Source organism: Heteronotia binoei, chromosome 17 (assembly GCF_032191835.1).
Source record: "Heteronotia binoei isolate CCM8104 ecotype False Entrance Well chromosome 17, APGP_CSIRO_Hbin_v1, whole genome shotgun sequence".
Taxonomy (NCBI): Eukaryota; Metazoa; Chordata; class Lepidosauria; order Squamata; family Gekkonidae; genus Heteronotia; species Heteronotia binoei.
Window position 1 is genome coordinate 32,388,803 of NC_083239.1, and position 144,179 is coordinate 32,532,981.

A 144,179-nucleotide genomic window follows, 5' to 3' on the forward strand; every position below is an offset into this window, starting at 1 on the left:
TATTGGACCAGGGGGTCCAATTCTATGAACCCCAAAAGAAGGTACCCCTATCCTTCATTATTTCCTATGGAAGGAAGGCATTTAAAAAGATGTGCAGTCCCTTTAAACGTGATGGCTAGAACTCCCTTGAAGTTCAATGATGCTTGTCACACCCTTGCTTTTGGCTCTGCCCCAATGTCTCCTGGCTCCACCCCCAAAGTCCCCAGATATTTCTTGAATTGGACTTGGCAACCCTATTTTGAGTGCATTAGATTTTTCAATGGTTGGTTGAATGTTGATTTCTCTGTCCCTAAATGAAGTGAAATATAGTTCCTGGTATTGGTGATCCTTTTCTTTTCCCCAAAGCTCCCAAACATACTGGAGGGGGGGGAGAAAGAGGGGAGGCCCAAGATGCTTGCCCACCTGTTATGTTTAGGCTAAAGTTTCCTAGGGACTCTGTGATCTACAAACCAGAAGACAATAGAGCACTAGGACAAGAGGCTCGAGAGCCAGTTTTGATGCACCTAAGGCTTGGGAGCAGGGTGGAGTTTAACAATATATAACCAGGCCTTGGTCTGGGGTTTGCATGCTTGCACATAGTTGCTGAAATCACTAGTAAAGTTGCTGATCACTATGCTTGGCATCCTCATTCTTACCATCAAATCCAGTATTTCACTCTACTGAGAAATTACTTTCCCTTTTTTTTTTTTAAATGAAAATGTATTTATTGAACAAAACAAACATACAATAAAACAGACACCAGCTGTGTTTGGAACACTTCTCTGATCCAAGTAAAGTTTCTACAGACTGGCAGATTCCCTGGCCACCAAGAACTTAATTCAGGAAAACAGATAGTTAGGAATTCATTTCCAGTTTCCCAATCTCTATCTTGCTCTGGGGATGCTGTTAGACAGTAGCAAAGAAAGAGAATCTGGAGGACTGGCCATCTTGATTCCCTATGGTTTTTAGGGTTGTCAGCTCTTGGGAAATTCCTGAAGATTTGGGGTGATGTCTGGGGAGAGCAGTATTTGGGGAATGGAAGGAATTCAGTGGGGAAATGGTGTCACTGTCTGGAGGACTTCCGTTTCTCCTAGAAGGTGCCATTTCCTCTAGGGCAGGAGTGTCAGACATGCAGCCTGGGGGCTGAATCAGGCCCCCGAAGGGCTTCCATCAGGCCCTCAAGCAACTGGCTGTCACCTGCTTCCTTCTTCCTCTCTCTTGCTTCCTTCTGCATCACAGTTTGCTTTGCTAGGCTTGCTCAATTGCACAGGAGCTATAGAGCAAAACCTCTATCTTCTCCATTGGCTGAGGGTCCTCCCTTTGGAGGAAGGAGGGGGAGGCAGAGTTTGCTTTGCCAGGCTCTCTCAATCGCACAGCAGAGCTACTGAGCCAAACCTCTATTTCTTCTATTGGATAAGGCTCCTCCCCCTCCTGGTACCCTGGGGAAGGAAGGAAAGAGCCAGAGCTTCCTTTGCCCAGTTCCCTGGATAGCACAGGAGAGATACAAAGAAAGCACATAAGAACATAAGAGAAGCCATGTTGGATCAGGCCAATGGCCCATCCAGTCCAACACTCTGTGTCACACAGTGGCCAAAAAAATTATATATACACACACACACACATATATATACATACTGTGGCTAATAGCCACTGATGGACCTCTGCTCCATATTTTTAACTAACCCCCTCTTGAAGCTGTTTATGCTTGTGGCCGCCACCATCTCCTGTGGCAGTGAATTCCACATGTTAATCACTCTTTGGGTGAAGAAGTACTTCCTTTTATCCGTTTTAACCTGACTGCTCAGCAATCTCATCAAATGCCCATGAGTTCTTGTATTGTGAGAAAGGGAGAAAAGTACTTCTTTCTCTACTTTCTCCATCCCATGAATTATCTTGTAAACCTCTATCATGTCACCCCGCAGTCGACGTTTCTCCAAGCTAAAGAACCCCAAGCATTTTAACCTTTCTTCATAGGGAAAGTGTTCCAAACCTTTAATCATTCTAGTTGCCCTTTTCTGCACTTTTTCCAATGCTAAAATATCCTTTTTAAGGTGCGGTGACCAGAATTGCACACAGTATTCCAAATGAGACTGCACCATAGATTTATACAGGGGCATTATGATACTGGCTGATTTGTTTTCAATTCCCTTCCTAATAATTCCCAGCATGGCGTTGGTCTTTTTTTTATTGCAATCGCACACTGTCTTGACATTTTCAGTGAGTTATCTACCATGACCCCAAGATCTCTCTCTTGGTCAGTCTCTGCCAGTTCACACCCCATCAACTTTTATTTATAGCTGGGAGTCTTGGCCCCAATGTGCATTACTTTGCACTTGGCCACGTTGAACCTCATCTGCCACGTTGACGCCCACTCACCCAGCCTCAACAGATCCCTTTGGAGTGCCTCACAATCCTCTCTGGTTCTCACCACCCTGAACAATTTAGTGTCATCTGCAAACTTGGCCACTTCACTGCTCACTCCTTTAGCACCTTCAGGACCAATGAGTGCTAATGTTTTAAACACGTTTTAAGTTAAATCTTTCAGTGTGTTTATGTCCTTTATAAAGTCTATATCTCTGCTACCTAATCTTAAATAGGCTCACACATGGCCCAGCCTGACATGGTTCGGCCGAACAAGGTCTCATTTATGTCATATCTGGCCCTCATAACAAATGAGTTTGACACCCCTGCTTTAGGGGATCTGCTATCTGCAGTTTGGAGATAAGTTGTCATTCCAGGAGAACCGACTTGAGATTGGTTCACCTAATTACTTCAGTCCATATGATCCTGACAATTCTAGGATCATGCTCTTCTTTTTCAATCTTGCATGTTAGGAGTAGAGGCCAAGACAGTGTGATTTGTTCAAATAGTCCATGGCAGAACACAGAGGGCGTTTTCGCACTGACCTTCAAGTGGCGCGACCACCCTCTTCACACCGGAGGATCTGCGTGGATTTCGCACAAGAAGCGCCGGAGCACCCAAAAGAGCCGGCGACTTCCGTCGCAAAAGCCGCTCAAACGTTTTCCTGCTTCTTGGCGGTTTCCGTTTGAGCGGGTTTCGCGATGGAAGTCGCCGGCTCTTTTGGGTGCTCCGGCGCTTCTTGTGCGAAATCCGCACAGATCCTCCGGTGTGAAGAGGGTGGTCGCGCCACTTGAAGGTCAGTGCGAAAACGCCCAGACTAAAGTCTAGGAGGATATTTACTCAACTAGGTTACACCATTTGGTCGCATTCTTGCTTGGCTGCAGCCACTGGAGACCAGCTGAGCACCCTCCTTTGCATATTCAGGGAAGCCGAAATATCCTGCAGATATAATGACATCACTTTGAAAGAGGTTTCCAAAACATTTTTTATTGATTCTCAGGAGAAAAAAAAAGAGTTCCAAGGTTATTTTATTACTGGTAATCAGAGTATGCTTGATGGGTGGCTGAACCACATTAAACATGGCAGCAGGGAATACTCAGCACAGAAGAATTGTGCTCCAGGGTTGAACAATTGCTACCAATACTCAGCAGCACAGGGTGGGGTCCACAGTGGCTTGTCATGGTGTTTAGGAATCACTGGAAGAGAAAAACATGAAGAAAGGATTGTGAGGTAATGTATGCCTCAGTGAGACCCTTCCCAACACCATTTTCAGACCATTGCGTAATTGTATCTTAAACATAATTGCTCCATCTACGGATCTTTTGCTCCCTGGATGTATTCATTAATTCCTTCTGAAGTATCCACATTAAGAGAGTACTGCCAAATGATACTAGAGGCCTGTCTGTCAGACTGTCTAAGTGCCTGTTTTGTCTGCTCTGTCGCCATGACAAAGACCACCCACTCACCAGCCAGAGAAGTCTTTGGCCTTCCAGGCCTCAATGACCTCACTGATGTTTTCTACGACTTTCCCACTGGGCAGCCTCAGGTCATCGGCAGGGTTCCTATTGAAGTTCCCACAGGAGGCACACAGTTTTCCCTCAAAGCGATCGCTGACTCGCACCAGCACTTCCCCACAAGGTCTGAGGAGAATGTGAACTTCAGAGGCCAAATCAATCACAACCCCATCCTGGGAGAGGTTTATAGACACGTCTTCAGTCACCACTGGGAGCTGTGCTTGGTGCCCGTTGACCTGGAAGGGGGAAGGATGGTAGATTGGAAGAAGAAAGGTGCAAGAAAACTTTAAACATCAGCATGCTGGAAGTGATACAGTCTCCTTCCCTAGAGGTTTTTAAAAAGAGGCTTGATCAGAGGTGGCCAAACTTGCCTAACATAAGAGCCACATAGAATAAATGTCAGATGTTTACAAGCTGCAAGACATGAACATCAGAGAAGGAAGGAAGGAAGGAAGGAAGGAAGGAAGGAAGGAAGGAAGGAAGGAAGGAAGGAAGGAAGGAAGGAAGGAAGGAAGGAAGGAAGGAAAATAGATGGAGGGGAGGGAGGAGGGAAGAAAAGGTGGAAAGAAAGCAACTTTGAATGCATTCTACAAGCCCCTGGCTGGCTTGGCTTGGAGAAGTGATTTAAAGAGAGAAACACTGGCAGGGCAGTGGAGACTTCAAGAGCCACACAATATGTGTAAAAGAGTCACATGTGACTCTTGAGCTGCAGTTTGGCCACCCCTGGGCTAGATGGCCATCTGACAGCAATGCAGATCCTGTGAATTTGGGGGGAGGCATTTGTGAATTTCCTGCATTGTACAGAGAATTGGACTAGATGACCCTGGGGATCCCTTCCAGCTCTATGATACAAAAGTTTGATAATGAAAATCCACTTCTTGAGCCCCTTGCATCTTCATAATGGCCAAATTAGAGAAATCTAACCTAGGAACAAACTCATTAAATGTACCATCCAGAATGAAAGGCTATTGTTCTGCAACTCTGGCATAGAGATGAAGGCCTTCCCCTGATGTTGCCTCCTGGCACTGGTATTCAGAGGTTGACTGCCTCTGAATATGGAGGTTCCTTTTAGTCACCTTGACTAGTAGCCACTGATGGACCTGTCCACCATGAATATCTATCTCATCCCCTTTTTAAACTGTCTACGCCACCATTTCATCCTGTGGTAGCGAATAAAGAGAGGGTGTGTGTGTGTGTGCAGACCTCTTGAATAGCATCAGAGAGAGCAAAAGAAAAACAATTAGAAAATCTAAAGTAATTTTTCTTTATGGATGCAATTCTAAGGAGAGTTTACTGGGATAAGCCCAGAGGAGGGCAATGAAGATGATGAGGGGTCTGGAGACCAAGTCCTATGTGGAAAGGCTGAAGGAGCTGGATATTTCTGTGTGTGTGTGTGTGTGTATGTGTGCATAGAAGTCATGGCAACCTCTGGAAACCCCTACTGGGTCATGGAGGATATTCTAGGCTTGATACATCCTGCCTCTGCCCCCCACTCCTTGTATTCCAAGGAAATCTCTCCTCCAGGCACTTGCCAGGGTTGGCCCTACTTAGCTCCCAAGATCAGACAAGATCAAGTTTGCCTGAGCTATCCAGGTCAAAGCTGAAATGTTTCAATTCTGACTAGGTGTTTTTAGAAAGAGATCGTATTTAAATCTACTGTCCAGTCCTGCATGCCGCTGGCCCTTACCCACGTCGCTTTGTCTTTTTTCAGAGTGATGAAAGCCCCTTGGAAGAATATGTGGACGGTGGATACAGCATCCACATCCCAGCTGCTGCATTCCTGGACGGCAGCTAGGACCCTGAACCAAAACGGGTCGCTCTCGTTGCAAACGGAGGCCACCTCGTAGATCCCCTGATGAAGGATTTCCCCAGCGGTGCCGTCAAAGGTGGTCAGCCGAGCGCCAGGGGCGAGGAGGCACTCGCCTTTCTCCCGTATGCAGCCACGTATGCCATTATGGAGGCCGCATATCTCTCCCAATTGACAGCTTGCTTCCTCACAAACCAGATGACCTGAAGCGCCACAGGTACATTTCTCCAAGCAGCCATCTAAGAGGACACTGTCTCCAACCTGTAAGATTTATGGCAAAAAAAGGGAGAGAGGAGGAGATTTTAAAAACCACAAATTTCAGTTAATTGATGGTAAGGTTAAGAAGACCACATGCCCAGCAATAGCTAATAGCAGAACCAGTCTTCTTCCTTTGTATATTAGGCCACACACCCCTGGTGTAGCCAATCCTCCAAGAGCTTACAGGGCTCTTCATACAGGGCCTACTGTAAGCTTCAGGAGGATTGGCTACACCAGGGGTGTGCGGCTAAATATGCAAAGGAGTTCCTGCTACAAAAAAAGGCCCTGAGCAGAACAAAAAGCAATAATCACTGACCAGGTTAGATTGGTTATGAGATGCTGGACACTGTATCGACCAGAGGCTCAGGCAAGAAACAGAATTAGTCCTTTACTTAGGACCAACCACAGTGATGCAAAATTTGGTGCAAGCATTTGAGCTAAAGTTGCCAGTTTTGAGTTGGGAAATAACTAGAAATTGGGGGGCTGGAGCCTGGGGAGAGCAGAGCTTGAGGAGGAAGGGACCTCAGCAGGGTATAATGCCATAGAATCCAGCCTCCAGAGCAGTATTTTTCTCTGGGTGAACTGATCTTGGTCATCTGGAGATCAGTTGTAGCCAGTGTTCCCTCTGAGTGTGAGCTAGCTCACACATTTTTGTCTTAGCTCAGGAAAACTGACCCCAGAGCACAATATAATTTATGCAGGAGCTCACAACATTAATACCAGTAGCTCACAAAGTAGAATTTTTGCTCACAAGACTCTGCAGTTTATAGGGAACATTGGTTGCAACAGCAGGAGGTCTCCAGGCCGCACACCTGGAGTCTGGCATCCCTAATTTGAGTTCCATCAGAACTCTTCATCGGGCTAAATGTTACAACATTTAAAAAGATTAGATGGGTGGAAAGCTGGTTTTTCAGGGATCCTATCCGTGGCAGAGTTGTATGTGGCCATGAGTTTTCTAAGAATTATGGAGGAATTTCCAGGTTACGGAGATCAGTTCCCTTGGAAGGAACAGCAGCTTTGAGGGGGAATGGACTCTATTTATTCATTTATTTCCTTCATTCATTATAACCCACCTTTTCTCCTAAGTGGGAACCCAAAGCAGCATACATTGTTTCCTTCTCCTCCATTTTATCCTCACCACAACCCTGTGAGGTGGGTTGAGTTGAGAATATGTGAGTGGCCCAAGGTCACCCAGAGAGTTTCCATGGCAAGGTGGGGATTTGAACCTGGATCTGCCAGATCTTGGTTTAACACTCTAACCACTTTGCCACATTGGCTCTCACTGTTAGTGTTCCCTATAGGGCAGCCATTCAATGGGAGGGCAGCAAGAGCCCAGTTTGTTCTGGGAAGGATTGGGCATGGCCCTTCACATCAGGGTCCTCCCCGAGATGTCACTGGAACCATGCCTGATCCTCAGAGTCTTCCAGACCTTTTCACTCCCCTTTTCAGCTTTCATGAAGACATGAAATGGAGCTAGATGAACTGGATCTTTGTCATCATTTCAACCCCCAGGCCTAACATGATTTGAGGGAACATCCTCTTAACAAGGAGACACCCAGGGCTTTTTTTGTAGCAGGAACTCCTTTGCATATTAGGCCACACCAATTCTTCTTCTTCTTCTGATGTAGCCAATCCTCTAAGAACTTCCAGGGCTTTTCTTACAAGGCCTACTGTAAGCTCTTAGAGGACTGGCTACATCAGGGAGGTGTGGCCTAATATGCAAAGGTGTTCCTGCTACAAAAGGAGACACCTACGTCAAAAAGGAGAGTGGCTTTATGAATGGCATTCTGCAGAAGGGAAGCCTGCTGAAGACGCACATAATTCTAAAGTTTAAATTTGCAATAATCCCAGTTAGTTATGGATGGTAGCCTGTGTTGCAAACCCATGGGATGCAGCCAGGAGTAGAATGCTTGCCTTGATGTACCGCCCATCATGCACACAGCCACAGTTCTCTATTGCCACGCATGCATCGCCGCTGAAGAGATAACCACTTTCACACTGACAGCCCTCAAAGCATCTCTTTGCACACTGTACTGGAGTGAACAAGCTGGTACAGGTGAAATCACAGGTCCTGGTACACAGTTCGTAGTGGCTGTTGGGTGGGCAGGAGAGAGCTGAAAAGAAAGAGAGAATCCTAATGGTGAAAACTGGCAGAATAGGCAAGGATGGAGTGCCTTCTGAAATTCTGGCAAAAATTCCTTCAGCATTTCAGAGAATATGGAGTTCCAGCAAAATTTTATGTGGTGGGGGAAAGTCACAGCTGACTTTTGGGCACGCCATAGTGTTTTCAAGGTAAGAGACCAACAGAGGTGGTTTGACATTCTTAGCCTCTGTGTCTTGACTCTGGACTTCCTTGGAGGTTTCTCATCTAAATACTAGCCAAATACTTCCGAGATCTGATGAGACCAGGCTAACTTGAGCCATCCAGGACAGGGTATTCTGTTAGTGAAGCACTCCCCTAATATGCAAAGGACTTCCTGCTACACACACACACACACAAAAAGCCCTGAAGGAAGCTATGACAGTGAGTTGCTCATGGGCCTGTTAGGAGCCCTCTGGGGGCTGCTTCAACCCTTGGGCCACTTGTTTGACAACCTGCTCTAGAATTATTGAAGAATCTTTATCAAAATGGGCCTTTTTCCCTCATCAATCTCCCCCCTCCCCGTTTGCCTATTTCATTGTGATCTGAATGCATTTTTGTTTGCAAGTTTTGACTATTTTTTCTGCCAAAGAGCAATATGTTAGCAAGTGAAGAGGGATGGATAAGAGAGCAGTAAGAAATATGGTTCTATTTTTAGCACTGTTTGGATCAGAAGGGACAGAAATTATTGTAGGAAACAGTAGATGTGCGTCCTACATACTGGAGACATAATCTGATGCCAACAATAGAGTTGTCCCTGTATCTCTTTGGTTAGGAGCATTTGAAGATTTCTTTTTTATTCTAAAAAGAAAGGAACGATCCTGATATCATGCAAAAATCCATATGAACACAAGCATGAAAGTTCACAGATAGACAAGATTACAGGAGAACGGCTGTAACTGTCTACCGGTAGCCTCTACCTACCAGGGCTTTTTTGTAGCAAGAACGCATTTGCATATTAGGCCACACACCTCTGATGTAGCCAATCCTCCAAGAGCTTACAGTAGGCCCTGTAAGAAGAGCCCTGTAAGCTCTTGGAGGATTGGCTACAATAGGGGTGTGTGGCCTAATATGCAAAGGAGCTCCTACTACAAGAAAAAAAGCCCTGCTACCCACTGTCTTCTCAGCTGAACCACTCGCTCCTCACAATGCATCACAAATACCAAAGCATCAAGAATGGAAAACGGGATTAAAAAGTGAAACTACTGACTTTGGTGGAAACTTACGGCAGAAGGTGTTTGTTCTCCAGGCTCCAAGTGTAGCCCCAGCTGTTTGACACGCAGCTGCATATGCCTGAAGGCTTTGACAGAGGGTCTGCCCTGAACCATTGGCTGCACACATGTCATACAAACACCGGTTGAAATATTCATCTGGGGCCACCAGTGAGTGACACGCTCGGAAGGGGCCTGATGCGGCTTGGATCATTCCACAGGAATTCTCCGGTCGGAACGGCGCTGTCTTGGTTGCATCACAGACAGGGCATTTCTCGCCACAGCTGTCTGAACAATCGACACCATCAACAGGGATCTTCCAAGAGGCCCCGAACTCCTCCACGTTCTGAGTGCTTTTTCCACTGGGCAGACGGAAGTCGTCGGTCCTGTCCCTGTTGAAGTTGCCACACAGGCCTTTCACATATCCTCGGTAGTTGCTGGGCACAGAAATTAAGACGTAAAAGGAGGTATCGTAAAGGACTTTGAGGCTGAAGTCGGAATGGACGACGATGTTGTTCCCTTCTTGATTGATCTTGAGTTTCCCATCGTCTTTACTCAATGGTAGGGTGTAGATCTCTCCATTTACCTGTGTGAACGAGAGCAGACAGCGTGTACAGTGCTTGTAACGACATGCATAACCACAGTGTAAGTCACAGTCATAGAGTCCAAACTCAGAAGGGGACATACCTTGGCTTGCCACTTTCCCCCCCTCTCAAGTACAACAGTGTACCCGTGAAACGACACCACAACCATCTTCGTCAAGGAGATACGTCCATCATCAGAACGTTCGTTTTCCACCGAGACGGAGAAGTTAGCCAGCTGAGAATCCTTTATGCGGAATTCAGCTAAAGTGTAGGCACAAGCACCTTGGTAGTCATAGGCTCGCGCGTCAAAAGTCAAGTAGTGAGAGCCTCCAGTCAAACTGCATTGGCCACAACCCACGGGATGACAGCCTTGGATGCCATTCTCCACCCTACATGTTTCGTGGGCCCCACAGGAGACGTTTCGGCATTCGACAACTCCATTGCTCGTACAGCGGCATTGCACCTCACAGGAGGCGGTGGGGTAGAACTCCTCTTCCTTCTTGTAGTATTTGCCTTGGTGCACACAGCCACAGTTCCCAATAGGAACACATTGGTCTGCACTCAGCACAAACCCGGCATCGCAATAGCATCCTTCTTTGCAAGATGCTTCACAGCCCTCTGGAGCCGAAAGACCAAGGCAGGTAGCAGGGCAGCCATTTCCACAGAGTTCGTAATGAGAGTCACGTGAGCATCTGGGACCTGGGAGAGAGAGGGCAAACCACAATCATTTTCAAGGTGATCTAGTCCAGGGTCCTCAGTATGGTGACTGTCCGAACCCTGGCACTTGCCAACACCTTTCCTGATGCCCGCCATGTGTTTTTGGAAAGTGGGCAAGGCCAAGTGGAGCTTTTGCCCGGCAAGACTCCCGATTGGCCATTGGAGATTAGAATGACTGTTCAAAAACATTGCTTTGGCTTCAGCTGCCACTACTGTGCAAGGATCTTTACTTTGTGACTGAAGGTAAGCTGCAGCAGCCATTTTGTGGCTGGCTCCACCTCCTGCAGCAGCCATTTTGGGGCAGTCATTTTGTGGCTGCACCCACTGTGCTGTGAGAGAATCCCAACAATGCCCACAGGCTCCAAAAATTTGGGGACCCCTATCTAGACATTATTTTGGAGAGGTGGCTCATCGGGTATTGAAACTGGATTTAGATCTGCAGTAGATTGCTGCTGAAACTAATTATGGAGTGACTTCTACTATTTCCATTCAACATGTACTATGATAACCTCTTTGTCTAACGTATTCATTTGTTTGTTTAGTATTTCAGTCTCAACAACATGGTTTGTACTGCAGAACCTGATAAATGCATAGCTCATGATGTTGCAAGGCCCAAGGGGGAAATCTCTGGTTTCATCTACACAGTGAATTGGAAGTCAGTCCTATAAGGCAGGGGTGGTCAACGGTAGCTCTCCAGATGTTTTTTGCCTACAACTCCCATCAGCCCCAGTCAGCATGTCCAATGGCTGGGGCTGATGGGAGTTGTAGGCAAAAAACATCTGGAGAGCTACCAAAGGCCACCCCTGCTATAAGGAACCAGTGCATGCCTGACCCCCAGAGAATCTGGACACATTATGCTGCTATTGTTCCTTCTTGATCCATAGAATAGGCAGAGGTGATTGCCAAAAGCAACATAGGTTGTCCGTTTTCTATATAATTTGTGTTTGAAGTGCCTCTACACTATTTCTTAGGCTCAGACTTCAGAGAGTGACTATAGAGAGCTACAGTGAAAGATTGGTTAGGACCTGTGTATCCTTTCCTTTCTACTGCTCTGATCCTCCTGTCCCTTTGATATGTAGATTGCTACTCAGAGAATCTTCCTTCCATCTCACATCTTCTCTCTCTTTTCTTGTCTTGCAGCCATGTGCACCTCTGTCCATTCTAATATAGCCAGTTAGAACACTGTCTCTATCCTGTCCTGAAGGGCATTTCTTTTAAATAAAGCACTCATAGAAGAAGAAATACCTCACCCTTCACTCTGAATCTCAGAGTAGCTCACAATCTCCTTTACCTTCCTCCCCCACAACAGACATCCTGTGAGGTAGGTGGGGCTCTCCCAGAAGCTGCCCTTTCAAGGGCAGCTCTGTGACAGCTATGGCTGACCCAAGGCCATTCCAGCAGCTGCAAGTGGAGGAGTGGAGAATCAAACCTGTTTCTCCCAGATAAGAGTCCACACACTTAACCACTACACCAAACTGGCTATCAGTGTGTTATATACACTCCCTTGGCAGTTTCCCTACAGAACAGAGGAAGGGTGGCTTCAAGAGAGAATACTTACGGCAGAAGGAGTCTGATCTCCATGGGTCAATCTGGATGCCCATGGCCTGGCAGGCTGCCACATAGGTACTGATGGCATTGCATAGAGTGTCATGTTGGCCATGGTACTGGCAGGTGTCAAACACACAATCGTTAAAGTGAGGCATTGGATCTATGGTTCCATGGCATTGCCTGAATGGCCCATCATTTTTGATGAGGATCCCACAGTAGCGGTCACCCTTATAAGTCTGTTTCTGTGCCTCCTCGCATGCCGGGCAATCACTCCTGGTGCATCCCCCTGAGCAACCGGGGACTTCAGCCACTTTCCAGCTTTCTGCAAACTGGGAAACGCTGGTTGCTTGGCCCCCATTCTTCATGGTCAAGTCATCGTTGGGATTCAGGTTGTTGTTGCCACAGAGGCCACAGCTGGCATTGGCATAGGTGCTGGGGATGATGACCTTGGTGTAGCTGTTCCAGTCAAAGATGACCGTCAGGTCAAAATTGGTCTTGATGAAGCCCTGAGCCCCACTGATGTAAGCCTTTATCTTGTCTTCCACGTAGAAAGGCAGGTTCACAAAGACTCCATTGACCTGGAATGAGATGCAACAGGAACCATCAACACTTATCCTCATATACCTCTGGTACTTTTCTGTTGTGTATAAACCTTTAAATTGTGCTGAAATGTTCCAACAGTGAGACTGAGAATTGAATGTGCCACCTTATATTGAATTGGATCATAGGTCCATAAAAGTCAGTATGGTCTACTCCAAGGGTGGCCAAACTTGTTTAATGTAAGAGCCACATAGAATAAACATCAGATAGTTGAGAGCTGCAAGGAAGGAAAGAAGGAAGGAAGGAAGGAAGGAAGGAAGGAAGGAAGGAAGGAAGGAAGGAAGGAAGGAAGGAAGGAAGGAAGGAAGGAAGGAAGGAAGGAAGACAAATAGATGGAGAGATGGAGATGTGAAAAGAAAGCAAGTGCTAGCTTGGCTCGGAGAAGTGATTTAAAGAGACAAATGCCTTCTCCAAGCTGACTAACGGGGTGGTGAGGGCTTTAAGAGCCACACACTTTGTGTGAAAGAGCCACATGTGGCTGCTGAGCCACAGTTTGGCCAATCCTGGTCTATTCAGACTGGCAGGGGTTCTCCTGGGTCTGAGGTGAAAGTCTTTTACATCACCTGTTGCCTGATCCTTTGAACCAGAGATGCCAGGGATTGAACCTGGGACCTTCTGCATGCAAAGGAGATGCTCTACCACTGAGCCATAGCCCCTTCCAGATTTATTTATTTATCATATTTTCTTTATAACCCAGTTTCCCTGAAACAGGCTAAGAGCAGGTGCCAACAATTTATAACTGCACAATAAAACCTTCTAAAATACAAGTTAATAAATAACAAAATCAGTAAAACAGTTAGTATATAATTTAAGATGGCATAAAACATACAGAGTGGCAATATCAAATGTCTGAAGAAGGAAGAAGCGGGGTGGGGGGAGAGCAGGGGGAGAAGGGAAGGAAGGAGAGGCCAAAACTTGTTGTAGCCTATTGGATAGATTTCCAGTACTGCCCTCAACCAGAGCTCTTTTTTTGTAGCAGGAACTCCTTTGTATATTAGGTAACACACCCCTCATATAGCCATTCCGCCAAGAGCTTACAGTAGGCCCTGAAAAAAGAGCCCTGTAAGCTCTTGGAAGATTGGCTACATCAGGGGTATGTGGCCTAATATGCAAATGAGTTCCTGCTACAAAAAAAGCCCTGCCCTCAAGCATAGGCCCAGCGGAACAACTTTGTTTTGCAGGCGCTGCGGAATTGTACCAAATCCTGCAGGGCCCTGATCTCTCCTGGAAGAGCGTTTCACCAGGTCAGATCCAGGGCCAGAAAGGCTCTGGCCGGGGACAGTTGGACACTCTTTGGGCCAAGCACCACCAGCAGATTTTGATCGCTTAAGAGTAATGCTCTATGGGGGATGTACCAGGAAAGGTGATCCTGAAAGTATGCTAGTCCCTGACTGTTAAGGGCTTTAAAGATCAACACCAGAACCTTGAACTTGACCCAGTCCTCAATTTGGAGCTAGTGCCCATGTAAAGATGCCCATGTAAAATGTGTGATTTAGGAAATATATGTGGAGATGGTTCATGGAGGAGAGGTCCATCAATGGCTACTATCCAGGATGTCTAAAGCAGGGGCTCCCAACTCCCAGTCTGTGGACCGGTCTGTGGCCTGTTAGCAACCACAGCCTGTTAACCTTGCCGCCCACCTAACCACAGCGCCTCCTCCCTCCTCTGTTTTCACAACTTTAAGGCCTGGGAAGGGGCAGTGACGCTCTTTAAAGGGACACTTTAAAGGCCAACCCCCTCCCCCCCACAATCAGCTGATCGGGGGTGGGAAACCGCAGCGGCAGCAGTGAGCGACCCGCTGAAAATGTGGCGCTGCCCTTGCCTCCTCCCCACTTCCTTCCTGGTGTGTGTGTGGGGGGAGGAGGTCGGCCTTTAAAGAGCCCAGGAGGCGCTTCACCGCCCCTTCTTGAGCCTTAAAATTGTGAAAATGGAGGGAGGAGGAGGCGTCGTGGGGGGGCAGGAGGGGAGGCTGAATTTGGTGCCCCCACCCTGCTGGCCCTGGGGCTGAGGTGGCTGGCCCTGGGGCCGAGGTGGCTGGCCCTGGGGCTGGTCCCTGGTGCCAAAAAGATTGGGGACCACTGGTCTAAAGGGATCATCCATATTCATAGTAAGTTTCTGAATACCAGTGTTGGGAAGGAACACCAGGGAAAGGCCTTGGCCTCTATGGCCTGTTTATTGGTCCTCTCAGGTAACCAGGTGTATGAAGCAGGATGCCAGACTCGATGGACCACAGGTCTGATCCACTAAATCTCTTCTTTAATTGGCATTCTAATTATTTGGCATTCCAACATGGTTATTTTTATTGCTTTGTTTATTGTACTGCTTAGGTCTGCCGCTTGAAGTACTAGAGGTGCTTCATGGGTTTGCATTAGTGGAGCAAAGTGAATTCATGGGCAAATCCATTAAGTTTTAAGAAATTGGGATGACCTCAATTAAGATCAAATGCTGGGAAACCCCCAGTGTGGAGAAATGCTCTTCACCCAGAAATCCACCCCACCCCCCACCCCATATTTCAATCAGTGAGGGGAAGGAGCAGTGATGCTGAATGGTGACTTGGGAAGATGGTGGGTTTCTTTCAAAACCCCAGGGGCCAAGAAGAACGGACAGAAAGGCTTTGACCCTCTGTTACTTCACAGTGGAGTCTAGTTGCTGACTTTTTGCCAGGATGCCTAATGAGGCTAACACTTGCCTGACCATAAAATACAGATATTTTATTGACCGTCCAGTCATGGCATGGCAATATAGCTGGCTTGTCTCGCTCACATTCGGAATGTGAATAGACCTAACAAGTAAAGTTAAGGCAGCCTGACAGATTTACTGCCACAGCTCATTACATTACCGTATTGCTGCCAAGTTTCTGGAAGAATTTAAATGAGTATTGACAAATTATACTTGCGTCAATTACTCCATGGAAGTTTAACAGAAGCTCCTGCAAAATATGTTCCGGAAAGCACTCCACCAATACTCTTCTCAGCAGCTTGCTATATGTCGGGTTTTAACGGTGCTAACTGTGGGTGTCTCAGTAGCTGTAACTAGACTCAAAGAGCTTTTAATGCCACAAGGAATCCCTCCCTCCTCAACACACAAATACATGTATGCAGGGGTCATTTGGTAGAAAAAGAGGGGCCAGAGCTCATTAGCCCAACTCATTTGCACAACTCATTTGCATATGCCACACGCCTGACATCACTGGAAGGTACACTAAATTATATCAGCTCACCATCTACCTTCAAACGCTTTTTGAATTATAATTGTCATAATAGAACTTTACTCCCAGCATACATTTTAAACTACTTTCTCCTATGTGGCCACAGTGGCATGATTGATTCCATCTGTCCGCTTGATATGTTTTAATTATTTTCCCATTTTTTGTGAGGGAAAAATATTAGAAAGTTTGTCCAATTTTGGAGTTCAGCAAAATTCTCACAGGGGATTAAACAATGGAGCCCAGAAGCAATTTTTTTTTTTGGGGGGGGGGTTAGAAAGAAACAGCACAATAAAATTTAGAGGTTCCGGAACTCCACTCCTTTGAACTCCTGCCCAAAATAAGGCCTTCATCTAGCAATTTTGACTGTCAATACCTGGATTCGACGTGGATACTCCTGGCTCAGCACAATGGTTATATCGTAGACCTCCAATGTCACCACTTTGGTGTATGACACTTTTGTGTTGCCTCGGTTGTTGTTCTGCACAGTGATGTTGAAAGGTGTGAGGGTCGGGTCACTGGAGCACAGTCCAACCAGCTGGTAAATGCAGGTGCCCATGAAATCATATCTCTTTCCATCAAAAGTGGTATAGTGAGGGTCTCCGGATGCCGTACAGGTAGCAAAGCTGATGGGATTACAGCCCCGGACCCCGTTGACCACGGTGCACCTTTCGTTGGCTTTGCAAGCAGCCGGACTGCACACTGCAATGCCCAGGCTGGGATCACACCTGCAGCGAGAGCCGCAGTTCTCATCAGCCCAGAATTCCTCCCCGGGCTTGTAGTAGTATCCATTGTATGTACAGCCACAGCTCCCAATGGGTACACACTTGTCAACACTGAGAACAAAGCCATCGTCGCACTGGCAGGTCTCTAAGCATGGCTGTTTGCAGGAGGAGGGGGCAGTGCGGTCCGAACAGCTGGCTGGACAGGCATTTCCACAGGCTTCGTAGTGGCTGTTTTCCAGGCAGGGCAAGGCTGGAAAAGGGCAAGGAAAGAAGAGGAACAGAAGTCAGCCATTGAAGAAATGGGCCAAAACTACTGCTTGGTAAAGCTTATTGCTTATTCTTTATATAAAAGGCCAAGCTGGCTGATTCAGACATTACTGGTTGAGTTCAGGGCTCTAGCCTGCATAAGGCTACCAAGCTTCTGCCGGGGGGCAGGGAATTTCCTAGTTTGGGGGGGCCCAATCCAGCAGCACAGAGCAGGCTACAAGGTGGGGTCCATGCACCCAAACAACCCCTTCACTGCACAACGTGCCCCATGTGAGGACGTCACCTGGAAGTGGCATCATCACACCAGGCATGTTGTGCAGCAGATGCTTTAGGATTCATGGTAAAACTCTATGGTACCATGAATTCTAGAATTCCAGTCATAGGTCACTTGGCACTATAGAGTTTTTACTGCAAATCCTAGGGTGTCACTCTGGGGATGCTCTAGGATTCACAGTACAACTTTACATATATGAACATATGAACATATATGAAGCTGCCTTATACTGAATCAGACCCTCAGTCCATCAAAGTCAGTATTGTCTTCTCAGACTGGCAGCGGCTCTCCAGGGTCTCAAGCTGAGGTTTTTCACACCTCTTTGCCTGGACCCTTTTTTGGAGATGCCAGGGATTGAACCTGGGACCTTCTGCTTCCCAAGCAGATGCTCTACCACTGAGCCACCGTCCCTCCCCTTTATGTCACCATAGACGGTTTCACCACAAATCCTAGAGTGTCCATGGCACGACGTGCCTGGAACAATGACATCACTTCCAGGTGACATCATTGTGCCAGCACACAAAACATGCATGAGAAAAGAGTCCCTCACCAGAGCGGCAGAGGGACTCGGCATCCCTAAGCCTGTGTACTGTGTACTGTGTACTGTCATTGTGACTTCTTCTCAATTCCCCACACATGCTGTCCAGTTTGGATTGCCACTACAGCATGCATGGAGAATGGGCTTCAGTCTCCCCACCTGGGTTGCCAGCTTCCGGGTTGTAGCTGGAGATCTCTCACTATTATAACTAATCTCCAGGTGATAGATATTAGCTCACCTCAAGAAAATGGCAGTTTTGGAAGGTGGAGTCTATGGCATCCCCTCCTCTCCCTAAACCCTACCCTTCTCAGGCTCCACCCCCAAAATATTCAGGAATTCCCCAACACAGAGCTGGCAACCTTATTCCCCCCACAACATTTTCATGATCCATAAGGGTTGGGGGGGGGCACTATTTGGGCCACTGGGAAGACTTGCAAATGCACACATGGATTTCACCAATGGGCCAGACAGGACCACTGCAGATCAGGAAAACAGCATGGAGGGAGTTGGGTCTGGGTTTGGAAATTTCTGGAACTTTGGAAGCAGAACCTGTGGAGGGTGGAGTTTAAGGAGAGGAAGGACCTCAGCAGAGTACAGTACCAAGGACTCTACCCTCCACAGCAGCCATTTTCTCCAGGAAAACAAATCTCTGTAGTCTGGACATCAGTTGTAAGTCTGGGAGATCTCTGTACCCTACCGAGCAACCCCTATGTTCTCAAGATCTTTCCAAAGAATAAGTTTGTGGAGTGATAATTCTTAGGAAATCCATAAAGATATGGGCACTTGGGGTACGTTGCACTGCCTGTCCTGAAGTTCTGCTCTGCCTACTGGTATATTTACTGGTGCTGAGGGTCACATGCATCCTTTTTTCATAGAAAATTATACTGTATGTATTTATGGATCACTGCTGTGTCACTGAGATGGACAACCACCAGCAGCTGTAGCCTTGCAAGTCCAGTTGTAATTATATCACCAAGGGTGATACATTGTGTGTTTGGGGAAGAACATAAGACCATAAGAGAAACCATGTTGGATCAAGCCAGTGGCCCAGTCCAACACTCTGTGTCACACAGTGGCCAAAACCCAGGAGCCATCAAGAAGTCTTACCACATCCAGAAGGTGTCCTCCAGTCATACACAGTAGCGTTTGCCTTCCTACAGGTAGTAGCATAGGCTTCCAGTGCCTGGCAGAGGATGTTTTGGGCTCCCCCATTTAGGCACACATCATAAATGCAACTATCAAAGAAGTCATCTGGGTTCACTCTGGTGTGACAGTCTCTAAAGGGTCCTCCAGTGGTTTGGCTGATTACCCCACAGAACCGTTGACCTCCATACAGCTGTCTCTTGCTATCATCACATGTTGGGCAATTCCCTCGGCAGAAATCCCAGCAGAAGGGATCCCTGTCACGGACTTTCCAGCTGCTCGCCCAGCTTACGATGGAGGAGGCTGTGGTGCCATTGAGATAGGTCATGTCATCAGCTGGATTTTGATTGAAGTTTCCACACAGCCCACACATGGAGCCATAATAGCTGCTGGGGATAATGAGGATTAGATGCCAGTTCCAATCATAGGTCACTTGGAGGCCGAAATCGGTTTGCAAGACAGCTTTGAGGCCGGTCGAATAAATCCTGATCATGCCGTTTTCAAGAGTCACTGGCAGGCTGGTAATTTCATCATTCAACTAGAGAAAGAATGGGGAAAATAAGAATTTAAAAAACCCTTTTCCTTGTTTTTTTTAAGTTTTATGTTCTTTAGAAGTCTGCATAGTACCCAAAGCCTGGTTTTTGAGAAATGGAAACAAGCGACCCAATAGTGGCATCAGATTTGTGAAAGTTCAAACTCTAGACTAGATCTGCTCTGTGTAGGGACTGGCTGTGAATGGGGTCACGTATTTGGCCACTATTCGGGGTAGGGTTGGCAGCCTACAGCTGTGGTCTTGAGTTCTGGGATTACAATTGATCTCCAGCAGGGCTTTTTTTGAGCAGGAACACACAGGAATGCAGTTCCAGCTGGCTTGGTGTCAGGGGTGTGGCCTAATAGGCAAATCAGTTTTGCTAGGCTTTTCCTGCAAGAAAGCCCTGTGCAAAACAATGATGATATCAGGGGGTGTGGCCTAATATGCAAATGAGTTCCTGCTGGGGTTTTTCTATCAAAAAAGCCCTGATCTCCAGAGTTAAGAGATCAGTTTCCCTGGAGAAAATGGCAAATTCAAAGAGTGGACTCTGTCAATTCACCCTTGTTGAGCTTCCTCCCCTCCCCAAGTTTCACCTTCCCTAAGCACCACTCAGAAATCTCCAAGGATTTCCCAAGCCATAGTGGGCAATTCTATCTCAGAGGCGGTGTTTATTAGCTGTTCATATTTTCCAGGGCTGAGACTTAACATTTGCCTATGAACAAATGTGAAGCTGTGGTCATACCATGGGATAGATGGGTTAGATCCAGCCAGTGTTTTTGCTTAAGCTCACTCATCTCATCTCTTCTGGACAACCACCACTCTCCATTCATCCCTAACATACTTTTTATGATGATCAAAGGGGAATCCAGCTTTTTCACCAGCAGGAAGACCTGGTTGGATCCAACCGCATTGTTCTATAATGGTCTGTATTGTCTACTCTGACCGGCAGAGGCTCCCCAGGATTTCAGACAGAGGTCTTTTACATTACCTGCTGCCTAATCCCTTTGGCTGAAGAAGTTGAGACTTGAACCTGTGACTTTCTGGGTGCAAAGGAGGTGCTCTACCGCTGAGCCCCTCAGACTTTTATATTAACTCTATTCTGACTAATGTTAATGAATATATTTCTTGAATTTGTACCTTGCCTTTCCAGGATCATGCTCAAGGCAGCTAACAAAAACCAAAGTGGCATCAATACAATTATAAGTAACCTTAGGGCATGCTCTTCCCTAATAAATAAATAAATTAATTAATTAAAATGCAGCAAGCAATTAGTACTGTCCAGTGGCTGCAGTGAGGATGTGAATTTTATTCTACATCCTTGTTGATTTTACAGTTTTGCTTTAAATAGCAGGGAATCATAGCAATTAGAGTTGGACGAGGGTCCTGGCTTGTTAAAGATCTTTAGTATCCTCCTCCAAAAGAATGATCATTCCCTGGAGAGAAACTTGTAAAGAATTCCTCCAATTTAAATAGAATTTTAGGATTCACAGTGATTTTTCTGCTGCATGCCTGATCCAAATAAACTCCTGGAAAAGGCTCAGATCCTGCATGTGAACCTTCATAATATAATCCCTCAGTTGTTCTTGTTTATATGTAGGTAGAGAATTTGTTGATATTCCTTAGGGGGCTATATTCGAGTGTTCTGGAACACTACAGCAGTGTTGTGTGGTGGTTAGTGTTGGATTCCTCACTTTGCCATGAAACGCACTGTGTGAACCTGGATCAGTTATTTTCTTTCTTTCTCCCTCCATCAACCTAACCCACTTCACGGGATTGTTGGTTGGCTAAAATGGAGCAAGAGGGAGAATCTACCTTGGAGGTAGGGCAAAGTAAAAAGGTACGAAATAAATAACGGATAGGAAAGAAATGAATCTTTAAAGAGTCTGCTTCCTGCATCTGATGAAGGAGGCTCTTAGGAAACTACATGCTGGAATAAATTAGTGCCGTGGGACTTCTTGTCTACTTAACTATGAGAGACTGAATGGCTACTCATCTGCAAATTGTCCCTAAGGGTGGAGTAGAATATTTAATTCTGAAGCAGGCCAATGTTTGAAAATTGCCTTTGGAGGGGGGGAATAAAGGATATATTGTTCTCAAAGTGGAAAGAATTAGCTGTTCAGTATGTAAAATGATTCAGGGAAAACTTGCCAATCTAGTGCTTGAGTGGTGGTTTTTTTTTATTTCGAATTTAATAAGCTGGATTTGCTATGAAGCTTTTGTCCTGGGCTGTCTTCATATTTGGTCACCGGGGTTGTTTATTATTATCGCTTTTTGCACTGAATCACCGTTATCTTCGCACACATTCTTGCCTGGGAGAGTTATAGCTCGTCTCTTACTCCCAGATGACTATTGGAGCCAAACTTATTGATGTGATTTAGCGGGGATCCTGAGTCATCATTTCTTGTTTATGTCCAGGTGGGGAATTTGCAGACATTCAGATGTGGAGTTAAATCTGAGTGATCTGTGAGTAAAGGGCTAAAATTTCCAGATTCCACCCTTGCATGTAAACAAGAGCTGCTGAATGCTAATTCTGGTCAGTCTTCAAGCTCATATGTAAAGGGTTGCCAGCCTCCAGGTAGGGAATGGAGATCTCCCACTTTTACAGCTGATCTCCAGCTGGCGGAGATCAGCTCCCCTGGAGAAAATAGCTGCTTGGAAGGGTGGACCGTACGGCATTGTACCATGCTGAGGCTCTTTCCTTCCCCAAATCCCACCTTTTCTGGATCCACCCCCAAAGTCTCCAGGTATTTTCAAAACACAGACCTGGCAACCCTATGTAAACTTCAGTAAGCCCTGACATAGTACCAGCATGGTGTGAGGGATAGAGTGTCAGGCTAAGATCTGGTGGACCCAAGTTCAAATCCTCGCTCTGTGGTGGAAGCTCACTGGATGACTTTGAGCCTATCACTCACTTTCAGCCTAATCTAATTTACAAGGAGGTTGTTGTGGGGATAAAATAAAAGGGAGAGAATGATGCTGTAGTGTAAATAATTCCAGGTTCCCACTGGAGAGAGTACAAAGATCAAAATAATAACTACTGTGCAATTTAATATCCTACGTGTTAGCCTAATGTTGCAATCTCAGAGTAGCTGGGAATCACAAATGAACATTATAGGTTGCATCCAGACTAAATTGGCAATTTCTACTGAGTCAACAGACCTCCCTCATATTATTCTTTAGAGTCTCCCATCCCCTGGAGCAGCATTTCATGGAGATCTGTGGGAGGTGGGAGAAAATAAAGTTTCATTCTGCCACTGAAAAATATAGTCTGGATCCAATCCTACATTTAGCAGGGCTCGTATCCCCCTACTTTTGGCTATCCAGCCTACCCGGACTCTCCCAGTCTCCTGCTTGTAGATGGAGATCTTGTAGCCGTAGATATAGATGTTGACCAGTCGCACATAGGACACTGCCTGGTTTCCCCTGTTGTCATTCTTTTCATCTATGGAGAAGGGTACCAGGGTAGAGTCATTTCCACAGTACTTGGCAATGGTATAAGTGCAGGTGCCCTGAAAGTCAAAGGCCAGCCCATCAAAGGTGTGGTAGTGAGGGTCTCCCCAGCCCCAGCAACTTGCTGTGAAGTCAGGGACGCACGTGGCTTGGCCATTCTCCACTTTGCATGTTTCCTTGGGTCGACATTTTAAGGCCTTACAAGGATCTGAAATGAAAGGGGAAACCTGAGTGAGCGGCTGATTCCATAGAGGGTGAATATGGATGCGGATCTGACTGCTTAGTGGACCTGACTACTCTGGTCATCCTAGAGGCCTTGCTTCAGTTGCCATTTAAATCTAGAAGAAGAAGAGGAGGAGACTGGATTTATACCCCACCCTTCACTCGGAGTCCCAGAGCGGCTTACAATTTCCTCTCCCCACAACAGACACCCTGAGAGGTAGGTGGGGCTGAGAGAGCTCTTTCGAGATCTGTGATTTGCTCATGGTCAACCAGCAGCTGCATGTGGAAGAGTGGGGAATCAAACCTGGTTGTCCAGATTAGAGTCCACTGCTCTTAACCACTGCACCAAACTCGGTCTCCAGGGCCTTCTTGGTTGTAGCAGAGAAACTCTGGAGTTCCTTCCCTAAGAAGATTCATCTGTCTCCCTCTATCATTGTCTTCTGCCCATACGTGAAAACCTGTTTTCCATTTGGTATTTTCTCACTAAATCTCATCAGCCTTCCTTCCCATGTATTTATGTGTTTTATTTAACTGTTGTAAATATTATTATATTTGTATTTTAAGCACTTCTTAATGTTTGGAAGACTTTAATGTTTGAAATGCTTTATGCTTGCCACCTTGCAGACCCTAAATTGGGTGGAAAGATGTAATAGAAATGTTATGAATGAATGAATGAATGAATGGATGGATGGATGGATGGATGGATGGATGGATGGATTTCATTGCATATTGGTGGACTTACTAGCCAAAGGAAGAGTCTGCAACACACAGAATCTGAGAGCTACAATAGCAGGACCATAATATTTCTGTGCAGATGGAGTCACTGTACTATTGCATCAATATGGGGTGAGCATTATTTGCCTGGCGTCGGTCACCATCCAGGCAGCTGTATTCGATTGGGAACTGGTAGTTCCAGGGAAGTCTCATAGGAACTGGGACCCCTCGATTTTGGATCAGATCAACAATCATGTGGTTGGTGTTGGCCAATAGGCTTCTTTAGGAAATTACTTGCTAAAGAATTGATAATATCCTAAGAACACTGTCCTATAGACACAATTGAACAGACCTGAGCAGGATTCTGAGTATTAGGCTTAGGATTGATCCCTAAATATACTCTTTAGGTATTTTTTGTCTTATTTAACTGATTTTGTCAAATATGTCTTCTTTTTTTTAGCTGCTTTTGATTTTCTGAGAAATAGAGGACCTTTAAGATATTTTGTTACACACTCTCCATGTGTAATAAAACAGAAAACCAAAGATTTCAGGTTTTCACGGCTGGTAACATCATTAGGGTTTGTAGAATCTTTCGGGATCAAGTGCCGTGTTCTACTGGAGAAAGTTTTCCTTCCAGACGTTTCGTTCTCAGCTGCGGAGAACATCCTCAGTGGCGTTGCAGCCGGAGCAGGCGCTCAGACCTTCTTGACTGCTGTGCACAGCAGCCAAGAAGGTCTGAGCGCCTGCTCCGGCTGCAACGCCACTGAGGATGTTCTCCGCAGCTGAGAACGAAACGTCTGGAAGGAAAACTTTCTCCAGTAGAACACGGCACTTGATCCCGAAAGATTCTACAAACCCTAATAAAACAGAAAACCCTTAGATATTACTGTGACATTGGTCTCTTTCCCCTCCCCCCTGAGTAAAATTAATGATACTGAATTCACCCATGAATGATCTGAGTGTCAGCAGAAAAGTATTCAGGGCCTTGTAATAAGTGAAATCTATAAAGAGTTTCAAATGAACCTGTCCAGACTGAACAATTACTTGACATGCTGAATTATGGTGCTTAGGTTTATGCACAGTAGTCCTGTATGTACATAAACCCTACTGCATCAGACCAGCGATCCATCTGGTCCAGCATCCTGTCTCACACAGTGGCCAACCAGCTCCTCTGGGTGACCAACAACAGGTCATAGAAGTCAAGTCCTTTCTCTGATTTTGTCTCCTGGCTCCAGGATTCAGAGGTTGAGCGCCTCTGAATGTGGAGGTTCCCCTCAGTCACCATCGCTAGTAGCCATTGATCGACTTATCCTCCATGAATCTATCTAATCCCCTTTTAAACCTGTTTATATCTGCGGCCATTACTATATCCGCTGGCAGCGAATTCCACATTTTAATCACTCCATGTAAAGTAGTATTTTCTTTGGTCTGTCCTGAACCTACTGCCCATCAGCTTCACTGGATGCCCTCAAGTTCCAACATTTGGGGAAAGGGAGAAAAACGTAGCTTTGTCAACTCTCTCCACGTGATGCACAATTTTATAAACCTCTATCACATCCCCCTCTTAATAATCTCTTTTCAAAACTGAAAATTCCTAGACTTTCCAGACTTTCCTCATTCCCCACCCCCCACAAAACATCTTGGTTGCCCTCCTTTGTACTTTTTCCAGCTCTGCAATGTCCAGCTGACTCAGTTCTGCACATCTGGACCGGGCTCCCGCTGGCATTCATGTAGCTGCTGCGCTTCACTGGACGTCTTCTTACCTTTATTAATGCAACCCATGACTCCATCCCGGATCTCACATTTCTCATCGGTGCTGCAGCTGTGGGCCTCACAGATCACCCCCTTGCCGGGAAGGCAGGTACAGCTTTGCTGGCACTCATTCAGCAGAACTTTTTCATTAGGCTGAAAGAAGAACAATGGCGACTGGCAACTGCTGGTTTTTACTACATCAAGAAGGCAGGTGTAGGTTAGGACTGGAAACACGCCCAGTATTTCTGCATGTTCTCATTCCTCACAAATGTAAGCAAAACAAACATTGGAAGTAATTCTAAATCATAATCTGTCTGTAAGGCACATTGGTTAATTTTAGCACATATGTCTGTCTGTCTGCCTGCCCGCCTGCCTGCCTATCTAAAACATAAACTACCTTCCTCATTATTACTGTGTAACAAGCCATGCATATATTCTTATGGCATTGCATTTCAAGGAGATACCCATGAGCCATTTTCAGACTGCATATCAGTATTGTCCTATTACCACAAGCAGAATTTTTTTCGATGGAGCCAGTGCTGCCTTTGGAGGCCGGTCACCAAGCGTGAAATTTACTGGGATAAAGGAGCCCCTCATATAACAGTTCAGGAATCAACCATTGCACCATTTCTATACCTCCTTTCTTACACATCCAAGAAGCAGCACAAGGCAGGCAATTACGTGGTCTATGGTAAGAAAAAACACGGAACCAAGAGAAAAATTGGAAAATATTACAGGTCTGACAAAAACGTCAGTTTGTCAGGCCGGGCCATGTATGCCATAAAGTATAATGCCAGGTAATGGAGATATTTTACAACTGACCCACACCCCTTCTCAGCACCTCCCTTTGCTCATTAAAAAGAAGATGTTTTCCACAGAACAGAGACCCATGGCCTGAAAACACAGACCAATCTGGCTCATGGACCAGATAAGAGTCCAAGATGGGCCAATTCTGGTCCCCAGACCCTATGTTCAACAAATATGTAATCTGACATGTAACAAGTTGTGACAGCAACAAAAATAGAGAGTGGGAAAACAATGTTTGGAAAACCAGTTACCCTGTAATAGCGTCCATTCCTGAAACATCCACAATGTTCTGCAGTAACACAATTGAGGCCATCAAAGAAGAAACCGTTGTCACATTGGCAGCCCTCAGCACAGGTTTCTGGACATGAACTAGGGTCTGTGATCTTGGCGCAAGTGGTGGCACAGAGGTTAGCACAGATCTTGTAGTGACTGTTGACTGGGCAGCTCATAGCTAAATGCAAAAAACATATGGATTAGAAGAAAAGACCCCTGGTGCTGCTTCAAATGGAAGGGGGAGAGGACTGAACTAAGATCTTGGTGAGCAAAGGTAAAGGTGGCTAATAGTTCACCATCAAATTCCAGATTAGTTCCCTGTACATTATGATAACAATTAGGAGTGTTGTTTTATAAAGCAATATTAAGAGCTAATTGGATGGAGCTAAAATGAATTTTGGGAGAATTTTCAGGTAAACTCTTCTTTGGGCCAAAAGATATGGGCTTATTTTCAAATTGGAATTCTCTAGGGCAGTGGTCTCAAATATGTTGGCAGTGGTGGACATCATGACACCTGTGTGGTTCCTAGTGCCTATTTTCTTCTTCCCTAGAGCAAAGAGATAATTCTGGCTTTATTGCAATTCAAAGGTGCTTCAGAAGAGCCAAAAAGTGATCATGTTGTATCAAAAGGGAGTACCTATTTGGATACAGATGTCTTTATCAGCAGAGGATACTTACTGGAACCTCCCAATGTTTTGGACTGGACCCAGCCCACATGGCAGCCATTTTGTTGTGGTGCCCACTACCTATATTCAAAATTCAAAAAAGTGTCCACAAGCTCAACCAGGTTGAGAACACCTCTTTCAAGGTACTCAGGGCTGAAACCATTAGGACTTGATAGGCAAGAACCCCATTCTTTTAATTATCCCCAGAAGTGATAGGGAGTTAGATCAAATGACACTCCTATTTCACATATCAAATTATATATTCCAGAGGTCAATCATTCATACTCACGGCAGAAGGATGGATTCCTCCAGGGCTGAACAGAGACCCCAGCTTCTTGGCAAGCAGATACATAACTCTCAATACTCTTGCATAAGATATGGCCATCTCCATTACCCAGGCAAAGATCATAGATGCAATTAGTGAAATAGACATCAGGGTTTACTTTGTCATGACAAGCTTTGAAGGGACCATCTACTGCAATGAGGAGGCCACAGTAATTGCGTTGTTTGAAAACATCCTTCTTCCTCTCCTCACAGACTGGGCAGTTATTTCCAGAGCATCCATCTGAGCAGGAGTCACTTGCCCCAGGGATGGACACTTTCCAGGAAGCACCAAATACAGCCACATCAGAGACCACCCTGCCATCAGGAAGCAGGAAATCATCCTCTTTACGTCCATTGTAGTTCCCGCAGAGGCCACCCAATTGGCCCTGGTAACTCCCAGGAACTGTGACTCTGACATCATAAACCAGGTCATAGCTCATGAGGAAAGCAAGGTCAGTTTGGATCACAACTTTAGTGCCATGCTGATAGGCTCTGAGTTGTCCACCAGAAAGGGTCACTGGAAGAGGCTGGAACACACCATTCACCTGCAAGAAGAAGGTCATTTTTTGGTTGAGTAGGGTTACGTTTGGGGTTGGATCCAACCCATTGATGAAGAAGAGAGGAAGGTTTCCTCCTTGACCAAATGAAAGGGTATCATGGGATCTGAATGGGTAAAAGCCATGCAGAATGGACTCTGTGGTAAGGAGTGAAATCAGATGGCACCGAGTGAAAACAGTGGCTGGATCCAACCCAATATTTTATTACTTCCTTCAGTCATACTGGCCCAACATTAGAAGATTTCTAACAGAAACATGGACCCAATTGCTCCAGCAGAAACATTCATTTTGAAGCCATTTGGGCAAAAATAGAACTTTTTGATATACAGATCCATGGCTTCTTCTTTGTAGCAGGAACTCCTTTGTATATTAAGCCACACCCTCCTTGTGTAATCAATCCTCCAAGAGCTTACAGGGCTCTTATTACAGTGTCTACTGTAAGCTCTTGGATGATTGGCTACATCAGGAGGGTGTGGCCTAATATACAAAGAAGTTCCTGCTTCAAAAAAAAAGCCCTGTACAGATCTATATATTAAATTGAAATGTGCCGTGTACAACTTAGCTCGCACAACTGTATTGTTAGCATTTTTTACGAAGTTAAAACATTCTTTAGTTTGGAACCAAACAATAACACCTCGTATGAGTAATGGAAATGTAGTGTCATGCAATCCAAAGTTCTGCAATCGTCTTTCTTTGCCAGCTGGCGAATAGGAAAAATAAAAGCTGAAAATAAAAGCCCTTATCCTCATGGAAAACCAAACAGATTGTTTTAGGTTATTTGCTTAAAAATAATATTTAGACCTCAATGTTGTATAGAAACAGCATATGCTCATGATTCATGAAAAAAGGCTTTGAAGAAATAGGTTAGGTCCAACCATTCTCTAAGAAGTCATCATTCAGCCTGCAGAGTCTTCCTCCAACTTAAGTGATCCTTCCTCCAACAGAAGAGCCACTTAAGTTGGAAGAACAGCTAGATTCAAGTCCAGTAGCACCAGGGCCTTTTATTTTTGTAGCAGGAACTCCTTTGCATATTAGGCCACACACCCCTGATGTAGCCAGTCCTCCTGGAGCTTACAGTAGAGCCTGTACTAAGAGCCCTGTAAGTTCTTGGTGGATTGGCTACATCAGGGATGTGTGACTCAGGGTTTTTTTTTTAGCAGGAATGCACAGGAACTCAGTTCTGGCTGGCTTGGCTTCAGGGTGTGTGGCCTAATATGCAAATGAGTTCCTGCTGGGCTTTTTTAAAAACAAAAAGGCTCTTTGTGAAACAATGGTGACATCAGGGGGTGTGGTCTAATATGCAGCTGAGTTCCTCCTGGGCTTTTCCTACAAAATCAAAGTCATTTGAAACAATGGTGATGTCAGAGGGGGGTGCCTAATATGCAAATGAGTTCCTGCTGGGCTTTTTCTACCAAAAAAGCCGTGGTGTGACCTAATATTCAAAGGAGTTCCTGCTACAAAGAAAACCCTGAGTAGCACCTTAGAAACCAACAAAATTTGTGGGATAAGCTTTTGAGAATCCAATCTTCTTTCATCAGATACCAAATTAAGTGAGAGGGAATCTCCTTAGGTCAGTATAAGGCTTCAGACTTTGCTCAGTGGAACAGTAGCATAGGGATGGGATTCACCCCAGTATTACCAGAATGTATCTAATAAAAATCTGCTAATAATTCTACAGGATAAAAGTATTTGATAATTCACTGATAATTCTATAGGATAAAAATATTTGTTTAGTTCCAGAATTATCAGTTCATACTGAACCTAAGGGGGGGGGGAATAGTCTGGGCTCCAACACTTCCAATATTGATGCTGTTTCTTCTAGACTTTTGTTCCAGGATGAAGTGCCCCCCGTATATATTATATATAATAGGGTTGCCAGGTCCCTCCTGGCAACTGGTGGAGAATGGGGGTGGGACTTACCAGGAGAAAGAGAAAGGTCCAGGCCATGTTGCCAGCATCACACAGGAAGTGACATCATCACCCTGTGATATCGTTGCAATGCTCAGGTATTTGGGCAAAAACTCTGTGACAAATGGCTTCTAACAAAGTTTTTGCCCAAATACCAGAACTGTGTCTGGACATAACTGGTGTGATGATGTTACTTCCTGTGTGGCATCAGTAACATGGCCTGAGACTTCCTCTTTCTCCTGTTAAGTCCCTCCCCCACTGGCCAGCTGATTGGCAGCTGGAAGGCAGGGCCTCATATAGGGATGCCAGACGCCCTAGTGGGGGTGAGAGGTCAGCTGCTGTCAGGCCCCATCTCTCCACCACTGCCCAGCTGGCTGGCAGGGGGAATTCCCACCCCCCACCCCCAAAAAGAGAGGATTACCTGGCAATTCAGCAATGTGCCTATGTGACCCAGAAGTGATGTAGGCACATTGGGGGCAATGTTGTGGTTTTGGGGCAAAAACTCTATGACAGAAGCCAATTCCACCATAGTTTTGCCCCAAAACCAGAGTGTCATCCCCCAACATCCCTGACATATCTACATCACTTGTTCCTATCTGCTCCCAGTAAGTGCACCCCCATCTCCTGCCAAAGGGACCTGAAAACTCTAGCTTGGCAGCTGAGGATCCCCACCTCCACCAGTGGTGTGGCAACCCTCAGATATATATATGTTCACTGAAAACTCAAGAGGGAAATTGGCCTTTTGACACACTTTGATTTACTAGTCTTCTTCTGTAACAGGATACTGGAAGGGTGAAGCAAGCCCATCTACTCTACCATTGTCTACTACCTTCCAGCTGACTCTTTGTGTAACCCCCAGTGGCATAGAGGCCTAGTTCATAAGATCCATTTTCCTCAAAAACAATGGGAAGACACCTGTAAACTGGGTATCTGAATGACTGGGCACTCGTGCAAAGTTTTACTAGAGACTTCCTGTGAGATAGTAGAGAAGCATTACTATTCCATTACGAATTGCAGAGCCGGAGGAATGTACAACCCAAGGCAATGACTTTATGAATGAAGGGATGGTGAAAGGGCTGACAATTCGTGGCACAGACTCACCTGCACTTGTCCTTTCTTGTTCTGAAGTAATGTGAGTGTGATGTTATAGACTTCAACAGAGACCATTTTGGTCACCGAAACCCTCCCGTTCCCCCAGGCGATGTTCTCCACATTTATAGTAAAGGGTATTAGTGTGGAACTGACTTTGGTGGCCCTCACAAGGGTATACGTGCAGGTGCCCTGGAAATCGAAACGGAATCCATCGAAGGAGACATAGTGGGGGTCACCAGAAGCGGAGCAGGTGGCACTGCCAATAGGGTGGCACTTCCGGATGCCATCTGACAACCTGCATTCCTCATAAGGTCCACAGGAGAAGGCTTGACATTGCACCGTCCCACCAGTTCGGCACACACAACGTTCCTGGCATGTTGGGTAGAAAGTCTCTCCTGCCAAGTAGTAATGGCCTCCATGGCGGCAGCCGCACTGCGATATGGGGACACACCGGTCACCACTCAGCACAAAGTTTTCATCACACACACAGCCTTCCTGGCACTTCACTAGACAAAGGGCTGAGACGTAGAAGTTTCCACATGTCTGGGGACATCCTCTGGCACAGAGCTCGTAGTGACTGTTTTGAGCACAAGGAAGACCTGTCAATTTGAAACAGTAAAAGAGCAAGAACTTACCAACTTGGCAGATTGGGGGAGGGGAGGGGGCATTCAGAATGACACACTCAAAAGGATGGTAGGATTGGCACAAGCAGATTCAAGGCAATTTCCAGGCTGAGATTAGAGCTGGAGTTTGACCATTTCTCTCTGGGGCCCATTATCCACCAAATGAATGCTTGGGGGGTGGAAAGTGTCACCAACTTGCAGCCAATTTTTGGCAGCCCCATAGGATTTTCAAGGCAAGAGCTCTACAGAGGTAGTTTGCCATTGCCTGCCTCTGCATAGCACCCCTGGACCTCCTTCGTGGTTTTCCCTCCAAAGGGCTGACCTTGTGTAACTTTCATAATCTCAAAATTGGGTTAGCCTGGGCCAGTTTAGGTCAGGGCCAAACAGTGTGGAGCTACACGTTATTAGCAGGACAGGGTACCACTGAAAAGAGGGTCTGCTAATGCATGCTTACACACCTCTTTTTCAGTGGCACCTTGTCATCCTTATAACATTGAGTTCCACCCTTTCATGCTACCTTAAGAGCAAGTTTTTGTCTCCAGCCCAGAAGCAAGAGAAAAAGGAATTCCTTATGGACTGAACAGAAAAGGGACATTCTGGCAGGTGCAGTGTTTCTCAGTAGCACTATAATATAACATAGTCCACATGCCCAAATTCCCTCTTCCTCAGTTTCTGCAGCTGAAAGTCTGGCTTGGGGAACAACCTGGCTTCTCCTCAGGCTGCTCCAAGCCAGACTATCCTTTGGGAGAATGACTTTAGGTCTTGCCTGAAATGGAAGGCAAGACCAATTTACTTCCCTTTGTTTATTCGGTTTTTTTTTTAAACCTGCATTGCTGGCGGGAGTGTTCTTTTATCCAACAATTTTGGCATGATATTTTGCAGCAAATCTCATTGATTACATTGCAAATATTACCAGTGTCTCCTGAATTTCTACTATGAGATCTCTGGGATTAGCCGACTGAATATTCAGCATAAGGATCTAATCCACATTCTTCTAGCTGCAGCACGTTTTACAATTGCATCAACATGGAAATCCACCTCACCTCCAATATGGCAGGCATGGTATGATAAAATTTGGGATGAGTTTGTTATGGAGAAAATTGCAACAGTCGTGGATCATACCCATTGCTGGTCCAGTAGGGTTACAATAAATTTGCTACTACATGGGCTCCTGTACTGGATTTTATGTTGGAACCAGTGTTCCCTGTAAACTGAGTTAATGTGAGCTAGCTCACAGGTTTTTAGGCTCCGACTCACACATTTTTGTCTTGGGAAGGATGGCCCTAGAGCAAACTAATTTATGCAGTAGCTCACAACTTTAATGCCAGTAGCTCACAAAGTAGAATTTTTGCTCACAAGACGCCACAGCTTAGAGGGTACATTGGTTGGAACATGATCTTCTTCCATCTAATTGGGCATATCACTCGGCTATATTTTAAACATTTTTTGTTTGTTTGTTTGTTTGCTCCCTTCTTTTTTCTAAGTGCATGAATCCCACTACTGAATGCATGGCCGATTACTGCTTTCTAGTATAGGTTGTTTCAATAATCTAATCATATTTACTTCATTATGGTTATCAGATGTTTCAAAGATTATATGAACAGTATTTATGAAGGTATCTCTCTCATTTTCACCCACAGTTATTCTAACTTTATGCTTGTTAACATGCATTATGAATAATTGTCTTACATTGCTTTGCTTTTCATAGGATGTCATACCCCATATCTTCCTTATTTTTTTTGAAAGATGTATTTGTATGCTGCTTTATGTTTAAACCTGTGGACTCTTATCTGGGAGAACAGGGTTTGATTCCCCACTCCTCCACTTGCACCTGCTGGAATGGCCTTGAGTCAGTCATAGCTCTGGCAGAGGTTGTCCTTGAAAGGGCAGCTGCTGTGAGAGCCCTCTCAGCCCCACTCACCTCACAGGGTTTCTGTTGTGGGGGAGGAAGATAGTGACCCACTCTGAGACTCTGAAATTCAGAGTGGAGGGTGGGATATAAATCCAATATCATCTTCTTCTTTAAATAAAATGTTTTAAAAAATAAAAATAAAAACCACCACCTATATTATCAGTAGCTAAGGATATTAGCTGGGAATAGTTGCACTCAGGGCTTTTTTTGAGCAGGAATGCACAGGAACACAGTTCCATCTGGCTTGGCATCAGGGTATGTGACCTAATATGCAAATAAGTTTAAGTTTATTGGATTTATATCCCGCCCTCCCTGCTGGAGAAGTCTCAGGGCGGCTCACAACACATAAAATGAGTTCCTGCTGGGCTTTTTCTACAAAAAAGCCCTGTGTGAAACAATTGTGGTGCGAGGGGGTGTGGCCTAATATGCAAATGAATTCCTGCTAGGCTTTTTCTACCAAAAAAGCTCTGTGTGAAACAATGGTGACATCAGGGGGTGTGGCCTAATATGCAACTAAGTTCCTGGTGGTGGGTTTTTCCTACAAAAAAAAAAAAAAACTCTGGTCGCACTTACTGCAGAAGGTCTCAGATCTCCAGGCTTGGATGGTCACCCCAGCCGCTTGGCAGGCTGCCGCATAACTGGCAATGTCTTGGCAGATGATGGCTTGCTGGCCTTCGAAGAAGCAGTAATCATACACACAGTTTTGGAAATACCCTTCTGGGTCAACTTTGCTGTGACACTCCCTGAATGGGCCATTCATAGCTAGTATGAGGCCACACTCCTTGCTGAGTGTCCGTTGCTGCCTCTCAATGGCTGGTAGATTAGAGCACTCTCCTGGTTCTACCTCTGTGCAGCCCGGTATCTCTCGCAACATCCAGCTCTGGCCAAATGCAGTTGGGGTTGGGGCCAAGCGGCCATCTTTCATGGTCATTTCGTCCTGTTTGTTGCCATTGAAGTTCCCACAGAGGCCGCAAAGGGCTCCAGCATAGGTGCTGGGCACGGTTACAGTGACCCGGCTTTGCCAGTCAAAGGTGACAGTCATCTGGAAGTCGGTCTGGACTATGGCATCTTGCCCTCTTCTGTACAGGGAGATTTTGTTGTTTTCTGTGCTGTAAGGCAGGTTGGTCAGCAAGCCATTCACCTAGGAACCATTCAAAAGGGGAAACATCAGCATGAAACATAAGACGATTGGTCCATCACAGTCAGTATTGTCTACTCAAAGTGTCAGGGATTCTCCAGGTCTGCAAGCTGAGGGCTTTTTACATGCCAGGGGTGTCAAACTCATTTGCTATGAGGGCCGGATTGAACATAAATGAGACTTTGTCCAGCCAGGCCATGTGAGTTAATAAATGTAATGCTGGGTAGAGACATAAACTTTATAAAGGATACAGACAAACACAATTCAAGATTTTTTTTAAAAAAAGTTTTAAATAAAACATGCTTAAAACATTAGCACTCTTGCAATATTTTATTTAACAGGCTTTGATAACTGGAAGAAGGAAGAGAGGGGGAGAAGGAAGCTCGCGGGCCCGATAGGCCTCATTCGGCCCTCACGCTGCACATTTGACACCCTTACCTTACAGCCTGATCTTTAATGGAGATGCTGGGGAATGAACCTCAGCATGTCAAGCAGATGCTCCACCACTGAGCCACAGCCCCTTCAGAAGTACTTTTTGCATGAGACTCACAGAACATTTCCCCTTGTTAAATAAAGGGTCCCCCATCCAAATGAATGCTTCACCATTAGGGTTGCCAAGTCCAATTCAAGAAATATCTGGGGACTTTGGGGGTGGAGCCAGGAGACTTTAGGGGTGGAGCCAGGAGACATTAGGGGTGGAGCCAAGATCAAAGCTGTGACAAGCATAATTGAACTCCAAAGGGAGTTCTGGCCATTACATTTAAAGAGACGGCACACCTTTTCAATTCCTTCCTTCCATAGGAAATAATGAAGGATAGGGGCACCTTCTTTTGGGACCAGGGGGTCCAATTCTTTTGAAACTTGGGGGGTATTTTGGGGAGAGGCTCTAGATGCTATACTGAAAATTCGGTGCCTCTACCCCCCAAAACCGCCCCCCCATAGCCCCAGATACCCGCGGATCAATTCTCCATGATTTTCTATGGGAATAAATCTCCCTAGGGAATAACAGAGTTCCCAGCAGACATTTCCCTCCCCTCCCCCCACTTTCTGACAACCCTGAAGCGGGGGGAGGGCCTCCAAACCGGGGGATCCCCTGCCCCCACCTGGGGATTGGCAACCCTATTCACCATGCACTATCAGGCATATTTGAACCTTAGATCCAGGTGGGTAGCCATGTTGGTCTAAAGCAGTAGAACAAAGTTTGAGTCCAGTGGCCAGCCAAACCTTGAATAAAACTTTGTTGGTCTTAAAGGTGCCACTGGGCTCAAACTTTGTTATACTTGAACCTTGTCTTCATTGTACCATTCCCTGGTAGAAACAAAACAACAGTCCTCTACGTCAGAGTAGTCCAACATTGTGATTTTCCTTTTAAAAACCACTAGTCCAAAACATGGCTATTGACATCTTTTTTAAAAAAAAATAAAAATAATCTGCCTTCAAAAACTTTGTAAAAGGGGCAGAAAAAAGAGCAACTCAAACATTTCCAGTGGAAATTGCATAGTAGGAGGAAAGGAATGATTGGAGATCTTAATAGCCCTAAACGGACCAAGTATGGCCAAGCATCTTTATCAGTCTGCTCTTTCCAAACCACTTGACTTTCTCAGATGGTGATGCCAGAAAGCTAAATGAAGGGAAGGGAATAAACTGTGTGTGGACAAGCTATAGCAGACTTCCTTCACATATAAACCACTGTACTAAAAACAGCAATAAGAAACCATCTTGTTTGATTCAATCAAGAACAGGGGTGTCCGAACTTGCTACAGGTAAGAGCCACATAGAATAAATGTCAGTTGTTTGAGAACTGCAAGATATGAATGTCAGATGTCTGAGACAAGGAAGGAAGGAAGGAAGGAAGGAAGGAAGGAAGGAAGGAAGGAAGGAAGGAAGGAAGGAAGGAAGGAAGGAAGGAAGGAAGGAAGGAAGGAAGGAAGGAAGGAAGGAAGGTGATGATAGATAGATAGGGAGGGAGAGATGGAAAGAAAGCAACTTTAACTTTAAATGTGGCTCCAGAACCCCAGTTTGGCCACCCCTGGTAAAGACTTAACAGTGAATTGCCAGCCAGTAGACCAGTTATCTCCTTCTGCCCTGTCTCCTATTTGCATGTTTCAGATTCCAAATTTGAAATGGCTACCTGGACGATTCTGTAGATTTCAGAGGTTCCCACCATTTGGAGGGCCTCATGCTAGGAATAAATGGTGACTGGAGTTAGAACCAAGCAAGAGATAATTCAACTGAATGGGAAAACAACCAGCTGTTCAAAAGGAATGAATCTCTGATAAAACTCACCATGACTTTGGCAGGGTTTTCTCTGGTGATCACTATTACTGTGTCGTAGACATTGATCTCCACAGCTCGGGTGAAGGACACCGATTGGCTACCTCGATGCTCATTTTGGACGAGCACCTGGAAATCCACCAGGTCCTGCCTGCTCCCACAAAGCCCAGTGAACTGATACACACAGGTGCCCTGGAAGTCAAACCTTAGGCCATCAAAGCTGATGTAGTGGGGGTCCCCTGAAGCAGAGCAGGTAGCATAACTTGTAGGGTAGCAGTTCTGGATGCCGTTTTCCACCCGGCATTGCTCTCCGCTTCGGCAGCTGGATGCCTGGCAGGTCACTTGCTTGGACTGTGGGTCACAGACACAACGTCGTGTGCAGGTGTCATCTCCCCAGAACTGCTCATTAGGGGCAAAGAGCTTCCCCTCGAAAGCACACCCGCACGCAGACAGGGGGATGCATTTCCCAGCATCCAGCACAAACCCTTCATTGCACTGGCAGGTCTCCACACAAGGCAACGAGGAGCAGTTGGCGGGAGCAGCTTGATCGTTGCAAGTGGCAGGACATGCCGATCCACAAGCTTTATATTGGCTGTTTTCAGGGCAGGGCAACGCTGTCAGAGAGAGATGAGAAAAGGACATGGTTTTTCTTGATGGTGGTGGAAAGGGCCTTCAAGTTGCAGCTGACTTATGGTGACCTCGTGAGGTTTTCAAGGCAAGAGGTCAAGAGAGGTGATTGGCCATTGCCTGCCTCTGACTGCATAGTGATCCTGGTCTTCCTTGGAGGTCTCCCATCCTGTTACTAACCAGGGCTGACCCTGTTTAACTTCCAAGAGCTGATGAGATCAGGAGAGCATAGGCCATCCAAGTCAGGGTATGGGTTCTCTGAGCCTAGTATATCTCAGAAAGTATCGTACAGGAGAGAACCAGCCTCAGCTGCTAGCAAATAAAGGAGTGACCCAGAAGTAATAAATATACTCCTTTAGGATATCCTTGTTCTGCTGTTCCATAGTGATGGTCTTAGGGCTGTACCAGACTAGAAGCTGGAAGACAGATCAAGATGGGCTGAAGCAACAGTCTGAAGCAGGGGTGGCCAAACTGTGGCTCGGGAGCCACATGTGGCTCTTTGACACATACCGTGCGACTCTCGAAGCTCCCATCACCACATCGGTCAGCTCGGAAAAGGCATTTCTCTCTTTAAATCATTTTTCCAAGCCAAGCCAGCTGGTGGCTTGGAGAATGCATTTAAAGTTAGTTGCTTATCTTTTCCACCTCTCCCTCCCCCATCTTCCTTCCTTCCTTCCTTGCAGCTCCCAAACATCTGATGTTGATGTCTTGCGGCTCTCAAACATCCGATGTTTATTCTATGTGGCTCTTACATTAAGCAAGTTTAGCCACCCCTGGTCTGAAGCAATAGTCCAGTGGCTCCTTTAAGATCCGTAAAGTGTTCTTACGCATGAAAGCTCACACCTTAATAAAACTGTGTTGGTCTTAAAGGTGCCACTGGACTCTAACTTTGTTCTAGATGCTAGAAGAACATTGGATCACCCAAACATTTCCCCTTCGTAAATAACAGCTATTGGATGTCTTGACTTGGACTAAGGCTTCAGTGTGGGAGGGAGAGGTGTTTTTTTTAAACACCCCCTGAGCTGTTTTTCCTATCCCAAATGGAATTTGGGTGCTTCTTGCCAGGTATAAATTTTGTTAAATAATAAAATCTGAATCATTTTCTTCTAGCACTAAAACCCCCTTCCTGCTATCCTTAGCTCTGAAACCTTCTTTTGGCCCTCAGGGATGGAATTCTAGCAGGAGCTCCTTTGCATATTATGCCACACACCCCTGATGTAGCCAATTCTCCAAGAGCTTACAAAAAAGAGCCTTGTAAGCTCTTGGAGGATTGGCTACATCGAGGGGCTGTGGCCTAATATGCAAAGGAGCTCCTGCTAGAACTCCACCCCTGGGGATACTCACAGCAACCAGTGGGTGTCCTCCAGTCAGAGATGGCCACTCCTGCTTTTTGGCAGGTGTCTGCGTAGTTCTTCAGTGCTTCGCATAGAACATCCTTGAAGCCATCATTCAAGCAAAGGTCATAGACACAGTTCTGCAGGAAGATGTCGGGGTCAACAACAGAGTGGCACTGGCTGAAGGGGCCCCCTGTTCCTTTACTGATCCAGCCACAGAACGGCTCAGCTTTGTACTTGTTGGCTGTTTCTGGTGGGCAACTTTTGCATTCCCCATGGCAGTCATCCCAGCAGAACCTGTCGCCGTCTTCTACCTTCCAGCTTTTCCCAAACTCAACAGGGGTTGGAGTCAAAGTCCCATTAGGAGTTTGGAAATCATCGGCTGAATTTCCATTGTAGTTGCCACACAGGCCACATAGGTTCTCATAAAAGCTGCTGGAGATCTTCACCACCAGGTAGCTGTTCCAGTCATAAGAGACCCTCAAGGAGAACTCTGTCTCAATAACAACAGAGTTCCCACTCTGATAGATGCGCAGTTTCCCATCATGCAAGGAAACGGGCAGCCGGGAACGCTGGTTATTCACCTGCAAGATATGTCAGAGGTAAGAAATAGCAGGTTAATGTTTTTTCTTTCAGATAGTTGTTACATATCTCTCTAAAAGATACACATTTAGAATTTATGTAGACTAAACATTTGTATCATAATAAACACAAGACATGGTACTGAATTTTAAACTGACAGAACACCAAAGGCAAATAAAAGCAATTCAACCCCCTTTCAAATTGGACTGCCACCAGTGTTCCCTCTAAGCTCTGAGTTAGCGTGAGCTAGCTCACAGATCTTTAGCCACCTCACGCATTTTTGTCTTAGCTCAGGAAGGATGACCCCAGAGCATACTAATTTATGCAGTAGCTCACAACTTTAATACCAGTAGCTCACAAAATTGAATTTTTGCTCACAAGACTCTGCAGCTTAGAGGGAACATTGGCTGCAACCCCTCCAAAATTCAGACCAGTTCCTAGAGGGCTTAATTCTACACCACTAGCTCTCCCTCCAACCCTTCCTCCACAATGAACCACAAGGGCTGGTGGTATGTCCAGTTTTATCGATCCCTATTTCATTCCATAGAGCAGTGACCCCCAACCTTTTTGATTCCCCCCGCTTCAGGGTAATCAGAAACTGGGGGGGGGAGTGTCTGCAGAGACTCCATTATGCCCTATGGAGATAGATTCCCATAGGGCAGGGGTGGTCAACAATAGCTCTCCAGATGTTTTTTGCCTACAGCTCCCATCAGCCCCAGCCATCAGCCATGCTGGCTGGGGCTGATGGGAGTTGTAGGCAAAAAACATCTGGAGAGCTACCATTGGCCACCCCTGCCATAGGGTATAATGAAATATTGATCTGTGAGTATCTGGGGCTCTGGAGAGGCTGATTTTTTAGATAGAAGCACCACATTTGCAGCATAGCATCTGAGGCCTCTCCTCAAAACACCCTCCAAGTTTCAAAAGGATTGGACCAGGAGGCCCAATTCTATGTGCCCCAAAAGAAGGTACCCCCATCCTTCATTATTTCCAATGGAGGAAGGCATTTAAAAGGTGTGCTGTCCATTTCAATGTGATGGCCAGAACTCCCTTTGGAGTTCAATTATGCTTGTCACAACCTTGCTCCTAGCTCCACGCCCAATGTCTCCTGGCTCCACCCCTGAAGCCCCCAGATATTTCTTGAATTGGACTTAGCAACCCTAGGAAAGAAGCACATATCTGTACATGCTTGGCAGACATTAAAGTAGGTCAGCATGGACCTTTGTGAACAAGTAGGTTGGAGGAATAGGAATATATCAAGCCAAGGAAGTTTGTGCAACTCTTAGGATAATCCATACTTTTATTTACCAAATGATGGCCAGTCACCTTGCTTCTGGCTCCTCATTCAGAAAGTTACTCTCTTTGCTTGGAGACCATGGGCGTTTTCGCACTGACCTTACGCCGGAGCGACGTCCCTCTTCACCGCGCAGCGTCTGCGCGGATTTCGCACTAATTGCTCCGCAGAACTTGGAAGAGCCGCAAAGTCCCACAACTTTTGCGTCACAAATGTAAACTGTTTTTTGGCGGTTTACATTTGCGACGCAAAAGCCGCGGGACTTTGCGGCTCTTCCGGGTTCTACGGAGCAATTAATGCAAAATCCGCGCAGACGCTGCGCGGTGAAGAGGGACGTCGCTCCGGCATAAGGTCAGTGCGAAAACGCCCCATGAAAATGACTCTGAAACCCTGAAGTACTGAGGTTGAGCCCTAAGACTTCAAAAGCCTGGGGACAGCAATTTTCAGCCTGAAACTTCAGAAAGCTGGGGTCATTAGCAGGGCTTTTCTGCATTTTTTTTTTTTTGTCTATTCTGGCCAACTGCTTTGGGTTGTTTCCTGATTTCTACACACATTCTTGTGCCTTTAGTTTTAACTTCATTTCCTCCTCTCACATTCCACCCCCCCACCAGCTCTTTGAGCCCACTTTTACCCTGAACTTTTTCTGGAAGTCAATCTTGAGTCATAATGTTTCTATCGATTTTCTTTGTCCTGTTAAACTACTCCCCCCACCCTCCGCCACCACACACAGTGATTTAGGGCAGTTTTCTTTTTTATGTTAAGGGATGGGTAATGACACTAACGATTAGAATACTGATGACAACAACACTCACTTTCAAATTCTCATTATTTAAGCCATGTGAGGAAGAATATAAACTAACTGAACAGCACAGGGAGGACTGTCCTGTGGAAGAACCAAACCCAAAGCAATTCTAGGGCTTGTGGATCGACTCCTAAGAAAATCAGGAGTATCAGGTTATAGATACCGTTGATATATGCAAACAAGACAGAAGCGGCTAGAGACAAAACTACTCTGGAAAAAAGAGAACCGCGTTTATCTTTCAACCTCACCCTCACAAATCCAATTTCATTTCTGGTGACCGAAATGGTGCTGTTGTAGATCTCAACGGTCACAGAACCAACATAGGAAACGCGAGTATTGCCTCTGTTCTCATTCTTGGCCTCGATGCTGAAGGAAGGAAGAGATGTGTCTGACCCGCAAGTCTTGGCAATAGTGTAGGTACAGGTGCCCATGAAGTCAAAGTTCTTCCCATCAAAGGTGTGATAGTGAGGGTCTCCCTGTGCCCAGCAGGTAGATTCAGACTCTGGCAAACAGGTGGGCTCTCCATTGACAATTTCACACTTCTCCTTTCTTCTGCATTGGATTGAACTGCAGGTAGGTGCTGGTTTGCCTGCAAGAGTCCAAGGATGTTGTCAAAACAAGTTACAATGGTAACTAGTGAAAGGTGGTCATGGACTAGGCTATGTAGCTACTTGTGAAGTGAAGGGCAGTGTTGGATGATCTTTTGGTATACCGTACTCCAGAGCTTTTTTCGTAGCTGGAACTCCTTTGCATATTAGGCCACACACCCCTGATGTAGCCAATCCTCCTGAAGCTTACAGTAGACCCTGTACTAAGTGCTAAGAGCCCTGTAAGCTCTTGGAAGGTTGGCTACATCAGGGGTGTGTGGCCTAATATGCAAAGGAATTCCTGCTACAAAAAAAAGCCCTGCCATACTCTATCTGTAGAGACATAAATGCAGTTTCAAAGCAGCCTTGCAAACAGCCACTGACCTGGTCACTGAGGTGACAAGTCCCTTATCTTTTCTTAGGCCACAATGATAGGTTAGCAAGCAGCTTCTATGGACTTACTTGCCAATTCTAAACTAGTCCTGTGCATCTGCAAAAAAAAAAAAAAGTGGCTTTGCAAATTTACTCTAAAATAAATGGGGGGGGGGGAGAGAGAAAAGAAAAACAAAATCTGACAGAAATGCAGAAGGCAGAATTTGGAACCTCTGTAGTCGTTGACTGGATCCAGACACTTTTTTCTCTCAAACTTGGCCAATTCCCCTGTTTACTACAGCCCCCATCTCACATGAGTTTTCTCCCTGCAGGTCCCATGATCCTCAATACAGCCTTTGGGGTTACCCTTCTCCATTTTTCACCAGCAGAAAAGCTAACTGAATCCAACAAATGAGCAGCATCCTTAGCCCTTCTCTCAGTTGCTAGGGTTTTATGGAGTGAATATTTCAAATTTGGCTTAGGAGTTTTAAAAAATTATGGATGACGCTCAGGATGGGGTTGCATGCTGTTGTTGGGAAGGGATATAGCCAGCGCTTTTTATTGTAGCAGGAACTCCTTTGCTTTACAGTGCTCTTAATACAGGGCCTACTGTAAGCTCCAGAAGAATTGGCTACGTCAGGGGTGTGTAGCCTAATATGCAATGGAATTCTTGCTACAAAAAAGCCCTAGATATAACCAGGGCCTTTTTTGAGCAGGAACACACAGGAACACAGTTCTAGCTGGCTTGGCATCAGGGGGTGTGACTTAGGGTTGCCAAGTCCAATTCAAGAAATATCTGGGGACTTTGGGGGTAGAGCCAGGAGACTTTGGGGGTGGAGCTAGGAGACATTGGGGGCAGAGCCAGGAACAAGGGTGTGACAAGCATAATTGAACTTCAAGGGAGTTCTGGCTATCACATTTAAAGGGACAACATACCTTTTTAAATGTCTTCCTTCCATAGGAAATAATGAAGGATAGGAACACCTTATTTTGGGGCTCATAGAATTGGACCTCCTGGTCCAATTGTTTTGAAACTTGGGGGGGTACTTTGGGGAGAGGCACTAGATACTATACTGAAAATTTGGTGCCTCTACCTCAAACAACAGCTCCCCCAAAGCCCCTGATACCTCCAGATCAATTCCTCATTATACCCTATGAGAATCGATCTCCACATAGGGAATAATGAAGTGCTCAGCAGATGTTTCCCTCCCCCCACTCACCCCATTTCTGGCGACTCTGAAGCGAGGGATTTGCCTCTCTACTCATGAGTTGCTGCCGGCTTCTTCAAAGTAACACAGACACCCCATCCCAAGAGGAAGCCTTTCAATTGGAGACTGAAGCCTCCAGAGGTGGAAAGGCACATGGTCTTTTGGGGGTGTGGCTTCCCCCTGCCGGCCAGCTGACTAGGGGCGTGAAGGAGACTGGGAAAGCAGGAGAACCCCCGCTGGGACCTGGGGATTGGCAAGCCTAGTGTGACGTAATAGGCAAATGAGTTCCTGCTGGGCTTTTTCTACCAAAAAAGCCCTGTGTGAAACAATGGTGATGTCAGGGGGTGTGACCTAATATGCAAATGAGTTACTGCTGAGCTTTTTCTACCAAAAAAGCCCTGGATATAGCTAAGAAGAGGAGTGGTAGTTTCACTACAGTGTTGGTCAGCTTAGAGGCTGTTAGTAGATAGCTGCATGGATGGGACAAGTGGCAGGCAAACACCATGAGTGAGCAATGTGGATTCACGGATTATGAATTCATATGTGCTGCATATGTAAATAAGGAAATATGTGAATAAGGAAATAAGGAAAGGGGAGGTAGAACCAGGCACAGAAGAAGGATTATACAGACATAGGGGGCACACTTCCACTAAGCTCAGTAGGGTTCTAATATTTACACATAAAGACATAAGAGAAACCATGTTGGATCAGGTCCATCCAATTCGACACTTTGCATCACACAATGGCCAAAACCCAAGTGCCATCAGGAGGTCCAACTCTAGATGCCCTCCCACTGTTGCTCCCCCCCCCCCCCCCCAGCACCAAGAATACAGAGCATCACAGCCCCAGAGCTTCACTGACCCAGTACACCTAAATGGCAGAGCTGTGGAAGGGCTTCTCCCACCATGGTCTGGCAAGGGTATCATTAGTACCACTGGGGTCCATCTGCAGATACTCCTACCCCCCCCCCCCTTCCCGGGTATTTTCAACCTGTCTACTGTCATGATCCAGAAGGATGTGCAGATGAGTGGAAGGGTTGCTTCCATGAGTTGCCATCTAGACCATCAGCAAGCCCCGATGTCTATCGGTGGCTTTTACATACTTAAGTGCCATCAAGTTGCAACTGACTTATGCCAACCCCAGCAAGGGGCTTTCAAGGCAAGTGAGAAGCAGAAGTGGTCTTGCCATTGGCTTCTTCTGCAGAGTCTTCCTTGGTAGTCTCTCATCCAAGTACTGACTCTGCTTAGCTTCTGAGATTTGACAAGATCGACCTTCCTTCCCATCTGCAGCTTTTAGGAAGAAGAAAAATCCATAATTAAATTGTTCACTGACTGCATGAAAGCTTAACAATATGAGGATATACTTACCACAGGCACAAAGGGCCACGGAGCCATAGCCATCATAGTTTGAACCTCCAACAATGAGGAGCCCAAAAGGAGTGCTGGGGTGCTCTAGGAATGAGGCTGCTACTTCAGTGCCCAGCCTGGGTTGAGCCCAAGAATATTCTGTGCCGGGGATCGTCTTCCACTGGATGTTTCCAATGGCTCTCTTATCTAATGTGATCCCATTGGATTCTGAGGTTTTGGCTATGATGATGGCATAATTTTCAAAGCCTCTTATCCTATCTATGTGATACAACCTGCAGTAGCTTGTTACGGCGGGAATATTGATTAAGAATGGATCATAGACTCTACTTCCTACGGGGGCACCAGTGAAGAAGAACAGGACCTGGATTCCGACATCGGCAGAGATGTAAAGTGGCCGAGAGGCGACTACTTCCAACTGAATAACTTGCCCGGCAATCACGTCACGGGAACCTTGTGTGGACCCTGAACAATATTTGATGCGAGTGTTTTGGGAAGCAATGACGTAGGCAATGTCAAATCTGTACTGAAAGAACATCGGAGGGACAATGTACATAGTACCCCACCTCGAAACTGGCAGTAGCTGCTCGACAACATGATCGCAGGCTGTGTTTTTGGATGCACAGCTGTGCCCGCTCAAGACCGCCACGGGTTCTGTGGATTCAATCCTGGTCCCAGATAGGTCAACTGCACTTTGCAACTCAATTGCTTGGAAGGCCTGGAGATTGGCAACGAGCTTGCTTCCTGCGGGATAAACCTTCCCTCTGAACACCACAGCCCCTTTCAAGTGAATATCAACTTTAGCGGGAGCTTGATGAGTTACAACCGTGAATTCCTTGAAACTGTTGGACTGTGTACCTAGTGGGGTTACCACATAATACAGTGTGCCCAGCTGTTGGACTGGGTGCACTATGGTAGCCCCACTGGTGGAGTCCCTGTGGTTGAAAGAGAAGACGGAGATGTCTTTATCCGCTTGGATAAACACTGCCTTATCTAAGATATCTGCCCCCTCCATCTGTACAGAGGTTGGGAGCACGACAGACACAGTCTGTCCCTGACCAACAGATATAGTTTTTTGGAAGGTGGACTTGTTTGCTGTCACTGTGACTGTGGTTGCAGGATGATAACCAGTGATAAGCAGCTCAAATTTAGGGTTGGGTTGGCTTGGCCAGCTGTTGTCCAAGAAGGCTGTGACAAATTCTTTGCCTCGTGAACTGGCCGCACACAAGCCTGAAAGAAGAAAGGAAAGATATGAAAAGGGATAGAAAACTATAGAGCAATCATGACAGTGACCTCCTACAAATCTGTAATGTGGGCTCATATATCTGCAATTTTGGTTCCTCATGGATCAGAGCAACTTGCTTATGGAGTAAATGCCTGAATCTTAAGAAACATGAAAGTTCTTTTCCCTGTTTGTAAAACTAGAATGTGGGGAAATCCAATGAATTTCTTCAAGTACCATACAATTAAGAGTATACGGCTTGGCATTCCTGGAAAATCAGTCCTGGGTAAGATGGTTTGGGGGCCTATGACTGAAGTGAGGTAACACTCTGCTGCAGCCATTTTGGATACACAAATGTGGCTCACAGAGAAAGAAGATCCCAAGGCACAGGGCCGGTGCGTGGGAGTAGGCAAAGCAGGCAGTCGCCTAGGGCACCACGTGGCATAGGGGGCACCATTGGGCACCCCCTCCGAACACATGGCTCTGGCTCCTGACCACTGTCACCTTGTCCTCTCCCATCATCAAGCTGCCCTCAACAAAGCCAAGTCACACCCCTCTCCCCGATGTGTGACTTAGCCTCCCATCTCATCCAATCCTGCCACCCTTCTTCCTGGTGTGACCGGCAAGCACTTATTCTCACAGTTTTTAAATAATTTATCACATTTTTTTCTGAAAAATTAAAATTAAAAATCAGTAAATTAAAAACGTGAAAAGTTTCAAGTTTGGGGCTCTTCATTTTCCCTATATTTTTTACTAATGGGGGGGGGGCACTAGTGGGTGATTCGCCTGGGCACCAGAAAGCCTAGCACCCGCCCTGCCAAGACACATTTCTCTTCTGGAGGTTCTGCAGTCTTCTCACCACACCAGCTTCCTGTGAGTCCCCTTCAGTTTCTGGAAAGAATGGTGAGTCCCCCAAGTATACGGAGTGTAGTGACCATTTCTGTTGCCCCTCCCTTTTTTAAAAACTTCAGCATTATTCCTCAATCACAGTGTTCACTGCTTAGTTCTCTGCCTTGGCTGAATAAGAGTTTATAATGCAAAACAAACCCTCTCCCAGTAACGTGAGGCTCATAGTGATGCTAGTTGGAAGCTAGCTCTGTATGAGCCAAGCTATATGATAAGCCCAACACATGCTGGGTCACAGGTGTGGTAACCAGTAGGGTGGCCAGACCGTCCCGGTCTCCCGGGACTTTTCCGAATCTGGCCCCCAATTCCCGGCTCCCGGGCTGGGTATACCGGGACCATTAGAGGTCCCGGTTTAGCCAGCCAGAGAGCCGGGGGCCGCGCGCGCGGGCGGGGAAGGCAGCGAGTGAGGGAGGGAGCGACCCTGCGCGTGTGCAGATCGCCCTGCGCACGCGCAGGGACGCTCCCTCCCTCCCTCGCTGCCTTCCCCGCCCGCGCACGGGGCCCGGCGGTGGCGGCGGAGGCCCGGGAGGGCGTCGGAAAGGCCCGCGGTGGTCGCTGGAGGCCCTCCAGCGACCCCCGCGGGCCTTTCCGACCCTCCCCGGGCCTCTACACCCCCACCCCCCGCTGTCCTTCGCCCGGGAGGGCGTCGGAAAGGCCCGCGGGGGTCGCTGGAGGGCCTCCAGCGACCCCCGCGGGCCTTTCTGGCGCTCCCCGGGCTTCTACACCCCCACCCCCCGCTGTCCTTCGCCCGGGAGGGCGTCGGAAAGGCCCGCGGGGGTCGCTGGAGGCCCTCCAGCGACCCCCGCGGGCCTTTCCGGCGCTCCCCGGGCTTCTACACCCCCACCCCCCACTGTCCTCCGCCCGGGAGGGCGTCGGAAAGGCCCGCGGGGGTCGCTGGAGGCCCTCCAGCGACCCCCGCGGGCCTTTCCGGCGCTCCCCGGGCTTCTACACCCCCACCCCCCGCTGTCCTCCGCCCGGGAGGGCGTCGGAAAGGCCCGCGGGGGTCGCTGGAGGCCCTCCAGCGACCCCCGCGGGCCTTTCCGGCGCTCCCCGGACTTCTACACCCCCACCCCCCCGCTGTCCTTCGCCCGGGAGGGCGTCGGGAAGGCCTCTCCGCCGCCGCCGGACTCGTCGCCGCCGGACTCGCCGCAGGTAAGGGGGCCGAAAGTGGGGGGGGGGCTGGCGGGAGGGGGTGGCCTTCCTTCCTTCCTTCCCTCCCTCCTTTCTTCCTTCCTTCCCTCCCTCCTTTCTTCCTTCCTTCCCTCCTTCCTTCCTCCCTTCCTTCCTTCCTCCCTTCCCTTCCTTCCCTCCCTTCCCTTCCTTCCCTTCCTTCCTTCCTTCCCTCCCTCCCTCCTTATGTTCTTATGTGACGCAGAGTGTTGGACTGGATGGGCCACTGGCCTGATCCAACAGGGCTTCTCTTATGTTCTTATGTGGCCCAGAGTGTTGGACTGGATGGGCCACTGGTCTGATCCAACAGGGCTTCTCTTATGTTGTTATGTGACGCAGAGTGTTGGACTGGATGGGCCACTGGCCTGATCCAACAGGGCTTCTCTTATGTTCTTATGTGGCCCAGAGTGTTGGACTGGATGGGCCACTGGTCTGATCCAACAGGGCTTCTCTTATGTTGTTATGTGACGCAGAGTGTTGGACTGGATGGGCCACTGGCCTGATCCAACAGGGCTTCTCTTATGTTGTTATGTGACGCAGAGTGTTGGACTGGATGGGCCACTGGCCTGATCCAACAGGGCTTCTCTTATGTTGTTATGTGACGCAGAGTGTTGGACTGGATGGGCCACTGGCCTGATCCAACAGGGCTTCTCTTATGTTGTTATGTGACGCAGAGTGTTGGACTGGATGGGCCACTGGCCTGATCCAACAGGGCTTCTCTTATGTTGTTATGTGACGCAGAGTGTTGGACTGGATGGGCCACTGGCCTGATCCAACAGGGCTTCTCTTATGTTGTTATGTGACGCAGAGTGTTGGACTGGATGGGCCACTGGCCTGATCCAACAGGGCTTCTCTTATGTTGTTATGTGACGCAGAGTGTTGGACTGGATGGGCCACTGGCCTGATCCAACAGGGCTTCTCTTATGTGACAATACTGACTTTGGTGGACCCAAGCACTGATTCAGTGTAAGGGAGCTTTGTGTTTGTGTCTTCTAGTGCAATTTTGTTCTCAGATCCTGTATTTACTTCATCAGTATATGGGATAAGGCACTTTCTCAACTGTGCTGCATAATGCAGCCTATTTATTTTGTCCTGTTGGCTCTGTTGGCTCTATCTGCGCCACCTTCATCACTTTCGGGGTGTGGATCCCCTAGTGGAGTGGTCTCCCGACTCCCTCCGCCGGCTGTTTCTGATAGCCCTGCGCCCCCTCTTTCATTTGATATGTGTCCCGTGCGGGTGCCACCCTCCCGCCGGGAGATGCTGCAAAATGAGCCCCCTTGAGGCTTATGGCGGCAGGGCTCGGGGGAAGCGACCTAGACTGCTGTTCTTTTGAGGGGTTATAGAGTGTTTCGAGCCCGTCCCTGTGGCATCGGTCCCATCATTGTGGGGCCCAGGGGGCCGGCGCAGCGGCACGCTGAAGCAGCCTGTCGGTCACTTCCAGGTTCCTGTCCTGCATCTCGACCGGTGTTATTAGTGACAGGCTGCTTCGGCGTGCCGCTGCGCCGGCCCCCTGGGTCCCACAACGATGGGACTGATGCCACAGGGACGGGCTCGAAACACTCTATAACCCCTCAAAAGAACAGCAGTCTAGCTCGCTTCCCCCGAGCCCTGCCGCCATAAGCCTCAAGGGGGCTCATTTTGCGGCATCTCCCGGCGGGAGGGTGGCACCCGCACGGGACACATATCAAATGAAAGAGGGGGCGCAGGGCTATCAGCAACAGTCAGCGGAGGGAGTCGGGAGACCACCCCACTGGGGGATCCACACCCCGAAAGTGATAAAGGTGGCGCAGATAGAGCCAACAGAACAAAATAAATAGGCTGTATTATGCAGCACAGTTGAGAAAGTGCCTTATCCCATATACTGATGAAGTATATACAGGATTTGAGAACAAAATTGTTTCCGGCGGTGATATTTGGGGGATTTTTGGGGACGTCACAGGAAGTGCTGTGAAGTCACTTCCTGTTTCCGGCAGTGGCATTTGGGGGAAATGATGTCACAGGAAGTGATGTCACTTCCCGTTTCCGGCAGGTGACGCGGGGGAAATGATGTCACAGGAAGTGATGCCACTTCCTGTTTCCGGTGGTGGCATGACGTCACCGGAAGTGACGTCTCCGGAAGTGACGTCACCGGAAGTGACATCACTTCCTGTTTCCGGCGGGGGCACGCGCTTCGCGCGCGCACACACCCCCCCCCCAGTGTCCCTGGCTGGCCTTCAGACATTATGGTCACCCTAGTAACCAGGGTTGTTGTTTTTTTGTAGCAGGAATTCCTTTGCATATTAGACCACCCACCCCTGATGTAGCTAATCCTCCAAAAGCTTACAGGGCTCTTAGTACAGGGCCTACTGTAAGCTCCAGGAGGATTGGCTACATCTGGGGTGTGTGGCCTAATATGCAAAGGAGTTCCTGCTACAAAAAAAGCCCTGTTTAACCCAGCTTGAACACAAATGTTCAATGAGGAACTCACATTAAGCAGCACTCATTTGCTTGGTGCTGTCTGGCAGTTCAACATCCCTGACTTACAGTGTTCATTTGCCAGCTCATCAGGACTAGGTATGTTTCAATTTTAAATTATCTGATTACTGATTTTATTTCTAAGTGTGAGTCCAGTGGCACTTTTAAGACCAACGAAGTTTAATTCTGGGTATAAGCTTTCATGAGCATGCACATGAAAGCTTATACCCAGAATTAAACTTTGTTGGTCTTAAAGGTGCCACTGGACTCAAACTTTGTCCTATTGCTTCAGACAAACATGACTACCCACCTGAAACTAATGTTATTTCTGTTCTTGAAATTGAACTGTCCATAAACTCCTTGTGGTTTAATCAGGGCTTTTTTTTTTTTGTAGAATAAGCCCAGCAGGAGCTCATTTGCATATTAGGCTGCACCCCCGACACCAAGCCTGCCGGAACTGTTTTCCTCTGTGTTCCTGCTCAAAAAACCCCCTGGCTTTAATGCTATCTTGGGTATCAGAACATCTTTAATTAATTTCTCTTATATTCAGGGGGTTTTTTTGTAGAAGAAGCCCAGCGGGAACATGGGCCATACTCCCTGATGCCAAGCCAGCCAGAAATGTGTTCTTGTCTGTTCCTGCTCAAAAAAGCCGTTTATATCCTTTCCCTCAGTACTCTCTACTATGGACAAGTCTTTATAAAACTGCTCAGGTTCTTGAGCCTCAATTCCCAAGCTGGAATTGTCCCAGTAGCCAATTGTGGGTGTCTCTTCCCACTTCCCGTTTGTTGAAGACTGAGTATCTTTCAATCTATCTGCTCTTCTCAAAGTGTCAGAAATCAGAACTCAAACTAGAGTAGCTCCATATACTTATTCACGAAGGGGAAAATCCAGACATGTTTATGTTATGAATGGAAACGTGACCATCACATCTTGTGTCCTGACTCCAAGAATTATTAAAGTTTAAGAAAAAAAAATATTTATACCCCAAGATAGGTAAAATGTGTTAGGGCACAACTTCCTTCTTTGGTTGCCAATGCTAGTATGTTCTTCCCTTTGTATTAGGTTTCCTCCCATTATATTATTTGTCTTCATAGTACCAAGTTGGTACAGTTTCCTGGAGCTATTTTTTGCAACCATTAGGGTTGCTAGCTCACTGTAGGGTAGGGTTGCCAAGTCCAATTCAAGAAATATCTGGGGACTTTGGGGGTGGAGCCAGGAGTCTTTGGGGGTGGAGCCAGGAGACATTGGGGCGGAGCCAGGAACAAGAGTGTGACAAGCATAATTGAACTCCAAGGGAGTTCTGGCCATCACATTTAAAGGGACAGCACACCTTTTTAAATGTCTTCCTTCCATAGGAAATAATGAAGGATAAGGGCACCTTCTTTTGGGGCTCATAGAATTGGACCCCCTGGTCCAATCGTTTTGAAATTTGGGGGATACTTTGGGGAGAGGCACTAGATACTATATTGAAAATTTGGTGCCTCTACCTCAAAAAACAGCTCCCCCAGAGCCCCCGAAACCTCCAGATCAATTCCCCATTATACCCTATGAGAAGACGTTTCCCTCTCCACCCCCCTCCCCCCCCTTTCTGGGAAATCTGATGCAGGAGACAGAACTCACTCACCTCCGGAGGTGCAAAGGCACATGGTCCTTTGGGGGCGTGGCTGGGCTCCCCTCCCTTCACCGGCCAGCTGACTGGGGGCGGGAAGCAGCCTGAGAAAACGGAAGAGCTCTGGCTGCTGCGATCGGGGCTGGGTGGGAAGGGCTGCCGTTCTCCCCCTCCCCCCCCCCCGCTTTCCCTTTTATGGCCAGCGGGAGGAGGAGGCTCCAAATCGGGGGTCTCCAGGCCTAGCGGGGGATTTGGGACCCCTACTGTAGGGGAATACCTGGAGATTTTGGGGATAGAGCCTGAGGTGGGCTGGGTAGGGGAAGAGTCTTCATTGGAGCATAATACCATAAGAGTCCAAAGTGGTCATTTTCTCCAGGTGAACTGATCTCCTAAAAATTAGTTTCCTAAAGATTAGTTGTAATCCCATGAGATCTCCCTGGAGGTTGGCAAACCCTAGCAACCATGCTGGTGATCCTAAACAACCCTTAATAGCATGCACAGAGAAGAACCTGTGACTATTTTTTGGTTTCAGAGCACTGAACTTTTAACAAAGCCACTTGGGAGCAGTTAACTCATTGGATTGCCAGCTCTGGGCTGAGAAATACCAGGAGATTTGGAAGTGGAGCCTGGGGATGGTAGAGTCTGGGAAGGGGAAGGAGCTCAGTGGAGTCTAATGTCATAGAGTCTACCCTCCAAAGCAGCCATTTTCTCTAGGAGAGTTGATCTCTGTAGTCTGGAGATCAGTTGTAATAGCAGGAGATCTCCAGGCCTTACCTGAATGTTGGCAACTCTGTGGGGCCAAGAACTGACATGGTTATGTTGCCTTTTTATTTTTTTTCTGCAGGAGCTCACAGTGTACTCATCTGTGCCAGGTTGCCAAAGTTTTCATGGGAGTTATATACTGGAAGCTTTTCCCTGTCCAGGAAAGACTTTGACAAAGGGCAGGCCACAGTGTCTTTGAATAGGTCGACCTCCCTGCTTGCTCCAAAGAGACAAATACAGAAAGCCTTTCACAGGTGATCTGAATGGGAATCCAAAAGGACATTGCTTCATAAGAGATTCCATGACGTTGCTTCTTCCAGGGCTGGCCCTAGACTGTCTGGCACCCTAGGCAAGGCTAACATCTGGCGCCACCCCTGCATTGATAATGTCACTGGGTCACACGGGAGTGCCCAATATGGTGCCCGCAGAAGGCCATCGCTCTAGGCAGTCACCTAGTTTGCCTAGTGGAAGGGTCGGCCCTGACTCCTTCCCAATAAATGGCACTTAGAACTAGGCTCAGCCAGCATGCCCTTTAATGCCAAACTCACCACAGAGAAGCGCCAGCCAGGTCCAGAGCAGCAGCAGTCGTGTTGCCATGGCTACAGAAAAAAAAAGAAAAAAGAAATTCATTCATCTACAGAGGTGTATGCCCCCCTTCTCATAATCAACCCCTTGAACGACCCCAATTTCTTTTTCAGAGCTTGAACGTAAGATTTCTGGCTCCCATACCACCTTTGACTTGCCTACCAAACCTTTATTCCATTTTTTCCCCAAAACATCCAAATCTAAGCTTAAATTGTAAGCTTCCTGAGGGCAGAGAACCACCTCCTGCTTCTGCTACCAGATAATGTTACACCAGTCATATATAATGTCATAATCAGAGGCCAAGGTTCAAATATTCCTTCTTCTCTTTGGTGCAGTTGTCCCAATCTGATACTGCATGGGTACACAGCAATGCAAGCGGTTTAAAAACCTTTCCTCGGTCTTTTTTGTGTTTTGGTTTCTCATTCAGTCTCAGCAGGGGTGATGCCAGAGGCGGGCAGGTGTGGCCATTGCCACCCCAAACAAAGAGCTAGCCACTCCAGTCACTCCCTTCAGTTGCTAGACACATGTCATTACCTGAAGGGAGGACAAGTTTCACATGTACAAGAGTATCCACATGCTTTTGATGTAGGCTTTTGATGGTTCACCTGAAGCTTTTAAACCAGCAAAGGCTTTTTGCAGGTGCTCTGGACATGTGCTTCAAGATGCCAGCAGGCCAGTGGCATTCTTGGAAAGGAGAAAGGGGTATTGCTAAGGGTGGGGGTAGATTAGAGCCTGTGTTGGTTTTTCTGAACCTTCCTTAATATCAGCCAGGCTCTAAATTAGTTGCTTTGTGTGTGTCAAGTCAACAGGACAATGACAGTTAGGTCCCATCAGGTGAGAAGGCAAAGTTTAGCCTTCCTGCAGTGGGTTGGCATTATCTACCGCAGAACAAATTTTGAGTCCAACCAGGGCTTATTATTATTATTATTATTATTATTATTATTATTATTATTATTATTATTATTATTATTAGTAGTAGTAGTAGTAGTAGTAGTAGTAGTAGTAGTAGTAGTAGTAGTAGTAGTAGTTTATTTCTATTCCACCCCTTCCCCCTTTTGGGGGGCTCAGAGCGGAGTACAACAATTTAAATTAGAATCACAATAAAATCATAATAAAAGACAAATTCAACATTCAGTAAGTGCAGTAAGTTAGTTCAGCAAGGTGATGTGAGCAAGATGGTATAGCTCCACAATACAGTGATGCAGTGGGCCGTAAAGGCATAGGGGGAAGCCAACCGATCTAATAGATGGATGTCCACTGCCTCATCCAAAGACCCGGCAGAACTGCTCCGCTGTACAGGCCCTACGAAAGGCCAGTAGGTCAGGTAGGGCCCAGATCTCTATTGGGAGCTGATTCCACCAGGTCGGGGCCAGGACCAAGAAAGTCCTGGCCCTGGTAGAGGCAAGACAGGCACCCCTTGGGCCAGGGACTGTCAGAAGATCCTGGGAGGCTGAACAAAGTGACCTCCGGGGCATATATGGAAGGAGACGGTCCCGTAGGTATGTTGGTCCCAGGCCGCGTAAGGCTTTAAAAGTCAAAACTAACACCTTGAAACGGATCCGGTACTCTATAGGCAGCCAGTGCAGGTCACAGAGCGCCGGCTGTATGCTCACCCGTATAGGTGATGCAGTCAGCAGGCGAGCTGCTGCATTCTGCACCCGCTGAAGTTTCCAGATCAGTTTCAGGGGTAAGCCAGCGTAGAGCGAGTTACAGTAATCCAGCCTGGAAGTGACCATTGCATGGATCACTGTAGCCAAATCTTGGGAGGATAGGTATGGTGCTAGTTGCCTGATCTGCCGTAGGTGGAAGAAGGCATACTGCACAGCTGTTGTGACCTGGACCTCCATGGAAAGGAAGGCATCCAGAATCACTCCCAGACTCTTCACCTGCTGGGCCAGTACCAAAGTGGCCCCGTCCAAGGCTGAGAGCTGGATGCATGAACCCACCCTCCCTCAATTCAGGTACAGGACCTCCATCTTAGTTGGATTTAACTTTAGTCGACTCTGCTGTAGCCATCCAGCCATGGCTCCAACACCTCCAACAGCTGTTCAGGGGCGGAAGATGGTCTGCCATCCATCAACAGATAGAGTTGGGTGTCATCAGCATACTGGTGACAACCCAACCCAAAACCTCGGGCAATCTGGGCAGGGGGGCACATATAGATGTTAAATAATGTAGGTGAGAGAATAGCTCCCTGCGGCACTCCACATATACGAGGGTGCCGCAGGGTAGTTTGCTCACCAAGCATCACCCTATGTCCCCATCCCCGGAGGAAGGAGGAAAACCACTGTAAGGCCACCCCCCGTACCCCGGCAACGGCAAGGTGGTGGGTCAATAGGTTATAGTTGATCGTGTCAAACGCTGCTGATAGGTCAAGAAGAATCAGCAACGCTGACCCACCTTGGTCCAGATACCTTCTTGGGTTGTCTGTGAGGGCAACTAGCACCGCCTCCGTTCCATGGCCCCGGTGAAACCAGACTGGTTAAAGTCCAACCAGCAGGAACCTATTTGCATATTAAGCCACACCCCTGATGCCAAGCCAGCCGAAATTGCGTTTCTGTGCATTCCTGCTCAAAAAAAGCCCTGAGTTCAACAAAGGTGTGAGCTTTTAGGTGCATGCATACTTTCTCAGCAGTCACTGACCATTTGCCTTCTTAAATTGCTATACAGACCTATGCCCCTTGACCTCTGATGTAAATCTGCCCTCAAGGTTCTTCCTCATGCAATAAACTTTCAAGTTCACACCTTTTCCACTTTTCTGTCAAGAACCAGTCTTTTGATGTTCAAAGGATTCCATATTAATGATATAAGAACATAAGAGAAGCCATGTTGGATCAGGCAATGGCCTATCCATTCCAACATTCTGCGTCACACAGTGGCCAAGAAAACCTGAACTGCCATCAGGAGGTCCACCAGTGGGGCTAGAAGTGCTCCCAGTGTGCCCCCACCCAAGCACCAAGAATACAGAGCATCACTGCCCCAGATAGAGAGTTCCAATAATACACTGTGGCTAGTAGCCACTGATGGACCTCTATTCCATATGTTTATCCAAGTAGCCACTGATGGATCTCTGTTCCATATGTTTATCCAAAATGGGACAAAAGCAGAGTAACTGGCTTGGCTTTAAATTCAGTTCTACATTTCACAGAGAGCTAGCATTTTGTTTTTCTCTGCTAGCTGGGACAGACGGTTTGTCTCTGCTTCATGAGATTGTCTTGTTTTCCATGTTTCTCATATTTGCATCTTAAGGTAACTTCTGCTACCAATGGGAGTAGACTCTGTTAATTTCTGCTAGACTGTTGCTTTGAAATGTGATTCTGTTCGGGCTTGCTTAGAAATGATGTGATTTTGACTTTGCTTTGGTCTAGTATAATAAACATTCCTTAGAACTAATGCCTTCCACTTTACATTTTTCCAGTGGTTTTGTTAGGAAGTTCTGTTTTGTTTTGAGAATTTTTTTTAGTTAAATATTCTTTATTGTCTCTAGACTAACCTGCATCAGGTCTGAATCTGTACACCTAGCATTTGGTGGATTATACGTAACATTTGTCTTTTTTTTTTAGTCCACATTCCTGTATCAACTGTTACTTACTTCTGGGTGATCCCTTCCCCCTGAATAAATGCAAAAGCAATGAGAAATATACAGTATGCTAAAACTAGGTGTGGATGATCTAGGGAAATTTTAAGATTAGATTGTTGCAAGCCTGTTCCTGAAAGAGCTGGTTTATCAATAATAATATTAGCTACTTAATATCCCGCATATATTGTCCCAACATACTTTTGACATTGTATTAAAATACAGTGGGCAGACAACAGATGGTTGTTAGATCTTATAGCATTGTTTGCATTTACTTAGCTGACTCAGTGATAAGCAGATGTATTGGTCTCTTGTCATATTTTATAATTACTTCCCTCATTTTCTTAACCCCTTTCTTGAAAACGTATCATGGATACCTGCTCAGAGCATTAGGGCAGGAAAAGGGGCAATATATATAGAGAAAGCTTATGAATGCTTACACATCTGTCAATCCCATGGCAATCATGCCACTTATTCCTTTTATTTTATATTAGAAAGGAAATGGATTGCAATAAAAAGCTCCCAGCTTCATCTTCTGGGCCTTCATCTTGTGGATCATTAGAGTACTATTTCACAAAACAAGGAAAAGGCTTATGTCACAGAAGTACGAGAAAATGAATCTGAAATTGGGGAGGGATGGTGGCTCAGTGGCAGAGCATCTGCTTGGCAAGCAGAAGGTCCCAGGTTCAATCCCCGGCATCTCCAACTAAAAAGGGTTCAGGTAAGTAGGTGTGGAAAACCTCAGCTTGAGACCCTGGAGAGCTGCTGCCAGTCTGAGTGGACAATACTGACTTTGATGGACCCAGGGTCTGATTCAGTATAAGGCAGCTTCATATGTTCATGTTCATATGAAATTGACTGGGAGGAGAAATTATCCAGTAGCAGTGAATCTGAATTTTGTGGATTCAGAAGAAGAAAGTGTTTCAGAGCTCCCTGATGTTAGCTCAGTGGCTGATCAGGGGTGACCAAACTCTGGCTTGGGAGCCACATGTGGCTCTTTCACACATACATATTGTGTCGCTCTCGAAGCCCCCACACTGCCCCATCAGCCAGCTTGTAGAAAACATTTCTCTCTTTAAATCACTTCTCCAAGCCAAGCCAGCTGGTGGCTTGGAGAATGCATTTAAAGTTAAAGTTGTTTCTTTCCATCTCTTTCTCCCTCCCCTCCCTCATCTATTTTCCCTCCTTCTTTCTAGGGCTTCTTTTTGTAGAAAAAGCCCAGCAGGAACTCATTTGCATCTTAGGCCACAACCCCTGGCAACAAACCAGCCGGAACTGTGTTCCTTCCTTCCTTCCTTCCTCTCTATTCCTGGTTGGATATAATGTACTAGGAAATGCTGCATTTTGCTTTGCTTGCTACCATTTCACTGAAAACAAAGCCTGTACTGGTGAAAATGTATTCATAGAAGGTACAAAAATTGGGGAAAGGCTGCTGATAATGATTCAGGACTGAAGCTTCATAATACAAGTGCAGTCCACAAAGGCTGCATGGTGACATGGGAAAGTTACAAACAAACACAGGAATTCAAAGGAGGTTCTGCTTTAGCACAGCTAAGTGATGCTCATAAACAGTGTATAAAAGAAAATAGGCATTATGTAGCCACTGGCAGAAATTATTTTGTTCACTGCTACTCAAAATATTGCTCAGCATAGACCTTGGGAAAATGAGGCAAGTGATAACAGGAGAAATGTTCTCAAAACTTGCACCTAATTGCCTTTCTTTTTATGCATTTGTTAGCTTCTTTGACCAATGGTCTTAAGCTCAAGATAAAACAAGACAGTAAATAGACAACAAATTACAAATAATTTAAAACCATAATAGACTAACAACAAGAGGGAAAACCAATAATCATAATCACAAGACAAAATCTGAAAGACTACCTAATATTAATATAAAATTCCGTAAAACTTTTTAACATTATAACTGTATAAAATTAGTTAAAATCTTAGTACATATTAGCAGCACCTAATTGCAAAGCACAACCCCAGAATCCAGCCTAAGATGGATACTCTTCAGCATGGTGCAAAACACACACATCATTCTGTTCAAGATGAATTGTTAAGTGTCATGAGCAGAATGGTTCTTGAGTCAATTTCTGATGAAGTGAAGGAAGCTGGTTAGGTGCTGATGGACATGCAAATAGGAACAAATGTCACTAGTCTTCCATTAGTATTATTATGGCAATATATGAATGGTTTGTGGATTTCCAGCCATGTCATTCACAGGATGCGCCTTTGCTAGTGAAATTACAGAAAAGATACCTTAGCACAGGGGTGTCATGCAGCCCAGGGGACGAATCAGACCCCTGGAGGGCTCCTATCAGGCCCCCAGGCAACTGGCTGTCATCTGTTTCCTTCTCTCTCTCTCTTGCTTCCTTCTGCATAGCAGCTTGCTTTGCAAGGCTTTCCCAATCACACAGGAGCTACAGAGCAAAACCTCTGTTTTCTCTATTGGCTGAGGCTCCTCCCTTGGGGAGGAAGGGAGGGAGGCAGAGCTTGCTTTGCCAGGCTCTCTCAATCCACAGCAGAGCTACTGAGCCAAGCCTCTTTTCCTTCTGTTGACTGAAGCTCCTCCCCTTCCTGGTTCCCTGGGAAAAGAAGGAATGTGCCAGAGCTTCCTTTGCCCAGTTCCCTGGCTCCAATGGGAGAAATACAAAGAAAAAACCTTTAAGACCAAGAAGTGCTAATGTTTTAAGCATGTTTTGTTTTAATATTTTTTTTTAAAAAAAAATCTTAAATTGTGTTTGTCTGTGTTCCTTATATATCTTTTTTTCTCTGCTACCTAATCTTAAATAGGTACACACATGGCCTGGCCCAACAAGGTCTAATTTATGCCAGATCTGGCCCTCATAACAAATGAGTTCAACAGCTTTGCCTTAGCATGTTGTGGCATAGATATCAAGCACTATGAAGAAAGGTTAAAACGCTTGGGGCTCTTTAGCTTGAAGAAATGTCGACTGAGGGGTGACATAGAGTTTCCAAGTCTTCTTTGTCCCGGAGTGGGGGACTTTGGTACCTATTGTACCATAGAGTTTTCTCTCCAAAATGGCTAGAGCGTCCAGGAAAACCATAGAGTTTTCCCAGAAAGGCCTAGAGTGGCCGCTGTCACAATGATGTCACTTCCTGGTGATGTCATCATGCCAGCAACATAGGGGGAGCTTCCCCCCGCTGGTCCTATGTGGGCCGGTGGGTTGGGAACCTCCCGGGTGAGGAGCAGTCGGGTTAGAACTGATAAAAGAAAGTACTTCTTCACCCAAAGGGTGATTAACACATGGAATTCACTGCCACAGGAGGTGGTGGTGGTTACAAGCATAGCCAGCTCCAAGAGAAGATTAGACAAACATATGGCAGGGGTGGCCAAGGGTAGCTCTCCAGATATTTTTTGCCTATAACTCTCATCAGCCTCAGCCAGTATGGCCAATGGCTGGGGCTGATGGGAGTTGTAGGCAAAAAAAATATGGAGAGCTACCCTTGGCCACTCCGACATATGGAACGAAGGTCCATCAGTGGCCACAGGGTATTGATAGAACTCTCTGTTTGGGGCAGTGATGCTCTGTATTCTTGGTGCCAGGGGGGGCAACAGTGGGAGGGCTTCTAGTCTCCTGGCCCCATTGATGGACCTCCTGATGGCACCTGGTTTTTTGGCCACTGTGTGACACAGAGTGTTGGACTGGATGGCCATTGTCCTGACCCAACATGGCTTCTCTTATGTTTTTATGTTCTTATGTTCACTAAATGGGGTGCAGGCATTGCTCCTGAAAGAGTAGCTATTTTCTACAGAATGTTCTGTCTGTTTAATGTGCACACACAGAAATGTTTATGTAGCAATTTAAAACTTGTTTGAAAGCCCTTTTCCTTAATGTAATTTGAATTTGATTAATATATGCTATATAAAAATGAATATTGCCTGTGTAATTTGAATTTGATTAATATATGGCATATAAAAATGAATATTGCCGGTAACAACATGATTTATTTCAGAGAAAACATTTTTAGCATTGCAGTTTTGCCATGAAATGTACTTTATTTTTCTTTCTGAAATCTCTTTACATCTCTATTAAGCTTGCTCATCCAGAAATATACTTTGCCCCTTCTGTGCCTCCCCAGATTTTTTTTTTCCATGGTGCTGCTATTGAGTCTTAATATGATTCCATAGAAAAAAGCCCTTAAGTATGAGGGCTTTTTGCAGCTGCTATGATTGGAAACATGTCAATAGAGCTAGCTGTGGTATTCTGCTTTGCACATGTGGCTGCTGGCTTGGTGGTCCCAAAGAAAGGAGAAACCAAACTACCAAAAAATAGGTCAGTGGTCCCTTTGAAGGGAATAGCCCTCCAAGTGCCAAAGGGGGGATTGTGGGATTGATTAAAAATTTCCCTTTTAAACACTTGCCATATAAGGAAACACCATGAATGAACAAAGAGGCAAAGTGTAAAAACAACAGCAGCAGCAACCAAAAAAAAGTGTTTTGGTTCCTGAAGATATAGAGTGGTGAACTGTGATCTGGAAGACCCAGGTTCGAATCCTTACTCTGTCATGGACACTTGGTGGGAAATCCTGGGCCAGATGCTCTCTCTAAGCCTAACCTACCTCGCAGGGTGGTTGTTATGAACAGAGGAATGGTGAATGATTTTGTGGCCTGTTTTGGGTCCCTGTTGTGGAGGAAAGCAGGGTATAAATACCTGATTTTTTTTTTTTTTAAAGATGGAAATTATAAAGTTGAGACTTCATAGACTTTCAAGATCACAGAATTTTTACATTTTCCTGAAGATAGCTCCTTGACTTCGTTTTCAGTGTCATGGTGCTTATTCAAAAATCTAGAAAATGTTATAGGGGAAAGCAAGCACCCTCGTGCACAAGAGAATCCATTCTCATTAGGAGAAAACAGAAACACAGTTCCAGCTGGCTTGGTGTCAGGGGTGTGGCCTAATATGCAAATGAGTTCTTTTTGGTCTTTTTCTACAAAAGCCCAGCAAGAACTCATTTGTATATTAGGCCACACCCCCTGACCTGAAGCCAGCCAGAACTGCGTTTCTGTGCGTTCCTGCTAAAAAAAAAAGCTCTGGAGGAAGATCTACTATGCAGGTTTACTGCCCAGCCTATGTGTTTTTGCCAGTCCCACTATTGATCCTATTCAGCTTAGAGACCTGCCTTGACTGAAGTGTACATTTACACTGCAAAGACTAAAACAGAACTGAAAACTGAGCTTGGGTGCAAAAATGCTGATGTGAACTTTATTAAGTAGAACAGCCTAGCAAAAATGCAGTAATGTTTTCTTGTAAATCAAATGTGTTTCTACATCATAACCTCATTCGGATCCCACCTGTATTCCAAGTGGTTCATGAAGCATTACCCATTTTATATGTAGGTTATACCCATTTTATCATCTCTCAAAGAGGGAGAGACTGACCCAAAGCCATCTACAGTGTGGTGCTAACCAGAGTTACATCCTGCTAAGCCCCCTGGCTTCTTCGGGGCTAAGGATGACCTTCAAGGTTAATCAGGGACTCAAATTCAAAGTGCAAAGCCAACACTAGCTCTCCTTTTTTGCAACATATCCAATTATAGATACGGTTAGATTTGAGGATAGGGAGGATTTATAATTTTTTAAAAGAAATCATGCACTTTCTGTTGACAAACTAGAGCAATGGTATGGATCTGTGATTTAGAATTAGCGATGGTGGAAAGTGCCATGAGGTCCCAGCTGACCTGTGGCAAACCTGTAGGGTTTTTAGGGCATGAGATGAACAGAGGTGGTTTGCCATTGCTTGCCTCTATGTATTGACTCTGATCTTCCTTGGTGGTCTCCTATACAAGTACTAACCAGGGCCAATCCTGCTTAGTTTCTAAAGCAGGGCTGGCCAAACTCACTTAACATAAGAGCCACGTAGAATAAATGTCAGATGTTTAAGAGCCGCAAGCAGGCCTCAGATTCAGTAGGAGCTCACAGGAGCACAGCTCCTGAACCTTTTTGAGGGTTCCCCCTACCCACCTTGTCCATTGAATAGTAGGAGCAGCTGCATAACAATCCTTGAATGAGCTCCACCCCTATTTTTCTACAAAGTGACCCCTGGCTGCAAGACATGAATGTCTGATGAGGAAGGATGGAAGGAAGATGGAGGGGAGGGAGAAAGGAAAATAGATGGAGGGGAGGGAGGAGAGAAGAAGAGGTGGAAAGAAAGCAACTTTAAATGCATTCTACAAGCCACTGGCTGGCTTGGCTTGGAGAAGTGATTTGAAAAGAGAAACTCTGGCAAGGCAGTGGAGACCTCAAGGGCCACACAATATGTGTAAAAGAGTCACATGTGGTTCCTGAGCTGCAGTTTGGCCACCCCTGTTCTAAAGTCTGAACAGATTGGTCTCAGCCCGACCATCCGGGTCAGCATAGATTTAGAATTAAGCTTTCTAATTCTCTAAAAAGTGACAATATATTTTTGCTAATTTCTGTCCTCCATTTTATCGAAAGATCACTTGTTCAACAAAGAAAGGAGAAAAGTGCACTTACCTGCCTGAGATCATCTGGCCAGTTTAGTCCCTAGAGTAGCTAGCTTTTATAATAGTTTACTCTGTCATTCCAGCCAGGGAGGCAGGAAGGAAGACAACATTTTTGCATACAGGAAGGAACAGGAAAATCTGATAACACAAAACGATGTGGTTTTTTTTCTTTTCAAAATCATATCAGTCGACAAACCCTACAAAATATACAAGCACATTGCAGAATGATAATATGTAAATACCTGTAACATAAAATCTGTGTGGAGGATGTAGAAATGAGGGCAGAGGGCAGGGAGGCAAGCAGGAGCAGAGCTGACTTTCAAACGTGTTTTGTATGAGTGACTCTCTGATTGTGTGATGATTTGTACCCATTGCACAAAGACCATTGCAGAATGCTCTCTTCCCCTCCCCTCCGAGGGATGGGGGAGCAGTAGCAGGTGATGTCAATAACCTCTGAAGACCTGTCACCGCCATCCATCCTCACAGCAACTAGAACAGGAGTGTAGATTTGAAGAAGACCTGCCTTTTATGGTTTACAGACTCAGGGCTTTTTTTTGTAGCCGGAACTCCTTTGCATATTAGGCCACACACCCCTGATGTAGCCAATCCCCCAGGAGCTTACAGTAGACCCTGTAGTAAGAGCTCTGTAAGGTCTCAGAGGATTGGCTACATCAGGGGTGTGTGGCTTAACATGCAAAGGAGTTCCTGCTACAAAAAAAGCCCTTACTGCATTTCATAGGCGGTAAAGTGCTAATAGGAGTGAACACTTTGGGGTTCATATTTTGTAGATGAAATAACCATAATGGACATCTCAAAGCTTCTCATTTGATTTCGAATCATTAGTCCCCCAACTTGTAGAGTTGCCAGACTTCTGGTAGGGGCCTACAGTTCTGAAATTATAGGTGATCTCCAGACTTACAGAGACCAATGTCTCTGAAGGAAATTGCAGCCTTAGTGGGTGGACTCTATGGCATCACATCCCTGCTGAATGCTCTCTACAGTCCTCAAATGTCATCAGTAGTAAATAGACCCCCCCATGCATTATTAATGAAGGGGGCGTAGCCAGTGACGTCACTTCCAGTGACATCACTGGAATACTGTGTCAACCCATGCATAATTAATGAAGGGGGTTTGGCCAGTGACGGTACATCTGGTGACGTCACTGGAAACTGTGTCATCAGGGTCATGACCCCAATGACATCACCCAGGTCATGACCCCAGTCACATGACCTAGCCCTGCCAATCACCATCTATGCCCCACCATGACATAGCTACCCCGCATATTTAATTACCTCCCACCAAGAGGTGTGCTGTCTAGCCCCACCCCCATGTGACCTAGCTCCGCCAATCACCATCTATGTCCCACCATGATGTAGCTACCCCGCATATTTAATTAATTAAGCACCTCCTCCAGGAAATGGCCTTACTGACTCACACCACGTGACATAGCCAGGCCAATCAGCATCTACGTCCACCCTGCTGTGACATAGCAACACTGTATATTAATTGAACAGACCGGAAATCACATATGTAGCCCCCTCCCCTGCCCCTTTCTCCAGCGCCACCCACTGCAGCGTCATTGAACTTCTGCCTGTGGCACCCCACCCCGGAAAATGGGGGCCGCCAAAGAGAAGGCCGGAGTAGGTCCATGTGACCCCTCTAACAACATGCCCGGTCACCCCTGGCCAATAGCAAATGGGCTATGGCCCGCCCCCACCAGGTTATTTTAGGAAAGAAGCCATTTGTGCTTGAACACATGTGCACAGGCTCTTGCTGAGAACATCGAAACTCCTGCCAGGTCCCAGGTATTCACCAAACCACCATCATTGGGGAGACCTAGCTTCAACAATATTGGCACTCCTGCCAGACAGCTGGTATTTGACATCCCTTCTGCATCTACTATGTATTTTGTGGAGTTGTCCCTATGCGCTATATTTACCTGGTCTCCAATGAGGCTGTGGAGATGCCTGAACTCTCCGCAACTCCAGAGGTAAATGGTAGAACAGAAAACACAATGATGCCTGCATGAGGAAGCCAGCATGATGTGTGGACGGCAGTTTCCAGCTGCCCTGAAGATGAGATGGACTTGAGAATGCCCAACCCGCTGTGGTGTATTTACCGGGACCCTGCTGAGTAGTTTGAAGATGATGAAGAAACTCCAGAGGGGGGTGATAATGAAGAGGTTTTAGACGAATTCATGGAACAAGAGAACGTGGTGTCAAACTCACAGGTAATCAGGTAAAGCAGTGTTTGTGAATGGGTGTATAATGAAGGTGGGAGATGGACTTTTTCACTGAGCTGTTCTTTTTATTTTATTTTGACAGCTTGATGAGAATTTTATCCAGGTTTTCAATAATCTTCACATCGGTAACCCTGTTGATGTGAATCTATCGTGAGTGTCGTGTTTCTGTACCAAAGTTACCCAGTGCAACAAGAAAAAGAAGAATAAAATGAATAATAAGAGGAAGAGGTAGATCTGTTACAATAAAGACATTTGTTTTATAACCTTGTGTGATCATTTCTGAGTTAAGCGGGCGATGATGGGGGCAGTTGATGAAGAGGAGGTCTTAAGGCATATGTATTATACACCCGGAGAAGCAGGGAGCTTTGGTGGGGTGAGGCATCTCTTCCAGGCAGCCAAAAAGCAGTGTAAAGCTCTCACTCAAAATCATGTTACTAACTGGCTTTCAGACCAAGATGCTTACACATTGCATAAGCAACCCTGCGTCCGTTTTAAGAGAAACAAGACCATGGTTTCCAGTCTTGATGCCCAGTGGCAGGCAGATTTAGTTGATATGCAGAAATTTTCTGAAAATAATGATGGCTACAAGTACATTTTAACAGTGGTTGACATATTGTCTAAATATGCCTGGGCTTTGGCCTTAAAAGACAAGACGGGGGGAAGGTGTTGAAAGCCTTTAAGGAAATTTTCAAATGAGGTAGAATACCTGCCAAGCTTCAGACTGATGCAGATAAAGAGTTTCTAAACCAGTCTGTAAGCAGCGTGTTAAAGCAACATGGAGTTCACCACTTTTACACCCATAATGAAGTCAAAGCAGCTATTGAGGAGCGCTTCAGTCGAACATTAAAAACAAAAATGTGGAGGTATTTTACTGCCAACAACACCTTCAGATATATTGACGTGCTGCCGCTGCTTATTAAAAGTTACAACCACAGCTTTCACAGGACAATCAGAGCCCATCTTGTGGATGTAAACCACACCAACGCTCATACTGTGTGGAAAATGCTTTACAGAGACTGTGTTGGGGCAAATGTAAAGGGGAGGCCTTTCATTAGAAAAGGAGATCATGTGTGTGTGTCTAAAATCCAAGGAGTTTTTGTAAAAGGATATGAACGGAGCTTCACAGATGAACTATTTATAGTAGAACAGGTCATATGTAGAGGCAATAGGCCTGTGTACTTGCTCAAAGATTATGCTGGAGACCCCGTCATAGGCTCATTCTATCCTGAAGAGCTACAAAAAGTTAAGAATAAAGCAGACAGAGTGTATCGAATTGAGAAAATCTTAGCCTCCAAAGGCAGGGGGGGGGGGGGAGAAAACAACATCTAGTGAAGTGGTTAGGGTGGTCTGATAAATTTAACAGCTGGGTTCCTGCTTCTCAACTCTGTGATCCTATATAGAAAAAAAATGGCTGACAGCTGCTTCTTTATCACCCTTCCTATGCAAGTGTTTTTCCACAGAACACTACAGCGGCCTTTACCACCCATGTAGCACGGTCATTGGTCCTTCCAGGGGCCTGGGAGGTTGGGCTTGTGGAAATACAGTATCCTCACAGTTGGAAGACCCTCACCGAAGATTCCACCATTGTAATTGTTACCAAGGAGAAACAGTGGAAATACAGATTCAGTAGCAGCTATTATAAAAGCATTCCTGACCTGGTGGTGAAACTGAACAACACCATACAATCACATTTCCCGCCCCCCCTAAACTGAGCATGGACTATGACCCACGATATAGGAAGATCGGTCTAAGAGAACTGCCTACTTACACCTTTTCAGTTTCCAAAGAATTGGCTCACCTTTTAGGGGCACCCCCAGATGTGGCGATCCAAAATATAAACTTTACAGCAGACATCACAGGGGAGTTCAACACTTTGTACATTTACACAGACATTGTGGATCACCAAATTGTGGGTGATGCATATGTTCCATTACTGCATTGTATCACTGTGCAAGGGGAGACTGGTGACTGTATCAATAATCTCTATGACAAGAACAAGCAGGATTTCTTCCCAGGAGACAAATTAGAGACAATATCAGAACAGTCATAGATGTTTTTGAATACTATGAAAAACATCCTGAAAAAGAAGTAGCATTATTTTTTGCAGACGCAGAGAAAGCATTTGATAATGTGCATTGGGACTTTATGTTTGCAGTGATGGAAAAAATGAGATTGGAAGAAGATTTTATAAGAATGGTGAAAGCGATATATTCTGAACAACAAGCAAGGCTCTGTATTAACACAGATTTGATGGAAAAAATGATATGGGGGCTAACCATCCTAGGAATTTTTAAATGCTGCCAGATTTAATCAGAGTGCAGCCCCCTCCTTCCTTTGCAACACCCCTCTCCAAACTCTTTTTTTTAAAAACAGCAGCCAGTAAATATGGGGGTTAACCATCCTAGGAATTTTAAAATGCTGCCAGATTTAATCAGAGTGCAGCCCTCTACCTCCCTCCCTCCCTTGCAACCACCAGCCCTTCATTTCATGGGGGCATGTAATAGCAACACTGATTTCTTTAAAACAGTTCCTTTTTATTTACAGGTTTTTTCATTTACAGACAGTGAAAAATGGAGTTGCAGTCTATTTACAAGATTTATTTCAAAAACAGACAGTAAAAAGCAGCTGCAAACTCTTTTATTTACATCACAGAAGCACCATTTTTTTCTGGTGCAGAAAAAAATGAACAAAAATGCAAATCTTTGATATAGCCTTCAACATATTTAACCATTGCACTGTCAGAGTTTTTCAAAATTGTTTCAAGAGTTTTGCGCGAATTTGATGCATCTCCAACTTTATTTAATAAATCAAATATTTAGTCCATATTCTCTTGCATGAAGAGCAGACATTTCAATGAATAGGCAACCGAGGTCACAACTTGCATTATCAAATGTATTGACATTTCATCAATTACAAATTTCACCTTGCGGTTCAGACCAAGAAACACATGCGTGAGATTTGTGTCCGGGCATTGGTACAATGCATTGTTATTGAATAGACCACAGTACTAACTATTGCTGACATTGCTGATTTTCATTTTTGGGGTGGTATACTGTCAGAATCTTCAAAAAATTCCATGTTTAAAAGCTTTCTCATGGCAATGACTCGTTCCCTGGGCATCATGCCAAATGGAATTTTTTGCTGTTCCTGTTAAAAAGACAGCATTTATTTTAGTTTTACAATCCTTGACAAGCCCCACACCCACCACACAACACTCAACAACTGGGGTCCATACCTACGTGGAGATCTTCGCCTCTGAAGGAATATTCTCCTCTGTGGCTTCAACCAGTTTTAAATCTGGAATTTGTGGCTCAGTGCAGGCAGAATACTAGAAAATTAAAAACAGATTTTTTTTCAGTTAAAAGCACTATGCAAAGTCTGTCTCCAATAACCTTTTCTACTCCCCCACCCCATCCTCCTATCCCCCTTTCCCAAATTACCTGTGCCATAGAGTTCTCGCTTGGAATCAGCTCTTGGGAATCAGGAATCTCTTGGAAAACCTGGGTGCTGTAGGGAATAAGTTCCTGAGTGTCTGGGAAATTTCCAGGAGGCCTTGCAAAATTTGGGAAACGCTGTTTTTAGCTAGCATGTCAGTTGTTGTCTCCCCACTGTCCATACTAACACGTGTCTCTTCGTCAAAAACAGGCCCCGGGAAATGGAGCTTTGTGGGAACAAGTTCTTCATCCTCAGAACTGCTTATATATCTTCTTTTAAAATTTTGTCTCACTAATGGCGGCAGGCTGGAAAGTACCAAGGGTCTGGCAGGAGTTTCAGCAAGAGCCTTCTTTTAAAATATATCTTCTTTTAAAATTTTGTCTCACTAATGGCGACAGGCTGGAAAGTACCAAGGGTCTGGCAGGAGTCTCAGCAAGAGCCTGCGCACATGTGTTCAAGCACAAATGCTTCTTTCCTAAAATAACCTGGTGGGGGTGGGCCCCAGCCCCAGCCCATTTGCTATTGGCCAGGAGTGACCGGGCATGTTGTTAGAGGGGTCACATGGACCTACTCAGGCCTTCTCAGTGGCGGCCCCCATTTTTTGGGGTGGGGTGCCACAGGCGGACGTTTAATGACACTGCAGTGGGTGGCGCTGGAGAAGGGGGCAGGGGAGGGGGCTACATATGTGATTTCTGGCCTGTTCAATTAATATGCAGGGCTGCTATGTCACAGCGGAGTGGATGTAGCCTCTGATTGGCTTGGTTATGCCATGTGGTGTAAGTCAGCACGGTCATTTCCTGGAGGAGGTGCTTAATTAATTAAATATGCGGGGTTGCTACGTCATGGTGGGGCATAGATGGTGATTGGTGAGGCTAGGTCACGTGACTCTGGGGTCATGACCTGGGTGATGTCATTGGGGTCACAACCCTGATTACGCAGTTTCCAGTGACGTCACCAGATGTGATATCACTGGCCACACCCCCTTCATTAATAATGCGTGGGGGTCTATTTACAACTGTCATCTTTCCAAGGCTTCTCCCCAAATCTCCAGGGATTTCCCAACCTGGAGTTGGCAACTGTTAAGTGACTGGCTGGACCAATCTGCAAGCTAAAATGCCCAGTCTACAAGCAAAAGAGAAGATGACATCACTTTCGTCTCCCCATCTAGTCTGGGGAAGTCTTTTTACTGCTCTCCACAGTCAAAAACGTCTGGTGCTTGCACAAGGGTTTATTTTTACCTTTAGGAGCCTTGTGGCACAGAGTGGTAAGCTGCAGTGCTGCAGTCCAAGCTCTGTTCATGACCTGAGTTCAATCCCGGTGGAAGCTTGGTTCAGGTAGCTGGCTCAAGGTTGACTCAGACAATAAAGTCATTTGCTTTTATAAGTATTGAATAAGCAAGCATGCAAATTATCACTCCAGTTGTTTAAAAAAATATACAATATTTGCTAAAGGTTTTTTTAAAAAATTGCATACCTAGAAAGGGTAAAAGTGGCAATATATTAAAAATCTCACATGATGATTAATAGCATTGCTAGGTCGCATAAATAGCAAAGGACATCCAAAGCATTAAATGAGAGATGTGAAATTCTTGCCTAGCCATTATCAATGTGAGTGGCTACGAAAAATATGAATCTGTGGCTTGGTAAAGTGCCAATCTAGTGAAGCTTGGTAAAGTGCCATTCATGACACTGGCTCATTAAAGTGCCATGACTTGTTCACTGTACAAACACTACTATTGTCCCCAATTACATTAATGAAGGAAGTTCAGAGAATACGCTTTGACGTTTATGTGATCTTTTTCTTTAGAACACCCAGCATACCATTTGAGCTCTTTATTTTCCCTTCTATGCAATTCAAAGGTATAGGCAGGCTTTCCAACTCTGAACGGTTTTGTTGGGAAAAAAACTTGAGAGGTTGACACAGTGGTGGTCTGTGTAATATGTAAATATGCATTTCTGGGTGTGTGGAGAATGAAGCACTTTTATTAGACTATGAGATAAGGTAACTCTTTCTGCAGTTAAGCAGCTGTTCAGCGAAGAGATCTAAATTGACCATGTTTTACTCAGCCTGGTAAAAATGCCCATGCAAGAACTTCCTGATAATTGACTGTAAGGAAGTCCTTGCGTATTTGTGGAAATTACATGCAGATGGAGAATATGTTGTCTGCAGTTTGTCAGGGTCTGTGGCTCAGTGGTAGAGCATCTGCATGGTTTGCAGAAGATCACAGGTTCAATCTCTAATAGGGTTGCCGATCCCAGGTGGGGGCAGGGGGTCCCCTGGTTTGGAGACCCTCCCCCCACTTCAGGGTTATCAGAAAGTGGAGGGGGGGAATTGTCTGCTGGGCATTCCATTATACCCTATGGAGACCGATTCCCATATATAATGGAGAATTGATGTGTGGCTATCTGGGGCTCTGGATAGGCTGTTTTTTTGAGATAGAGGCACCAAATTTTTTGCATAGCATCCAATGCCTCTCCACAAAACATCCTCTGAGTTTTAAAAGGCTTGGACCAGGGGGTCAAATTCTATGAGCCCCAAAAGAAGGTGCCCCTATCCTTCATTATTTCTAGTGGAGGGAAGGCATTTAAAAGGCATGCAGTCCCTTTAAATGTAATTGCGAGAAATCCCTTTGGAATTCAATCATGCTTGTCACAACCTTGCTCCTGGCTCCACCCCCAAAGTTCCCAGATATTTCTTGAGTCAGACCTGGCCACCCTAATCTCTGGCCTTTCCCATAAAAATGGGTTGCCAGCTCACCTGATGGAGATGGTGATACCCCACCACCAGGTCTCCCCTGCCACCAATCAGCTGGCCCATGGAAGGGGCTTACCAAGAAAGAGTGGAAGGCCCAGGCAATGTGGCATCATGGCAAAATTACTTCCAGTGTGCACAGCAAATGCTGTCATCACACAGCAACATCTGGGTAATACTCTGGTCTTTTGGCAAAAAAAAACTGTGGTAGAAAATATTTTTACCATAGAGCTTTTGCCCAAATACCAGAGTGCATTGAAGACATCACAGCTCGATAACAACACCTCCTGTGAGCACCAGAAGTGGCATCTCCATGTTGCTTGGGCTTTCTTCTCTCTCCTGGTAATCCCCCCCCCAGCCCCCATTGGTTGGCAGGAGGAGGGACCTGGCAGCCCTATAAGAGCTGATGTGAAAGGTCTCTGTCTGACACTGGAGAGCCATTGATAGTTGGAGTAGATAAAACTGATTGTGATAGACCAGTGAGGTCAATTTGAAATGAGTTATGAGGCAGCTTCAAAACTGTGCAAGCCACCTCAGCAGTGGTAGAAAGAGGGGGTATAAATGTTCTAGATAAAAAGGGTTGACCTTTCCCTAACAATCCTACCTAGCGCTGATTGAAGCTGAGCAACCCAAAATAATAAAGGCCTCTCCAGCCACAAGCTCATGGTGGAGAAATTTCAGTAATTTCCTGAGTGCCTCCTTTACCCTTGTGGATCCCCACAACAAGTTAGTGTGGAGTTTGGTTTCATCTGCACTTCACAGATGGTAATATTTGTTTTTCATTCTCAGGGTAGTTGGTTTCTGAGACTGGTTTTTCTTCCTGTTTGGCTGACTCTTCAATCTGCATTCCTCCATGTCAGATGAGAAGTATTTTTCTGTTTCTTTTTCAAAAAATTCAGCAGCAACAAACATAGCACCATTTGTTTGATGAAATGTGGAGGTACAGCAATGCTGGTATCCCTAGTTCTCTCTGTCACCTTGTTTTTTTTAGACTTGCCAACTTTGGTTAGGAAATTCATGGATATTTTTTTGGGGGGTGGGGAGGTGCCAAAGGATGGCAAGTTTTGGAGAGAGGAGGAACTTTAGCAGGGTATAATGTCATCATGTCCACTCTCCAAAGCTTCCATTTTCTTCAGGAGAACTGATATCCGCTTGAGTTCCTGAGTCCGCTTGCGGAGAGGGCGGAATAGAAATTGAATGTAATAAATAAATAAATATCTGTGTTTTAGAGATGAAATTCTGAGAGGTCTCCAGGCCCTACCAGGGGGTTGGCAACCATGTTTTGGAAAGCAAGATCAGTCTTTATAGAGCGCACAATGAGGTCAAACATGAAGCACTGTGTGTTGTGTGTATGTTTACTCCATGGGCACATGGGTCAAAATGACAGCTCCACAGGCCTGTTTTCACTGGTTGAGGGGAGGAGGAGGTTTTTATACCCTGCTTTTCTCTACCCCAAGGAGTCTCAAACCAGCTTACAATTGTCTTCCCTTCCTTTCCCCACAACAGGTACCTTGTTGTAAGGTAGGTGGGGCTGAGAGAGCTCTGAGGGAACTGTGACTGGCCCATGATCAGGCTTTATGTGGTGGAGTGGGGAATCAAACCAGGTTCTCCAGATTAGAGTCCACTACTCTTAACCACCACACCATGCTGTCTGGGAGAACATCATGGACAGGAAAGAGTTAGTTCCTGCCTCTCCATCATAGTCCCAAAATAAACCGATGTCTCATTCTATTTCTTTAAATAAGAATCTGGACATGGTACTACCCCAGTGTAGTATGATCTTGTGTGTTCTCTTGGCAGAGGGCTGCCACATACCCGGGCATACAAATGAATGCACTTGTATGAGGCAAATTTCCCTCATTCATAGAATGTGAGGTAACTGGTCTGTGACCAATTTCGCACTAGAGCTTTAATCCTGGTTTAACTCTGTCCCCAAACTGACTTTCTACACTAAAACCATAGAATCATAGAGTCATAAAGTTGATGTCTCCAATTCTCTGATTCTAGTGTAGAAAGTCAGTTTGGGGATAGAGTTAAACCAGGATTAAAGCTCGAGTATCTGAAAGCCTCTTCAGGTCCAGTTTGTTCCCTTTCCCCTTAAGGGAAGAGTACAACTTGAGATCATTCCTCATCCTCAAAACAGTCTTTAAAAAGGAAAGGATTCAGGGCCTTCCCACCTCAACAGTATCCTGCTGCTCTCTTCATCCTCCTTCATCCTACACATCCCACATTCACAATCGGGTACACAGCAAATGGCAAAGAAAGATGGATGAAGGGATTTGTGGAGCATGTGGCCAATCACCTTTCAGCTCTCTAGCTACTGTTAGGCAGGGCTTTTTTTTGTAGCAGAAACTCCTTTGCATATTAGGCCGCACACCCCTGATGTAGCCAATCCTCCTGGTGCTTACAGTAGGCCCTGTACTCCCTGCAAGTTCTTGGAAGATTGACTATATCAGGCGTGTGGCCTAATATGCAAAAGAGTTCCTGTTACAAAAAAAGTCCTGCTGTTAGGATTGCCAACTCTGGGACTGGAGATTCCTGGAGATTTGGGAGTAGAGCCTGAGGACAATGGTGTTTGGGAGGGGAGGGACATCAGTGGGGTACAATGCCATAGAGTCCATGCTCCAATGCAACCATTTTCTCCAAGGAAACTGATCTCTGAAGTCTGGAGAGCTTTTGGGCCCACTCAGAGGTTGGCAGCTCTAGTTACTGTGGACCCGTGGGCTCTCATCCAAGTCTCTGGTAGCCAGGAGAAAAATTCAAAAGGTCAGAAGATAATTTGAAAGCAAGTCGTTCCTTATTCTGTGTTCTCCAGTATTGATTAAAAAGAAATTATGGGGAATGCCAATGTTTTATCAGCTGGAATAGTCGCTGGGTAAATTTACATTTTGAGATTCTGCCCCCTCGTCTCAACCCATAGACTTCCCACTCAACTATCATGCAAATATTTGTGCAAAATAAATGAGTTCCATATGGGAGGCACTTCTGTTTATGGCAAGCTCTTCAGGGATATTGACAGAGGCCTTTTACAATGAGGGTAGAGCTCACTTTGCCCAAATACCCTTGTCAGATGGTTAGAGCGAGAGGCTGATCTTGGCTAGGCAAAAGAAGAATTCATTCAACAAGTGATTGCTGTAAGGGCTGAATGAAACGCGATCTCAGCAAACATGACTTCCAAACCAAGATAACAGGAATTGGGGGGAGGGGAATTAAGAACAAACAGACTTAAACCTTCCTGTGCCCACTGGCTTTAACCTTCAGATTTTACATATCAGGCCATTTTCAAAGCCCCCGCACGCTCCCCAAACAGTTAATTTCTAATCTCAGAGGTTGGAAAAAATTCCTTTAAATTATGGCCAAACTAGATGTCATGTTTTCTTGAGGTCCTGAACATCTCTGGACCTCTGTGAGATCTTGGCCTAACCTCACTGTCGCAAAGATAAAATGGGGAGGGGGACCATATATACTTCCCCCCCAAGCTTCTTGTGGGAAGGATATGTGCAGGGCTTTTTTTGTAGCAGGAACTCCTTTGCATATTAGGCCACACCCCTCTTATGTAGCCAATCCTCCTGGAGCTTACAGTAGGCCTTGTACTAAGAGCCCTGTAAGCTCTTGGAGGATTGGCTCTATCAGGGGTGCGTGTTAGAGAATTTGCACGCAGCAGAAGAGCTGAAGGAGAGGGACAGGCAAACACAGGAATTAAGAGACAAGAGAGATAACTGTATTCAATGGTAGAATATATTTACCAGGATAGTATCCAATATTCAGAGTCGTTGCCAGGCCAAGGTCATACACAGTAATCAGTACACACTTCAGTAGATAACAGTATACACCAGTAAGTATACACAGCACAATCCAAGCACAGTAGCATAGGATCCAACACCAGCAGTGTTTGCTGCCACCCAGACAGTGAGTCTCACAGTACCCACAATCCTTACAGGCAGACAGAGCAAGTTCACTGAGCTTCCCTAAATACACACATCCAATCATGCAAGCTCACCAGAGGTTGCATCAGCTCTGTGAGTCAGCACAAAGCCTAATTTCAGGTGAGGTCATTCCACCTTACCTCAGTAACAGGTAACAGCTGGGCCATGATGCAGCATGACTCAGCATGACATTGCAGAAACAACATTTACTATTACTAAGATGGAGTCAGTCAGCCATTTTAGGACTGAGTTCCAACAGTGCGTGGCCTAATATGCAAAGGAGTTCCTGCAACAACAACAAAAGACCTGTATGAAATAATGGATACTGTACTTTAAGGTGTTCAGTGCCATTTCCATGCAGTAGTCTTCATAATTACCCTGTGAATCAGTTCAGATCTGGGATCTGAGCTACCACTAAGGGTTGCTAGGGCTGTCAAGCCCCCGGGCCGGGTGGGGGTTCTCCTGCCCTGGAGGTTCCCAACCTGCTGGCCCACATTGGGCTGGCAGGGGGAACCTCCCCTGACATCGCTGGTGTGATTATGTCACCTGGAAGTGACATCATCGCGCTAGCGATGTTGCGCGGCAGCTCTAGGCATTTCTGGGAAAACTCTATGGTTTTCCCAGACACTTTAGCAATTTGGGAGGGAAAACTCTAAGGTACAATAGGTGCCATAGAGTTTTGCCCTCCCAAATTGCTAGAGCATTTGGGAAAACCATAGAGAAGGGGTGGCCAACGGTAGCTCTCCAGATGTTTTTTTGCCTACAACTCCATCAGCCCCAGCCATCAGCCATGCTGGGGCTGATGGGAGTTGTAGGCAAAAAAAAATCAGGAGAGCTACCATTGGCCACCCCTGCCATAGAGTTTTCCCAAAAACGCCTAGAGCAGCCGCTCACGACATTGCCGGCACAATGACGTCATTTCTGAGTGATGTCATTGCATTGCGTGCATGCTTTGTATGAGCATGAAAGTCCCCCACCAGAGGATGCAGGGTTGCCAACTCCAGAATGGGAAATTCCTGGAGAAATGGGGGCAGATCCTGAAGAGGGAGGTCAGCAAGGATGTGATGCCAGGAAATCCACCTTCCAAAGCTGCCGTTTTCTTCAGAGGAACTGATCTCTACAAGTTGGAGACAATACTCCCTCTAAGCTGTGGAGTCTTGTGAGCTAAAATTCTACTTTGTGAGCTACTGGCATTAAAGTTGTGAGCCACTGCATAAATTTGCTTGCTTTAGGGCCATTTTTCCTGAGCTAAGACAAAAATGTGTGAGCCGGATGCTTAAAAACTGTGAGCTTGCTCACACTAACTCAGTTTAGAGGGAACACTGGTTGGAGATCAGTTCTGATTCCAGGAGAACTCCAAACACCACCCCTGTTCCAGCTAGATTTTATCTGAAGACATTTTGAAATTCTTCCTTGGGGAGAAATACACAAGTTTTGGGAGGAAGCATAAAGATTTAGTAAGATGAGCTAATTTTTTCATAGATGCAACACCTCCCTACCTTTTTCCTATGGTGCAAAAACAGATATTAATAGTAACCCCCATGATGTGGGGAGCTCTGCTTTTTGAAGGTCAGAAATCTCTATAGAGCTCCACCCATCAGTGAGGTGAGAGTAAGAAGACCTCACCCCCAGTCCCCTGCTTGGGTGAACAGAACAGGGCAACTGTTCAAAGAGGCTACTGGGTAAGGTTGTGACTCTTCACAGATCACTGTGTCCTTGCCCTGTGCCAGATGTCGTCTGTTGAGGCACCAGTAGGATGTCATATTTCCATGAATCATAAAGGAATTTAAACAGCCATAGACTAATCACTCGACTTTCACTGACTGTAGCAATTGCTTACCACCTCCCTGCACCACATCTGCTTTCTATCCTTGGCAATGCATGTGGAACAGAAACTCAGTATAAATGAAAATTTAGTGATTGAGGAGAAGCAGCCATCTGTCATCTCCAGCCAGGTCCAGCATTACCCCGCTCTTTGAAGCCTGTTAGAAATCTGGGTAAGGGTTGGGTGATGGTGGAGCCATCCTGAGTAGGAAAGAGAAAGCAAAATGCCTCTTGTAAGAAGGCTGAACTCTGAGAGGCTTTGGTGAAAATAGCAATGGAAACAAATTGCACCAAATCACAAACCAAACAATATATTCTTATCAAAATAATACAGCATCACAATATTGTGTCAAAATTCAGGTAGAATTCACAATTACAATTGTAGTTACAATTGCTTACAGTGAAAGAACATAAGAGCCCTGTGGCGCAGAGTGGTAAAGCTGCCGTACTGTAATCCTAAACTCTGCTCACAACCTGAGTTCGATCCCGGTGAAAGCTCGGTTCAGGTAGCTGGCTCAAGGTTGACTCAGCCTTCCATCCTTCTGAGGTCGGTAAAATGAGTACTCAGATTGCTGGGGGGAAAGTGTAGATGACTGGGGAAGGCAATGGCAAACCACCCTGTAGAAAGTCTGCCGTGAAAATATTGTGAAAGCAGTGTCACCCCAGAGTCGTATGTGACTGGTGCTTGCTTTACCTTTACAGTGAAAGAGCTTTGCAGCCTATGAATTTAAAGAGATATTTAAAGAGACATTGGCACAGAGTCCTGGAAGTTTGGCTTTTGTAGTTGTAGCCCCACTGATGGACCCCCTGATGGCTCCTGGGGGGTTTTTGGCCACTGTGTGACACAGAGGCCGTTTTCCCACTTACCTTACCCCGGAGCGATGTCCCTCTTCACTGCGCTGCGTCTGCGCGGATTTCGCACAAACTGCTGCGCAGCACCAGGAAGAGCCGCGTAGTCCCGGGGCTTTTGTGTCGCAAATGTAAACCGCCAAAAAGCAGGTTTACATTTGCGACACAAAAGCCCCGGGACTACGTGGCTCTTCCTGGTGCTGTGCAGCAGTTTGTGCGAAATCCGCGCAGACGCAGCGCAGTGAAGAGGGACGTCGCTCCGGGGTAAGGTAAGTGGGAAAACGGCCAGAGTGTTGGTCTGGATGGGCCATTGGCATGATCCAACATGGTTTCTCTTATGTTATTATGTGACTTCTACATGAATTTTGACACTATATTCTTCTAAGAAGGCAGCTTCTAATCTTGGGTGTCTACATTCTTTTTTAAATAATGTGCTTCCTGATGTATTAGGGGAATCTTTTTAACAGATAGCCAATTAAGAATGAAGTGCTAAAATATATCTAATGAACTATCGATTTTTTATGATGAAAGATTTGGCATAGGACCTCTAACAGCTATGAATTTTTACCAGCTTTTCAAAAACAACCAGCTCTTTGTAAGTATGTAAAACAATTTATCGACTAACCTCAGCCTCACTTGTCAATGTCTCGATCTGAATCTTGTGTTTATCTTCTACATTCCAGGTTGATTTTCATGAATAATTTTGGGAGAATTTTGTGCAGCAGTTTTGTTGTTTGTTGTAGCTTGTGAGCAGAATTTTAAAATGAATTTTCCAGACCTTGCATACTTTTTAAAGGCAGGGTCTGATTGGTTTAAATAAAGATATAAGCATATGCATGGCTAGTGGCAAATAGGAACACACAAAGCTACCTTATATTGAATCTGACCATTGGTCTATCGAGGTTAATATTGTCTATTCAACTGGCAGCAGCTCTCCATAGTTTCATGTGGAAGTCATTCATATCACCTGCTACCTAACATGCCTAGAAAATATTCTCTATTCTTAACTTGAGAAGCCAGGGATTGAACCTGGGACTTTCCGCACACCAAGCAGGTGTTTTACCACTAAACCAGGGTGTCTCCCACATATCCATGTGAAACGGCCTTCAACTTTTTGTACCACAGCTTTTCCTGGGGACTGAAGACTGAAGAACTGGGACGGTGGTATGTTTCTGTACTGCTTGCTTGGTCTCTGCCTGTAATATTCCCACTCTGCCATGGAGGTTTGCTGGGTGACTTTGATCCAGGCACAGTCTCTCAGCCTAACCTGCTTCACAGGGTTTTTGTGAGACTAAAACAGAAGAGACAACAATGATGGACACCACTCTGGGTCCCTACTTGGAAGAAAGGCAAGGTATTGATGAAGTAAATACAATAAATAAATAAATCTTTTAGATTCAGGGATTTTGGAGGGGAAAACAACTAAAACATTGATTTTTATTTGGATGTTGGTGTTTAATATTATTGCCTTGAAACTCATCAGCAAGAGTCAAAGGGCCTTTCCACACTATAATACTGGCTCAACCCTGCCCCCGAACTGACATTGTACACTACAATAGCGTTCAACCCTGTTTTTAATCTCAGAGGTTTTTTTGTTTCCACATTGAGTTGAGGTCACTTCGGTTTTCCCCACAGTTGTCCCAGGGTATATGGGTGCTTTAATAACCAGAGATAAATGCAAAGTAAATGGCCACCAGTCAAACTCAGAGAAAACCTGGGTTGAGGTCCAAATGTGGAAAGGGCCAAAGAAACTCTAAAAGAATTTCTCAGAGCTGAATTTCAAAAGTAGAATCTAGAAATATTCTCTATTCCTAAAGTCAACCCAAATTATGAAATACTGCCAAATTAAAAAGAAGAGATGGTTTTTAATATTCTGGTTTATACTACCTTAAGGAGCCTCAAAGAGACTTACAATCGTATTCCCTTCCTCTCCCCATGACAATCACTTTCTGAGGTAGGTCAGGCTGAGAGAGTTCAGAGAGAATAGTGACTGGCCCAAGGTCACCCAGAAGGCTTCATGTGGAGGAGGAGTGGAGAATCAACCCTGGTGCTCCAGATTAGAGCCCATTATTCATAACTAGTACACCATGCTGGCTCTGCACATTTTGATCTCTTGTTTTGGGAAAAACAATAGATCATTTAAAGAGCAGATGCTGGCAGTGTGTCCCTTGAAACCTGTTTCCCTACTAATGGTTTCTTTAGCACACTTTGGTGTAACTGACTGTAACAAAGAGTAACATTGTGTTTTTTATTTCCATAATTCTCACAAATCTTAAGAGCAAGTGTGCCCCTACCCCCCCCCCCCCAAATCATGTATAGCAGGGGTGGCCATAGAGTTTTGCCCTCCCAAATTGCTAGAGTATTTGGGAAAACCATAGAGAAGGGGTGGCCAATGGTAGCTCTCCAGATGTTTTTTGCCTACAACTCCCATGAGCCCCAGCCATCAGCCATGCTGGCTGGGGCTGATGGGAGTTGTAGGCAAAAAACACCTGGAGAGCTACCATAGGCCACCCCTAAACTGTATAGAAAGAATTTACTCCAAGAGAGTATCTTGATCAAGGTTGCCTAAATATCCTCTATGGAGAATGAAATTGATCCTACATTGAATCCAAATGGTTTCTCACTGAGGTTTCCACCCGTTCTAGCCATAAGAGCATGGCACATTTCTTTGTTTTAGGGAAGGGGCTCAAATAAGTATGAAATCAAGCCAATAAAAAGATGTCACTCTGGAATAGTTCTGCAAACAGGCTTTAGTGATTCTTGAGAAGGGCAGGAGTCCCACAGTTTTATTGGAAATTAGAGTATAATTGATGGTTGGCTAAACTGTATTAAGTATGACACAGAAAACACTCAACGTTGTGCTCAAGAGTATAAATGTAAACAGTTCTTACCAATGCTGAGCAATGGGGTCTTAGTTTGTAGGCACCACTGGAAGACAAAACATGAGGAAAAAATTATGAGGGAATGTGTACCTCAGCAAGACCCTCCCTAATACTGTTCTAGAACTAGGTTAAAAGTACAATTGCTTAGCTTAAAAATATTTAGACATGCCCTTTGAATCTATTCATTTATTATTTCTAAAGAATTCTCATTAATGGCATGGTGCCAAATTCTGCTTGAGGTATATCTGAAGCAATTCAAGCACCTACACTAACCTACGTTCTCCCTTGTCACAACAGCTGCATCAAAGGAACATTCATCTGTCAGGTTCTGTGCATCTCTCATCAACTCAACCTCTTTGATCTGAAACAAATAAGGACTTTATTGAAAAGATACATGTTCACAGCAAAATGTTTCTTGTTAGAACTGACCTCATATGGTAGGGCCAAAAACTTATACTCTTGGTATGGCAGTTAATGACATCAGCAACCTGCGCAAAAGAGGCAGCAAAGCATTTGAATTATGTGCTCAATCCCACCCACCACCCACCACTAGGTGTCTTTTTTTGAAAATAAAACTTCAAGCTGTTCTTTCCAGCAGTACAGGTGTGCTTCAAAGCCAAGAGAGAAAGGCAGGCTGTGAAGTCAGAGGAGTCTTTGGTCTACCAAGCACTGATGACCCTAGAGATGTTTCCTCCTTCCTTCCTCCCCACTGGACAGCTCCAGGTGATCAGTGGAACTCCTGCTGAAGTTCCAGGCCCAGACATGGCAAACTCAACACTGCAATGGCTCCCCTTTTTATTACATAATACCTCAGTCTATCTGGGGGTAGGGTTACTAACTATCACTTGCGTTTTTTTGAAATTCATCTCCAGGCTACAGAGGTCAGTTCTCCTGATGAACATGGCAGGTTCGGAGAGCAGACACTATGGCATCATACTCCTTCTCAGCTTCCTCACCTCCACAAAATCTGCCCTTTCCAAACACTGCCTCCAAATCTTCCAAGCCAGGATTGGCAGTCCTCTGGGACTGCAAAACCAAGGAAATAGGAGGGAACAAGAGAAAACCTGCAATATTCACAGGGGATCGCTTCTCCATCTGACTATTCTCTGTCCCATCACCACTACTGCAGCTTCCCCCATCTCCCCCAACTTTGCAGAAATGTTTCTGCTAGCCCCGAATCTGCAGATTTAGATACCCACAGATGGGGGCAAGGGTTTCCACTCATGGCTATTAGTATATAGATCCTTTTCACATAATGCAAAGCAAGTGTTATGTGAGAACATAAGCCTGGAACAGAGGACAAAACAAATACAGATTTCCACAGACTGCAGGAATGATAGTAGAGAGGTGGCTTTCTGCACATTGGAATCTGGGTTAGGTTTGCAAAAATTGCTGAGTGGAGCGACATCTACTGGTTGGATTTGATATTGGCTGTGATTAGCTTCTCTCTCACACATGCTCTGTCTCTTTTTTGATTTCTGTCACTTTTTTTCCAGCCTCAGATTAATCCTACCTCACCAAGCTGCTGCTATATGGAACAGAAATAGCATACAACAATTAATGAACTATTAAAAACCCAGTGAGGATGTAAATACCACCTGAAGCATATCATGCCTTAAAAGGAGTACCTGAAACAAATTTTGAGTCCAGTGGCACCTTTCAGAAAAACAAAAGTTTGTTCAAGGTATGAGCTTTCGTGTTCAGGCACACTTCCTCAAATACATAGAAATGGAAATTAACAGTTCAGGTATATATACAGGCAGAAGCCTCTGCATAGGCGAACAGTAAATTAGCATACAACTTAATGAAGATGTTTTGACATATACAAAGGCCAAACAACAATAACAGGCTAAGTTTATAGGTCACATTGTGTTTGGATTTAATTACAGGGGGGAAAAGAGTGAAGCAATTAATACACCAAAGTAGGAGACTATTATGTAAAAGTGTCCTTCTTAATTGTTAGGAGTAATTGAGAGTGTTGCTATCTGAAAGCTTTCTTGGACTGGAAACAGACACTGAAAATTAGTTCAAACATCCAACACCTTAATAAAAAGGCTTAGACAGAGAGCCAGTTTGGTGTAGTGGTTAAGTGTGTGGACTCTTACCTGGGAGAACCAGGTTTGATTCCCCACTCCTCCACTTGCAGCTGCTGGAATGGCCCTGGGTCAGCCGTGGCTCTCATAGAAGTTGTCCTTGAAAGAGCAGCTTCTGTGAGAGCTCTCTCAGCCCTACCTACCTCACAGGTTGTCTGTTGTGGGGAAAGAAGATAAAAGGAGATTGTAAGCTGCTCTGAGACTCTGATTCAGAGAGAAGTGTGGGGTATAAATCTGTGATCTTCTTCTTCTATAAAGAAATGGTTTCTGATGCCTAAAAGATAGTAGAGTAGGTGTCCATTGAGCCTCAAGGGGAAGTGCATTCCACAGGCAAAAGGCCAATACTGAAAAAGCCTTGTCTCCCACTGAAGTCAAGGGCACAGAGAGCAGGTTGCATGAGGAAGATCTCATGCATACCCGCCGCACAATGAATTGCATAAATTCCTCAACAGAGAATTGGATGATGTGGTGAGATATTTATGGCGACTCCGCACTTTATCTTCTATGTCCAATAATAGCAGTGGGCTCATGACCTAAGTGGGGAATACGATCTCAGTTTGGAAGGGAAATACAAGCTGTGTCACAGGAATAAGGGGGGAAATGTAAGTAAATATTAGCCTGGTTTTATGGTGACTGGCTTTATTTTGGATTTTCATGAAAGCAAAACCAGGAAGGAGCTGGAGCATTATGCGTGAAACATTGTGTAAATATTGACCAGTGCGCTAACCCAAATAGGGACAGAATTGAATATTCTTTCCTTAAGCAATGAAATAACAAATGTACATTCTGAGGAACTGGAGGGAAATGACTACGAATTAAGAAGGTCCTCAGATATAAAAGTTTAGAACGATAAAGATGCTATCGTCATCCTTCAGTAGTTCCCCTTTGATTTAACAAAAGTGCGAGTTAATAAATATCCCTTTATTTGATTTTCTCACAAAGATGAGAAAGAGAGTGTGAGTTTTGGAAGATATCTGAAATGCACAAGATGGGGACAATCTAAAGAGGAAGCAGGAAGAGCCCTTGTTGGGTGATAAGTACCCTTCACACACACATTTAGAAAAGCTCTTTTGCTTTTAAAACAAAGGATTACACTCAAGTAGAAAGTTGTAATGAGGCCATTAAGTCCAACTATTTCTGCAAGTATGTGTGCATGGGTGTGTGAAAGGCCATTAAGTCACTTCTGACTTAACGCGACCTTATGAATGAATGACCTCCAAAACGTCCCATTGGTAATAGCCTCGCCCTGGTCTTGCAAACAGAGAGCCATGGCTTCCTTTATTGAATCAATTCATCTAGGGCTTTTTTGGTAGAGAAAGCCCAGCAGTAACTAATTTGCATATTAGGCCACACCTTCTAACACCACCATGGTTTCACATGGGGCTTTTTGTGGGGAAAGCCAGCAGGAACTCATTTGCATGTTAGGTCACACCCCTGAAACCAAGCCAGCCGGAACTGCGTTCCTGTGCGTTCCTGCTTAACACACACACACACATTGCCACACACCCCTGACATCACCGGAAGGTGTACTAAATTATATCAGTTCAGCCTTTACCTTAGAATGCTTTTTGAATTATAATTGTCATAATGAAACCTTACTCCCATCATACTTTTTAAATTACTTTACTGGCCACAGTGGCATGATGAAGATTTCCATCTGTCTGCTTTATATGTTTTTGGTTATTTCCCCATTTTTGTGGGGGGAAATATTAGAAAGTCTGTCAAATCTTAAAGGTAAAAGATAAAGGAAGTCCCCTGTGCAAGGACTGAGTTGTTACCGACCCTTAGGGTGATGTCATATCACAACATTTTCTTGGCAGACTTTTTACGGGGTGGTTTGCCATTGCCTTCCCCAGTCATCTACACTTTCCCCCCAGCAAGCTGGGTGCTCATTTTACTGACCTCGGAAGGATGGCAGGCTGAGTCAACCTTGAGCTGGCTACCTGAACCCAGCTTCTGCCAGGATCAAACTCAGGTTGTGAGTGTCAAATCTTAGAGTTCAGCAAAATTCTCCCAGGGGATTTGAACAATGGTGTCCAGAAGCAAGTATTGGGGGGAGGGTTAAGAAAGAAAGAGCACAATAAAATGTAGAGGTCCTGTGAGCTCCTGCCCAAAATGAGGCCTAGGTATCTGAAACAAAACTTGGTTGGTCTTAAGGTGCCACCGGACTCAAATTTTGTTCAGCTGTAAGCACTGTAAGCACTGTATTTAAATGATATTAACCACAAAGCAGCCATGCTGTGCCGAGCTTGTACCTCTTTATAGGATTTGTGGGAACAGCGGTGCCACATGTTTTAAACACAAAGAGAATTAATTTTCACCCACTGTGCTTCCTAAACCTCAGAATATCTTTTATTGCAAGTACAAACGGAATAGTAATAGATACAGTAAAAAATATCAGAACCACAAATACCAAAGGTAATATCGTAGTAAAGCTCAATATATTGACCCAGATAGCTATAAATGTGACAATTTTTCTCCAGTTTAATATTCTCCCGTGGTTTTATTGTATTCTAGTACACAATAAAAGGCCTCCGTCTTTTACTAAAGGCTGTCTGCATGAGCATTCTCTTTCACTGAGTGGTCTATACATTGCAATCTTGCCCATCAACACAATGAATTAACATGTTTCTGAACAATGTATCTGAAGATGCGTGCATACAGAATTAAAATTTGTTGGTCTTAAAGGTGCTACTGGACTCAAACTTTGTTCTGTAACATTTCCAAGGACAACTTTCTACTGAGGGTACTGTCTTCTGTTTCAAAAAAAAAAAAAAAATTCCAGAACCTCAGAATATTATTAATGGTTTGGTCAGCCCTTAGTCCCATTGCTTGAAAAGGGTTGTGTCTTCCAGGGCTTTTTTTGTAGAAGAAGCCCAGCAGGAGCTGTCCCATGCCTTCCCCAGTGCACCCGTTGCAGCAGGCAGCCTGGGAAGGCTGAACCCAGTGGGGAGATGTTTACAGATGCTTCTCCTCACCTTTCCCAGCTTGGCAGCTGGAGCCCTGGCCTACCTGGGTGGAGCTCCGCTCCTGTGTGCTCCTGCCCCAAAAAAGCCCTGTTCTGTCATCTATTAATTTTGGAGAAATGAATCCCCAAGGATCAATTTGAAGACATCTGTGCAATCCCATATCTTGAAGTTCTCCTGCCAAAGATCACTACCACTTGGCTTATCAGAATTTTTAATAAGCTGATCCTCCCCGCAATAACTCATCAACAACAGTTTTCTTAGTCCAACTGCATCAAGACAGAGTAGGATCATATCAGCTGATTTTAAAGAAGTACAGCTAATTTTTGACACCAGCCACAAAGAGTGGATAAAGCTTTCATCCTTTATTTGGAATCATAGAATCACAGAGTTAGAAGGGGCCAAACAGGCCATCTAGTCCAACCCCCTGCTCAATGCAGGATCAGTCTAGAGCGTCCCTGACAGGTGTTAGTCTGTCCACACAAGTGTTTGTCCAGCTGCTTCTCAGATGTCATCCATATAAAGCAGTGAAATTCATGTCCTATTCAACTCCCTGATAAACCCAATATTCTCAGTGATCTCACCTCTACAGGCTGTTCAAACTAGAACGGAGAGTTCTAAAAGATAGAGGGATCAGCTGGCTGAGCAGTTAGCAACAATTTTTATTCCCAGAGTGGCACCCATTTGAATCTGTGGGGGTCATAGAAAGATACCTCACCTTTGTAACTCATTCACAATGTGAAACATTTAAATGTTATATGGATTTAAAGAATGTGAGAAAGAGCAGATGGAGAGGAGGCACAGTGGATGTGGGAATTTACGCAGATCATGAGAGGGAGGGCATGAAGAGATGAGCCAGCACTCAATTCTCATAGACCTTTCTTCCATGCCCAGGGTAATACCAATTGCCACTTTGGGTTCAGTAAGGAATTTTCCTCCAGGCCACATTGACCAGGTATCCTCAAGGTATTTAGCATTCCTCTGGGCATAGAGCAGGTGGCACTAGAGAAGTGTGTGTGTGTGTGGGGGGGGTAGTTGTAAATTTCCTGAGTAGTGCAGGGGGCTTGACTAGATGAGCTTTGATGCCCCTTCCAGCTCTGTGTTTCTGCGAGTCATCAGAAATCTGCACTGAGAATGGGCATGTGCAGTCAGCTTTTTTACATAACTGAGGACATACACAAATGGTTTGGACACAAGCAATTTCTTGCATGTACAGCTGTGCTGATTGCAAGTTGTAGACAGCAGGTGAACAGAACACCTGGAAGGTCGATGAAAGCTGCTCTTAGTCACAGCAGCTGTGCTCCTCCACCACTTTCTTATGTTCCCCTCTCTCAGAGAGACAGAGACTTCTTGACTGTCCCCCCACCCTTTGCTCCGCATGCTGTGTTAGGGAAGGGGAGAGAAAAAAGGAAAAGGGCAGCAGCCAGGCTACTGTTTGTTCATAGTGGTGGTGAGCAAAGGGGACAGATTGTGGGCCTCCAATGGAGGGGTGGGGTTGAAAGGATGGGCCTGGTTCCCCCAGTCCTGTCTTAGAATTCTTAAGAAATAAGACAGCAAACTAGCTTAATATAAAAGCCACACGGAAATAAACATCAGATGTTTGAGAGCCACAGGACATGAATGTCAGATGTGGAAGGAAGGAAGGAAGGAAGGAAGGAAGGAAGGAAGGAAGGAAGGAAGGAAGGAAGGAAGGAAGGAAGGAAGGAAGGAAGGAAGGAAGGAAGGAAGGAAGGAAGGAAGATGGGGAGAGAGGGAGAGGTGGGAAAAAGCAACTTTATATGCATTCTCTAAGCCACCAGCTGGCTTGGCTTAGAGAAGTGATTTAAAGCGAGAAATGCCTTCTCCAAGCCTGCCGATGGGTGTTGGGGGCTTCAAGAGCCCCATAGGTCTGCCAAGCTCCCATTGGGGGATCCCCCGCCCAGGAGGGCCCAAATCCACTGCAGGGAGCAGGCCACTGGGTGGATCCCCACCTCTGAAGAGCCCCACCAGGTTATGCCATCCCCAGTGTAATGACATCACCCAGAAGTGATGTCATCGCGCCGGGGACATCGTGCTGGGGACATTCCAGGACTCATGCTATAAACTCTATGGTACCATAGAGTTTTATTATGAGTCCTAGAGCATCCCTGGCACAACATCCCCGGCACAATGATGTCACTTCCAGCAGAGTGCAGGAGACTTGGCAACCCTAGACCCACACATTATGTGTTAAAGAGCCACATGTGGCTCCTAAGCCTGGTTTCACCATCCTGCTGTAAATCAATAAGGAATGCTGAGAAACTTGCTGAAAATCCAACTTATTCCTTGGAAGAAATATCTGGTAGTCTCACTCCTGTCCTTCCATCAGTGTAAGAGAATTTTATCCAACACCATGTTGTTAAGTTGATTGGTTAATTCTTTACTAGGCTGATTTTTAAAATTGTTTTTGTCACTTTTATGGGCCTTGTTTGCTCAGTCAACAATGCCCGGCATTTATGTAGGGGAATTCCCCATGTATGATATCTGTTTGCACATATATACTTAATGGTATTCATTACTGAGAAACTTCTTAGACCCCAGCTTGCACTTAGAGGGAAATCAATTACTCAACCTTTCAGCTGTTTTCAGGGAAATTACCTACACACTTATGGCAAAACCTATTACGCTGGTTCTTTTTATCTTTCCCAATATGATTTTTACTTCATTTACAAAAATTTGCTTCCTCTATAAACTGTGGCTGGCATATAGATCAGTTGTAGCTGCATCCCCCAGATGCTGTTTGGTTGCGCAGTAGGCGTGGTGAGACTCTTAAATATATTTAAACACGTTCATCTTCAGCTTGAGGCAAAGAGAGCAACCAGGATGGAGACCTTCAGTGCTTTTCTTCTTCTGGCAACAGGTAGGTTGAGAATTGCCAAATAACACCTTGGCTATTAGCATATGACAGAACTAGGTTGCTTTTCAGCTGATCAAAACATTAGGTCAGCCTTGAGGACTGATATGGTCTGATGAATGGTCTGTATCTGGGAGAAGAGGTCCTTGGGCCTTAAAAGAGTCTTTAATCAGCCAACAGAAGATACATTGATGATTTGGTAGGTAAGTGAGAAGAAGGGCTGTGGCTCAGAGGTAGAGCATCTGCTTTGTAAGCAGAAGTTCTATGGTTCAGTTCTTGGCATCTCCAGCTGAAGATGATGTGAAAGGGACCACAGAGAGCAGCTTTTTGTCAGATTAGACAAGGCTGATTTTAATAGATTAAATGGCCTGATTCAGTGTTCTGTGGTGGTTGGACTCACAAATCTCCAAGTAGAAACTACTGGCATAATGAACAATGTGCATATGTTCATGCATATGTGCCCATGTGTTCATGCATATTAATCTACTGTTAGACTTGATGTCCTTGCTTTGTAAATTATTATTATTTGTAAATTTGCTTTGTAAATTAATTATTATTAATAGGCTACTGAAAAAGAAAAGGGAGGGTATTGAAATCATAAAGTAATTAATCATCAACAGTTATTACATTTCGCCTTTGGTGAAGACACAGTTCTGATATTTGCTATATATAACAAAAATATATCTTCTCAACTTGATTTCTCAGCAATGATTTATCAGAGTGTCAATATTTTTAGAGAGAAGGGGGAAAAACAATACCAGAGCATATCAAATTATGAACAGATTAAAATAAGGATTTCAAAGTATATTATTCTTTTTGTTTAAATTATACACCACGTATTGGTTACTTATTAGACAGATATGTAGATAACATATGTACATAATTGTTAAAAAAAAACAGCCACAAAGCATTATACATTAATAGTGAGTATAATTTCTCCCTCACTCTTTCGTTGTTGACTTGATGCCCTTTTTTATTGCTATTTTTTTAGGAGCAATACTGACTTCTGCCCAGACAGGTATGATACAGATGTGTTGAGGTCTGGATGCTGTTGGACAGAATAATGGAGTCATGTGTTATAAGATGGGGGACATTGTGTCCTGGGAAAAATCAATTGAAGCCAAGACTTCAGGTTCCTTGTAGCAACTGAGCTGTGAGTCCAGGGTAGTCCTACGGCAAAACAAAAAATAGTACTATTCTTGGGTTTACATATAGCAAGATAACGGGGTGGAGCCTACCCCTATCCTACCACACCATTGAGCAAAGTTTTTTTTAAAAAAATTATATCTCACTATTCCTTTGGGCTCAAGTTTGAAGCCTTCCTTCAGTCTAAGAAGGCTTTCTCCAAATTAAATGGCTCTTCCATTGGAAGAAGAGCTATAGAGCCAGCTTGGTATATTGTTTAAGAGTGGCAGACTCTAATCTGGACTACCGGGTTTGATTCCGCACTCCTCTTCCACATGCAGCCAGCTGGGTGACCTTGGGTCAGTCACAGTTCTTTCTGAACTCTCTCAGGCCCACCTACCTCACAGAGTGTCTGTTTTGGGGAGAGGAAGGGAAGACGATTGTAAGCCACTCTGAGATTTCTTTGGGTTGTGAAGAATGGGTTATAAAACCAACTCTTCTTCTTCTTCTTTGGGGAAACAATTACCAGATACTGGTGACCATCCTTTCAAAAACGAAAAAGAGACAGGGCTGAGCAGGAACACACAGGAATGCAGTTCCAGCTGGCTTGGTGTCAGAGGGTGTGGCGTAATATGTAAATGAATTCTTGCTGGGCTTTTTCTACAAAAAAGCCCTATGTGAAACAATGGTGACATCAGGGGGTGTGGCCTAATATGCAAATGAGTTCATGCTGGGCTTTTCCTACCAAAAAAGCCCTGAAAAAAGGTATTCTTTAGAAATTTCAGGGTCAAGGAAGTTAAACATCAGGGGATGGATCCAGCAGGAAAGGCCACAGAAGGAGCTGACAGATGGGATCTTTCCCCCTCTGAAAAGCCTGCTGTCTCCTGAAACTCTTCTCTGAGGACTGAAAGAGCCTCACAGTCAACAATACTCTCAATGGCTGGAGCAATGGTAGCAGTCTAGAGGTGGGAATGTATCATTCTCTATTCCTTCTTGAAAATAGCATCTGAGAAAACCATTATGTTTTCCATGAATGGCAAGAAAGAAGAGAGAATGGTACAGCCACAGATGGTATTACACTTTATTGCTATATTTTATTCGGGGTGAGGGGGGGTGGGGAGCTTAATCAGGTCTACTCAGAAGTAAGTCTTGTATTATTCAACAGCGCTTACTGACAGAAATGTGTTCTTATAACCAATGTTCTCTCTCAGCTGTGGAGTCTTGTGAACAAAAATTCTACTTTGCGAACTACTGGCATGAAAGCTGTGAGCTATAGCATTAAAGCTGTGAGCTACTGCATCAATTAGTTTGCTCTAGGGCCATTTTTCCTGAGCTGAGACAAAAATGTGTGAGCTGGAGGCTAAAAAATTGTGAACTAGCTCACACTGACTCAGCTTAGAGGGAACACTGCTTATAACCAGCAGCCACCTTCACAAAAATGGCTATCTCGTAAAAACTAGTTGCAATAAATCTAAGTAAGGTTTTTCCTCCTGATTTTAGGATCCTTGATGTATCCTTATGGGACATCTCAAGGAGACACAAAGAATAACAAGATAGACGATGGATCATCTGCCGAGATCCCCATTTCAGTTGCCTTCACCTTCTATGGCAAGCCATATCGCGCTCTCTATGTATGTAATATCTGGCCAGAATGAACCCCCCTCCTGCTTCATGCTCCTTTCTAGGGTTGCCAAGTCCAATTTAAGAACTATTTGGGGACTTTGGGAGTGGAGCCAGGAGACATTAGGGGTGGAGCCAAGATCAAGGCTGTGACAAGCATAATTGAACTCCAAGGGGAGTTCTGGCCATCACATTTAAAGGGACGGCACACCTTTTCAATGCCTTCCTTCTATAGAAAATAATGAAGGATAGGGGCACCTTCTTTTGGGGCTCATAAAATTGGACCCCCTGGTCCAATCATTTTGAAACTTGGGGGATATTTTGGGGAGAGGCACTAGATGCTGTGCTGAAAATTTGGTGCCTCTACCTCAAAAAAACAGCTCCCCCAGAGCCCCAGATACCCACGGATCAATTCTCCATTATTTTCTATGGGAATACATTTCCATAGGGAACAATAGAGTTCCCAGCAGACATTTCCCTCCCCTCCCCCTGCTTTCTGACAACCCTGAAGTGGGGGAAGGGCCTCCAAACCGGGGGATCCCCTGCCCCCACCTGGGGATTGGCAACCCTACTCCTTTCACAAACCTTGTTTTTTAAATATATAGCCTTTGAAGGAGGCAAGTTGGGTTGTCATTTATTTGGGTAGGATCAGGGCTTTTTTGTAGCATGAACTCCTTTGCATACTAGGCCACACCCCTCTGATATAGCCAATCCTCCTGGAGCTTACAGTAGGCCCTGTAAGAAGAGCCCTGTAAGCTCTTGGAGGATTGGCTCCATCAGGGGTGTGTGGCCTAATATGCAAAGGAGTTCCTGCTACAAAAAAAACCTTGGGTAGGATGATCAGGGTTTAACTATGCCTTGGCTTTCTATTCCAGAAAGGCCACAACTTGCTTTATGAATACATACATACATACATACATACATACATACATACATATGCAAAGTAATATTAATCATTTATAACAGGATTATAAATTCATAGCAACTGAATGTCAAATGCAAAATTGTTCATAATCAGGGTCAATTAATTCTATATACACTGTAGCACCTCCTCGTTAACTGGAGGATGAACCTTCCAAAATTTAATAAAAGGAGCCCTAATTTTTATAAATTTATCTTGAGTCCATGTCCAGGACTCCTTTACATGGCCCTATATATTTTAAAGTTCTAATTTCTACTCTCTCTCTCATTTCCCCCCTGTAAATGCAGATAAAGTAAACTGATAAATAGGCTATCTGCACTGCCTTGGGAAATGCTAGGAGATTCTGAGAGCATAACTGATCGGTAGCACCTCTGGTGAACTATTGATCTATCCTTTTCCTCATTAATACAGTTCACCTTCCCCTCTGACTCCTTTCCTGTATGTCAACAGCAATGGTGTGGTCAAGGCTTTTTTGGTCGCAGGAACTCCTTTGCATATTAGGCTACACCCTTCTGATGTAGCCATTCCTCCAACAGCTGACAGGGCTCTTCTTACAGGGCCTACTGTAAGCTCTTGGAGGATTGGCTGCATCAAGGGAAGGGGTAGCCTACTTTGCAAAGGAGCTCCTGCTACCAAAAAAGCCCTGGGTGTGGTCATGTTTGGCATGAGTCTCACAATACACTCCTAACACTTGGATTGAACTATTTATCTTTATATTCACTAACCCCATTTGCTTTTCCCTCTGACCCCTTTCCTGCAGGTAAACAACAATGGTGCAGTCTCATTTGGTGTGAGCGTCTCACAGTACACACCTAGCCCTTTCCCACTGACTATTGCGAAGCCCTTTGTGAGTCCATTCTGGGCCGATGTTGACATTCGGAACGGCGGAGATATTTTCTGGAGGCAATCTCAGGATCCCAGCTTGCTTAGGCGGTGCACTGAAGATATCAATCGATATTTCCCCAGGGTCCCGTTCACTGCCGTCTGGGCTTTTGTTGCCACCTGGGACCGTGTGGCCTATTATGGGTCTACTTCAAACAAGGTAGTCCTCTTCTTGACTGGTATCCTGTGGTATGCTGTAAATATTCTCCCAGATCAGGGTGGCCAAACTTACTTAACATAAGAGCTGCATAGAATAAACGTCAGATATTTGAGAGTCACTTGACATGAACATCAGATGTTCAAGGGAAGGAAGGAAGGCAGGCATGGGGGAGGAGAGGTGGAAAGAAAGCAACTTTAACTTTAAATTCATTCTCCAAGTCACTGGTTGGCTTGGCTTGGAGAAATGATTTAAAGAGAGAAATGCCTTCTCCAAACCAGCTGATGGGGCAGTAAGGGCTTTGAGAATAACACAGGTTGCAAGACTTTCATATGGAAGTGATACACCTGAGATGGATGGAGCCAGGGATTTTTTTTTGTAGCAGGAACTCCTTTGCCTATTAGGCCACACACCCCTGATGTAGCCAATCCTCCTGGAGCTTACAGGGCTCTAGGACTACTGTAAGCTCCAGGAGGATTGGCTACATGAGGGGTCTGTGACCTAATAGGCAAAAGAGTTCCTGCTACAAAAAAAAAAGTCCTGGATGGAGCTGATTCCATAGGACAAAATGCACATAACCATTCTTGCTTACATTGCCATGTTTTTATATGTTTCCTGTGCCTAATGGGAATCTCTTAAGGATATGGCTCTCAGTGTGGCCAGGAAATAATTTATAGGGTGCCTGCAGAATATCCAGCAAACTAATGGTTTGATTCCAACCTCACTTCTTGGCGCAGAAAGATCCCTGAAGCAGGTTATATAAAATATTAACATACCCATTTAAACCATAGCTCCTTCCATCCCCTCCTACAACACAGCATTGCTCCAAACCAGAGGTCCACCCCAGTTTGGTGCCCCCAAGTGCCACAATGCCTGCAGACAGCTTCCCTTGTCCCTGCCAAGTGGCTTTAGAAAATGGGTGGGGCTTTTGCCCAGCGAGGCGTCCGACTAGGGTTGCCGGGACCAATTCAAAAATATCTGGGGACTTTGGGGGTGGAGCCAGGAGCAAGGTTGTGACAAGCATAATTGAACTCCAAAGGGAGTTCTGGCCATCAGATTTAAAGGGACTGCACACCTTTTAAATGCCTTTCTTCCATTGGAAATAATTAAGAATAGGGGCACCTTCTTTGGGGGCTCATAGAATTGGACTCCCTGGTCCAACCTTTTTGAAACGCGGAGGGTGTTTTGAGCACCAAATACTATGCTGAAGATATGGTGCATGTACCTCAACAAACAGCACCCCCCCCCACGGATCAATTTTCCATTATACCCTATGGGAGTCAGTCTCCATAGGGAATAATGGAGTGCCCACTGCCCAGTAGACATTCCTCCCCCCTGCTTTCTGATGACTCTGAAGCGGGGGGAGGACCTCCAATCCAGGGGACCCTCCTTCCCTCTACCTGGGGATTGGCAGTCCTATGTCTGACTGGCCGTTGGAGGTTTGATTGGCTGTGCCGATTTTTTTTAATGTTGCTTTGGCTATATATTTTAAATTGTATGAAGTGTCAAAATGTTTTAATGATTTTATTGTACCTTGACTTTAACATTATGTTGTTTTAACTGTTGTTAGCTGCCCTGAGCCCGTTAGGGGAGAGAGGGCGGGATATAAATGTAATTTAAAAAAAACCAGCTGCAATGCTCAGAGTAGTCACAAGAGGGCTCTCCTGTGATTCTAGATACTTGGCTGGACCCATCAGAAGGGAATTCTGTCAGCACACCTCATTGATCTTGCGACAGTTCAGAGCATTCCCTGAAATGCTGCTCTCACAGAAATTGTGTGTAGGATGAATCTGCAGTGCAAGGAGGGATTCAGCAGAAATCCCTCTGCTTCTGTTTAGTGCACTGAGAAAATATCTCACCATCTGATCTTCCTCCAGTTTTTACAGCCTCCCAAAATACTGTTAAGAACATAAGAAGAGCCCTGTTGGATGGCTCAATCATATCTAGCATTCTGTGTCACAGCAGTAGGCAGCCAGTTGCCCTGCAGGGCCAAAAAACGGGATGGAGGCCAAGGCCTTCCCCAATGTTACCTCCTACCCCTGGCATTCGGATGTCTACTGTCTCTGAATGTGGAGATTCCCTTTTGTCACCCTAGTTAGTAGCTGCTGATAGACCTTGGTTTAATCCCTTTTGAAAGCCATCTGTGCTCATGGCCATCACTAGAAGAAGAAAATATTGGATTTATACCCTGCCCTTCTCTCTGAATCTCAGAGAGGCTTACAATCTCCTCTCCACAACAGACACCCTGTGATGGGGGCTGAGAGTGTTTTCCCTGAAGCTGCCCTTTCAAGGACAGCTCTATGGCTGACCCAGGCCATTCCAGCAGCTGCAAGCGGAGGAGTAGGGAATCAAACTCGGTTCTCCCAGATAAGAGTACGTGCGCTTAACCACTACACCAAACTGGCTCTCCTCTGGCAGTGATTTCCATATGTTGGTTACTACTTGGGCAAAGAATTATTTCCTTCCCTGCCCCCTTTCCTAACTGTTAAAGATAAGAATATAAGAAGAGCCCTGGTGGATCAGACCAATGGTCCTTCTAGTCCAGCATCATGTCTCACACAGTGGCTAGCCTAGAGTCCCCAGTTGGGGTTGGCAGATCCCCTGGTTGGAAGCCTTCCGCCCAGAGGCATCACTAGGGTGGGTTGCACCCTGGGGTGTAACTGATTCAAGTCACACCCCCCCCCCCATTGGGCATCACCCCTTTTGGAGGGCTGCGTCACCCCCTCTGCCCTTCTTGTTGCTGGTTCCGGCCCTCCTCAGTTTCCTTTTCGCCTTTGGGACCGGTGTGGAGCTGATCCGCTTCCTTTCTCTCCGTGCACTGTTCGTGCAGCAGCAGCAGCCTGCGGGAGCTGGCGCTCCCCAACACAGAGCCGGTGCGAGTCCTCACAGGGAGCGGAAGCAAGGAGGGAATGGGGGGGAAGAGAAAGCAGCGTGCAAAGTTGTTAGCGGCGTCTCCAGAGGGTTTCCCCCCCTGAAAATATGATATTGCATTTAGATTCAATAATCCCCCCCTAGCGTATCCAGAAGACTGCGGGTGGGTTACGATATATATTGAAAACTGTTCTAAAAAAAAAAGAATGCAAATGCATAACGCTACTTACTTAAATCCTAAATAGGGGCACGATATTTGTTAAGAGACAAGAGCACGCTTTACGTTTGCACCTTTGACATTCGCTCCTCGGCCCGGCCTTCTGCAAACTGGGGCCAATGAGAATGCTCTGGGGGAGGGCCGATTGCCCCCTTGGCCCCGCCCTAGTGACACCGCTGCTTCCGCCCCCAGTTTGAAGCCTCCCCCCCAGTTCAGGGTTATCAGAAACTGGGGAAATTATACCCCCACCCCTAAAAATAGGCAAAGAACTGATATTTCTGCATCACCCAGAAGTGACATAGGCTCATTGGTGCCTGGGGTGGGGGCTGACATTGATTTTTGGACAAAATGGTTTGAAACTAATTCTACCATAAAGTTTTGCCCACAAACCAGAGCGTCACCCCGACTTCCCTGACATGCCTGCGTCACTCGGAAGTGACAAAGGTACATCACATTTATTTCCTGCTTCTTCTTCCTTCCCTCCTGGTAAGAGCACCCTCATCCCCCACCAGCTTGGCTGAGCAATCTGGCAACCCCCTAGGCCAACCAGTTCTTCTGGAGGTCCCACAACAAGGCATAGGCCTTCCCCTGATGTTGCCTCCTGGCTCTGCGATTTAGAGGATTAGTGCCTCAGAATGTGGAGGGTCCCCTCGGTCCCGATGGCTAGTAACCACTGATAGACTTCTTCTCCATGAATCTATCTCATCCCCATTTAAAACTGACAATGCCCTTTTAAAGATGTGACTCTTGTTTGCGAGCTACACAGAGCTCTCTCTCTGTGTTTCCTTCTTGCTCTAGGTCAACACCTTCCAGGCTGTTTTGATCACCAACAGGCAAATCTCCTTCATCATATTGAATTATGCTGGCATCCAGTGGACCACGGGGACAGCAAGTGGAGGGAATGCAGCCACAGGTCTTGGTGGAACCCCAGCACAGGTACGGTAGTTCTTTGGAGAACTGGAAAAGTTGGGAAGCAAGGCGAAACAGTAACTAAATCATGACTTCCTTCAGAAAAATATCAAAATCCCGATGTATTGACAAGAGGCAAAAAGGTTCTTTTCCAATGAGAGATTCAGAGGCAATAAACACAGCAGTGGTGAAGGAAAACCATTTTATTGAAGTCTCTTTGATAATGAGAAATCAGCAAGTCATACGAATGAAACAAAGTATATATCCTTTATGCCCAGGCATGGCCGGTGTGTGGGAGCAGATGAGATAGGTGGCTGCCTGGGGTGCCACCTTGCCTACAGGGTGCTGCTGAACACCCCCTCCACCCACCCTGTCTCTCTCCGCTTCCTGGGGTCACAGACCCAAGAAGCTGAAAGCGGCCGGACGGCAAAAGCAGAATAAGAGTTCTACCGTATTGCCCTGACCTGGATAGTCTGCCTCCCGCGCTCGGTATTCCAAGGAGGTCTCACATCCAAGTGCTTGCCAGGGTCGGCTCCCAGGGTCGGATCTGAAGAGATTGGGCTTGCTTGGGCTATCCAGGTTGGGGCAAAAAAATGTCACTGTATATTGGCAGTCATGTAGCATGAACAGCTCCAGGAAAAGGAGTTCCTATACCATACAAATGTATTATAATCAGGGCTTTTTGTGGGGGCAGGAACGCAGTTCTGGTTGCCTTAGTGTCAGGGGGTGTGGCCTAATATGCAAATAAGTTCCTGCTGAGCTTTTTCTACAAAAAAGCCCTGATTATAATAATAATAACACAAGTTTCCCTCTTCATTTTTACCCCCAGGCTGGATTTGACAGCGGAGACAGAATAAACCACTACACCATCCCTTCTTCTCGCACTTCTGATATTATCAATATCGGGAGGACCACCAATGTGGGTGTGCCAGGGCGATGGGCTTTCCAGGTGGACGAATTTGTGGTTCCAGCTCCCACGGAGAGTGTTGAGTGTGCCCTGTAAGTACATGGAACACCAAGCCAGTTATTTCCTTTGTTCCATGGGGGACCAAATTCATCATGTCTGAGGGCACATTTGGAATTTTGAGAACATGGAAGGGGCACATCACAAAGTGGTTGTCATGGGGACTGGAGCCAATTAGAAGGTTCCAAACCTCCTAGAAACTATGTCTCAGTGGGTACTCCCTGCTAACCAAAGGGAATGACTCTTTTGCTCTTCTGAAGCATCCCTACTCCAGTGAGGTAGAGGAAAACCAATATTGACCCTTTGCTTGAAGAAGAGATGCTTTAGGGAAGAAGCAAGTGGATTCCAGGAAACACAGCAGTGGGCACCATGTTGGAAGATTCATTCCAAAATCCATGAAACCATCTTGTTCTGAGCACAGGAGGCCCTGGACCTATGTCCCCACCCCACCCCCACCAGAATGTCCCTGTGTTCCCAGAGTTCACCTCCCTGGACCCAGCTTGGAAGACAGGAAGCTGCATGCAGTGGTTCTCATTTGGAGCAAACCCGGTGAAGTGCAAGTATCCTGGTTCATGGCTTTCCCATACTTGAGTCTCCCATGAGAATGCCATTAAGACCAAGTTTTTCTTCCTAGTTGCCTGTGGTAGAACACACCACACACACACAGCAACAAAGTAGGGATGCTTTTGGACTCTAAAATGGGGTTTGGTTTGGTTTAAATTGCCAATGCATAATAAACAACCTAGGCCTGAGTATTTGTGAACTATTAGGAAGGTTGTGAAGATGCAATCTCCTTTCAAGTGAAAAACATTGCTATTTCCTTTCTCCAGGTGAGGTCTTCAGAAATTAAGAGGACATCCTCTTTGTCCATCTGTTTCCAACCAGGATGTACTCAAAGGAAGCCTTGCAGTGATGCCTCTGCTGCTTTTATAGGGATCTATAGTGGGTTGTATTGTAATAATAAACAGTTGTGCTTGCATTCTTGCTTGTCATTGTCCATTCACTAGGCTGTGAGAACTGGGCATACTGTCTGATGAAGGCAACTCACATATGACTGTTAGTGAGCTGGGGAAGGTTAATTATCTAGAACCCTAACTTATTCTGGTTGGTCTGTTGAGGTCTGACTGCAGTGGTGGCTAAGGATAAAAGTTTGTAGTCCAATTTCCTTTGCTCATAACCATGCAAGTGTTTGGCAACTAATTGTGATTGCTCACATCATCTTATCAGGGTAATGTCAATGCAGGCTTCTGGTTTCTTGCAGATGCAATAAAACTGTGTCTGCGCATGCCACAAGAGGATTAGTGATGTCTGGTTCTTCCTCTGTAAAAAAAAATCAGATAAAACCCTCCGCTTCCTTAGTTTCCGTTATAGTTAGCTAGTTCTCAGAGTGATTGCAGTAACTCTGTGATGCTAGTCACCTAGTGCAAAATGCCATAATTCCTTACGGTGCAACAATAGTCCTGCTTCCTTGATATATAATATCGTTTTAATACTAACAGAATGATAAACACTATAACTAACAAAAATAACATCATTGTTTGAAAAGTGGCACTGCAGTTTCAGAATATTCTGGAATAGGGTTGCCAAGTCCCTTGGAATCTCTGATGGGGGACTTATCTTGCATGCACAAAGCGCACATGATACAGGTGACGTCATCATGCTGGCGACTTCACTTGGCAGCCATTCTAGGCATTTCTGGGAAAACTCGATGGTTTTCCCAGATGCTCTAGCCATTTGGGAGGGGAAAACACTATGGTACCTGTTGTACCATAGAGTTTCCCCTTCCAAATGGCTAGAGTCTCTAGGAAAACAATAGAGTTTTTCCGGAAACGCTTAGAGTGGCTGCCGCACAACGATGCTGGCACTATGACATCACCCAGAAGTGATGTCATCATGCCAGCGACATCAGGGGAGGTTCCCCTCGCCAGCCCAATGTGGGCCGGCGGGTTGGGAACCTCCCAGGTGGGAGATTCCCTGCCTGGACCGGGGGCCTTGGCAGCCCTATTCCAGATGTTCATACCATTCCCTTGTTTTGGAAAATTGATTGAAAAGCATCTTACCCTACCAGAATGAAATTCTTCTGGATGTGGATCCTTGAGTGTCAGGTCCAAATGTTGACACATAGGCACAGATCTTGCCCAGACTATTGGACCAGCTTGTCAGGCTTTAGCCCACAAGAGTTTCCTGATTACTTATACTTCACAGATCATGTGATGCTTCAATGGACTGTGCACAGCATGGCCTGTGGAAATAGGGTTGCCAGGTCCAACTCAAGAAATATCTGGGGGTTTGGGGAGTGCAGCCAGGAGCAAGGGTGTGACAAGCACCATTAAACACCAAAGGGAGTTTTGGCCATCACATTTAAAGGGACAGCATGCCTTTTAAATGCCTTCCCTCCACTGGAAATAATTAAGGATAAAGGCACTTTCTTCTGGGGGCTCATAGAATTAGACCCCCTGGGCCAATCTTTTTGAAACTTGGAAGGTCTTTTGGGGAGAGGCATCAGATGCTATGCTACAAATTTGGTGCCTCTATCTCAAAAAATAGCCCTCCCCAGAGCCCAGATACCTGTGGATAAAGTCTCCATTATACCCTATGGTAATCAGTCTCCATTGGGAATAATAGAGTGCCCAACTGACATTTCACTCCCCCCCCCTCGCTTTTTGATGACCCTGAAGCAGGGGGAGGGTCTCCAAACTGGGGGATCCCCTGCCCCACCTGGGGATTGGCAACCCTATGTGGGAAGGAGTCCCCCATCAGCCATGGTGGTCTTTTGTGCTTCATCCCTGTGGTGGGAAACCAAACATCATTAACACCCTTTCTGGGTATGGTTGTGAACTAAAATAATCAGGTTCTAACACTTGTTTAGATCTCTGTCTCATACCTAGCTTGCTTTTCTCTGAGCTGAACACATGAAGCTGTGCCTTATACTGAAACAGATCATTGGGCCATCAAGGGCAGTCTTGTTTGCTCAGACTGGCAATGGCTATCCAGTGTCTTAAGCAAAGGTCTTTCACATTGTCCCCTGCCTGGTCTTTTTAACTGGAGATGCTGATGGGGAGTGAATTGGGGACCTTGGGATGCCAAGCAGATGCCCTGGCTCTTGAGGCACAATCCCTTCCCTAAAAGCAGGCCCCTCCCAAAATGGAAAGGTAAGAGGAAGAAAATTCTGGAAGCAGGACATTTTCCTGCCTGAATCCTGGCTCTAGAAGGTTTCTGGTTCTGGCTCTGTGCAGGTGCAAAGCCTTCTAGTATGATGCAAAGATACCACAAAGTAGCCATAGAATGTAGTCAGCCTTTAGTTTTCTCAGGGCTCCAGCAAATTTCTCCATTTTACCTCAGAGATTTTTCCATACTATACATTTGAAGTAAAAAAAGCCTCAGTTTAAGAAGCATTTTCCTCATGACAAGAGATGATAATTCATAGGAGATTTATTATCTGTGCACTTTAGAAGTCCCCAATTTTTCCATATAAATAATTGAAAAAGACTTTTTCAAACTCAGCATTTGGAATTAGGAAAAACCTCATCTTGGGAAGTGATTCTCTCATGACAAAAGAGATAGTAGTTCCCATGAGTTCCCCCTCCCTCCCCACGCACCCCAAAATGTCAGGGATTTTTTTCATTTGAATAATTGAAAAAGTCCTTGGGCTGTTCAAACTGTAAAGTACCAGGCTTGGAGACGAGCGTAGGGCAACATAGTTTATTCCATGGTACAATACAAGATGGAGAGAGAGAGCACGCGGGCCGGGTCCCGCATATATACAGTTGCCGGACTATTCTTCTGGCTGGCCGGTCCAATGCAGACCAGCCGTATTTCCCGCCACTAGCTGTGATTGGCGGATATACGCGTCCAGCCGCGGAGGCATCTGGATGTTATTCGGTTGCCTCCGTGGCTGGGGTGGACTGATGTTATTTCGCTGTTGTGACCTTCTGAACTGGTTGCGTTCTGCGAACGCCATACACTACACTCCTCCCCCCTTAGTTAGTGACATAGTCCTGGAGGTAGGCGGGAGGTCGACGCTCCCGTGTTGAGCGTCTTGGAGTTGCTTGTGGTGCCGGGGCTACTTCCGCATCCGGGGTTTCCCCGGGGGCTTGAGCGTTGGCGGGCTGTGGGTCTGGGTCCGCGGGTTGGTCTGCCTCTGCCCATGGGTGTTGCCTGGGTGCCGGTGCAGGAGTCGTTGGATGTCCCTCGGACCCTACCCCCTCCCTCGTTTCCGTGGGTACCTCTGGGAGAGTCCGGCGGCGCAACTGGTCAATGTGCCGGTGTAGGATCTGGCCCCCCTCGGTGGATACCTCGTAGTGGCGGGAACCCACGACCCGTAGTATCCGCCCGGCTACCCACTCTGGGCCTGACGCGTAGTTGCGGGCGAACACTGGGTCCCCCGCGAAGAACCCCCTAGCCGCTTCTCTGACCTCCGGGGACCCTCGCACGTCGGGGGCTCTGTCGGGGTGTAGCCGGTCTAGCCTTGTGGTGAGCTTGCGTCCCATGAGGAGCTCGGCTGGGCTGACCCCGGTGACTGGGTTTGGAATGACCCGGTTGTCGAAGAGGAACGCGGCTAGCCGGTGGTCCCAATCTCCTTTCACTATTCTGCCCAGGGCCTCTTTAGTTGTCCGGACCATCCGCTCGGCCTGGCCGTTGGTGGCCGGGTGGAAGGGGGCTGACCGGATGTGTCTAATGAGGTACCTCTGGAGGAACGCCTGGAATTCCCCCGATGTGAACGCTGCCCCGTTGTCCGAGACTATGGTGTCCGGGATACCGTGGGTGCACAGGACCCTTCGTAATGCTCTAATGGCTGCTGCTGACGTGGTAGACCCTACGGGGATGACCTCTAACCATTTTGTGTAGGCATCTACGATGATTAGGAAGGTCTGCCCCTGGAACGGGCCGGCAAAGTCAATGTGGAGCCGGGACCACGGTTTCCTCGTGGTCTCCCACCGTGTAGTTGGGGCGCTGGGTGGGTCCGGCCGCGACTCCTGGCATGTGCTGCATCTCTGGACCCAGTTCTCTATCTCCCCGTCCATCCCCGGCCACCATACGTAGCTCCTGGCCAGGGCCTTCATTCTCACTATGCCCGGGTGTGTTTCGTGAAGTGATTCCAAGACCCGCTTCTGCAAAGGGGGGGGAACCACCACCCTGCTCCCCCATAGTAGGCACCCTTTGTGGGCTGCAAGTTCCTCCCTTCGCATTTTGTAGGGTTTGAACTCTTCCCCCATGTTCCCCTCTGGCCACCCCCTCACCACCCAGTCGAGCACCTGTGCTAGGGTCTTGTCTTTTCCGGTGGCCTTGGCCACCTCCGCCGCGTGGAGGGGCTGATCCGGGAGTGACTCGATCGACATGACCTGGTGTGCTGGGGCTGGATCGGGGCCCGTGTCTGGGAGTGGCAACCGGCTGAGTGCGTCCGCGTGACCCATTGCCTTTCCCGCCCGGTGTACCAGAGTGTAGGTGTACGAGTTGAGGAATTGGTTCCACCTCAACACCCTCTGGGACAGGATTTGGGGAGTTTGACGGTCTGGGGCCAACAGGCCCAAAAGCGGCTTATGGTCCGTCGCTATTGTGAACCGGCGCCCATACAAATAATCGTTGAACTTATGGACCCCCGCTACTATGGCCAGGGCCTCCTTGTCGATCTGTGCGTAGTTCCGTTCCGCCGAAGTCAGGGTGCGTGAGTAGTATGCGACCGGAACCTCCCGGCCATCCGGTAACTGGTGCCCCAGGACTGCGCCCACCCCGTACGGCGACGCATCGCAAGCCAATATGACCGGAAGGCGCTCGTCGAAGTGGTGCAGCACCGCGTTGGAAACCAGAACGTCTTTAACTGCCTGGAAGGCGGCGGCTTGCTTCTTCCCCCACACCCATGGAGCTTTTTTGTCCAGTAATCGGTGTAGGGGTTCGGCAAGGGCCGCCTTGTGGGGTATGAACGTGTGGTAGAAATTGAGGACCCCCAGGAAGCTCTGTAGCTCCGCTTTACACGTGGGGGCTGGGGCTTGAACAATGGCCCTGGTCTTTTCCTCAGTCGGGTGGATTCCCTCCGCGTCCACTGCGAAACCCAGGAACTCCACCCGTGGCACCCCCAGCATGCACTTCTCCCTTTTAACTTTTAGTCCAGCGGCTTGGAAGCGGCGGAGCACCTCTCGCAGGCGGTTGCGGAATTCTTCAGGGTCCGGGGCGGCGATTAAAACATCGTCAAAAAATGGCTGGACTCCGGGGATCCCTTTAAGGAGAGCATCCATTATACTCTGGAAGATCCCCGGAGCCACGCTGACCCCAAACTGCAACCGGTTAACCCTGAACGCCCCCCTGTGGGTAACTATCGTCTCTGCCTCGGCCGTTTTGGCGTCCACCGGGAGCTGCTGGTAGGCTTGTGCCAGGTCCAGCTTCCCAAAAATCTTTGACCCCGCCAGGGCTGCCAGGACGTGGCTGACTACTGGCACCGGGTATGGGTTGTCTTGGAGCGCTTTGTTAATTGTGCACTTGTAATCTGCGCATATCCGCACGTCCCCATTTGGTTTGACCGGGGTCACTATGGGGGTCTCCCACATGGCGTAATCGACTGGCTCCAGGACCCCTTGGGCTACTAGGCGGTCCAACTCTGCCTCGATCTTGGGCTTCAAGGCGAAGGGGACCCTCCTTGCCTTGAGCCGGATCGGTCTGACCGTCGGGTCGAGCGGTAGGGAGATGGCCGGGCCCTTGTAACTACCCAGCGACCCATCAAATACGTCGGGGAACTCTCCGCACACCTCCCCGAACCCTCCTGCTGTGGCCGTGCGCGCCACCTCTATTCGGATTCCCAAGGGGCCAAACCATGCAAGACCCAACAGGGTGGTAAGCGGCCGCTTGACCACCAGGATGTCTAGGGGCCCTCTGAAGGACCCCCGCTCCACCAGCACCCGTGCCCACCCCGCTATTTGGACCGGGTTTTGCTGGAAGTCCCGCAATATGAAATTTGCCGGTCGCAGCTGCAGCCCCTGACCGGGGTGTAGCCTTCTCATGGTCTCCTCCGCGATTATGGAGATGGAGGAGCCTGAGTCCACTTCCATGATGCAGGGGGCCCCGTCTATGAGGACCGCCATTGTTATCTTGTTGGGGGTGGTCAGGGGCAAACTCAGTGCCTGCAGTGAGGTGGAGGCTGTTGAGTGGGACTCTGTGCCCTCGTGGTGAGCGGTCGGTCGCGGGCGGTTGGGCTTGGCTCGGCAAGCTCGCGCGATGTGGCCGGTCTTTCCGCAGCTCCTGCAGTCCCAGGTCCGGTACTGGCAATCCCGCCGATCGTGGGGGTCGCCGCAGCTGGCGCATTTGGCCCTTTCGGTGGTGCGCTGGTTCTGCCGTTCGTTGGCTCGGGGGCGCTGTGGAGCTCGGGCGGCTGGTCCTACAGCGCGGCGCGTCTGGAAGGCTTCCCCCTCGTCCTGGTGCTCGGGGTCCAACTCCTCGTGGTGGGCGGTCTCGGTCTTGACCCGGGGAAACGTCCGGGCGGCCCTCTCGCACGCTACCGCCTCGTTGAAGGCGGCCTGGAGGGTGAGCTCTTCTTTGGCGAAGAGCTTCTGCTGGAGCCTTTCGTCGCGGAGGCCCCACGTGAACCTGTCGGCCAGGGTTTCCTCCAACTGGGGGAAGTTGCAGTTCACGGCGAGTTTTTGGAGGGCCGCCAAGTAGTCCGCGGCTGACTCTCCTGCGGTCTGGTCCCTTTTGTGGAACAGGAATCTGCGAGCCACCCGTGAAGGCTACGGCAAGAAATGGCCCGTGAGGAGCCTGATGATCTCCTCGTAGGATTTCTCCGCTAGGCGGGCGGGAGCCGAAAGACCCTTGGCGATCTCAAACGTGGCTGGCCCGCAGACGCTCAGGAGAACATCCCTCTTCGATCCGGCGTCAGTGATCTTGTTGGCCCGGAGGTAGAACTCGACCCGTTCCGAGTAGGACTCCCAGCCCTCTGGATTCGTAGGGTCGAAGGGCTCGATGTAACCGGTGATTCCGCTCTGGGTTGCCATGGTGGCGGCAGCGGTCGTGGCCGGTCGTCCGTTGCCCAAGATCTCCGTCGTAGCCGATGGGCTAGGATCCCATCCTCGTCGCCACTGTAAAGTACCAGGCTTGGAGACGAGCGTAGGGCAACATAGTTTATTCCATGGTACAATACAAGATGGAGAGAGAGAGCACGCGGGCCGGGTCCTGCATATATACAGTTGCCGGACTATTCTTCTGGCTGGCCGGTCCAATGCAGACCAGCCGTATTTCCTGCCACTAGCTGTGATTGGCGGATATACGCGTCCAGCCGCGGAGGCATCTGGATGTTATTCGGTTGCCTCCGTGGCTGGGGTGGACTGATGTTATTTCGCTGTTGTGACCTTCTGAACTGGTTGCGTTCTGCGAACGCCATACACTACACAAACTCAGAATTTTGAGTAAGGAAAACCCCGTGCTAGAGAAACATTTTTCTTATTACAAAAGATAAAATAGTCTACAGGAGTTTTTATTCAGTGGACCCATAATTTTCCCATTTTTCCACTGGAGAAATCGAAAATACCTCAGCATGTTAAATTATTATACATTTTGCCAGAGAAGAGGCTTGACCTAAGAAGGATGAGGAAATTTGTCAGCCTCCCTCAGCACCTTCTTTGAGGATGTGCTCTGGTTTCATGTTGTGATGCAATCAAAACGTGGGCCAATACGCCACACAAATGAACCTGTGCCCTCAAAGACTCTCTGGAGATCTTCTAGGCACAAAAGTCTACATGGGAAGAGTTTGAAAACTGAGAGTCTATTTTTTGTCAAACATATTGGAGTCACATAGTAATCTTGGGGGCAGGAGACATCCTACTACTTTAACATCTATGCCATAGCAACAGTATAGCTGGCACTGTTTCCAGCCACAGAGATGACCAGGGTGACATTCTGTTCAAACATTTCTGACCATGAGGTAGTCCCTTTTCTCACTTGCTCTGGAATCCCTTTGCTTGGGTCTCCGTAAATTGTCTGCAGCTTGATGACATCTACATACATATAGAGTTGTGAAGTGCCATGCAAAAAAATAAATACACAAGCCCAACCCAGTGATTTTAAAAATCCAATTTATATAGTAAAAAGCTCCTAAAACTTTTTTTCTTTAATCAAAGATTGCCATTAAGCTTATCTAGAGATCTTGTATGAGAAAATCAGTAACGGGGAAGGATCTTCTTTCAGATATTATTACTACGTATTCCCAACAATTCACAGCTGAAAGGGAAGTTCTAGAGACACATATGCATATTCTCATTATATGCCAATCAATGAAGGACAGCGGCTATATGGACCGAAGTCCAAACTGTGTTTTCTTCCTTTACAAAATGCAGTCATGGAAACAGCATGCAGCTCCAAACACAGTTTATGGAGCAGGACCGGCTCTATCACTAGGCAAACTAGATGATTGCCTAGGGTGCTGGCTTTCCGGAGGCCCCAAATTGGGCACCCCCATGTGACTCAGTGATGTTATCAGTGCAGGGTGTGTGTACCAGAAGTAAGCCTTGCCTAGGGTACTTGAAAATCTAGGGTCAGCCCTGGCATGGAGGAGAAGGAAGACATGACTTCTTAACCCTTCTCCTCTGGCATATTTTCCACCTAAAATTACTCCCCCTGCTGTTCTGCCCATTCTTAAGCTGGTTCCTGCTGATACATTCCTTTGCTGTTACATTCTTCTCCTCTGCCTTGGAAACTGTTTTCTGCATACACGGAAAGTTCCCTGTATTGTCTGTGAAGGACCTGCTTGTTGTCACTTGGCCATCCAGTTTGCTAATATAGAGAAGGAAGAAGGGAACATAAATTTTGGCAGCTGCTCAGATGGCTGCCATCTGTGAATATTTGAGCATAACGATCAGGGCCTTTTGCATTCTTAAATGAGAGCATATGAAAATCCACAGTGGTTCCATTCAGCAGTAATGGGGCAGTTCCTAGCATGGCTGGCACATCTTCAACAAATAATAGAAAATGGGATGACCGCTGTTGAGAGTACAAGATTCCAGGAGACCTTGTCACTCTGGGAGCCTTTGGAGTAGAGCAAGCTGTGTAGCAAGTGACATGATGTTTGGGTTGGGCCTAGATAGCCTGATGGCCAATCTTTCAGTGGTAAGCAATATCCCTACTTTTCTGGAATTACCAAGAGAGGCTATGCTGTGAAAAAAATATTGTTTGTCCTCTTGCTTCTCTAGCTTGCAAGCAGCCTGTGAGGGAAAGCTTCTGTTTGGGGGCAGATGTTGTGTTTTCTTCATTAATTTTTTTAGAATTGCTTTAAGCTGCCCCCGCCTTTAAAAATGTAAATCCATGGGTGGAAGATACCATCTTAGGGGTGTCTTTCCTCCTCTTTCACGCAGGAGGTAATGCCTTTTCTGGAACAAGAGATGGGTGCCCCCTCTACAACTAACTAAGAGGTTCCTTCTTTTTTGCTATCTAATAATCAACTCCTACCCTGGGCACTGTTTTATCAACATATTTTTAGACTGCTTTGTTTGTTTTATATCCCCTTACACCCTGGCTTGCTTGTATTGACATATTTTATCGATTATTTGTTGCAGGGCTTTTTTGTAGCAGGAACTCCTTTGCCTATTACATGCCCCTGATGTAGCAATCCTCCAAGAGCTTTCAGGGCTCTTAGTGCAGGGCCTACTGTAAGCTCCAGGAGGATTAGCTACATTGGGGTGTGTGGCCTAATAGGCAAAGGAGTTCTTGCTACAAAAAAAAGCCCTGATTTGTTGATTTTGTTTTTACTGAGGATTTTTAAAATAGCTTTTAACACTAACTAGCTTTATTTACTCTTTTAGAGCCAGCATGGTGTAGTGGTTTGACTAGGATCTGGGAGACCCAGGTTTGAATCCTCATCTCTACCATGGAGATGAGACTTGGGCATGCCCTTGGGCAAGTCAAACAATCTCAGCCTAACCTAACCTCACAGGAGTGTTGTGAGGATAAAATGGAGGAGAGGAGAATGATGTAAACCGTTGTGGGTCCCCACTGGAGAGAAAGATGGGATGTAAGTGAAGTAAAATAAATAAATGAAAATACTAGGGAGCTGCCTCAAGAAACTCTGAAGAGGCAGCATACAAATTTTCAGAATGAATACCTAAATAAAAATAAATAAAAGACTATGCTTTTCTTCAAAGCGACCTTTACTTTATTCAAATAAATACAGATGTCATTATTTCTCACTGGTAGAGTGTCTGCTTGGCATGCAGAAAGTTCCAGATTCAGCCCCCAGCATCTTCAGGTAGAAGGATCAGGTTGTATGTGATGAGAAATCCCTTTATGTGAGACCCCGGAGAGCTGCTGCCAGTCAGAGTACAAAATACTGATCTTGAGAGACCAACGGTCTGATTCAGAATAAGGCACTTTCATGTGTTTTCTTTGATAAAACACACAATTAACTGAGATTAACTGACATACAGTGTCAACTGCTTACAGAAATAGAGTGTCATGGCTTATAGGAAGTAGTGCATTATGTCTGTTCAAAAACAAAACTGATGCTCATTGAAAGTCTAAGGGAGACATCAAGTGTGAAAAGAAAAAAAAGAGTTAGCAGCTGTTCATATTAAACATCTGTCATTCAGGGCTTTCTATCATCCTTCATTACATCTTGTGAGATGATGCTGTCTTGATGATTGAGAATGAAACAGTGTGTTGTTTGACAAAATAATGGATTCCATTGGGATGTTATTGGTTAGCTGGATGGCAATTCTGTGTGATGTCAGACACTTTTCACTTCAGTTCTACAGGGCCATTTGCCATCCTTCATTGAATGCAGTGGTAGCCACCCTCAAGGAGATATTGTCCTAGGGAAAGGAAGAATACAGCAGTTATTTCATAGTTTCAGGGTTCATGTGACTTAAATATTGCTGGATACAACGATGGCTTCACCACAATCCCCATGACAGTGCTGAAGCACCTGGGATCATTCAAGGCTGCAGAAATTTTAGAGAACATGAAGAGTTGCACGTCCTTTATAATACGATTAGTTCTCAGCTTTGATGCCACAGAACACTTCCACAATGAACTCAGAGCTGCAGCTGGTCTGTTGCTTGCACCCAAAAAGCCACCAGAAGAGCCACTTACTAACAAGAGATGTCCTTTGCCTTCCAGGCATGGAGGATCTCAGCAATACTCTTCTTCTCTCCATTGGGTGTCCTCAAGTCATCAGCAATCTCTCCGTTGAAGTTTCCGCAGGGGCCGCATAATTTCCCTGCCAGGTTCTCCTTGACTTTAACTGTCACCCCTCCATTGTGGTGGAGGTGAACTTGCATCTGAGACACCTGATCGATCAAGATGCCATCATGAACTTTGCTCAGAGACGCGTTTTTGGAAATCTTGTAGGGCAGTCTTATTAAGTGCCCGTTGACCTGGAACATAGGAAGATCAGGGCAGGGAAAGAGATAGGGCTTGAATTAATGTCTAGAACCCAGCAGGAACTTAAGAACCAGGATTCTTCATGATATTTAGTGAACTAACCAAAGGAACACCAAACAAAACTCCCCCACAGAACCTCCACATGCTATGATGTGGAACAACAATTGGTGGTCAAAATAAAGGAAATAACTGGAGACTGCTATGCATAAGCTTGAAATTGCATGGATCTAGACTAGAGATGGGCATGAATCGAAGCACAAATCGTGATTCATGCATAAAATAGCCAATTCATGGTTTGTTCCGAATTGATTTGGGTACTGCCACTATGCACAACTCTCAAAATTAAACAGTTTATTTTGGGGGGTGGTTCGTCTGTGCTGTTATTGGTGGGGGATCCTCCTTGTGCTGTGACCTGCCCAGCATGATGGTCATCCAAACTGATGCTATTATGCCCGGCACGATAGTGTCACTTACGTCATTATGCCAGGCTCCTTTGCGGAGTGCCAGTGCTTTCTTGCCCTCCCAAACCAAGTGAACCAATGAACCACAATTCATTCAGAACTTTTTTTAAAAACCCACAAAATGAACCGAACCACCAAATGGGGCAAACCAACAAACCATGAACTACCGTTTTCGCATTTCGTCCCCATCCCTAATCTAGGCCATTTAATATCACTCTAAAACCAGTAGGGTTGTAGAATAATTAATTATTTCTCTTGGGTAATTATTGAACCTATACTCAGCAGAACCCTCAGCTCTCTGTAGACTGCCTGAGAATGTGCTGAGTCCCTTTGCTTTTGGATTTTTGGAGCACAGGTATAGAGTGCAGAGGAACAGTATGATGTAGCGATTAGCATTGGATCTGAGAGACTGGAGTTCCAGTTAGGGTAGGCAGATCTTCCTCCATAGTGACAGACCTTTTGCTGGCAGTTCCATAACCCTCTGGCAGTGGAAGGGAGGGGGGGATAAGGCAAAACCTACTGTTATATCAAACACTGTACAATTCAATTGCAGCTCTGTGGTTTACTATAAAAAGGAGGGACGGTGGCTCAGTGGTAGAGCATCTGCTTGGTAAGCAGAAGGTTCCAGGTTCAATCTCTGGCATCTCCAACTAAAAAGGGTCCAGGCAAATAGGCGTGAAAAGCCTCAGCTTGAGACCCTGGAGAGCCACTGCCAGTCTGAGTAGACAGTACCAACTTTGATGGACTCAGGGTCTGATTCAGTAGAAGGCAGCTTCATATGTTCCACTGAGTACTAAAATAATGTGATGTCACTTCCGCCTTCACTCTCAAAATGACATCATGTTGTCAATATGGTGGTGCCTCCCCATGTGCCTATCCCCCAATCTCCTACTGGGTGCCAACTGCTATCTGGCAACCCTAGTTCTACTCTGCGCTCTGCCATGGAAACTTGCTGGGTGACCTTGGGCCAGTCACATTTATTTATTTACTTTATTAGACTTGCATCCCACCCTTCCCACAAACGGTTCTCAGGGCATGTTCCATCAGAAGGTTAAACAATTAAAAATAAGATTAAAATTACAATATACAAAAGCTAAAATACAGACTTAAAAGACTCTGCCTCAACAGTCACAACCAATCAATCCAGAGGTCCATCAGATCTCAAGATTGCCAGAGGGAGTGGCAGGCTAATAAAGGATGATATCCACCACCTCAGCTGAAGGCCTGGTGGACAGGGTTACCAAGTCCAATTCAAAAAATATCTGGGGACTTTAGAGGTAGAGCTAGGAGACTTTGGGGATGGAGCCAGGAGCAAGGGTGTGACAAGCATATTTGAACACCAAAGGGAGTTCTGACCATCACATTTATAGGGATAGCACATCTTTTAAATGCCTTCCCTCTATTGGAAATAATGAAGGATAGGGGCACCTTCTTTGGGGGCTTATAGAATTGGACTCCCTGGTCCAATCTTTTCAAATCTTGGAGGGCATTTTGGAGAGAGACTATGTTGAAAATTTGGTGCCTCTATCTCAACAAACAGCACACACACACACACACACACACACCCAGAGCTCCAGATACCCATGGATCAATTCTCCATTATACCCTAGGGGAATAGGTCTCCATAGAGATTAATGAAGTACCCAGGAGACATGTCCCTCCCCTGCCCCCGCTTTCTGATGACCCTGAAGTGGGCGGAGGGCCTCCAAACGGGGGGATTCCCTGCCCCCACCTGGGGATTGCCAACCCTACTGGTGGAAGAGCTCTGTTGTGGAGGCCCTGCAGAACTGCAACAGGTCCCAAAAGACCCTGATTTCCAAGGACCTTGCTATATTCTGTTATTCACAAAAAATCTGGATCTGTCCTATAGCATACTTCTGCTTAAAGACCTCTTACCCATATCCCTCTGTTCTTTTTCACGATGATAGATGCCTCCTGGAAGTGGACGTAGACAGCCTTCCCAGCGATTAAACCCTCCTCCTCTTCGATGCCCACTGACACCCTGAACCAGGAAACATCACTTTCATTGCAAACAGAGACCACATCATAGTTGCCATCGCAGATGTACTGTACAGAGGCGCCATCGAAAGAGGTGAGCTGTCCCCCCGGGGTGAGCTTGCACTGGCCTTCCCGTGTCACACAGCCCCGCACACCACCCTTAAGTGCGCAGGACAGCTCAGCAGGGCAGCTGGTTTCTTCACAGGTGAATTGGCTGGAGGCAATGCAGGTACATTTCTCAGTGCAGTTTCTTGAGAAGAGGCTCCCTCCTGCCTGTGGGGAAATCTTTTGGTCAGTGAATATAGTTGGAAGAATGGGGAAGCAGCATGGGAATTCCAATACTGATCTTTATTTACAGTGGGTTTAAAAAAAAATCATATTGTGTCTTTCCACCTTCAAGGAGCCATGCTCTGTCTTGTATCAAATCAAGATATAATATTTCAAAAAAAAAAATTCAGACAGAGCAAAAGGTGCAAGAACTGCCAAATAAATAGACAAGATTTTAAAAAGATAACAGCAATAAAAGCCAGTCCATTCTCTTCGTTACCTCGAAAGCAATTGGAAAGAGAATGGTCTTGATCTGCCCCCTGAAATTTTAAAAGTAGGGCTGCCAAACTCCAAGTGGGGCCTGGAGATCCCACAGAATGGTACATAAGAACATAAGAGAAGCCATGTTGAATCAGGCCAATGGCCCATCCAGTCCAACACTCTGTGTCACACAGTGGCAGAAAATTTTTTTTATATATATACACACACACACACACTGTGGCTAATAGCCACTGATGGACCTCTGCTCCATATTTTTATCTAACCCCCTCTTGAAGCTGTCCATGCTTGTAGCTGCCACCACCTCCTGTGGCAGTGAATTCCACATGTTAATCACCCTTTGGGTGAAGAAGTACTTCCTTTTATCTGTTTTAACCCGACTGCTCAGCAATTTCATCGAATGCCCACAAGTTCTTGTATTGTGAGAAAGGGAGAAAAGTACTTCTTTCTCTACTTTCTCCATCCCATGCATTATCTTGTAAACCTCTATCATGTCACCCCGCAGTTGACGTTTCTCCAAAGCTAAAGAGCCCCAAGCATTTTAACCTTTCTTCAAAGGGAAAGTGTTCCAACCCTTTAACAATTCTAGTTGCCCTTTTCTGGACTTTTTCCAATGCTATAATATCCTTTTTGATGTGCGGTGACCAGAATTGCACACGGTATTCCAAATGAGACCGCACCGTCGATTTATACAGGGGCATTATGATACTGGCTGATTTGTTTTCAATTCCCTTCCTAATAATTCCCAGCATGGCGTTGGCCTTTTTTATTGCAATCGCACACTGTCTTGACATTTTCAGTGAGTTATGTACCATGACCCCAAGATCTCTCTCTTGGTCAATCTCTGCCAGTTCACACCCCATCAACTTGTATTTGTAGCTGGGATTCTTGGCCCCAATGTGCATTACTTTGCACTTGGCCACATTGAACCTCATCTGCCACGTTGACGCCCACTCACCCAGCCTCAACAGATCCCTTTGGAGTTCCTCACAATCCTCTCTGGTTCTCACCACCCTGAACAATTTAGTGTCATCTGCAAACTTGGCCACTTCACTGCTCACTCCCAACTTCAAATCATTTAAGAACAAGTTAAAGAGCATGGGACCCAGTACCGAGCCCTGTGGCACCCCACTGCTTACCGTCCTCCACTGCGAAGACTGCCCATTTATACTCACTCTCTGCTTCCTATTAATTATCCAGTTTTTGATCCACAAAAGGACCTGTCCTTTTACTCCATGACTCTCGAGCTTTCTAAGGAGCCTTTGATGAGAAACTTTATCAAAAGCTTTCTGGAAGTCAAGGTAAACATCTATTGGGTCTACTTTGTCCACATGTTTGTTCACCCCCTCAAAGAAATGTAACAGGTTAGTGAGGCAAGATCTTCCCTTACAGAACCCGTGCTGTGTCTTCCTCAATAACCTGTGTTCATCAATGCGCCTACTCATTCTGTCCTTGATAATGGTTTCTACCAACTTTCCTGGCTGACTGGCCTGTAATTTCCCGGATCTCCTCTGGAACCCTTTTTAAAGATGGGGGTGACATTCGCTACCTTCCAGTCCTCAGGAACAGAGACAGATTTCAATGAAAGATTACATATTTTTGTCAGGAGATCCGCAAGTTCAACTTTGAGTTCTTTCAGAACTCTTGGATGTATGCCATCTGGACCTGGTGACTTATTAATTTTTAATTCGTCTATCAGTTGTAGGACCTCCTCTCTTGTCACCTCAATCTGACTCAGGTCTTTCAACACCTCTTCCAAAATTAGTGGTTCTGGAACGGGCAAACACTTCTCGTCTTCCACAGTGAAGACGGAGGCAAAAAATGCATTCAGGTTCTCAGCCATTTCCCTATCGTCCTTCAGTAATCCTTTTACCCCTTGGTCATCCAAGGGCCCCACTGCCTCCCTGGCTGGTTTCCTGCTTCTAATATATTTGAAGAAATTTTTATTGTTGGTCTTTATGTTTTTTGCAATTTGCTCCTCATAGTCCCTTTTTGCCTGCCTGATCACAGTCTTGCATTTGATTTGCCACAGCCTGTGTTCCCTTTTATTAATCTCACTTGGACTAGCTTTCCACCACTTAAAGGAGTCCTTCTTACGTTTTACAGTTTTTATTACTTTGTTTGTTAACCATGGAGGCCTTTTCTTATAATTGATCTCTAGACCACAGAGGTCATTTCTCCTGGAGAAAATGGCTACTTTGGAGGATGTACTCTTTGGCATTATACCTTGCTGCGATCCCTTGGCTCCCCAACCACACTGCCTTCAGGCCAAGGCTTTTTTTGAGCAGGAACACAGTTCTGGCTGGATTGGCAGCAGGGGGTGTGGCCTAATATGCAAATAAGTTCCTGCTGGGCTTTTTCTGCAAAACAAGCCCTGCTTCAGGCCATACCCCAAAATCTCCAGGAATTTCCTAAGCCAGGAAATTCAGGAAATAAACCAGGGTTATCAAATCTGTGAAAGAGTAAAAATGAGTTTCCTAAGGGAGAGCATTCCACAGTCTGGGTGCCACTCTTGGAAGTCCACTTTTTCTTGGGCTAAACTTTTACTCTCTTTCCCCTGTGCCTTGAGAATGTTCTAGTTATTCCAGTGGGGACTGAAGTCTCCATCCATTTGCTTGGCTACGGTTGCTTTGTTAATTTGGACTCCTAGTGGAGCAGATGCACAAATTCCAGTATGCATAATCTACCACCTGTGCTGGTCCTCTAAGCCAAAAATGGTACAATCAGACTAGAATACAGAGACTGACCTTGAAATAGAGTCCGTTGTGCACACAGCCACATTTGTCCAAAGGCACGCATGTGTCCCCATCAAATGCATAGCCATCATTACACTGGCAGCCTTCAAAACATTTCCTTGTGCACTGGGCCACGGTGGACAAGCTGGCACAGGTGGAATCACAAGTTCTGGTGCATGTCTCATAGTGGCTGTTGGCTGGACAGGTAAGAGCTGCAGAAAAAGAAAATAGAGGAACACTTACCAATAGGAGATCTCTCTCTGCCCCTCAGATATACTACATCAGGGGTGGGGAACAGTGGCTCTCCAGATGTTTTTGCCTACAACTCCCATCAGCCCCAGCCAGCATGGCCAATGGCTGGGGCTGATGGGAGTTGTAGGCAAAAAAAACATCTGGAGAGCCACTGTTCCCCACCTCTGTTCTACATGGATAAAAAAAATCAACAGAGATAAGATCAGGAGAAATTTGAATTCTATCCTCATGGACTTCCATTAGACATCAGATATGGCTATGGTTTGGGAAACACAACCAGTGCTTATATAAACAAAAACAAATCCCTCCCCAAGCTGTATGTAACAAGAAGCATAGAGGTAATAGAGGTTCAAGAACAAAGAGAATTTGGCATCTGAAATCACTCCACTCTCCAAGATATGAGGACCAATTCAAATGTTCTGGAAAAGGAAGCAGGAGAAGGAAGTTGTTCAGGGAGCGGATTTGAGCTCTGCGGAGGCCAGATGTGGCCTGTGGACTGCATGTTTGACACATTTAGACCCTGAGAAGGCTACAGTACCTTTAAAGATTGCAAAGATGAATTATTGTTTCAACTGTTACTTTGAACCACTATTTCAAACTGCTTATTTTGTGACTTGGGGAGTGTCCCTTGATAAAATTGGAGATGGGGATTCCTTTCTGCAAACTTACGACAGAAGGTGTCTGTTCTCCAGGCTCCAACTTTGGCGCCAGCTGCCTGGCAGGCAGTGACATAGGCCTGGATGCTCCGACAGAGGGATTCTCGAGCTCCATTGGCAGCACACACATCATACAGGCAGTGCTCAAAATAGTGAGTGGAATTCTCCAATTGGTGACAGTCTCTGAATGGGCCTGTCTTAGACAGAATGATGCCACAGGAGTGTTCGGACTTGTACGGTGCTGTCTTGGCAGCATCACAGGTAGGGCATTTCTCCCCACAGTTGTCAGAACAGCTGACATCACCTAAGGGGACTTTCCAAGAGGCCCCAAACTCGACCACATTTTGAGTAAGTTTCCCATTAGGGAGCATGAAATCATCACTCTTGTCTCCATTGAAGTTACCACCCAGACCACACATGTGTCCTTGGTAGGTGCTGGGGACAGTCACACGGACATAAGAGAGAGTGTCGTAAAGGACTGTGATGCCAAAGGAGGACTGAATAATGATATTGTTCCCTTCCTGGGTAAACCAGAATTTCCCATCATCCTTATTCATTGGCAGTGTGTGTAGCTCTCCATCCACCTGCATTAACAACAACATATAGTGGGGGATTAGTTCTGATCTCACACACAGAAACATGTTTGTGCACATGGTATTTTTCTCAAATGATCTACAGATATCTAGCAGACAATTGTGTGCAAGGAACTTACCATTGCCTCCCACTTCATTCCTCTCTCAAGGACAATGGTGTACCCATGAATGGAAACCACAACACGCCTTATGAGTACTGCCAGACCGTCCTCGGACTTCTCATTTTCCACCGATACTGAGAAGTTCTTTAGCAGAGGATCCTTGCCACACACTTTGGCTAACGTGTAAGCGCAAGACCCATGGAAGCTGAAACTTTGTCCATCAAAGGAAATGTAATGAGGGTCACCAGAGGCTATAGTTGTTCCGTATCCCACTGGGTAACAGTCTTGGATGCCATTTTCCACCCTGCATTCCTCTCGCGATCTACAGGAGCTCTTTCTACACTCAACAGCTCCGTGGTTCATGCAACGACATTTTGCACGGCAAGTTGTGTCGGCATAGAATTCTTCGCCCCTCTTGTGGTATCTGTCATGGTGCACACAGCCACACTCTGCAAGAGGGACACACTGATCCCCACTGAGGATGAATCCTGAGTCACAAAAACATCCTTCGGAGCAAGGAGACTCACATGTTTTATTGAAAAGGCTGTTGCAGGTTTCAGGGCAGCCATTTCCACAGAGTTCATAGTGGGAATTACGTGGACAGGGAAGGCCTAGAAGGAAACAATAAGTGAAATGCAGGTGATTATTGGACTTAAGAGTATTCTATATAGAACGTACACTTTGCAATTTGATATATCTGATGAGACATTTCTAAAATTAATGTGCTACTTTAAAATAAAAAAGTGCCAGGACTCATCTATAAAACTGCGCCAATTCCCACAAATTCCCCCCTCCCTCTGCAGATCCCCATTAGGCTGTTCCTAAAGGTTTACTCTCTCACACTTTGGCTGAGTGAGAATCAGTGAGCAAACCCGTTAGTCAATCCCAATTATGTTTACTCACAAATACGTCTCATTTATTTCAGTGTGGGTATTCTGTCTGCCATGGCTTTTTTTGTAGCAGGAACTTCTTTGCATATTAGGCCACACACCCCTAATTGTAGCCAATCCTCCCAGAGCTTACTGTGGGCTCAGCACTAACAGAGCTGTAAGCTCTTAGAGGATTGGCTACAATCAGGGGTGTGTGGCCTAATATGCAAAGGAGTTCCTACTACAAAAAAAGGCCTGCTGTCTGCCAAGTGTTTCCTATTTTAGTAGAGTCCGTTGTTCTGGATGTGAGCCTAGAGGTTAAAATAAGCTGGTGTATGGAATATCAGTAAGAAACCATCCAAAGTGAGACCTCCCATCTTTTACTTTACGGCCCTTCACCATCTTGTTTCTGATCTATCTAAAAATCCCACTGCTCTAGAAACTTTTTAATGTTCTTGATGATTTTATGGTTGTTATTGGCTTATACTGTGTATCATTGTAGGTGAAAAATTATGTTGCATTGCTTGTTCCTGTATTTTATAATTAAATTAGTTGGATCCAGAATTTGTTACCCTCTAACGGGGAAGCATTTCCATCAGCAAAACAGAATTTTCCTGGTTCCTGCTTCTCAATTAGGCTTGCCAATCCCCAGGTCCCAGCGGGGGTTCTTCTGCTTTCCCAGGGTCCTTTCCGCCCCCAGTCAACTGGCCGGCGGGGGGAAGCCCCGCCCCCAGAGAACCATGTGCCTTTTCACCTCCGGAGACTTCAGTCTCTGATTGAAAGGCTTCCTCTTAGGATAGTGTGTTTTTGTTACTTTGGAGAAGTTGGCAGCAACTCGTGAGTAGAGATGCCAATCCCTCGCTTCAGAGTCGCCAGAAACTAGGTGGGGGAGAGAGAAGGAAATGTCTGCTGGGCACTTCATTATTCCCTATGTGGAGATCGATTCTCATAGGGTATAATGGGGAATTGATCTGGAGGTTTCGAGGGGTCTGGGGGAGCTGTGTTTTGAGGTAGAGGCACCAAATTTTCAATATAGTATCTAGTGCCTCTCCCCAAAGTACCCCCCAGTTTTCAAAACGATTGGACCAGGGGTCCAATTCTATGAGCCCCAAAAGAAGGTGCCCCTATTCTTCATTATTTCCTATGGAAGGAAGACATTTTAAAAAGGTGTGCTGTCCCTTTAAATGTGATGGCCAGAACTCCCTTGGAGTTCAATTATGCTTGTCACACCCTTGTTCCTGGCTCTGCCCCCAATGTCTCCTGGCTCTACCCCCAAAGTCTCCTGGCTCCACCCCCAAAGTCCCCAGATATTTCTTGAATTGGATTTGGCAACACTATTCTCAATGCAGACCACTGATCTCTTCAAAATGCTGCTTCTGGAGGACAAGGGACCCTCAAGAACAGCAGGAGAGGCAAACAGAGGGTCTGCAGCAGGAAAGAGAAATTGTTGGAAATGACATCTGTCCTCCCATTAGCAGAAATTTGTGTCTAGATCTAATCCAATGTTATTAACTCTGTTCTAAGCTGACCACAAGACTAAATTGTTAGCAGAAGACAGGGTAAATATTTTACAATGAATAAATTGGAATCCTTGTCAGGCAAATCTTGCTTTTTAAAAAACGGATTAAATGGATTATATTCTTTCACCTACGTTTCTAATGAAGAAGTCCCAGGAGGTAACACTTACTGCAGAAGGAGGCTGATCTCCATTGTCCAACCTGGATTCCCCGAGCTTGGCAGGCTGCCACATAGGCACTGATAGAGCTACAGAGAGTGTCATGGTGACCCTTGTACATACAGGTGTCAAAGACACAGTCATCAAAGAAGGACGCTGGGTCAATGGCTTCATGGCACTGCTTGAAGGGGCCATCTTTTTGAATGAGGACCCCACAGTACTTGTTACTCTTGAAGGCTTGTTTTTCTGCCTCCCCACACACTTGGCAGTTGCTGGTACATCCCGCTGAGCACCCTGGGATATCCTTCACTTTCCAGCTGTCTGCAAACTGGATTTCATCGACTGTTTGAGTTCCATCCTTCATGGTGAAGTCATCTCTGGGATCCTGATTGGCATTGCCACAGAGTCCACAGATAGCATTGGCATAAGTGTTAGGTATGATGACCCTGGCGTAGCTGTACCAGTCAAAGCTGACTCTCATATCAAAGTCTGTTTTGATGAAGCCGTGAACTCCACTGATGTAGACCTTCAGCTTATTTTCAAAGGTGAAAGGCAGGTCCACAAAGACTCCATTGACCTAGGAAACAAGCAGAAGAGACTGTCAAAAGCTTTTTTTTTTTTTTAGTGTATTCACACCCACCCGTGCCCACACACACAAAGAAGAATATTTGCTACTTATCATTATTTTGTGAAAGAGGTTGTTTCCAAAACTTCCAGGGGGCAATTTTTGTCCTCCTACATCCCCTTTTCCCTCATGGACTGAGAAGAGGTGGGGGGAGAAGGGAAGCCACTGTCTCCCACCCACACCAACACTCATGGTGCCTCCCAGCTCTGTGGCTGTTCACACACGGGGTGGTGACAGAGGTACCCTTTTCCCCTTTGTTCCCCTGGATGCTTTTGAGGCTGAGGCATCTTTCCTTTCAGAACGGCATACACAAGACAGCCCAGTTTACTCCCAATCCACCTCTCTCCCTCGCTGGCCTGGTCCCTTCATTGGCAAACTGCCACTCCATGCACCCACTCTTGTTAACCTCCCTCACAGCTGCCATTGGAAAAAAATGCAAAACTCGCAGGTGTGGCAGTGGTACTGCCGACTGCTCAGCTCTGCCTCCCCATGTAGTGGCTTCACCAATCTTCGCTGAGCTGTGGTCAAAGGAAGCGGGGGATGCCTTCTCTTTCTCTGCCATCCCCTCATTATTTTACCTCAGCCTGTTAGCCTCACTCCTTTCTATTTCTTGATATGCACACCTCACTACATGTGCCTGTTCATACCACACACCCCTGAGAAGCTTCCTGCCTTCCCTCCCTGGCACCAATTGCTCACAGGCCAGATAACAGCCCTGCATGGGCTGGTTCCAATCCCCAGGCTGTATGTTTGATGCCCCTGGCTTAATAATGGGTAATGTTAATACTAATGCTATGCTTCATTTCTTTCTGGTTGGTCCCAGACTTCTACAGTCCTAATACGTTGTTTATTGACTGTTCCATTTTGTTGATTGTACGAACTCACTATGTGTAATATTTGTGTGAAATGCAAACTATAAATAACATCAATAAATAAAAAGTAAATATTCTGACATCTTTGTTCCCTGAGAAGCTGTGATCTCTGTGAACATTCAATGTCAGACAACCAATCTCAGAAGGCTAATCATATTAAGCTCAATGTATGTATGTCCTTTTCCAAATACAATTATACAGTAAGTTGCTCCTGAATCATTGTAAGCACGTTGAAAACATATTAAGCAGGGCTCTTTTTATGTTCATGAAAAATAATAATCAGCAATCGTGTTCTCTCACACACACAGAGGAGATGGGGAAAGAAGAGTCAGAAAGCAGTTAAATTCTCCAAATTTTCTCATACTCAAACTATTTAGAATTCTAGGACCCCAGAATTTGTATTCTAAACTGAATGGTGTACAAGAAGGAATGGCCATCAAAATAGAGTGTTTCCACCCATGAAGATCGATCTCCATGTAAGAGAAGGTTTTTATAACATAAGAAAGATGGTACACCTTTTCTAACTCCAAATATAGGCTATTCCCAGAATTTTTTAAACGTGGTATAGATTGTACTGCATAATACTTTTCTTATGTTCATGAAATATAATAATCAACAAATGTTAATTCTCACATACTTGCACACAACCACCAAGCTTTTAAAATCCCCCAGTGTTCTCATACTCTAGCTTTTGTACCTGAATCTTGCGTGGATATTCTTGGCTCAGGCTGATGGTCATGTTGTAGACCTCCAGAGTCACCACTTTGGTGTAGGACACTGCTTTACTGCCTCGGTTGTTATTCTGCACCGTGACCAAAAATGGGGTGAGGGCGGGGTCTTTAGAGCAGACACTGGCCATCTGATAAACGCAGGTTCCCATGAAATCAAATTTCTTTCCATCAAAGGAGGTGTAGTGAGGATCTCCAGTTCCTATGCAGGTGAAGTGACTGAGGGTTTGACAGTCCCGGACCCCGTTGACCATGGTGCATTTTTCGGTGGCCTTGCAGGAGGACTTAACACACACAGCCTTGCCGAGCTGTGGGTCACATTTGCAGCGAGAACGACAGCCCTCATCCTCCCAGAACTCCGCCCTTGGACTGTAGGTGATGCCGTTGTGGGTGCAGCTGCAGGTGTCCACTGGGACACATTGGTCAGCATTTCGGACATAGCCTTCATTGCACTGGCAGATCGCTGCGCATGTGTCCTTGCACAGGAGGGGAGCTATCCGGTCAGAACAGGTAGCCGGGCAGCCGTTACCACAAGTCTCATAGTGGCTGTTCCCAGGGCAGGATACTGGAGCAGATCTGGACCCTGAATGAAACAGTGAGCAGAACAGCCCAGGTGAATTCTCCAATTTATTAGCCTTTCAAGACACTTTCATTTCCTTCACAGCCATTTACAGTGTACTACTGAAAAGCATACACAATGCAATCATAAACAGAGTTATACCCTTCTGAGTATATTGAAGTCAATAGTTTAGATCCTGTCCAAAAGTTCCACCTACACAAATTAGGGGGGATTTTTGCCAATTCCAGCCTCCTACATTTCATGCTTCCCACCCCCCCCCAAAAAATATTCCTGGGATTCCCATATTAATTCTGGAGCAGGGGTGGCCAAACTGCAACTTGGGAGCAACAAAGGGCTTATATTAGAGTAACTCTGCATAGATTGCATTGTAGCTTATTCCTCAGACTTAAAAAAAAGCAAAACATAATAGCTACACATGACTGATCATCACATGTATCTTGCACTTTTGAGACCCTCAATGAGTGGGTACTATTTTGATTACTATGTAAACTGACAGAAATAGCTTCAGGAATATCATTGCCACTGTCAGATTAAGTTAAATTTTAATTATGTATTGACTGGTTTTTAAATAATGTTAATTTTAAAGTTCTATATTTATTGTATTGTATGATTATGAATGCTGTTAGCCGCCCTGAGCCTGCCTTGGCGGGGAGGGCGGGATATAAATAAATATTATTATTATTATTATTATTATTATTATTATTATTATTATTATTATTATTATTATTATTATTATTATTATTATTATTATTATTATTATTATTATTACTTTCCACAGAACAAGGGCACCTTTTACACCATCAAACCTTCTTCCTGCACTGGATACTGTTGAGGGAACACACTAGATCTAAAACAGAACAATACCACTGACACTGGTAACCAGCGGAAGAGGGCCACAAATACAAATGAATCCCTGGAAAGTACACACGCTAGACATTCTATATCTAATTGTGATGAATGCCAATTTTTATGGAGCAATCCTAAGCAGGTCTACTCAAAAGTAAGTCTAATGTTATCCACTGGTTATTAGTTCCTGGAAAGTGCCCCTAGGACGGCAACTGGGAGGGTAGCTGACCACTCAACAGCTCACCCTCTGTATGCTGAAGTGAGACCATTGTTTTCCTTGAGTTCCCTTTTGTGCAATGACTAAGGGGACATTAGCTAATTAAACACAGTTGAAATGCTGGAAGATAGATGATGATGATGATGATGATGATGATGATGATGATGATGATGATGATGATGATATTGGATTTATATCCCGCCCTCCACTCCGAAGAGTCTCAGAGCGGCTCACAATCTCCTTTACCTTCCTCCCCCACAACAGACACCCTGTGAGGTGGGTGGGGCTGAAGAGGGCTCTCACAGCAGCTGCCCTTTCAAGGACAACCTCTGCCAGAGCTATGGCTGACCCAAGGCTATGCTAGCAGGTGCAAGTGGAGGAGTGGGGAATCAAACCCGGTTCTCCCAGATAAGAGTCCGCACACTTAACCACTACACCAAACTGGCTCTCCAAGATAGAGTTTCAAGGTTAAAAAACAAACCATTCAAGGCCTTCTGACCAGAGATAAGGCACCGAAATCCTTTGCTTGCTACAAAAGACCTTCTATAACCGTAATTGGAACATTGCAGAAATGAGCGCAAGCATCGCTTCCCTAGATCCCCTCAGCCACTTACTATCACAGATCCTGGATTGGAGCTTCGAGGCAATTTGTTGCATGGCGTTGAAATCCGTTGCATAAAAGAAGTGCTCATTCACAGGCACGGAGGCAATGCTTCGCAGTTCCCCTTGTGCAGCATTGCCAACCCCAACTGCATACATGATGATCCCTGCAGAACAGACAATGGACCAAAATTTAGATCTCTATAGGATGGGTCTCTGTATTCATATACTACTGGCAGAAAGGTCTTCGCAGGGAAATCTGAAATATAGCCTGTGGTAAAATGAGTCTTGCAGGTGCCACAAACGAGTGTGGGATATATACAGCTGGCCCTGGTCTCAAGTAACAAGGGCCCCATGAGGTGTTCTCCAGTCTGATTCTAGCACTGGAGTGGCCAAACTGTGGCTGAAGAGCCAGATGTAGCTCTCTCACACATACTGGCCAACAGCAGATGGCTGGCTCGGGACGGCATCAAGCCGCCCCAAAGAGAGCCAGCCAGAAATAGAACACCCTGGAGCTTCCTGACAGCTCTCAGAAGAGGGACGGGCTGCGTGCGCCCAGAGAGCATCTGGAATGCTCACGCACCCTGTCCACAGCTCCCCAGGTGCTCTCCAGGTGCTTCCCAGCCTTCCAGATGGCTGGGGATGCACCTCGGAGCTGCCTCAGTGAAAAGGCACCACTTTCAAAGCTGGGGGTGACTCAGGGGGAGGGACAGGGACAGGAAGCAGATGTGTGCACGTGAAAGTGCTTTTTTGGTCTGTCTGCCTCCCATCCCCAGGGCTGCTTAAAATGCCTATTATGTGGCTCTCAAAGCCCTCACTGCCCCATTGGCTGACTTGGACTATTTGTCTCTTTAAATCATTCCTCCAAGCCAAGCCAGCCAACAGCTTGAAGAATGCATTTAAAGTTAAAGTTGCTTTTTCTCCCTCCATCTCCCTTCTCCCTCCTCCATCTATTTTCCTTCCTTCCTTCCTTCCTTCCTTCCTTCCTTCCTTCCTTCCTTCCTTCCTTCCTTCCTTCCTTCCTTCCTTCCTTCCTTCCTTCCTTCCTTCCTTCCTTCCTTCCTTCCTTCCTTCCTTCCCAGCTCTCAAACATCTGATGGACATGTCATGGCAGGTACTTAGTGCAGCCTCCATGGCATCCCATACTTATTAAATTCCCTCCCCTCCGCAGACACCACCCTCAAATATCCAGGAACTTCCCAAGCTGGAGTCAGCAACTCTAATCATTTCTTGTCACATGGATAATGTGGAACAAGCTATGATCTTTTTTGTGTGGGACAGAATGACCGTGATATGAAGCTATTTAATTCAAAGGAAACTTCAAGACCACATTTCATTGAATCCACAGATTGCAAATAGGAAAACAAATATATGCACAAGAGCTCAGCTACACACATCTTCTCGTGGCACCCTCACCTGATGCCCTTGCTCTTGTGGCCCATTCTGCGACATTATCACCAGACTGCCCATCGGTGAAGACCAGGCCAATCCTGCCTACATTCTGGGAGAGAGGTCTGGCACCTTCCCTTGCAGAGAAGCTCTGTTCCAACATGTGCTTAATGCCCAGGCCTGTCATGGTGCCACCGTTCATGTATTGTACTCTCTGCACTGCTGCCTTGATCTGTGATGTTGATGTGTATGCGTTGAGTGAAAATTCAGTGCGCGCAGTGCTGGAGTACTGGACCAACCCTATTCGGGTGCCGTAATAGGACACTTCCAAGAAATCCACGATGCGGTTCACAAACTGTTTCACCAGCTCAAAGTTTTGAGACCCAATGCTCCCGGAGCCATCAATCACCATCACCATATCGTAGTGCCTAGCACTGCAACCTGCACCAAGGAAAAAGAAGAGGGGGTGTGGAAAGGAGCTAACAGAGACTCTTATCAAAATCAACAGCATCATATCCCCTACTGAGGCTCCAGGTTCAGTCTTTGGTATCTCTGAAGAAAAGGATCATGGAAGACTGCTTCCTGAGATCTTGGAGAGCTGCTGCCATTCAGAGTAGACAAAACTGATGTGAAGGGACCAATAATCTGACTCAGTAGAAAACAGCTTCACATGTCCATGTATTCAGATGCATTCGTCCTACTAACACCGAGTCAATAATCAATCCTTGCCCATCCTTCAAACCCTTCTCCCAATGAATTGTGTTACCATTTATGGAAATTGTAGATAAGATCCATACGTAACGGACTTAGAAGAGCTAACTGTTTTGAGGAGTGCGTTGTTAGGGTACCCTTTCCTCACATGATCCCAACCCAAGTTCATTGAAGTTAATGTGAATAGACTGGAGTGACTCTGTACAGGACAGGCAGCTATAGTCTTCTGTTTCGCCTTTTCACAAAGGGCAAGCAGCTTTTATAACCTGTAACAAAGCTGCAGTCTCACAAGCAAGGAGGAACATTGTAAGCTGAGTTATAGACATTCATGTTGCCCTGTTCCCTCCCAAACAAGGCCATACCATAATACCCCTTAAATGATAGAAACGTTATGATCATATGGTGCCCCATCTCCTAAAGAAAGAAACTAGGTGCAAAGTCTAGGAACAAAAATAACAGTCTGTCTGTACCACATGGAATTAATTACCAGATTGTCGGCCATAGAATTGTGCTCTGCAGTGACCTGAGGAACCGAGAATAAAAAGATGATTAGGAGAATATAGACTGGCTAAATAAGCATAACCAAATATCAAGACAGAGAGAACGCATTTACCCCCAAAATTTTTGTTTGATGTTCACCATATCTCTAACAACTTTAAACATTTTGGATACCTGGGCCAGACTGTTCTTCATATAGGACATGGGGTACACTCGTTCACATTTAGTTACATTGGCATAGTGAAGTATTGAACAATATCGTTAGGAGTTAAAAAAAATAAGAATATCCATTATAAAGTGAGATGCGCATACAGATTCAGATTCAAAACCTTTAAGAGCATAAAAGAATGAAACAAAAACACAGACAGGAGCCAAAATGGGTGAGATGCACATAAAGAATACCCCAGGGTTCCTTTTGTAGAAAAAGCCCAGCAGGCACTCATTTGCATATTAGACCACACCCTCTTGACACCAAGCCAGCCAGAACTGTGTTCCTGTGCGTTCCTGCTCAAAAAAAGCCCTGGAATACCCTCACAGACATCTGGGCCCAGCTAGGATTGTACACCTGTGGAAAGTTCACCTGTGTATTTTTATTTATGTACTTTAAGTACCCTGAACTGGATGGCCCAAGTTAACTCGATCTCATAAGTAGGATCAGCTCTGATTAATCCTTGGAAAGGACACCTCCAAGGACATCTAGATTTGCTACACAGAGGCAGGCAAGGGCAAAACTGCCTCTTTTTGTCACTTGCCTTAAAACCTCCACAGAGCAGCTGTAACTTGGTGGCACTTTTCACCACCTTCTTTTGCTGGTACTCGAGGCAGATGGCAATGTTTAGCAATGCAATAGGGACAGTAGAAGAGCTATAATAAATGTAGTAATAAGACTGGGATATAAAGTTAGAAAACCATACAATAAAAATCTGGAATAAGAGATGACAAAATGACATCATAAGAAATGAAAAAAATAATAAATAAATTAGATGACAGAAAGTAGGAAACAATGCAGTAAAAACCAGAAAGAATTCCAAGAAGAGAGAAACTGTACATGCGGTTCCCCGACTGGAAAAGTCCCATTCAGTGCCTGAAGCTATGGATACAAAGTTCAGGTCTTTAAAAAGGAGCGCACCAATGTCCTCTTCAAGAGCAGGAATGAATAAATAACGTGCCATCTACTTGTAGTCAACTCATGAGTACTCCATCTATGGGCATTCCAAGCAAAAGATGAGCAGACGTCATTTACCATTGCCTTCCTCTACATAGCAGCCCCAGTCTTCCTGGGTAGTTGCCTGCAGGGCCAGATCTACAAATTTTTTTTTGGAGGGGGGAAGAGTAAAAAAATGTGCCCCCACTCAAAAATGGGGGGGGGGGAGGCAGCACCAGTGCCTCCTCCACCCCTGGGGAGGGGAAAACTCAGCGCTGCTTTTCCACCCTTTCTGAGAGGGGGTAAAAGGAGCCAATCTGATCTGCCTCCCTTCCAATTTATATGAGAGGGGAGGCAGATCCAGGCATGGGGCTGTTTTCACTGCTTCTCTGCTTTGCAGAGAGGCAGTGAAAGGAGCCAATTTGCCTCCCTCCCCATTTAAGTGAGAAGGGAGGCAGATTAAGGCACCGGGCTGTTTTCACCAGTGAAAGGAGCCAATCTGTCTCCCTTCGCATTTAAAGACCCCACTAGCCAGCTGGCCGTGGGGTCTTTAAATGGGGACGGAGGCAGATGGCGGGTGCCAGGCTGCTTTTGATGCTTCTCCACAAGAGAGAGAGGCAGGAAAAGCAGCCGATCTGCTGGGCTGCTGGCTTGCTCCTCTCACTTGCCCCCCGGGGAGCACCTAATTCGGCACTCCCCTCAGGTGCTGCCAGGGGCAAGGTACCCCATGTACCCCCCACTAGATCCGGCCCTGGTTGCCTGTATCTGACTTCAGGAACATCAAACAAGAAGAAATAATAAAGCTGATTTGTTGCTTTCAACATCCTGTTTTTTCATTGTGTAGCAATGAAGATATCTTACTTTGGTCCGTGTGGCAAATTATATGGCTTACCTGCATTGTCAATGCATGTAGAATGCAAAGGATTGGTCTATTTATTTTGAGGCCAACTGAAATAAGGTAAGGCAGACATCTATATAATGTTTTAAAGGAGGGAACTCACACTGAGTGAACATGGGGGCAGGGCCGGCCCTGCCACTAGGAAAACTAGGCAATTGCCTAGGGCGCCAGCCTTCAGGGGGCATAGGCTTCCCAATCCCCAGGTCCCAGCGGGGATCCCCTGGTTTTACAAGTTTCCCCCCACCCCCACAGCCACCATGCACCTCTAGATCTCGGGCAGATTTAGAAACCTGCAAACAGGTCCATTTCAAAATGTGTGTGTGTGTGTGCCTTTAAAGTTGAGCAGGAAGGAGGAAGTACTTCATGGGGAAAGGTCAGCAGCACAGTCCCTTGGTTTGTTTTGCTTTCATTTCAGAGCAACTAAGAGTGTGTGTGTGTGAGAGAGAGAGAGAGAGAGAGAGAGAGCAGCGTAGCCCCTGTTCTTTTCAGATGTCATTGTGGAGGAACCAGTAAGTGTGTGTGTGAGAGAGAAAGAGGGTTGCCAATCCCCAGGTTTGGGGGTCATCAGAAAACAGGGAGGGGGGGAGGGAAATGTCTACTGGGCAATTATTCCCTATGGAGAACGATTCCCATAGGGAATAATGGGGAACTGATCAGCGGGTATCAGGGGCTCTGGGGGGACTGTCTTTTGAGGGAGAGGCATCAAATTTTCAGTATAGCATCTAGTGCCTCTCCCCAAAATAACCCTCAAGTTTCAAAACAATTGGACCAGGGGGTCCAAGTCTATGAGCCCCAAAAGAAGGTGCCCCTATCCATTATTTCCTATGGAAGGAAGGCATTTTAAAAGGTGTGCTGTCCCTTTAAATATGATGGCCAGAACTCCCTTGGAGTTCAATTATGCTTGTCACACCCTTGCTCCTGGTTCCACCCCAAAGTCTCCTGTCTCCATCCCCAAAGTCCCCAGATATTTCTTGAATTGGACTTGGCAACCCTAAGGGGGCACCAAATTGGGAACTCCCATGTGACTCAGTGATGTTATCAGTGTGGAGGGTGGGGAGGCAGAAGTTAGCTTTTTCTAGAGTGTCAGACAATCTAGGGTCTTCCCTGCATGAGGGCTTATCTTTTGGGTAGTGTGGAGAATTTGGGAAGATTTCCCTGCAAGGCTGTGAGAAACTGCAAGCTCATTGGATCCCTGTTTGGAGAAGCTGAAGCACTATTTACTCACCACTCAGCAGCGCCAAACCAGTCAAGAGGAGCAAAGCCTTCAGCATTGCCACGGCTGCAAAACAAGAAGATTAGAAGTCAGGGTGAGAAGCAGAATGGAACAGGAGGGGTGAACAGCCCTTTAAAGATGAACAAAATTTCTTCTAGTGTATATGAGCTAGAGGTCAATTTATCAGAGGCACTGGAGTGTAATAATACAGCAGGCTGATTTAGAGACACACCAGAAAGGGGTGGGTGGGAGACTACAAGGAGAGTCTGGTTCAGAACACCTTAATGCAACATGTGCCAGGGGCCAAATCAGGCCCCCTGAGGGCTCCTGTCAGGCCCCCGAGCAACTGGCTGTTGTCTACTTCCTTCTCCCTGTCTCTTGCTTCCTTCTGCATCTGTTTGCTTTGCAAGGCTTGCTCAATCACACAGGAGCTACTGGACAAAACCTCAATTTTCTCCATTGGTTGAGGCTCCTCCCCCTCCTGGTCCCCTGGGGAAGGAAGGAAAGAGCCAGAGCTTCCTTTGCCCAGTTCTCTGGATCCCATGGAAGAAATACAAAGAAAGCAGCCTTAAGACCAACAAGTGCTAATGTTTTAAGCATATCTTAATTTATTTTTTTGAAAAAAAATTAATTGTGTTTGCCTATGTCCTTTAAAAGGTTTATATCTCTGCTACCTAATCTTAAATAGGTACACACATGGCCCGATCCGACACAGCCTGGCCCAACCCAACAAGGTCTCATTTATGTCAGATCCGGCCCTCATAACAAATGAGTTTGACACCCCTGCCTTGATGTTTGCAAAAGCCCCTAGAATCCCCTTGACATGTCAACTGATATGGAGATTTCCAGACAAAACTCTCCTTTGGGCAGAAAGATGCTTTTTGCCTTTAAGAGTTTCCTTAATAGAAGGATAGTTTTCTCACCATTGGGGGCAGTGATGGGAAATCTGGAGCTATCTTCTGCAGTCACCACCCTGCAAAAGGGCAAAATCAATAACTGCCCCATGCAATGCTCATTCTCTATTGTATCTTCCACCTTATGAAATGGCCTCCCTGTGTGAGGTTAGGACAGGCTCTCCTCCTCCTGGCTTTCTGCAGGCTATGTAAAACTAAATTATTGAGGAGGGCTTGTTTTACACAGGTTATAGGGCTGTGTAATGAAATGCCTTGGAACCAGGGGCGGGTTTTGTAGCAGGGACTCATTTGCATATTAGGCCACACCCCTCTGATGTAGCCAATCCTCCAAGAATTTACAGGGCTCTTAGTACAGGGCCTACTGTAAGCTCCAGGAGGACTGGCTACATCAGGGGTGTGTGGCCTAGTATGCAAAGGAGTTCTTGCTACAAAAAAAGCCCTTCTCAGAACTATGCTCTGGTAAAGCTTAACTGTGGACTACTCTACTGATATACTACTGAAAGCAGGACTCTGAAGAGGCGGCATAGAAATGTACTAAATAAGTAAATAATCCCAGTTTCCAATTCCAATAACCTTTAATGGCATAACAATATTTTACAGAAAGAAATGAGCATGCAATCTGCCTATAAATCAAACAATATAAATACATCAAATTATGATACCAATTGAAAATTAATAATAATAATAATAGGGATTCAAAAGGACAATAATCTTAATCTTGAATATCACAGTTAGGAAAAAAAAGAATAAGATAAAATAAAATTTTGCAATAAAAGGTTTTAATAATCAGAAGGGGGAACATGATTAAGCGTTGTATAGACTTTCACTCCCTCCTTTTCCTTTCCCCTCTTCCATCTCCTTTTTCCTGTTTCTTTCATCCTCAGTACATGTGCCAAAAAGGCTGCCACCTGCTCAGTAATTTCAGTGCATTTATCTGCTAGCAAAAACTTGATGCCTCTATTGGTCTCAGCCTTGGAGGATTGGAAGAGAGGACAAATCAAGTGTAAATGTAACTGAGTAAACAACAGGCGGTATAAGAGGATATGCTGTACAGAGTCAGGTTCTCTGCAGTGACACCCACAGTATCTTGCCTCATAAGGGATACCCTTATATCCGCCTGTAACCATGGCAGAGGGAAATATATTAGATCTAGCCAGCATAAATGCTCTATGCTGAGAGGGAATTACTAAATTTGAAAAGTGCTGAGGCATAGAATTTTGTGGGCAGGAGAGGCCCAAGAAATGGGGGGAACAAGTCCTCTTTATTCCTGCATTTATTAAATACTGTGTAGTGAGTCTCTGTTAATCTAAGTTACCCTTACCATGAAACTTCTGTATTGTTTAAAGTGTCATGTTGAAATGCTTATGCTTTGTTTCAGGTCTGATTCAGATCTCTGTGGAATCTATACCCTGTTTCTTTGTATATTGGAAGTCTCATCCTGTTGGTTGTATTGACTTCAGTCTCAGTAAGCAAGGCAGACTATAAACAAACACACAAACAAATGTTTTTCGAAAGGTGCCCATTTGGAATGAGGAAGGAAATCAAAAGCTATGGATCTGGGTGAACAGACTCATGAAACTCAAGTTAGATCTGATAAAAACTGGGGTTCAATTCCCCACTTGTGCTATGGAAGATTGCTGGGTGACCTACCTCCAGCGTTGTTGGGAGGATAACATGGTGGTAAGGAGAACAATGTAAACCTCTTTGAATCCCCATTGGGGAGAAAAGTAAGGTACAAATGAATGAAGACAAACAGACAGACTTCAGGTTAGACACACAAAGCAGCTTGATACTGGTTTTGTCCAGAGCCTTCAAGCTTGGCTCCTCTGTCCTGTGAAAAGAAAGCAGCCACCAGGGATGGGCACAAACCGGCTCACAAATTAAAGTTCATGATGAATTTTGGCTGGTTCGTGGTTCATGAACTGAAGTTCGTTCATAGTAGGTCAACTGGCACGAACTTTCCACAAAATTTAAAGCAGTTTGTGGTGGTTCTTGAATGGATAAATTTCCAGACAGACTGTCTCTGCTCAATCAAAATGTTTACTAAAGATCAAAGCAACAAGGGAGATATTGTAGAGGAGCGGGCAGCAGAGTGAAGTTCCCTTACATTTTCCACAAAAGCACTTTCCTGGGGACATTTTCTTTGGGCTCCCTAAATTCAATCTACCCACAACTTGGAGGACAAGTAAAAGAGTATCAGAGGGAGGTTCCCAGAGTCTGATTTAACTAGCTTTCACAGAGTCCATTCTATACACACCTGAACCTTCTGAACCAGCACCTATTTCCCCAGAAAGCACTTTCCTGGGGCACCTTATGGTGGGGGGGGGCTGTAATTTGGAGCCCATAAATCCAATTCTCACCAAATTTGGAGGGCAAGTAGAGGAGAAAAAGCCAGAGATCTCCTGATAGTTTGGTGTCTTTGAGAAATTGGTGGGGGGATTATCATGAACCTCACAAACCAAACCAATTCATATGGTGGTAACACTTGTGACAGCTTGTGGCTCATAAACCATGATCCAAACCACATTTTCCTGATTTGTGCCCATCCCTAGCAGCCACCTCATGGAATTTTCAAGTGGGTTTTGCTACAGAAACAGATAAAGGTGTGTGACTTAGTACTAATTAGCTTTTCCAGGATTTTGTTTCCTTTGAAATATTGGATTGGGCAGATGTGAGCAAGAGACATCTGCCTTGCATGCAGAAGTTCCAAGTTTGAACCTTGGTATCTCCTTTCTAAAAATATCAAGGAGTCAGCAGTGTGAAAAGAACTTGATCCTGGAGAGCTGCTGTCAGTCAGAGCTGGCAGCGTTGACTGTAATAGCCCAGGGGTCCGACTCAATTGTAGGCAGTTTCATGTCTGTGCACTTTATTAAAAAGCAAAGCCTCTCTCAAACAGTTTAAATTGCCTTGCTATTTTATATCCCCCCCCCCCCCCAAAAAAAAAGTAGTGTGCCACTTTTTGGCCAAATATCATAAAATCATAAAAGGTGCAATTAAAGCAGACAATATAATGAAATCATAACTTATCATATCAAATCAAGCCATAGCACCAATGCAAATATATAAGCACAGCAAACACGATGTCTGTTTGTTGTCTCCAAAGGCCTTCACAATAGAAAATTCAAAAGTGAATTTTCTAATAAGGGAACCTGGTGAATCATTGTAAGCAGTAAATCCCTTGGTGTCAGAAGCTCAGTTGTGTCTCATATGCTGAGATAAGGCTGGGGCAATTGAAGTAGAGCCTCCTTAGATAAGATGAGTAACAGAAGGTGATATGGGAGAAGGGATTTGCTTACACACCAGAGGATTTAGAGTTGCAAAGCTTTAAATCTATTCCTTTTGGATAGGGCCTCAGAAACTAACTGCAAAGCAACAGTGCAGGATTCCAGAGAATCAGACTGACCAAACTCAGCTCCTAGTCATCTTCTGGGCATGGACACATGGGTCACTGGATGTGGTGGGTGTATAAGGTTGCCAAGTCAAATTCAAGAAATATCTGGGGACTTTGGGGTGGAGCCAGGAAACTTTGGGGAGGAACAAGGTTGTGACAAGTATGATTGAACTTCAAAGGGAGTTGTGGCCGTCACATTTAAAGGGACCGCACATCTTTTAAATGCCTTCTCTCCATTGGAAATAATAAAGGATAGGGGCACCTTCTTTGGGGGCTCATAGAATTGGACCCCCTGGTCCAAACCTTTTGAAACTTGGTGGGTGTTTTGAGGAGAAGCACTGCATGATATGCTGAAAATTTGATGCTCCTGTCTCAAAAAACAGCCCCCCCAAAGAGCTCCAGATACCCATGGATCAATTTTCCATTATATTCTATGGGAATCAGTCTCCATAGGGAATAATGTAGTGCTGAGCAGACATTGCCCCCCTCCGCTTTCTGATGACCCTGAAGCGAGGGGAGGGCCTCCAAACCGGGGTATCCCCTGCTCCCACCTGGGGATTGGCAACCCTATGGGTGTACTAAAAATGAGGTGATGAGAAAAACGGGAAGAGGAAAGAGGCTACATTTCTTGCAAAGCAGAAGGGACAGAAGTCAGAGGTGAAGAGTAAGCAGGTAGGTGGATCAGTGCCCAGGCCAGGTCACAAATGACCTCAGTTGAGTTCAACAAGCATACCTGAACAGCAGCAGAAGACAATAGTCCAGCAGAAGTCTCTTACCTTTGGTAGCCCAGTCTGAGTTTGACAAAGGAAGAAGGGTTCTATCCACTCTCCTTATCTCTCTCTCTGCTACCCTTTCCTCTTTTATAGAGGAAAGGAGCCAAGTCCTTCTATGGAGGAGAGGAGCCAAGCTAGTTCCACAGAACTCACTAGGAAGCACTGCCAATTCACAGGGCACAAAGGTTATCAAACAAACCTCACCCAAGGGACAGAAGATATGGAACCAGTCCATCACAAGCCCTGGGCATTAGCTCATAGCCCCTAGAGAAATGCAAGGATTGGATTAAGACTCAGAAGCTGAGGGGAAGAGTCCTGGGCAAGCCCCAATGCTGTCTTTGCCAAGTCAGAATCCAAGAATACTATATTTCCCTGGAAGTCCAGGGAACTCCCAACAATTTTAACTTACAAAGCAGAACTGGAGGTCACCGAGATCTACCCTGCTGCCCCAATACTAGGCCTTTTGGCCTCAAAGACATACAAAGAAGATAAATTAGAAAGCTCTAAATAAGAGCTATTAGAAAGCTCTAAATATATTTACTATTTTTTTAAAAGCCAGTGATACCAGTTTTTTCATTAAAATAATTGACAAAGTCCTCAGGGTTATTCAAACTTAGCATTTTGAGCTGGGAGAAACCTCATCTTAGGAAGTGTTGCCCTCATGACAAAAGAGACAGTATTTCCTATGAGATTGGTTTGTTTTGTTTCTGGATTGTTTTTTTCAGTATGCTCCAAAATTTCTATATTTTTCCCCACTGGACTACTTTAAAAAGTCCTTAGGATTTTCAAATTCACAGTTTTCAGTGGGGAAAAAATCTCATCTTAGAAAGCATTTCCCTCATTTCTAAAGAAAAATATTTCACATAAACTTTTAAAAACCCCAGTTTTAAAACTTTTCAAGACCCCTCAGTTCCCTCAAAGGAAGAACTGAACAGGCCCTCCTCCGTCTTTTCTGTATTGTACATTTGGCATGGAAAAAAACTCATTTTAAGAACCATCCCTCTAATTACCAATAGTTATACAACTCCACCACAAAATGTCCCCATCAAAAAAACCTAAATATGATCCATTTTGAGCCCATTTGTCTGAGACAGAAGAAATTTTAAGCCACCGCGGAATTACTCCTTCTTTTACTTGGAATAAAATCCAATCAGTGTTTAAAGCTCTGCAACACTCCTGTGTCTTTCTTGTGTTAAAAACAAAACCCTTTTCAGCCTTTTGGTATTTCAAGAATTCTGCTTGATTCATCATCATCATCATCAATCATCATCGATTATTATTCCCCTATGGTGGTGGCCAAATGGAGCATTAGGGGTATACTCAACAAACCAGTGGCTCATCCTGACTCAGTCAGCATCTCCTGTTGGCTGACTCCCCAGCCCCCGTCTACTGCAGACCCAGGAATGTTGAACAAACTGCCAAAATTGTCTTACCTTAGACAGACGTATCTCCAATGCTCTTCTGTGTTCTCTCTTTCAACCAGGCTCAGAAAGGGCTGTTGTTCTGCTGAAGCCTCATGAAAGGCATCACGGCCACCAGCAGCAACAGACCTCTTCCATCCCATCAATGACCCACACAGATGGCCTCCCAGCACATGCAGCCTCCAAAGTGAGCTGCTGTCAATGCCATGACTGCTGCCTCGTTCCTGTCACTCCCTTTCTCCCTCCTCCCCTCGGTCAAGTTCCCAGCTTCCCGGAATGGGGGACTTCTGCACACGCAAAGCACGAGCGCAGCACGATGACATCACTTCTGGGTATCTATTGTACCATAGAATTTTTCCTCCCAAATGGCTAGAGTATCCAGGAAAACCATAGAGTTTTCCTGGAAACGCCTAAAGCGGACCCGCACAGGCGCCGTCATTTTGATGATGTCACTTCCCAGCCAGCGGGCCAGCGGGTTGGGAGCCTCCCAGGTGGGGGATTCCCTGCCAGGACTGGGGGCTTGGCAGCCCTACCTCAGCCTCACCCCCAAACAGATGAAGATTGTATGGAGTTCAGCTGTGATCCCAGGAGCTCTTCAGGCTCCACCTGAAGGTTGGCTACCCTAGGCCTGGATGCTTGCTCCTGTTCAACAGCAGCCCCCCCATGACAGACAGTGGGGCATAGGAGTTAGGGCTTCAGAGCAAGGTCTGCCATACCCAGATTCTTGATGTGGAAGCTGTCTGTGTGATTTTTGGATCAGTCACAGACTTTCAGCCTAACCTAACTTACAGGATTGCTGTACAGATCCAAAGGAGGGCAGGAGAATGAAGTAAGCTGCTTTAGTCCCCTCCATTGTGGAGAAAGACTGCACTTTTCCTAGGTAGAGCCTGCAGGGAGGGGGGAGAAGATGGAAATGTGAAGTCAGAGGTGCAGATAAAGGGAAGAAGATAGGGTTGGCAACTCCAGGGTGGGAATTTCCTGGAGATTTGAGGGGTGGAGCCTGGAGAGGGTGGGGTTTGAGAAGGGGTGGGGCTTCAAACAAGTACAATGTCATAGATTCTACCCTTCAAACCAGACATTTTCTCATGGGGAACCATTGTTGCCAATCTCCGGGTGATGGCTAGAGATCACTCAGAATTACAACTACTCTCCAGATGGCAGAGATAACTTCCCCTGGCTGTTTTGCAAGGCAGACTTTGTGTCATTACACCCTGCTAAGGTGAAGTCCCTCCTGTTTTGGTCTACACCGTGGAGAAAGACTGTACTTTTCCTAGGTAGAGGTTGCAGGGAGTGGGGGAAGATGGAGAGCAGAAGTCAGATCAGTTCCCCTACAGAAAGCAGTCACCTTGAGGTTTACACTCTATGGTGTACTATAATACAATCAAGCCAGGCAAAAAATACCCTAGATCAAGCCACAAGCTCACACTGATGCAAAATGCCACAAGGATGAACATGACAGGAAAAGGCAGCAAAAATGCATTGCAAACAAAAGGAATGCTGAGCTTTAGCATCTGTGTGACTGTTTTCATGCCCCTCCCACAATTAGTCTTCCTTATCTCCATCCTGGGCCTCTTTCAGGGCTTTGAGCCACCACAGATACACACACACACATGGGGGGGGGGGGACTGGGGAAACCAGCATCTGTTTCAGCTGAGGGATGGGTGGGAAAGCAGCAAGGATGTTGGGATCAGTGAATGCCAAGGGTTGGGGAAGTAGTGGCATGCCAAGGGTGTGGGGGTAGCTGAGAGGAATAGGTAGTTAGGGGTGAGTGGTAGTTGGAAGGCGGCAGGGGCAGAAAGTTGGGGGGTGGGGGTGAGAAGACACCAAGGGTGAGTGGGAAGGCAGCAAGGGTAGGGAGCACTTGCCTTCAGCCACTTTCTAGAGCTCGTATTTCTCCCACAATGGGCCTTATTCCTAGTAGGAAATAAAACCTTGTGAACATTCCATGGATTACAAAGCTGATGCTTCTTTCATGGGGGGGGGGGGCTGGCTGCTGATTGGCAACTGCTATTCTCCGATGACTTACCTGTGCATTTCCATAGATGAGGTCTGAGTCACAGTGCAGAAGCATCTGGAATTAGGTTGATGACACAGAAAATGCCTCCCTCCAGGCAGGCTGGCAAGGACTGCGGATGGCTCATAAAATGGACTCCCGTCTCAGCCATAGCCATCTTTTCTGCTTCATTCCCTCTGTCAGGAAAACAAACTCAGCTGAAACTGTTTCTATGCTTTCTTGTTTACCAAAATCATTAGAGTTCTAATCCTTGTATCAACCAGATGCTCTGCCACTGAGCCAGAGCCCCACTGGAGATAATGAGTGTTGCATAATGCCAGGACGACCTTATTGAAAGCCCTCTTGAAATCATTAGGAGCTCTGGGACCTGAGTCTGCAAGTCTACCTTCTATTACAACTGGTCTTTTTGAGCTCCCTCCCTTTTGAGCTCCCTCTGAGCTGCATTTTTGAAAACTACTTACACTGTTCTGGATAAGAAGCCAGACTATACTATATAACTCTTGATGATGGTCATCTGTAATATGCCAAGTGCAGTCTATTGATGGACCCATTCAGTGGGTAGCTGGAGAAATGATGTTTGGAAGAGTGAAGAAGGATGCTAGCTCCTGGGGCTATGTGATTGGCTGTTGCCTTAACCAATGATGACTCGTCATGTCTTCAGAATGCTGAATCCAGTGTCTCCTTTTTCGTCCTGATTGATGCTGGTGATGCATTTAAACTGCCTGCTTCCACAAGTTCAACCCATAACATAATCCATAGAACACAATAATGTGTTCCTAGAGAAGAATTAAGGGACTTGGAAATGCAAGTGGGTTGATGGTTCAATAAACAAACATGGATGCCTCAGTCACAATGAGCGTTTTTGCACTGACCTTAATCGGGAGCGACGTCCCTCTTCACCGCGCAGCGTCTGCGCGGATTTCACACTAATTGCTCCGCAGAACCCGGAAGAGCCGCAAAGTCCCGCGGCTTTTGCGTCGCAAATGTAAACTGGCCAAAAACCAGTTTACATTTGTGACGCAAAAGCCGCAGGACTTTGCAGCTCTTCCGGGTTCTGCGGAGCAATTAGTGCGAAATCCACGCAGACATTGCGCGGTGAAGAGGGACGTCGCTCCTGATTAAGGTCAGTGCGAAACGCTCAATGAGTTCATCTGAAGTGACCATACAAAGGTCACAATGCTGTGCTCAAAAGCAGGGTTTAAAAGACTCCAGAGGACCATTTCCAAAACAATTTACAACTCTCCTGTTTTATTTTATATTCACAACAACCACCTGTGATTTAGGTTACGCTGAAAGTCGGTGATGGGCCCAAGGTCACCCATGAGCTTCCACCGCAGCGTGGGGATTCGAACCTGGGTCTCATAGATCTTAGTCTGACTCTGTCAAGACTGATGGGAGCTTATGTGTGATCCCGAAGACTGTCCTGACTCAACAACTCTTGTTTATATGCAATATGTGGAAATTTGAGCCTTTTATTCACAGATCACTCAGATTTAAATCTGTACCTGAATATCTGCAAATTCCCCACCTGGGTATAAACAACAAATAATGACTCTTTTTCTTCACTGAATCACATCAGTGTTAGTCTACAGTAGTCACTTGGGAGTAAGAGATGAGCTATAACTCCTCCAAGCAAGAATAGGTGAAAAGGTCACAGTGACTCAATGCCAACAGCAGCAATGATTAGAAACAACCCCGGTGGCCAAGTATGAAGACAGTTCTGTGAAAAAGCTCAATTCCAACCAAAGCTTATTAAATAAGAAAAAAAAAACCCATAAACACTTGATTGGCAAGTATTCTCTGAGCAGTTTTACATACTGAGTGGCCAATTCTTTCTATTCAGAGAACATTATACCCTCCCACTCTCCTCCAAATGCAATTTTCAGACATTGGCCTGCTGCAATATTAAATATTCTACTCCACCCTTAGGGACAGATTGGATACGAGTAACCATTCAATCTGGCATAGCTAAGTAGACAAAAGGTCTCATGGCACTAATTTATTCCAGCATGAACTTTCCTAAGAATTTCCTTCAACAGATGCATCAGGCAGACTATTTAGAAATTTCTTTCTTATTGGTGATTTATGTGGTACATTTTAGTCCTGTCCTTTCTCTAAGGAAATGTCCTTCCCCAGGACCATATAGAATCTTTTCCTTGCTTGGTTTTATCCATAGAACAACCTCCTGAGTTAGGTTACACTGAGGGAGGGGGCAGAGGCAGAGAGAATGACTAGCCCAAGGTCTCCCAGTGAGTTTCACAGCAGAGTGGGGATTTGACACTCATCACTATACCACACCACTTTTAGTCTCCATCTGAATATCCACAACTTCCTTGCCTGCATGTAAACAAAGACTGGTGGTTTGTCTATGAAGGGTTTGCCCTCAGCTCCTGAGACTTTTGCTGCCATTTATTCCGATCAGGAATGAAGCAGAAACGTCACTTTCCCTCTGCAGCCTAAAATTCCATTTAAATTGATGGAATAGGCAACTTCATTTCTCTCCAGGGAGCTGAAAAAGAGGCCACTGAGAATCTTTAACGCCAGGACCCCCATCCAGCTCCACTAGGTATGGTTCTCTGCTATTAAAAGCAAAAATGTCAACTCTGAGAAGAACACTGAATATAATTCATGGGAGAAGGGCGGCCTAGAAGGAGATCTCCAGGTGCTATCTGGAGGCTGGCAACCATAAGGCTGGCACTACTGTGTATGATTACAGGATACTAGGGTTCCCAAGTCCAACCCCAGAAATATCTGGGGACTTTGGGGGTGGAGCCAGGAGACTTTGGGGATGGAGCCAGGAGACACTGGGGTGGAGCTAGGGGGAGAGGGGGAAACGCCGACCCGCCCCGTCTCGGAGCGGGCGAGGCCGCTGCTGCCTCTTCTCCGCTCGTCGTGGCTGCTCCTCCAAGATGGGCTCCGATTCCTCTGGGGTGGAATCGGAGGGGGGGTGGAGGCGGGCCGGGGGCATGGCGAGCCATGAGTCCGGGTCCTAGAAGGGCCCGGATTCGCGGCTCGCCATGCTCCTGGCCTGCCTCGCCCTCCCCTGCGCTGCTACCGCCTCTCCTCCGAAATGGGCTCAGCCTGGGCTCATCTCGGAGGAGCAGCTGCGGTGGGCGGGGAGGGGGCGGCATCGGCGCGGCTCGCCATGCTCCCCAGCACCGTTTCCCCCCTCCCCCCGCTTTCATTTTTTTGGGGAGCAGGGAAAGAGGGTGAAAATCTTGGGGTCCCCCGCCAGGGCGGGAGGGTTGGGAAGCCTACAGGATACCTTCTGGCTGTGATCAGTGGTCCTTCCCCAGATATGCAATGGCTTGTTCATTCTCCTTCGTGACTGGGGACAAGATTCAGCCTAAAGTGAATCTGGAGGGTGCTGCAGCAGTACAAACATATGCAGGAATCCGAAGGAAGCTAATTGAGTTGTGATCCAGTTAGCAGGACTTTTTTTGTAGCAGGAACTCCTTTGGATATTAGGCCCTGATGTAGCCAATCCTCCAAGAGCTTACAGGGCTCTTCGTACAGGGCCTATGCACGCTCCAAGAG

General features: G+C 45.9%; 2 protein-coding genes across 2 annotated transcripts; one reads left to right on the plus strand and one right to left on the minus strand.

Annotated features, from left to right (window-relative positions):
• Positions 1-7,770: 7,770 nt before the first annotated feature.
• Positions 7,771-86,354, minus strand: LOC132585756 (IgGFc-binding protein-like). Its single transcript, XM_060257641.1, has 20 exons — positions 86,319-86,354; positions 82,248-82,331; positions 81,980-82,016; positions 53,956-54,006; positions 45,288-46,514; positions 42,002-42,342; positions 39,086-39,659; positions 37,127-37,728; positions 34,276-34,843; positions 31,177-31,766; positions 27,576-28,155; positions 26,600-26,799; positions 25,553-25,694; positions 22,733-23,061; positions 18,836-19,409; positions 16,301-16,899; positions 12,130-12,697; positions 9,958-10,553; positions 9,286-9,856; positions 7,771-8,033 (listed from the first exon to the last, which is right to left on the minus strand). The coding sequence occupies exons 1-20, from the start codon at positions 86,352-86,354 to the stop codon at positions 7,771-7,773; spliced, it is 8,532 nt and encodes a 2,843-aa protein (XP_060113624.1).
• A 3,516-nt stretch (positions 86,355-89,870) lies between these two features.
• LOC132585757 (sushi, nidogen and EGF-like domain-containing protein 1) lies at positions 89,871-100,478 on the plus strand. Its single transcript, XM_060257642.1, has 7 exons — positions 89,871-89,907; positions 90,893-90,919; positions 92,527-92,657; positions 94,329-94,610; positions 98,494-98,631; positions 99,434-99,603; positions 100,399-100,478. The coding sequence occupies exons 1-7, from the start codon at positions 89,871-89,873 to the stop codon at positions 100,400-100,402; spliced, it is 789 nt and encodes a 262-aa protein (XP_060113625.1). The 3' UTR covers positions 100,403-100,478.
• The last annotated feature ends 43,701 nt before the right edge of the window (positions 100,479-144,179 follow it).

What these genes read in the sequence shown, in the direction of transcription:
- LOC132585756 (XM_060257641.1), bottom strand. Translation starts at nt 86,354, where the DNA reads ATGTGGCACCGCTGTTCCCACAAATCCTATAAAGAG. An exon ending in CGTGGCCCTTTGTGCCTGTG is followed by an intron (nt 42,343 to 45,287) that starts GTAAGTATATCC and finishes GGACTCTTGCAG; the next exon opens with GCAAACCAGCACCTACCTGC. An exon ending in GGGGAAAGTGGCAAGCCAAG is followed by an intron (nt 9,857 to 9,957) that starts GTATGTCCCCTT and finishes TCGTTCACACAG; the next exon opens with GTAAATGGAGAGATCTACAC.
- LOC132585757 (XM_060257642.1), top strand. Translation starts at nt 89,871, where the DNA reads ATGGAGACCTTCAGTGCTTTTCTTCTTCTGGCAACAG. An exon ending in TTTTCTTCTTCTGGCAACAG is followed by an intron (nt 89,908 to 90,892) that starts GTAGGTTGAGAA and finishes CTATTTTTTTAG; the next exon opens with GAGCAATACTGACTTCTGCC. An exon ending in ATGGGTCTACTTCAAACAAG is followed by an intron (nt 94,611 to 98,493) that starts GTAGTCCTCTTC and finishes TTCTTGCTCTAG; the next exon opens with GTCAACACCTTCCAGGCTGT.